The sequence below is a fragment of the Chelonia mydas genome, chromosome 13 (genome assembly GCF_015237465.2).
Source record: "Chelonia mydas isolate rCheMyd1 chromosome 13, rCheMyd1.pri.v2, whole genome shotgun sequence".
Classification (NCBI taxonomy): domain Eukaryota; kingdom Metazoa; phylum Chordata; order Testudines; family Cheloniidae; genus Chelonia; species Chelonia mydas.
This window is the reverse complement of record NC_051253.2, coordinates 21,986,610-22,130,788: the sequence shown is the minus strand read 5'-3', so window position 1 is coordinate 22,130,788 and position 144,179 is coordinate 21,986,610.

Below are 144,179 nucleotides of genomic sequence, written 5' to 3'. Positions count from 1 at the left end.
GGGGTTTGTGGCTCTCAGAGGAGCCTAGAGTCAGCAACTGCTTCTGTCTCAAGGCTACGAGAGAGGGTGAATAATGAAAACCAAAAGACACATTGCTGGAAAAGTTTCAGAGTAACAGCCGTGTTAGTCTGTATTTGCAAAAAGAAAAGGAGTACTTGTGGCACCTTAGAGACTAACCAATTTATTGGAGCATAAGCTTTCGTGAGCTACAGCTCACTTCATCAGATGCATACTGTGGAAAGTGTAGAAGATCTTTTTATACACACAAAGCATGAAAAAATACTTCCTCCCACCCCACTCTCCTGCTGGTAATAGCTTATCTAAAGTGATCACTCTCCTTACAATGTGTATGATAATCAAGTTGGGCCATTTCCAGCACAAATCCAGGTTTTCTCACCCCCCGGCCTCCCCCCCCCCACATACACAAACCCACTCTCCTGCTGGTAATAGCTTATCTAAAGTGACCACTCTCCTTACAATGTGTATGATAATCAAGGTGGGCCATTTCCAGCACAAATCCAGGGTTTAACAAGAACGTCTGAGAAGGGGGTGGGGAGGTAGGAAAAAAGAAGGGGAAATAGGTTACCTTGCATAATGACTTAGCCACTCCCAGTCTCTATTCAAGCCTAAGTTAATTGTATCCAATTTGCAAATGAATTCCAATTCAACAGTTTCTCACTGGAGTCTGGATTTGAAGTTTTTTTGTTGTAATATTGCAACTTTCATGTCTGTAATCGCGTGACCAGAGAGATTGAAGTGTTCTCTGACTGGTTTATGAATGTTATAATTCTTGACATCTGATTTGTGTCCATTTATTCTTTTACGTAGAGACTGTCCAGTTTGACCAATGTACATGGCAGAGGGGCATTGCTGGCACGTGATGGCATATATCACAATGGTGGATGTGCAGGTGAACGAGCCTCTGATAGTGTGGCTGATGTTATTAGGCCCTGTGATGGTGTCTCCTGAATAGATATGTGCTGGAAAACACACCCACAGCCCTGGAATAGATAGATTGCTGGAAAACACACCCACAGCCCTGCTTATTATACAATAGAGCAATTTCCCTCCGTAAAGCCTATACCTGAGGGAGGAATGGAATGTGGAGATATGACATTGACCCACCCTGTCTAGACTAGGAAATAGGTTGTATTGAAAACTGTGATAGTTCAAGCATGTTAGCAAACACGTTTTTAAACAGTGCCTATTTCCCCAGTTTAGATCTCCTCATTCAGAAGAGGGGCAAGGAAGGGGCATTGGGCATGTTAGAAAGTCCCAGTTCAGACCACTTGAGCATCCAACCAGAGAGCTCAAGCAGTTACACCCCAGCCCAGAGAACTCAGCTGGCCCATGGCCTTGAACCGCTCGTCAATCCCTATAGCAGGGGTCTTAGCAAGGCGAAGTTCACTTGTCTGCAGACATGATGGTATGAACAGAAAATCCTTGGGAATTGTGGTTCCACCATAGTTAATCCCGAGGGAGGAAATCCAGGGTATTTTAATTCTGACGTGGGATTCTTGGAGGGCAATGGAGTGAGTGGGCGAGCATTCTCCCCTGGGTTACCACTACATACACAGACTCTACCTCTTATCCTACAAGCCAGAGAGGTGCTCAGTGCTTCTCTTTGTTTCAATCTTTAATAAAAAACAGACGCCCATCCAGCCAGTCTGTAACTCCCCACCCCCTCTGGAATGTGCCCCCCTCCCCAGGCATTTGGGGAGGGGCATGTGACCATTCCCGTCCCTCCCTTGCGTCGCCCCAATAGCCATGATCTTAATGCAGAGCTGTACGTGTTATGTTAGCAAATATAAATGCTTGACTCCAGGAGCTCGGGCCCTAAGCACAAGCTTGTGGTGCACATGCCTTAATCTGTTCCCGTCCTCAGCTCTTGAACTAGCTCTCCACTTGCTCCAAAATAGTCCTAGTTTATTTACCTTCAGTGCATGCTGTAAGGCTCATCCTCTGCGCACAATTTCTGAGGGAATTGTAAAGGCTGTTGTCGGAGGTTTTAAAGCTCTTTTGCTGGTGGGTTATTGGTGATGGCTGTGAGGTGTGTTAATTAATGGGGGGAGGGATTGTTTTCATAGCTGTGTGTTCTCTCCCTTTTCCTTATTCTGGGTCCATCTTGTCTTTTTTAGAGAGTATGCTCTTCAGCGCAGGGACCATCTACTACTCTGTACCACACCCAGCACAATGAGGCCCAGACTTTGGTTTGTTCCGAGTTACTCTTGCAATGAACGTGATTAGTAATACACACATTAATCTAAATGAATAAAGCACACTTGTAACCAGAAATGCTTTGAGAAACTTCCTGTGTCCTGAATCTCTGGGAACAGGACTCAGAATGGAAAACTCAGCACTTGGGTAACTACAGTACTTACTTTGGGGTAGGTGCGGCTTCAGAGACTATTTTACCTGCGCTTTCCTCCTTGCTTCTCTGTGCTGCCATCTCTGCTTAAAGCTTCTACTCATGACTCCAATCAAGCGAGCACCCAAATTCCTAGAGGAACCATTTTCTAGCAATGTGAGCCTAATTGTTTCTAGATTGAATATTTTCATGGGATATCAGTTTCAGAGTTCCTGGAATTAGCATGCTCACTGAAGGATTGAAGATGCTTATCGGGCCCGACAGTTTTAGTGTCAGCGGGATCGTCGACAGCTCTGTGAAACTGTGCGGGCTGGTGACAATATTTATTTATGCGGAATGGAGACATATGGGCAGAATCATCCGCTCCCTTTCCTCAGTAATTAAAGCATCTGGGAGCACAAAAGGGTTGCATGAAGAAAATCCTCTCTGTGCTAAATAATACAGGAGCATGGTGCCTTTGCATAATTGCCAGGGCTCTCTCTTGCAATAGTGGCAGTATCCCCAGAGGACCACCTCTCTCTAATATTTGCCGAATGTGTAACAGCCAACCTGAGTGCAGCGGGACTGAGGACAGGGCTCAGACTTTTTGTTAATGCAATATAATTTTCCTAAGGAATGGATTTAGTCTTCCTGAGAAGAATCACAGGATTATTTAAAGAATAATGGAAAAAGAGTAGCCTTCAACTCTCTTACAGTCCACATTATGTTGATGGTTTCCTCTGTCTTTTTGGGTGAAGAGGTCTATTGTACATGTCTGTGGGCATACAGCTTTTCACCTGTAGCTCTGAGGGTCAAATTCAGACCAGGTCAGTAAAAGCTGTTACTAGGTGCTAGATATTCAGTGGCATGTGCAAAATATTTCAGTAGTTCTGCACAGCTTCCTTGAGGTGAGGTGTTCACATCACCAAAACTTGCTATCTCCTTGATGGCCACTGCTGTATATATTTAGCTATAACACCATTGCATCCTCAGCTCCCATTTTATCAATGGGAGTTGAGTCTGTTCCCTAAACGAGGGTCCTTATTTTTGGTGTATTGCACCTTTAAATCTCTGAACTCTGTCTGAAGCGACAGGCCACCATTTTTAGAGGTAGAGTTATACCAGAGTCGGTCATACAAGAGATGCGTCCACTGTACAGCTGGGCAAATACCTGATTTTTGTGGTTGGGCCAGCAAACCAAAAACTCAGGAAAAATATTCATCTTCAGTTTCTGTTCTGAAATGTTAGCAAATTGGGAAAGTTTGGTTTGGGACAGCAAATTATGTCCATCTGTCCCCTTTTCTAGCCCGGTGCTTAGGTCACTTGTCTAAGATGCAGGAGAGACACAGGTCTGGATCTGGAGCAGGGACTTGAAAACAGATCTCTGCTCTCCTTGATGCTCATCTTATACACCATGCTATAGGCTAGTCTGGGGTGGATTGCTCTCCTTGTCTCTGTTGAAGCTCTTTCACTTTGTAAAAATACTTAAATATTAATTGGGCCAAGGAGAGAGAGTGAGTGTGACTCTCTAGCCTGGTGATCAAGGCACTTTTGGGGGAGCTATGAGATGAAAATTCTAGTCTTCTCTCTGCCTATATATATAGGCGGGAATTCAATTCCCATCTCCGTCTCAGCACAGAATCTGACTGCTCCCTTCTGGCCTTAGAATCTGGGCAAGTGAAACACACTGCCATCCTACAGATCAGGAGTGAGGCATATAAATGGGGTTCAGGGGGAATCTTGCATTCTGGCTACCTGTGCTTTTGCACCTGCAGTATTACTCTTTTTGTGGGTTTCAAGTAGCCACAACTGGTTAATCTAGCACTTTTAACAAACACTAAAATAATAGTAATAAAAGATTTTTGGCCTAAAGAAAACTCACCACAACAGAGTGCCAGTCAAATATGTTTATATTACAAACAATGGAAGCCTTGGCTTTGTCTAGCTCAAGGATTCAATTGAGGCCAATCCAGTTGTACCTGTAGTTCCTAATTAAAGTATCTGACATCCACAATGACATAAATACTTATTCTTTATAGACCATATCCTTAACAGCAAAACAATTGTCCCCAACAACATGGAAAACATGAATACTTTCCATGTGATGACTCTATTAACTGCAATCTGTCAAATGTATTTGGAAGAGGTTTAACATAGCTGGGGCATTGCCAGTTCTAGTGTGAGAGTAGCAGATTTCTGTAAGAAGTCCCTGGGTCCAATTCTGCAACTCTCATTGGAACCTGATTCTCAGTTACACTAAGTCCCCTTGACACCACTTAGGCAGTGTAAAGGACCTCAAAGTAGGTGCAAATATAATGACTCTGAAGTAGAGCCCTGCGCAGGACTATTCTTTAATCCCACTATTATGGTAGCAGGTCCTGTGGGACCTGCGGGATCCCAGTCCCACTTCAGGACTCTACACTTGTCCCACACAGGGCTCTACTCTCAAGCCCATTTTGCCTAATGGGAGTTGCCTCCATGTGCAAGCTGCTGAGAGCCTTTCAACGCTCATTGTCCTAGTGGGAGCTTAGTATAATCAGCAACCTAAATGAGGCCTGAACTGCATCCTTGACTTATCATACTTCAAGAGGCCACAGGGTCCGGATTGCCTCCCCTCTCATCCCAACCAACACTTCATCCCCATCTGCCTCCATTTGTTTTCTGGCCTTCCGACCAGCCTAGAAACTGCCCAGTCTCCAATCAGTTCCAATGTCATTACTCACTGTTATCTCTGCCCCACAGTCTGGTGCAAACCAGTGTTTCCCAAAATCTCTAAGGGCCACATTCACTGCTTTGCGTAAGTCGATGTAACTTCTGGCTTTGGAGTTTTTCCTGCTTTCCACCAGCGGTGAGTTTGGCCCTATGGCGTCAGGAACCTAAACTCTGCTAATTCCAGGGTTAGGCCACAATGAGGTTTAGCATATTCTAGTCCTGCTTATCCATGAATGAAGAGAAGAGCTCAGATTCAGAGACCCCCTGCTGACAAACAAAAACCAAACCAGAGTAAATGAGTCTAAACCAAGATGTTATACATTGCTAAGCATTTCCGCTGCAGTTCTTTAGCAGCTTTCATTTAACTCCCATTCCCTTCCCTTGTGCTTTGGCTGTCAGTAGAAATAAAAGAACCCAAAGCAGGTGACAGCTCAGCGAACAACATACACTTGCATTTATCTAGAAATAGGCATTTATTTTTAAAGGAGTAAATAATCACTCAAATCCCTGATTCCAAGCAGGAAGAGCACAAGTCATAAATAGTGCAACAAGCTTGGTGCTAGGTGAGTATCTACATATTTTTTCCATTTACCACCCTTTCCTCCAGTGGCATTACAAGGACTTAAAAATCAAACTCTTTCTCTCCACATTTCCACCCCAGCACAATAGCTTGCAAAGCGAGCACCCCCTCTTCCTCCACCTATCCACCTCAATTGTTTTTTGTGACACCTTATGCCAGAACATGTTCCATGTGCGGGTACACTAACAGAATATGGCAGTGGCTTTGCAACATGCTTTGTTCATTTAGAGCAAGGCTAGACAAAGGTGTAAAACATAGTTTCTCGCCAGGGGAAACTCTAGTTCTCTGCCTCTTTTTCCCAGACAGATCTCTGTTTGAAAGCGCACTATTAATAGATCCCCATGGAGATGTTTATCAGAGAGCAAATGGTAGAATGGGGAAACCAACAGAGCCTTATCACAGAAAGCATTTATCGGACTTGTTACTTGGGAGAGAAGCCTGTATTTACACTCCATGGCTGTGTAGCTGGTTAGTGTTAACATTGCTTCTGCGAGCTTAGGGGGAATTGTAGTAAATCTTCCAAGAATGGAGAGCTAGTTTCATCCTGTTTGACACATTGGTTCCTGATAAGAACTGCTGGGAAAATACTTCAGCTCAGCAAGCTTGTCAGACCAAGCTTGCTGAGCTGCCAGGAGAGACCCTGAACCCACAGGATCCCACAGGAGGTGGGGATGGGAGAGGAAAGAGCCCAGATCAGAAGGGAGGAGGGGACAGATTGTGGAATGGATAGACATTGGTGGCAGCTTTCTGAAATATGGGAAAATATGGATGTGACTGGAAATCAAATGTCTGTTTGGCAGCAGTAGAACAAAGGAAGGGGAAGCGTGGGTTTTAATTTTCTCCATGATTCCCTGCCTCTTGTGCGCTGCTACTTGCTCTTATTAGTGCCTCTGCATGGACTCTCCTCTGCTGAGTGAGAATCTAGGTTTGAATGTCTGTGTTTGATTCCAGCTGACATGCATAGAGGCTGAAAGCTGTTACTATCAGATGGTGACATGGTGGTCTGCAGGGAATGAGCTCTCACTCTAGTACCCAGTGGACACAGGTGGCCATGTTACAACTGGCACTAATTTTATACCCCAATTGTCAATCTCTGCAAAGGGGACAGAAGTGAAGTAGGCCATGCAGACTGAATTCCTTTTTCGTTCATCCAGGCCATGGTTGAGGGGAAGAGGACTGACCTCCTGTAAGCTGCTCACGTTCTTAACGTTGGGCACATTCTTGAATGCCTTGCTGAATTCAGGGCCGGAAAGAACACCTATCCAGTTGCAGACAGAAGATGCAGCCTCAAGAGGTGATGTGGGCATCAAGTAACTCAGGTGTAATAGGAAAAGGCTAAATCACCTATCCTTAGGTCAGAAAGCTGCAAAAAACCCCATAGAAAATACAGGTCAAAGGTGAAGTAAAGAGTAAAAGGTGTCTGTCACCTTTTTAATATCAAAGAATTCCCAAAAAATCCATGCCCCTTCACTGTCCCAGCACCATATGAGAGATTCAGAACTTACGTGAAATTCCTCCTCGTCTCTTGGTGTCTCAAATACTAGCACGTGCCATTTGGAAAGAGTCACATTTCTAATGCCCTTTGGCTAATTATTAACTCTACCACTGGGCCCTGTTGGAGACTTAAAACAGCCTGCCATGCCCCAGAGGACCTATTAAAATATTTTTGTAGTTGCATTTAGAGTTCCCATGTGTCCAAAATGATCTCTGAAGATCCCACTGATGCTCACTGAAATAAATCTGTGTTGCAGAGTGGAATGTATCTGAACAGTGTGTGTGTAGTGCATATTCTGAAACCTCAAAGCATGTTCTCTTGTGGATTTTTTTTTTTAAAGGAGAACAAGGTCAAACCCCAGTCCATGTTTACTGAAAAACTTACTAAAACTTTGTCATCCTGTATTGCAAACCATGGACCGATTTTTCATGGGTTCCATGTGATTTGATTACAACTAAGTTTGTTCAGACTCTGAAAGTCAAGAGTTGCAAGCTTAGATGAAATAAAACAGAGGACAGAATTCCCATGAACCCCTGTGAACTTCAGATTCAGTTTCACAAAAACTCTCAACTGAGTCATATTCAGTCCTGAACTACACTGACTTCACTAGAATTAGAGTGGTGGTTATAAAAGGCAATGGGAGATGTGTGTCTTCAGCACCTCTGAAAATCAAGCCACCTTATTCAGATGCCTAATTAGGATTTCTGCACCTTGGCAAATTTTGGCTGACATGTTTCTTCTGATTTGAAAACTTTAACTGGGTTGAAAGATATTTCCTATACATATAATGGGCAATGCCAGTACAAGAAAAAAAATTGAAAGCAACGTACACAAGGGATATATTTGGCTCAGTGTGTCAGAATATAGCTAGGGCTAGCAGTCTGCTTTGCATGAGATAAAAAATCACTCTGAAATGTTTGTGTGTCATTCTAGCAAAGCACCTATTTTATATAGAATGTATACAATACAAACAATACCCAATGACAAAGGTTTTAAAAATAAATGGACATAATTTTCCAAGCAGTTGTTAAAAACGTAGATACATGTCGGAAACCACCCCAGTGATGTCTCCTCAGCCTTCTGCATTTTTCACTACCTAGCCCTCGCTGAATTCTGATACACAACCAGCATAAGCAGAGATGCATTCCCATTACAAATTAAGTTGTTAAAGCAAAATGGGAACTGGAATGAAAAGCTTATAAATTACCTATGAAGTTCTGTAAACATCAGATTGCTGCTTTTTTAATTTAATTGCTGCTTTAAATGTTTAATTCGGAGACTTTCACAGCAGATGCTGTAGAGGATACTGATGGAAATGCTGCGACACAGAGTCCTGTCTGTCAAATGGACAGCACTCCCAGAAATAATAACCCAGATTCCCCAAAAGAAATCTGTGTCAAATTGATGCTGAGCTGGTCTGGCATCTGAGAAGCATCTCAGGATGACGATATTAACCTCCAAAATGCCCTGGGGTACACAGTGCATGTCATGTGAATGTAAATGCTGCCAACTTCAGGCGGGGTATGGAGCCATGTGGCACAAAAAGACTTTATAAGACTGGCTAAGGGCTAAAGTTAATTCTGTACCCTCTCCCCACCCCCAGGTATTTGCTGTAAGAAGAGATACTAGAGTATTTCAAAGCGGGTATAGACTGTGTGGCATCCTTTATGGTCCAGTCTTATGAGACACTGAGCATCTCTTGTAAGTGGCTGAGTACCTTCATCTCCTACTGGAATCACTGGGAGTTGAGTGCTTAGCACTTCACAGGGGGCACTCAGCACCATGCAGGGTTGGGCCCTTTGGTGGCTGAATGGCCCCATAGGGAAATATTCAATACTAAAGGAAATCATAATAGTGAAGTGACATTAGTCATTCATGTTAGAATCCCTATGCTAGCCATTGCTACCTTGATACCATTAATATGATTCTTGAGCTAAAGAGCCAGATCTTCAGCTAATGTAAATTGGCATATCTGCATTGAAGTCAATGGAACTAGGCTAATCTATGCCAGATAGACTTGGCCTTTGTTACATATTACTAAGCTAAGAGTGCTTTGCAGTTATAGATATACTGGTATACAGTACGGCACAGTGCTCCTAGCATGGACAAAGCTGGTACCGGAAAACCCTGTGCTATTCCAGCAGCCCCAACTTCCACCTGCCATTTCTGAGCAAGAGGAACTATACCAACAAAAGCACAGTATTGGTGGTATAACTACACCTATGCTAGGCATCGCGTCCCCACACGCCCAACATAGAACAGCTCATAATGCAGGGAATGGGATTGTTATGTTGCTTGACATGATTATGATGTTGTCATTATTTACAGGGGAATCTCATTACGCTGAACTCGGATCTTAGCGTGGAGGTGAATCTGATTTTCAGATATTTTACTTTTTGAATATATTGTTCAATTGTAAGTCTACACACAGAGAATTAATGGTTTGGGATTCTTAATCAACTTTAGTGAGCCGGAGGTTATGGAAGCTCCTTCACAAGAGGATTTCAAAAGGAGGCTAGATAGCCATCTGTCTTGGATGGTTTAGACATAACAAATCCTGCATCTTGGCAGGAGGGTTAGACTAGAAAGCTCTTGCAGTCCCTTCTAGCCCTATGATTCTTTTTTTTCTGGTTTATTCTAAGACCCTTTAACAATGCACTGGCTGTGTTAAGAGATGTTAATGTAAATGAGACTCAGTCTCTAATATGCTCTTTGGGAGGTAAACTGCAATCTTCTCTGTGACCATTGAGAGAGTTGTTTTGACATTTTTGTGCATACATTATCTTAAATGTAAAGCACTAGGGTCTGGCTGCAACCTTAATACATGTAAGTGGTCCCACGAAAGTCAAAGTGCCATTTTTAAAAAGGGACTTAGGCTGTTAGGAGTCCAAACTCCAATTGAAAGTTAATGGGACATGGGTTCATAAGTCATTTGGGACCAGATGTTTAAAGGTATTTAGGTGCCTAAATATGCAGATAGGAGCCTTGTGAGATTTTCAGAAGTACCCAGGCAACTAACTCCCTTTTAATTTCTAATTTTTCTAAAGTTTCCACCAATTTTGAGTACCTTTGATTTTGGGTGCCTAAGCTAAGAGTTCTAAGGTCTAATTCTCAGGGGTGTGGGGCACCTGCATCTCTCATTGACCCCCGCTGACCGCAGGAGTTGTAGATGCCTAGCCATACTGAAAACCAGCACCTACGTGTGTCAAGTTAAGTTACCCAACGCTACTGGGCACTTCTGAAAATGCTGCCTCTTGTGAAAAACACATTTATTTGTGGATGCCAAAATGAAGCCATATGAAAGCAAAATAATGACCCCAATTTTGGGGTCTCCAAAAATATAAGTCACTGAGACATCTCATGAAAATAAGGTCTGAAGGATCAGATTTCAGTGTAGGTTGAACAAAGTACTGTGCTTGGTTTACCGAGAGAGTGGAAGCTGTATTCACTTTGACAGCAAGCAAGTTTGAGGTCTTTAGATGTCTGTTACTTACAGTGCGGAAGCCCTTTCTTAAAGCTAATTAGAAATGTGGCAGTGATACTGTTAGATGATGGGAGAGAAGAACAGCTTCATTTGACATGAAAACTTCATATTGACCTATTCATTGTGATCACGTATAAAGACAATCAACCCATTAGCCATAGACCTTGCTCTATGTGAAGTCACCTATACCTCCATTTCTGTCCGTCATCAATACCTTGAACTTCTAAACTGGCATAGAACAGAATGGGTTACATCTAGCAAATTAGATCAATTAATTTCTAAAGCAAATGTAATGGGCATTTTAGAAGAGGATTTAATGTCTCATTTATTTGCTATAGCTATATTGTTAAATGCCAATTAAGTATCTAAATATTTCTTACAAGCTTAATGAATTACAGTATAATAAGTGATTACCAGCTTTTGCTAATGTATTGGAGTCTCCTCTTCACTTTGGGACACTACCATTAAATTTCTCACACACACTTGTTTGTATCATTACGGAAATTATTTTTAACACTCAGATGATGCTTTATTAATGTGGAATAACTGGTTTAATGTAGAGCTTATCCTCTAATAGGACACTGTCAAATAGTAGACATAAAGCCAACCTCCAGAGTCAAATGTGAAACAGTTTTAGAAGCTCATTTGTGCTCCTAAATAGTTCAAACAAATATTGCAGTTTTACCTGATTAGCTATCTGCACATGTAATTAATCTATTTTTTCATGCATAATTGCTCAGGTAAACTGTCTGAAAATCTGGACCCATATTTATTAAAACCTGAAGATGATTGCCCTGTGGAATGTAAGAGCCAAACTTTCAATGTTCCAAATTGCTTTGCATGTGTACTGAATACCTATAAAATTTGTCTAAGATATTTTCACTTTTTTATTATCATGTCTTATTATTTGATTGTGGGTAAAAATAAAAAAGTACTTAAGGGTAAATTTTTACTTTGGCTGAGGCCCTGCTTTCGTTTGTTTGTAGGTACAATTTATACAATAAATATCTAACTTTTAAACATTGTTCCATTTTGTTCTAAAGGGGGAAAAAAATCCCAATAGTCAGTATGGGCCAAACACTTCAGCTGGCTTATGTGGCAGTAAGAGGTGAATAAAGCCACAAAAGGTCATGCTAACTGGGTATTTTGGTGAAGCAGACAAATGCATAGGAAGGAGTAGAGATAAAGCACATGGCTGTAAATGGTTGATGTAACAAATGCATCAGCAGTTCAGGCTTTCCCAATAATTAATTGTCATTGTGCATCAAACTGGAACATCTCTGGAGTGGAAAGATACTTCATTCTCCATGACCCACTCAGTTCTTAACCCTCTTTCCTGAAGTTACCATTAACAATGCCACTTTTCATGGAGATTTTTCTACATGATGTGCAACTGTTCCGTAAAAAACAGAAAGGAGAGCCATCAAATCGCTTGTAGGCAGGACCCCAAGCAGCTATCAGACAATAAAAAGCTTTCTGTCAGGTTTCCAAAACTGCTTAGTGCCCACAATTGGAGACACCTGCTCCCATGGGGATATTTAAATGCAGTGGGTGTATTTTCAAAAGTGCTGCTCAGCAGCTCCTGTTGAGAATGATGGGACATGCTGGGTGCTAAGCATTCTTGAAAATCTCCCCAATTCATTTAGGTGCCTGCATGGTAGCTGTTGGGTGCTGAACCCTTTTGAACATCTGACCCTTTGGGCTGGGATTTCCAAAGATGCCTTAACGAATTAGGTGCCCAATTCCCACCCAGAACAGTCCTTGATGATCAGTTGTACTAAGACATTTTTATCCCACCTTACATTAAAGAAAATGCAGATATCTTTCAGGTTGCTGATTCTTTTTTTAAAAAATATCCCTTCTATTTATATCCGTGGTTGGTTTACTGTAAAAAGAAGGCAACAGAGGAAGCACTGCAGCCATCTGGCTGTACAGCTCCCTAAGTGCTTTTTTCCAATTTAGGAAATAAACAAACAAACAAACAAAATAACCTCCAAAGTTAAACTAATATGAAATGGCCCCAGCATTTGAACTTGTCGCACAAAGCTGGTTTAAATTTTAATGTGAGCTCTGGAGTAGATTTGTGTAAGGAAAGGTAAAGCAAGGTCCATGAAATATTGATTCTGTACATTTTCTTATGAATTTTTATACTCCAATTTAGTAAATTTTTCATCTCGCCTGCACTTAGAGGTTGCCTATAAAGTCGTTACTACCAATTGTATTAACTGTTGTAAATAAATCATCTTGGTTTGGGCTATTTGTATGAACATGGGCCGACAGGACTCAGTTTTGTTCAAGCTCTGACATTTCATGGCCCCAGCCTGAAAGGGCTAAAAAGGGATAATCAAAATTTAAAACCCGTCATGGCAGCAGAGAGGCAGTCCATAAGTGACTAACAGAAGCAGACTGCTCTCCCTAGCACTGCCCATTTAGAACAAACAATAAAACATGCAGAAACTCTATTTTATTACAAGCCTCCTGGAGTTCCTAGCTTTGTTCCACTTTGAGAAAGAAAGAAAGAAAGAAAGAAAGAAAGAAAGAAAGAGGGTCTTTAGCTGTTTCCTCATCCTGCAATCCTTACTCACTCAAAAATGCCCACTGATCATGCAAATAAAGACTACAAAGACAAATAAAGACTACAAGACAAATAAAGAGGATTTAGTTTTGTTTGAATCTAGCCCAGATGTTGCAAAACCCATCATTCCTCTAAGGTTTCAGCCTAAAAGGGGCCACAGGAACAATTTATCTTTCAAGATTTCCATCATTCAGGATTATGCTGATTTGTGCTGAAACTTCAAGAGAGTAGCTCATAATTTTCTGAACCCTATGTCTTTATTCTGGACTGAACCCAAATCGGGCCCCTATACTAAGCATAGTTGTGCTCTTAATGCTGCTTCCTCATCTCTAATTATTACATATTAAATATGTATGTAGATAGCATTTGGTTCATAGGTTTGAAAATGTAACTCTTCATCTTCTTGTACTAAATGAGGTAGAACTAAGGTTTTCTGGCATCTTTCGTATTAAAGGTATTTCAAAGCAACTTTAACAATATGAGGTAACATTTGGTAGTGAAAACTTAAAATTTGAGTGCTTAAATGTTAATGGAAAGAAAGCAGGACATGAGAATATTAAAACAGATTATTTTTTTAATTTTGAACTAATACCCATGGAACTTTGCGTGGTTTTTTTGCTTGTTGTTGTTTTATCCCCATATCTATGGATTAAGGCCCCAATTTAGCATGTCTGTAAACTTAAAGTTAGATACATCCAGAGCTATCTCATAGACAAGGCCTCAACTCAACATGATAAATGTAACACTGAGAGATCACAATTGTCAGAAGTTGTGTTATATGAGGGCTTAACTCAGGGAAGCTTGTAAACATGTACTTATATCCCATAAACTTTAAAAGAGCTTAAGTACATGCTTAAAGTTAAGCAGGTGCTTCAGTATTGTCCTGAGGAGGGTTACCTGGAGGTGTAGACAAGGACAAACAGTACTTACTACACTTCGGCTAACTGTGATTATATTTCTAGGTTTGCAAATAACCATGATGTATTGGTTTATTCAGAATTACTTGGCACTGGATTCCTATGATTAATGTGTGGTGCAGTTTATTCCACAATAAGTTTTTGAAAATTAAAATTCAGGTTATTTTGATTAGAAAAACAAAGGTCACATAGTAGATTTTTGTTCCTTGCTCAATTAAGTGTAACTCTTACAATCAGCTTTCTGGTGCAATGGCTCGTAACTACAAACTTGAAGTTCACTTTTGTAAATATCCTAAAGTATTCATTATTCTGGAGAACTCTCCTGTCAGTAAAATCATGTACTGGAGTGGTGAGAGAAAACAAAGACAAAAGAGGTGAGAACGTGGCTAAAGCCAGTTCATTTTAAAAAAAAGAAAGAAAGAACACTCAGATTTTCTTGTCTTTATTTTTCTATCATCAGCTCAGTTCTGCTCACAAAATAGATACATCCTGATGTCTGGTGTGCTGCTAACAAAGTTGATATTTTAAATATTAAAATACTTAGATTTTTAAAACTTAATTTTGGAATAAAATTATAAAGATTAATAAATAGTCATTAATTGGCCCCCCCATATCCCTTTTTAGTTTTTTAAATTCACTTTATTGTTGTGCTTTTAAAGAGAATCAGGCCTACATTAGTTAAGTGATATTCCATGACAACCCCCTCATATTTAATTCCATTTATACTAGAATGAAACTGACCTTTTGGCTGTCTGTGTATTTTTACGTGTTTGTGTAAACAGCAAAGGATCCAGTTAATTACAGACCCTTCCTTCCATTCAGCAGAGTGATGTCCGGCCTTCTCTGATTGCAAGAGAGATAGGAGAAGGCCACTTGGAGACAGGAAAGAGCCTGCAGAAAGGGAAAATGGCAGTCAGGAGACACAGAAGAGTGCACACTAAACTAAAGGAAAGTGAAATACAGAAGGGCAGAGAAGTATCATCTAAAGTGGGCTTTCAGGAAGCTGAAAGGGAAATGTATAATTGTAGGGATAAATTCTCCACTGGCATTTGGTCTGCAGAGTTCACATCACTCAAGCTGTTGAAGTTTAATTCTGCATTTGAAGTACAACATAGGGGATTGACAAACTGGTTTCCATTTAACAGGAACGGATCTAGATTTCTCCTTCAAATTCAAAGCCAGCCTGAACCCCAAAGATTTATTGAGATTCAAAAAATTCACACTTTCATGCACATCCCTGCACGGTCATTGGCCGACTGATCAGAAAGCTGTTTTCTTTGCTCACAAGTCTTGCACCCTTGAGGTTGGCAGTTCCGTTCTTCCAGCTGTTGTGGGAGATCATGAATCATAATTGCACAGGGAGAGCTGGCCTCCATGTGAGGTGCCTATTCTTGGGAGCCAGGGACTTTGCACAGAACAGTGGAAGGAATATTTCAGTGGAGAGTGGGGGATAATAGACTCATCCTGGAGTTGGGAGCTACAGTTCCTTCCTTACCAAGTGTCTTGTATCTTGCCTTAGAAAGATGGAGTCCTGTGGAATGATGCAGGTGATTATCTAAGAAAAACAAATTATGCCCAGTTTACGGTTATGGCTGTGTCCAATAAGCTATTATAGCTCTTCACGGGGGGCCTAGTCCTGCAAGGTGCTGAGTGCTCTCAGTCAGTAATGCTCAGTACCTTTCAGTAGCTTTCGAGACTGGTTCCCAGGACTGGTGCAATGATGATATTTTGCTAGAATTGGGGCGAGAGGCAAAGCCCCTTAAATTGGTAATATTTGGGAGACCATAGGACCTCACTCTCCCACTATACACTGGGGTTTTTCCTTTAGTTAGTTTTCAAGATGAAAGCAAAATTCTACCTTTTGACTGGAATTGGAAAACTGTAGCTTGATCAATAATAAATGTAGGCCTTTGGAGAGCAATTAGAAAGCAATGCTACCTTAAGGCTACATATTTGTGCTTTATTTCTGCTAAATGTAGCAACAGCCTTTATTAGCCATATTTAAACTAAAAAAGCTTATTTGCTTATGATGGTTTTGTGAAACTAATATAATTTATAATGTACATTGAATGTATCATTTTCAGATACGATCAGTGCAAATAACTGATGAAGGCACAGCCAGTTAATCTGTGGATAGTATGTCAGAAATGAAGAGGCAGTAGAATATATTTGCAGAGCACCTCAAAGATACTCAACCTAAATGTGAGAGTTGGGTACCAGGAGCTTTCGTTTTTGCTATGATCTTTGCATGAACTATAGTCCTTGGGACTGGCTGCTTCTGAAAGTGATGCTGGTCCAATATGATACAAAATCATCCTCATTATAATAAGGCTCCCAGCTATAATGCTTTATACTTACATAACAGCTTTCAACTGAGGGACTTAAACATTGTGTAGATGTTAATTCCCTAAAAGTGTCCCTCTACCGCTGTGTGGTAGGCCCTGCGAGTAGTATTGTACCAATTTCACAGATGGAAGAAACTGAGGCTCAGAAAGCTTGATATTATGACACAAAGATGGTAGTAAATGGCATAAGTTTTCAAACCTGGGTTCTTTAATTCTGCATTTGGGTGAATAATGGGTACTTGGATGCCCAAATACTGGTTTTAGGTACTTACATGCTGGCCTGAGTTGGGCACCTAACCTAGGCATCTGATTTGGAAACTTATCCTCTGATTTGAGCTCCCTTAACTACCATTGCTGAGAGCACTCAACTTTCAGAGTTTTAAGGTGCTCTGTACCTCACAGGGTCAGGCATGAAGGCCTGCTATTTCCAAAGAGCTCTCTAATTTTGGGTCTCTTGACTTGAGGCCCCCAAGCCTCGACTTTCAGAGGTGCTGAGCATCCACATCTCCATTTAACCTGCTTCTGTGATGAACACCAGAATTCTATGAAAGAGATGATGAGATCATTTCATTAAAGTACACTTATCCTACACCTGTGTAGGATCAAAAGGCCAGAATCTTGTTGATTGGCCACATTAGCCTTGAATTTTTCAAACAACTTCAAAGGAACACATTTTGCCTTCCAGTAATTGATGTGGGAGACCTACAGGGCCTGGGCTCACGTTTTACACATAGACCCATCAAAACAGAATTGCATCCACTCACTCTAAAGCTCAACTGGTGAAAGAGAAAAGAACATACCACAAGCACACGTGATCCTTCTGACTCCCAAGTTCATTATACAGCAAGTGTGTTTCAAAGGACCTTGAGAGCATGTTTCCAAGGGAGGGGGCAAGGTCGATGCTTGGATGGGAGAAGCCAATTGAAATCAATGGGAATTGATTTAGAGTCTGGGGGCACTGTGTTAAAATCTCTAGTCTTGCCATATAGCTTCATGAATATTAACAGGAGTAGAATCAATAACCAGCTGATTTTCAGATGCAAAACTGGCTCCTTTTTGTCTGTAGATTAAAGAAATGGCACGCTTTCTTTAGATAAGGTTCAGAACTCCAGAAAATGGTGGCACGGCATTCAAAGCTAATGCTGAGGATTATTTAATATTGGTTTTTAAATGTGTATCTTCCTGATAATATTTATCCCCGGGGCTGTTTGTCCTGTCATCTGGCAAAATACCGGTCAGAGGGGTTACTTTCTGAGCTGGGTGGTATTAGGATGCCTTGTTTCCAAAGGTGGCCATTTCCACATAAAGGCAAAAATTTTATTTTACTGCACTTCCAGAGTTCTGGAGGAGCCCCATAGGATAATTCTCCTAATCTCCTATCTGCCAGCAGATGGCTGCCATTCTCTTATTGATGGGTAGTTTTGCACTATACATCTTCTCTTGTGCTTGTTGGAAAGGTGAACAAGGGCAAGTAAGTTTTGGATTTGTCCTCATGTTCTGATGGCTTGCTTCCCAAGTTGCACTCCACCCATGTGAATGCCCATCCCATCTGCATCACATGTGTGGAAGTAATGGGAACTCTTCAGGGTTCAAAGGCGGAAAATTGTCTTGCTACTGATGGGAGTGCATATGCTTAAAACCCACAGAATTTTTCCAGTCTTGAAGGCTGCAGCAGCTGTGAACGTGGGCTTCACAAAGGTATGACTTAAGAAGAAATGCACCTGAATCAAAACATCCCAGATCATTTTTGGAAAGTTCAGGTATGGGTCAGGAAGGGTCAGCTGGTACTGATTTCTCTAATGGGCTGGAAAATCACCCCAAATCCAAACAACTTACTGAAAGTTTGGGAATGTTCAATCCAGCATTTTTGGCTCTTCTCTAGAGCCAACAAAGATTTCATTATTCAGGCTGGTTAATAACAAAGAATCATGTCTGAGTTTAAAATAATAAAAAACAAACAAACCCTACCCTAAACAGAGAAGGATTTGGGTTAAGCTCTGGAAAATTTGTTTTCACTGTTTTCTTTGTTACCAGGAGTGTCACTTTAAAACCTCCATGAGACTCTACCTCAAGGGAACACTGTTAAACAGTGCCTGCTTAGCCACTGAGTTTTAAGCAAGTGTGTGTGTGTTTGCGCGCGCATGCTTCTTCCCATATTGGAACTTTCAGGACTGTATAAGTTTACAAGTTGTTTCAAGCTTATTTCTGTTGGAATTGATAGAAGCAGTTCAGACTCTGGGTATCAGGACACTGGGGAAGGGGGAAGAGAGAAGGAAAGCAATCCTCTCATCTGTAGGAAGGCAAAACTTGAAGAAACGTAGTGAATGTTCCTCAAAATAAGCCTTTAATTCGAGATCAGCCCAATCCAAATCTTGAGCTCTGAGAGGGGAACAATAGATCCACCCCTGCAGCCCTACATTTCAGCTTTTCATTTATTTAAATAGCTAACACTACGTCTCCATTTCCCCACATTTAGGCATTCGTGGTACATGGTCATTGTTACATACTCTGTTTCTTGAGCTTTGCGTCCTCTAATCAAAATTTAGGCTATATTAACACTACATGTTTAACCCTGGCTCTTTACCTGGGTGTTGGCCTTAGGCCTCCCACCCAGCCATCATCCACACAGAAAAACCTCCAACCTGGGTTTGGGGGTACTTTAAGTCTGAGCTGGCTGACAATGTGGATTAGAACCTGAACTCTGCTTTAACGCTGGCTAGAACCTGCCCTCTTTGCGTGCCGATACAGGTAAAATCACTTGAGCGCTGATAGTCTTCCAATGTCTTCTAACTATTTCCCCCTGAAGGACAGACAAGTTCTCCTGCAATTGAGTGGAAAAGAATCCTAGAGCATCTCAGCACACAGAACCATGGGATAGTTTCCCCGTACACACAGATGAGTGTAGCACCAATGAGGACCCAGTAACCCAGGTAGGGCTTTGCTGTAAGGGGGCTCACACAAAGGGCAGGCTAATCTTGGAGCTCAGCTATGCAGTGTAGCCTTATAGTTAACCATATGCGGTCCCTTGAGTGAGTATCAGTTGTACATCCTGAAGTATCCAATATATGAATAATATGGTAGTGCTCAAATCCCCTGTCAGGATTGTGATTGGTGCTGCTGTACACAATTTAAATAGAAGGTAACCCCTGCCTTGCAGGGCTTACAGCATAAAACTTTCAAAAGCACCAAAGTCCCATTTTCAAAGTGACATGAACACATTTTCACTGCCCCCTCCCAACCCTCCTCCCCTGCCAAAAAAGCTCCTCCCGTGAGTCTCAGAGCTAACTGACTTGGACTCATGCTACGGGACTAAAAACAGCTGTTAGGCATCCCAGGCTCTGAAACCCAGCCAGGGTCTCTGAGCCCAGGTGGGAACATCTACAGTGCTATTTTTAGCCCTGTAGCATGAGCCAGAGTCAGTTGACCTGGGTTCTGAAACTCGTCACCACAGGTCTTTGTTTTGCAGTGTAGACATACCCTTAGGGACAGATCCCAAAAGGAGCCTTAGGTGTTGCAATGCTTAATGTCTAGGTGCCCTGATGCCTGGTGGGATGCTCAGCCTTCAGTTAGGGCCTAGGCTCCTCATACAATGCACGGGGAGCATGAGTAGGCATTGAAAATGGGATCCAGAGAAGCCAGCAAGCTGAGTGGGGAGCTGCCTAAACTAGCCACTAGGAAATGCTGAGGAGAGGGGTGTGGCCTAAGCCCCACCCCTCAAATATAGTTAGGCACTTATCACCACTCAAGATTAACAGCTAGGATCTCTCTCCTGAAGTAAGATGCTGAAGCCAGGTCAGTCCTCTCTCAATAGCAAGAGACCCATACATGTGCTGCCATCCTATCCCCTCCATCCATTATAGCCAATAACCTGGTGGTAAGGAGACCTATTTTCAAATCCCCATTCTGCCTGAGTTGGAGTAGGGACAGAGGTCTCCTGAATCCCAGCTGGGTGCCCTAACCACTAGGCTATAGAGTCCATCTCTTTCTCTGTCTGGCCCAATTAATATTTATTTGTACAAAATGAAACAGCTTCAAGAGACCCACACCAGAATACCCAGAAGCCTGGAGGTTAGGCCATTTAGTTAGCATGTGGGAGATTCAAGTTCAGATCCCTCCTCCAAATCAGGCCAAAGGGGGATTTGAGAACAGGTCTTCTGCATCCCAAGTGGATACCCCAACTAGTGGGCTATTGGGTATTCTGGGGGACACACACATACCCCTGCCCAGAAAATTCCTGCTCTAGTTACCCCTGCTGTCCTTTTCATGAGGTCTGATCTGGCAGGCATTCTCTGAGCAAGACTAATGGATTAGGCCCTGCAGATAAGATAGGAGGGGGAACACCTAGCTTGAGAATCCTGCCAAGGCTTAGGTGTAAGATGGAGTGCCATACAGCTCAAAAGTGTAAGGAGGTAGACAGTTTTGTGTATGCCCACTGGCATCTCCAGGTTGGTGGCAGCTGAGCAGGGGTTTAAGGATCTCAGTGGTGCCTAAATGTTGGATTTAGGCACCTATCATGGCAGTTAAGTGTGTAAGGCCTTTTGTGGATCTAGCCCTCAGTGCCTGTTTTTGAAAATGGGGCTTAGGCTCCTAAGTTACTCAGGTTCTCTGGGAAATTTTACCCAGAGTCTTAAAAATCAAGAAGGTTGGGGAAGAGAATATCCCGTGCAAATGAATATGGTGAAGAATTAGTAGAGTTCTGTTAGTTACATGTATGTCCTTATAATAGGGCTTTAAGGCGGCTTCAAGCTGGCCTTTAAGTGACAGAATTTAAACATCTAAGGGCCCTATCCAAAGCCCAATTAAGTCAATTGAAGATCCCCCATCCGTCCAATGGGCTTTGGATCTGGCCCTAACTACAGTGGAGGAATTACAGAAGCTAATTCCTGTTCTAAAGATGTTACCAGTATTCCCCATTTTAAGTATACAGAAGATCACTGAAAATATCTGTAGATCATTTTAAATGTACCCATTGCAGCTTATTAGCCACTTGATTTAGGGGCCCAACCATCAGACTAGATGATCACTGCCCTTAGAGTCCATGAATCCATTTGTGCCTGCAATGTGCCTTGCATTGATGCTGGCCTCAGTTACATGGTTTTGGAAAACTTTCCTGAAATGCCAGCCCACTACAGGAGGACCTTCATCTGGCACAACAAGAGGCTGCAATAGGGACTTAGCGGCAAAGTTGGTGGGTTTCTAGACTGGGCTGAAAAATTATTTTTTAATTTTTTTTTGACAGAAAATAGCTTTCTGAAAAAACAGATGTTTTCATGGAAAGTTGTTCATTTTCATCAAAATTTTTCAGGTTTTAGCCAAACCCCCTCATTTTTGCTAAATGAGGTTTGGAGGTTTTGGGGGGGGGGGTTTTTTTTGGGGGGGGGTTACCAAAAACGTTTATAACTAAATATATATATATATTTGTTTTCATAGAATTTTTTTCTATTTTTCATAGGGAAAATATTTTTCTCATCCGCTCTATGGGTTATTCATTTATCTTGTGTATGGAACTAGAAACAAATCTCAGGTCCTCTGACTTCCAGCTTTGTCTTGGCTCCTGTGTTATGATTATGCCTGGACAACCACCAAGCCTAGCAGGTAGTATTTATTGTGATGTGAACAAACATTCACTAAGGACTAGGAAGAGATCATGGACTACTAATTCACTTATGACCTATCCGGAACATTAACCCAGGTCTTGGAGATAAAGTGTTAATGCACTAGTGTTAACGTTCCTTGACACGGCACCCTGGCATGATCTCTCTTAACCTACAAGGTAATAAAGTCTAATCCAAACATCTTAAAAATGACACTTGTTTTAGCAACTAACTGGGAACCTCATAGCCTGTGTAAATCTTGAAACAAATGAATATTTTAACAAGACAATCAAACCTTGCCTTACCATAGTGCACATGAACACAGCAATAGCTAACCAGGCTATGGTAAATATTGACAAGGTTCTGGTGAAATTGAATTTTGCTGCAGATTTTTAAAAGCTTGGCTTAAATTTTCAATAGTGACTAGTGATTTTGGGGGGGGCGGGGGCTTGTTTATTATTATTTTATTTTGGATGCTCAACTTAAGACTTGGAGCTTAATGGAGTCTGATTTGCAGAAAGAGCTGAGCACCCTTCCTCTGAAAATCAGAATTCCTGAAGGTTCAAGAAACTGATGGTTTTGAAGGTTTTTAAAAAAATTGCCCCCCCCCCCCCCCAAAGCTAGTCAATTAGGCCTTTTTTCCCCCAACACTATTTTTAAATGCTTCCTATAGGTTTTTAAAGGCCCAAACAAAGACCTAATCATGGCAATTTTTGAAAAGAAAAAGTCTTAGGGAGGAAAAGACAATAAGCAATGCAACACTATATAGGATGAGTTCTGAAACTTTGCTTGTCCATACATTATTCATTGCGGCTAGCGAAAGGCAACTTGGCTTCTGTTATGTTGTTGACAGCCAAGTGGAAATGCTGAAACTGTTTGTAACTTCCATTGTGTTCTCCTCTAATTAGACGAGGCAAATAGTTTATGAAGAGCAAGGGCAGAATTAATCATGGGCTTTTGCTCGTCACAGCTGTGTTCTGAATGCCTGAACAGATCCGCTTTATGGCATTTTTTTGATGTATAGAATTAGATGTACAACCAAGCATGTCGTTTTGTCGAGCATTATTGGTGGCCCTGTGCTGATTTTTATTTTAGCCTCAATTACTGAGCACAAGCAATTGTTGGTGGCTTCTGAAAATCTCAGGCCCTAACTGGCCTTTTAAAATAGGAGGTCTGAGGTCAGTATATAGTTTTGTGTGTGCATTTTTGTGTGTACATTTTCATGTCCAATTCCTGTGACTGTGCAAACAAATCTGGTATATTGTGAATACAGATGGTTAGCTAGGTGTCTAGTTAGCTCTCTAGTTGCACAAGCATAAGAATAATGTGGCCTTCAGGCTACTGATTGGACTGAAGTTCTACTGGTCTCTGAATACCTATAGCTGAAGCCTATATATATATATGAAATTATAAGTATGTGCATGTTATTTCGAGGGCTCTGGTATAAATAAACAAGACACCTAAAATAAATTATTGCTCACAGATTTTAAAACTGACATCACTGACTGGTGTTTTTACATTTTTTTATTTATCTGCTCTTCCGTATTTTTTTTTTCCTCAAGAAAGGGGGCAGGGGTTAGTGGATTACAGCTTGTGATAAGCCATAAATCCAGTGTCTATTAAGTCCATGATTTTGAGAGTTTAGCAAAGTTATGAATTTCAGGTCTCAGGCTTGTCTTTTGAAGGTGTTTTCTTTGTGGATGAGGGCTGAGAGGTCAGATATGGAGTGATCGCTTTGTGAAAAATGTTCACCCACAGGTGATATGGAATTTTTTGCCTTTATCATTTTTTTGGGTGAGTTCATTTGAGAGCATAGTGGTTGTCTCCTTTCACCCACGCAGTGGATTTATGTGCACAAATCCTTTTAGCATGTGGAAATCTTAATATTTGCATGTGTAAATAATTGTGCACACACACTGTAGAAGCTGGTTTAAAACAACTTTCAAACATTGGATCACTGTATAATTGCAAAACATGATCTGTCAACATAAACACCGTTTTATTTTGATGTGATGACCGTGGCATGAATCAACTATATAGCCACTAGGGATGTTGAAACAGAATGGGGGAGGGGGACTCACATGAATTAACCTTGGCTCATTAGAACAATATTCAGACCCTTTTTTTTTGTAATATACTGAAATACCCTGAATGTTTTTCCTCTTCTCATTTCCTGCCAGTTCTGGGTCTGAAATATTGGAATTTTGCAAGGAAGTCACTACTTGCAACACTTCCATTGCAACTGCACAAACTCCAGAGTTTCAGACAGTTTATGTAAGTATCTGAATATTTAGATGCTTAGCTGAACCAACATTGATCTCCAAATCTGTTGAGGTTCCCCCATCCAGCAGGATTTATGCTTATGATGGATGGATCAAATGTAGTCTTAATGATTCATTCTAATGCACCAGTGTTTCTAGAGGGGGAAAAAATTACTCCTGACTCCATTATACCTCCTAGAAATCACAGCAAATTAACAAAGGCTGGCCTGTTGTTAACTAAACAGCTTTCAAACACAGTTGTCAATTTCAGTGTTAATTTCTGTTTTTCACCTGGCATAGGCAAAAAAAAAACTTCTCTTGGGGAAACAAAGAAAATTCCTGATTTCACAGGAGCTCCTTCTTAAAAGAGGTCTTGTTACTTTTTAGCTCACGAAAGACAAAAGGGCTACTGCTTAGTGGGATTTGATGTTTATCTCAGGGTAGCAAATCAAAGTTTTACTGGGTTCAGAAATGCCAAAGCAGCACATTTTGTACTCTGCACCAAAAGACAAACAAACAAAAATAGTGTCTGGAAGTGAAAAACATCTGCATCTAAAACAGGACAATTAGCAACAAGACACGAGTGATGCTAACGCTTTTGGTCTATTTTTGCTCACTGGCTACGTGATCAGGAAAAGCAAAGAATGTAACTACTTTGGTTAACTCTTCTTGTGCCTCTTTCAATGCATTTCTCCTTATTTCCAGTGACAAAATGTTTGGTCATATCCTTGTCTGCCTTTTTAATTAGTTCTGTGCCAGGACTCTGGCAAGGGCTTGGCTTTTGAGAACCCCATTCTCGTATGTCAAGTAATGTGCCATCACATATGGAATATGTCCCTGGTATTGGATTGGTTGACCTTAAATTACCTGTTCATTCCTGCAAATAGTTTGATTTTATCTGAATATAGGATTGCACCAGCTTAAAATTAACTTCCTATGAGTATCTATTAGTAAAGCTCAAATTTTCAAATGCTTGAGTTAGATTGCCATAAAAAGGCTGTAAACATGGGTGAAGCAAATTCATTTTTAAATTCAGGTATAGTCACAAGTTTTTTTATGGTCTTCAAGTAACTTCCTTATTGCATATTATACCTTACACATGTAAAATGGGCATATGGCACTGACCTCCTTGGTAAAGCACTTTGAGATCTAACTAATGAAAAGTGCTATATAAGTGCTGTGTGTTAATACATTCAGAAGGATCCCAGGGCACTTTTATAAAGAGTATGCAGGGATTACAACACTGTTTCTGAAAATGCAGCAGCCTCTAAGGTGAAACACAACCGTTGTTCGACAGCTCATAACATCATTATGTAATAATTAAGGACAGAAAGAAGAAGAAAAGCTGATTAAAACTAGTTACCTGAAATAGAACTTATCCAGGATACTGGATTTAATCACCCTTATTCTCATGACAAGTTCCACGGGATCATTAATGGTCAGAAGTAGGCAGAGCCTTAGTTTTACTTGTTTCCCCCCCAAAAGGGAGAAGGCCAAATCCTCTGCTGGTGTAAACTGGTGTAGCCACTTTGAAGGAAATATTTTTGAAAATTGGTCCCCAGTTGTGGTACTGAGCATGAGGAAATTTTGCCCTAAGCTCTTCTGAAAATCTCTCTTTAAGAGTAGTGTATTATTCTCCAAGCTTCTTTTGCATTGCTCTACAGGGTAATCTCTGTCCTGATTTATGAGATTTGCTGTTCCAGTCCTGGCTTCCCTTCAGCCATGCATGCCCATGTCTGGAGATTCCCAGAACTATCATTGCTGCCAGATTGTCTGTTTATAACCTGTGGCGCATGTTCAGGGAACTTGGATGGAAGCCATCAAACTTTATATGAATTTACAGTAGGTTTCCAGAGAACAGAGATAAAGGTCTAGTGTAGTTGGCCACTGTTTGGACCCTATACATCTCTTGATTTATTTATGTTGGGGCAATCTTCATGTGAGGTCATCTTCTTATAATACAATAATTAGGCAAAGGCACTATGGAAAATATGATGCAAATTACCATAAAAGCAGGGGTGATGATCACTTTTGATTGCACATCATAACAGTTCTTCTAAGCCATTTTAACCTTGGAGCATCTGCGATCTTTTGGCCACTTGATAGAGCTTTTCAGGAGCACTGAATTATCATGGACAGATTCAGAATTTCAAAGGGGCCCATGCAGCAGCAGCAGCTGAGACTGCAAAATGTGGCAGCTTGCATATTCAAACAGCTTTAGGCACACACTCGTTTTCTGTGCTTGCATATGTAAAAACTTATTTGCATGCAATACTATGCCATTTGCAAGTGGAAATGCAAGGGTTTGTGGGCTCATCAGGGGCATAAATGTCTGCCTTGCTCTTATGGTTCTTTACAAAATGAGTCCTAGGAATCTTAGAAAAACTGCACTTGTCTGAAAGACTTGTTCCTTGCCTTTGGAACCTCACCTTCAAACTGCTTTGATTCTTTTTTCCCCCCTTCTGGATGGATGGATAAGGCCAGTAGGAGACCCTGAATAAATTCAAAAAAGGGCATAAATTAGGATACTGGTGGATTAAATACAATACAGTTGACTGTAGACTTTTCCTAGGGACCAAACCAAATGGCACTGAGTTAATCAAATAGACGGTGCCTTCCCCATTAGGACGCGGAATGAACAACTTAGCCCTCACTAATAAGGTTGTATAAGGGCATAATAGAACTGAGAAAGTACTGATGGCAGTGAGTGCTCTGTTGGAGCTCACATCTGTCAAGAGCCTTCTCAACAAGGCATGTCAAAGAATGACTAGTTTAGGGCCTTTAGATGCTCGGGAACTGCATCTGTCAGACTGTTCCCTTACAGATTAAAGCTTGGACTTTCTTGTGAGTTATACATTATTTAGAGCTTTGTCTGTCTACTTTTAAACGAGTGGGCTTTTGTTTGTTTAAATTCTTTTGCTTTTGGGAGCACTGACGTTGTGTAAAGGGGATTTTGTAGAGTTTACCACTTCTCCAGCACACTGGCTGGGGAAGAGAAAGCATGGAGCCAGCCATCAGCGCACAGTAAAAGACGTCATAGGTCAAGATTTTCCGTGGTGAGGGTGACGAGTGATTTGGGGGATTCTGAATTTTTGAGTGCCCAATTTAAAACTCCCAGAAAGAGCCTGAGGGTAGATGCTCAACATGTTCTTAAAACCAGGCCCCTAGGTGTGTCAAGATGGGTACCTAAAACTTGAGGCATGCAAAATCACTAGTAGCTTGTGAAAATCTTGGCCTTGATAGCGAAACAGCCAAACCTACAAATTCTGCCTGTGAGTGGCATTTATTCACATTAGTAGAGTAACCAAAATTAATGGGATCACTCACTAGTCAGGATTTGCAGCAGGCCCTAATTATGGAGATAATTAATAAATCAATCATTTTTGTTCACTTTAAAATATTTTACTAACCTAAATTCTCCTTCCATTTCCAAGTAGATACAATATTTCCCTGTACTCCCTAGATTATTTGGTGATGTTTTTGTATGCTACTAAACTGCTGGTGTTTCACTAAGGGCATGGCTACATATCAGTAGCTCACAGGGGTGCTGGAACAATTTTTATAGTGGGGGTTGCTGTGAGCCATTGAACTAAACTGTAAATCCTGTATATAATGGAACCCTCTTCTAGCCAGGGGGTGCAGGAGCACCCCCAGCACCCCTCGTTCCAGGACCTATGGTATCAGGTGAAGTGAATCTTGTGTACAAGAAGGGCAAGGGAGTTAATCTGAAAATTCATATATGGAATATATTAGTTATTGGATTGTTGCTCTGTTTAACACATGTCATCCAATGGGCGAGCAGAAACAGTACCATGTGAGACAAATGACCAACCACATGACACAAATAATGAGTAACAAATAATATAAATGAACAGTTCACAAACAACTCATCATAAATAAATTATTCATCCAAACTATATTGGGGGGAGGAATAGCTCGGTGGTTTGAGCATTGGTCTGAGTTCAATCCTTGAGGGGACCATTTGGGATCTGAGGCAAAAACTGGGGATTGGTCCTGCTTTGAGCAGGGGGTTGGACTAGATGACCTCCTGAGGTCCCTTCCAACCCTGATTCTATGAATTCTATTCAGTCAATGTGTAGGGGGAAACAAATGCACTTAAATCAGGAGCAATTCCCTAATCCAAATCAGGGCTAAGTGTGCAATGAATATTCTACAAAATGAAGGCTTCAACCAGCTTTAATATTTATACATGGAAAGATTCATTGTTATTTGCATGAATTTTGATGGAGGAGATCAGGGCTAGCTTGACTCTCACCTTGAATGGGTTCACAAGTCGGAATAGGGCATAAAGATCCACATTCCACTCACAGCTTCCCCTTGCTCCCCCATGCAAGGGTCAGGCACAATCTCAATCCTTTCTATCATGGCAAGGGAGGGCCAAGGGAGTTTAGTGGTGGAAAGCCCATGGAGGGAGAGGGAAATGGTGGGGTGGAAGTATGCTCATGATCTGAACCAGATCTGGGCTGGTGCTGAGAGAAATACAAACCCATTCTATTAAAGGTGTAGCTGCAGCTACTGCTATGTATAGTGGTGTATTGTGATCTGATCCCAAGGATTCTGAATGCAGTGGAAAGACTTCCACAGACTCCACTGGATTTTGGATCAGGTCATTAATGTTCCTGAAGGCATTGCATCTTCATAAGGCACAATACCTTTGGGAGATGCTGCCTTGGCAGTGTCCCCTACTTGACAGCCCCTAATTATGAGCTTTGCCTTAAAGCCACAGTCTAAACTTGAAAGCTTGATTTGCAAATATTTTGGTGGTGTTTTCTCCCAAACACTTAGCAAGATGCTAATTGTTTGTTCAAAATGTAGCATGTGGAAAAGTCTAGACTCCTATCAGGGACACTAACAAAATCCTATTTCCTAAAATGATTTTTGGTTTAACTGGTGATCAGGTAGAAGTGACAACAAAAGTGGGGCACCTGTTCTCCTCAAATTCCAAGTCTGGTATGTTTGTAACTTTCTCTCTGTAAATTTGGATTACAAATAATGGGAAAACTATCTTTTTGGGTATGGAGTGAAATGTGTTTACTGATATTTACTATTTAATCAGAATCCTTTCAAGCCAATTTATTGGACTCTCAGATAAAGAACAGAACACGCTAGCAACAAACTCTTGTTTTTCTTCTCCAGAGTACATAGATTTAAGGTGACTGCTGCCATCCCATTATATCTGTTGGACTTTTAAAAGGGACTAGTTATCCTATGCAAAACGACAGAGAATGCAAATCAATGAGGCTACCTAGCTGTGTTAAGCCAAGTCCCTGAACTAGGGATGGTATGGGTCTGCACCACCTCAGTGGAAATAAAGCCTCCATGTTGCCCATAAAGAGCCTGATCCAAAGCCCATTCAAGTCAATGGAAAGGTTCCCACTGGGGTCATTTGGGTTTTGGATCAGGTCCTAGGAGGTTGTAGTGTACACTTCCTTCTGGTATGGAGCTGTCAAGGTTCCTTCCTCACTCTGAGCTCTAGGGTACAGATGTGGGGACCTGCATGAAAGATCCCCTAAACTTATTCTTACCAGCTTAGGTTAAAAACTTCCCCAAGGTACAAACTTTGCCTTGTCCTTGAACCATATGCTGCCACCACCAAGCATCTTACACAAAGACCAGGGAAAGAGCCCACTTGGAGACGTCTTCCCTCAAAATATCCCCCCTTTCCTGGGGAATGCTTGATAAGAATCCTCACCAATTTCTACAGGTGAACACAGACCCAAACCCTTGGATCTTAAGAACAGTGAAAAAGCAATCAGGTTCTTAAAAGAAGAAGTTTAATTAAAGAAAAGGTAAAAGAATCACCTCTGTAATATCAGGATGGTAAATACCTTACAGGGTAATCAGATTCAAAACATAAAGAATCCTTCTAGGCAAAACCTTAAGTTACAAAAAGACACAAAAACAGGAATATACATTCCATCCAGCACAGCTTATTTTACTAGCCATTAAAAAAAAGGAAATCTAACGCATTTCTAGCAGATTACTTACTAACTAACAGTTGTAAGGCTGCATTCCTGATCTGTTTCCGGCAAAAGCATCACACAGACAGACAAACCCTTTGTTCCCTCCCTCCCCTCCCCCCCGCTCCCCCGCTCCAGATTTGAAAGTATCTTGTCTCTTCATTGGTCATTTTGGTCAGGTGCTAGCGAGGTTATCTTAGCTTCTTAACCCTTTACAGGTGAAAGGGTTTTGCCTCTGGCCAGGAGGGATTTTATAGCACTGTATACAGAAAGGTGGTTACCCTTCCCTTGATATTTATGACAGGAGCAGTGGCTCTGCCTCTTCCCTGCCCTTCCCCACTTCCTAGCAGTACGAGCTAATTGAACTCCTTGTGCCTAGCAAGAGATACAATTGTGGCTAATCCATGCTTGGGAGGGATAAGGCAATAGCGACAGAGTCTCCTTTCCACTCTCTCTTTGCCCTTTCCCCTTTCTTCCAAACCCATTCAAGGGCCAGGCACATTCTGGTCCATAGTCTTTGTATCTTGCTCACAACCTCTCTCTGGCCTGGTCTACACTACGAGTTGATGTCGGATTTAGCAGCATTAAATCAAATTAACCCTGCACCCGTCCACACAACGAAGCCATTTTTTTTGACATAAAGGGCTCTTAAAACAGATTTCTGTACTCCTCCCCAATGAGGGGATTAGCGCTGAAATCGACATCGACATTTCGAATTCGGGTTAGTGTGGACGCAACTCGAAGGTATTGGCCTCCAGGAGCTATCCCACAGTGCACCATTTTGACCGCTCTGGACAGCACTCTGAACTCAGATGCACTGGCCAGGTATACAGGAAAAGCCCCAGGAACTTTTGAATCTCATTTCCTGTTTGGCCAGGTGAGCACAGGTGACCATGCAGTCCCAGAATCGAAAAAGAGCTCCAGTATGGACCGAACAGGAGGTACTGGATCTGATCGCTGTATGGGGAGAGGAATTTATGCTATCAGAACTACATTCCAAAAGACAAAATGCCAAAACATTGCAAAAAATCTCCGAGGCCACGAGGGACAGAGGCTTCAGCAGGGACGCAACACAGTGCCGCGTGAAACTTAAGGAGCTCAGACAAGCGTACCAGAAAACCAAAGAATCAAACGGACGCTCCGGGACAGAGCACCAGAAATGTCGCTTCTACGCTGAGCTGCATGCAGTTCTAGGGGGGGCCGCCACCACTACCCCACCCCTGTCTGTGGACTCCGATGATGGGGTACTCTCCGCTATCCCTGAGGATTTTGCAGACGGGGAAGGTGAGGAGGAGGAGGACGAGCTTGGGGAGAGCACACAGCACACTGTTCTCCCCGACAGCCAGGATCTTTTTATCACCCTGACTGAAATACCCTCCCAACCCAACGAAGCCAGAGAAGGGACCTCTGGTGAGTGTACCTTTTAAAATATAATACATGTTATAAAAGCAAGCATTTTTTAATGATTAAGTAGCCCTGAGGACTTGGGATGCATTCGTGGCCAGTACAGCTACTGGAAAAGTCTGTTAACGTGTCTGGGGATGGAGTGGAAATCCTCCAGGGACATCTTCATGAAGCTCTCCTGGAGGTACTCTAAAAGCCTTTGCAGAAGGTTTCTGGGGAGAGCAGCCTTATTCCGTCCTCCATGGTAGGACACTTTACCACGCCATGCTAGTAGCAAGTAATCTGGTATCATTGCATGACAAACCTGGCACCGTATGGTCCCGGTGTTTGCTGGCATTCAAGCAACATCCGTTCTTTATCTCTCTGTGTTATCCTCAGGAGAGTGATATCGTTCATGGTAACCTGGTTGAAATAGGGGAATTTAATTAAGGCAACATTCAGAGGTGGCCGTTCCTACTGGGCTGTTTGCCTGTGGCTGAAAAGAAATCCTCCCCACAGTTAGCCATGCGGTGGGGGGGCGGGGGGGAAGGGGGCATTGGCGCTGAGCTGTTCGCATTTGGCTAGCAGGGATCTTCCCTGATACGAGCCATGTGGTGGGGTGAGGGGTAAAGCAATCATCCCAGAGAATTGGATGGGGGGGGTGTTAGTTTGGTTTCTGCTGCTGCACGTTAACAGGAAAACCGCAGCACTAAATGGCCAACTCAACGTGCTTTGCTAGGTATGGGAGAGGAGGGCGCTGCTGTTATGAAGGTTGCAGAAGCCGAAAGACTATGGCTTACCATGGCCACCTGCAAGCCGAATTCTGTTGCCCAGCCCTGCGTGTGTGATCTCTAAAACCAAAGCCGCAGGCATTCAATACAAGATGCAAAATGTGACCTTGTACCAAAATCACAAGTGCTATGTAATGTGAATAGTATTGTTCACTGTGAAAGAGTATAGCCATTGTTCTGTAAAATGTATCTTTTAAAATACTTCACTCCCTTTTTTTCCTCCAGCAGCTGCAAATGTTTCAAGCCTCCCTCCTCCGTCCCAAAGGCTATCTCAGATAAGGTGGCGAAAAAAACGCATGCGCAACAAAATGTTCTCTGATCTCATGCAATCGTCCGGCACTGACAGAGCTGTGTGGAGAGACACAATAGCAGAGTACAGGAAAGTGGCCAATGAACGTGAGGAGAGGTGGCGGCAGGAAGATCAGAGGAGGCAGGAGGCAACGCTGGGGCTACTGAGGGATCAAACGGACATGCTCCGGCGTCTGGCGGAGGTTCATGAATGGCAGCAGGATCACAAACTGCTGATGCAGCCCCTGTTTAACCACCCTCCCTCCTCCCCAAGTTCCATAGCCTCCTCACCCAGAGGCCCATGAACACAGGGCGGGGAGGCTCCGGGCACCCAACCGCTCCACCCCAGTGCACAGCCCAAGCAACAGAAGGCTGGCATTCAACAAGTTTTAAAGTGGCCTTTTCCTTCCCTCCTCCCACACCCCACCCAGGCTACCTTGTGAGTTATCTCCCTATTTTTATAATCAATTAATAAAGAATACATGTTTTTTAAATGATAGTGACTGTATTTCCTTTGCAAGCAAGCTGTGATCGAAGAGGGGAGGGCGGGTGGCTTACAGGGAATTTAGAGGCAACCAAGGGGCTGGGTTTTCATCAAGGAGAAACAAACAGAAGTGTCACACAGTACCCTCGCCAGTCATGAAACTGGTTTTCAAAGCTTCTGTGATGCGCCGCGCTTCCTGCTGTGCTCTTCTAACCGCCCTGGTGTCTGGCTGCGGGTATTCAGCGGCCAGCTGATTTGCCTCAACCTCCCACCCCACCATAAACGTCTCCCCCTTACTCTCACAGAGATTGTGGAGCAGACAGCAAGCAGCAATAACAATGGGAATATTGGTTTCGCTGAGGTCTGAGTGAGTCAGTAAACTGTGCCAGCGACCCTTTAAAGGCCCAAATGCACATTCTACCACCATTCTGCACTTGCTCAGCCTGTAGTTGAACAGCTCCTGACTACTGTCCAGGGTGCCTGTGTATGGCTTCATGAGCCAGGGCATTAAGGGGTAGGCTGGGTCCCCAAGGATAGCTGTAGGCATTTCAACATCCCCAACAGTTATTTTCTGCTCTGGGAAGTAAATCCCTTTCTGCAGCCGTTTAAACAGACCAGAGTTCCTGAAGACGCGAGCGTCATGAACCTTTCCCAGCCATCCCACGTTGATGTTGGTGAAACGTCCCTTGTGATCCACCAGTGCTCGCAGCACCCTTGAAAAGCACCTTTTGCGGTTTATATACTGGCTGCCCTGGTGGTCCGGTCCCAAGACAGGGATATGGGTTCCGTCTATAGCCCCAGCACAGTTAAGGAATCCCATTGCAGCAAAGCCATCTAGTATGACCTGCACATTTCCCAGGGTCACTGCCTTTGATAGCAGCAGCTCAATGATTGCGTTGGCTACTTGCATCACAGCAACCCCCACAGTAGATTTGGCCCCTCCAAATTGATTACCCACTGACAGGTAGCTGTCTGGCATTGCAAGCTTCCACAGGGCTATTGCCACTCGCTTGTGAACTGTGAGGGCTGCTCTCATCTTGGTATTCTTGCGCTTAGGTCAGGGGAAAGCAAGTCACAAAGTTCCATGAAAGTGCCCTTATGCATGCAAAAGTTTCGGAGCCACTGGGAATCATCCCAAACCTGCAACACTATGCGGTCCCAGCACTCTGTGCTTTTCCCGGGCCCACAATCGGCGTTCCACAGCATGAGCCTGCCCCAGTAACACCATGATCTCCAAATTGCGGGGGACCACGGTTTTAGAGAAATCTATGTTCATGTCCTCATCACCGTGCTGCCGTGGCCTCCACGTCTGGTTTTTCAGGTGCTGGTTCTGCATAAACTTCATGATAATGCGCGAGGTGTTTACAATGGTCATAACTGCTGCGGTGAGCTGAACGGGCTCCATGCTTGCCATGCTATGGCGTCTGCTCGGGCAATCCAGGGAAAAGGGCACGAAATGATTGTCTGCTGTTGCTTTCACGGCGGGAGGGATGGTTGACTGACAACATTTACCCATACCATTTACACATTTACCCACGCGACAAATTTTTGGCCCCATCAGGCATTGGGAGCTCAGCCCAGAATTCCAATGGGCTGTGGGAACTGTGGGATAGCTACCCTTAGTGCACCGCTCGGAATGTCGACGCTTGCCACGGTACTGTGGACGCTCACCGCCGAATTAGTGTGCTTAGTGTGGACGCATGCACTCGAATTTATACAATCTGTTCCCAAAAATTGACTTCTGTAAAATCGGAGTACTTTTGTCATGTAGACATGGCCTAGGACATAAAGGAAAGCAACTGAGATATAGGAAGTTCCATTGCAAATATGCCTGTTTAAAAATAAAGCTCATTGTATATTCTTAAAACCTCTTAAAAAGCTGTATTTCATTCCAATGACTTTCATAGTTCCTTGATTGAAGCTTTGGCTTAAGCTATCAAATACCTCATGGGAGTAAGTCTTAAAGTCACCCACTGGAGAGCACAATGCGAGCAGGAAATGATCCTTCATTTGGAAGTTATTCCAGCTGCAAATACAAATAAAAAGAAAAGCTGTTGCCATTTTTGGCTGGTGTTACTTACATTCCAGGCATTTTCAACATTCCAAATGCCTCAAAGTTCAACAATTTATTTAGTGAGTAGAGTGAAGCTTTTGGGTCTCTCCCATAGCACATTTGACCAGGCCTTGTCTGTATTAGAAAAATTGCACCAGTGTAATGAAAGTCCATGTGTTGACAACAATGCAAAGCCCCACCTAATATAGACATTTAGGTCTGTTTAAATTGCACTTAAACCTGGTATTGAAGGAGTAACTCCACTAGCTAACAATAACAGTAGGTTGTTATCCTCTGTGTGTACTTCTAGGTTTCCATTTGACAGCTTTACATCTCAGTGGAGATCTAGATGGAGATGTGACACACACACGTTAGCTGCACGTTATAAAGTTGTTTGTGGAGTCTAGCTGTTTGTCGCAGGGAATGAATTTACAGAAATACAAGGAGTTTTGTGGGTGGCTGCTGCATTTTTCAGAGGAATTTGAGAAGCGTTTGGGCTATTTGCAACAATTTTTTAACTGGGGCTTGAGGAGTTTTCTGGGTTATCAAAAGAACTTTTTAAGGGTACGTGTGTTTCAGTGATCATATGGGTTTTATTTAAACCTTTGAGAATCATTTTTATCTTAGTCTGAAATGGTGTGACTGATGTAGCCCTTTCATGGATGTCTAGTTTTCCATCCTAATTTAAAACTAATCTGACTTTGCTACAGAGAAAATAGGGAAATAAACAGCTGACAGGAGACCCACAGAAGAACTTAGCAACACAAACCCCATTTGATTCTGTTTCATTGCGAATTCCAACCACACTTTCACATCCACCTCTCCCTCAGCCCGCTGCCCCCATCTCTCTCTCTGAACCATACCCATGTTTAATCTTAGGCATAGATGTAAGCCTGTCTGTCCATTATTTTGCATCTTTCAAGTATTATTATAATCAGGCTAGTTTATTAAGAATTAATGCCTCTTTGTGAACCGAGGGTAATGGAACGGCCACATTTCCCTTTGTGCTGGACTGTGATTTACTAATAGGAGTTTTCAGGGAAAGGATCATAAAAGTGAGGCCCCCACCTCTGCATTAATATTTAATCGGGTGTTAAGAGAGCCTTGTGCAGGATCCCAGAGTTGCTAGTGGAAATGTGAAGGCCCTATATCTTAAACGGGCAGGCAGTTTCTTTTCATGTAGAAAGAAAGGTCTGTTACTAGAGAAAAGTGTAAACCACAACACTTGGTCCAAACCCTCCGAAACTTTCAGGGAGTTTGGATCTGAATCCAGACCAGGGCCTTACAATTTGTGCCTCTTGCTTTCATGAGCCAAACCAGAACACTGAATCAAAATCCTTCCTGACAAGTAGGACAGCATGAACTTAGATCTGATTCTGGATCTAAGTCTCAGGTCACGAGTCCATCTCTAGGCAAACCATTCAGCTTATATTTGCAGGGAGGCAGAGGCCCATCCTCTGTTTAGGGGTTACATCTGCATCCACTAAATCATATGCAATGGAGAATCAGAGCAGTTACGTCACTTAGTGCCTGATTTGCACTTGCAACTGAGCAGTCAGAGGTGCCATGACTCAGATTTGTATCCACAATTCCCTGTGTGGGTGCACACTTTGAAAGATACAAAACATAGGAGGTGGAGGGCACCCTTTTGAAAATATATTCCTTAAATCCAATTTCTTTCAAGTAAGTAGCATTTTCAACAGTTGTAATATTTCCCCCCCAATACACTTGCTAACTTGTTTTATGCCATAGCCAGGTCCCATATACACTATGACCTGAAACAGTGTTACCACCTTTGGGGGGGGGGGGAAGTTTGTTAAAATGCTTGGCAAACATGCTTTGAACTACAGCCTTTGAGAACTGCATCTAGATAATGTGGAATCTCTGCCAGTCATAAAAGAAGGTAGGGCAAAGGTTTATGTTGTATTAAGGGCAGTTGGCTCAAGGCAGGAATGGGAAATGAGTTGCCCCTGTTGTTTCCCATTAATTATCTCACTTGATGGGGATGGGGGTGCAGAGAGGAGCCTCTTTCAAAATGGAAACTTCACCTGTTCACCACACAACGGCTGGGAAGGAGTTAATGAGGCAGAGAGGGGCCAGTTAACCAGCTAGGCCACAGCTGAGGTGAATTAGGTGGCCTAAGTAATCCCCTATAGTGACCTGGCTGGAGGGCTGAGTCATGAATGAGTACCCTGAGTCCCAAAGACAGAGAGAGACCACAGGGCAAGAAACTGACAGGAGGGGATGTCATACCTGGAACCAGCTAATCCCCAGAGCAACCAGAAGGAGGCGCTCCAATGGTGCATGGACCCCATGACAATGATCTAGATTTCCTTTCATGCTGTATGGAATGTTGGTCTTCCATCTGTTGGAAAAAACACTCCAAATGGACTAGTCTGGTTAGCACAGTCCCTCATCATGTGGTTAATCTTGCCACTTTAACCCATACCATAGTTTGAAGAAAACCAGTTCAACGGGTGAATAGAAAAGAATTTTCCTCCTACTGGCTGAGTTGGTGCCAAGTTATTTTCCAACCCCCCCAAGCTGAAAATGGCCCTAGCATACATGACTCACAAAACTGTTCTTCAGGAGCAGATCTTTCATATAGCATCGCATAGTTCAGAGTCATAATGCTTTAAACCTGTGTACTGTGTAGTTTTGTTTTGATTGATCTCAGTTTGCATCTGTTCTCTATGCTCCATGCAATATTGTGCTCTGCATTTTCAAGAAAAAAATAACAAAGCCAATGAAAAGTAAGTGTGTGTGTATGTATCGAGATATATCTTTTTCTCTCCCTCTCCCATTCTCCTTTTATGCCCACAGCAAAATGAACTCTGTACATGATATTATGTTGGGATTACTGGATCATGACTCATTATGTCTAGCTTATTTAGAGGAGGATCTTTAGGTATTCATTTGATCTGGTTTTGGCTTTTGATACAAAACTGAAATTCAGGCCTACATTCAAAATGTTCATTTAGTGTCACAAATATTTTGAGAGAACTTAGGTAAGTTTATGATCTTTTTATTGAAATCCTGCAAAATCCTCAGGTTTATTTGCATTGGGATTTTGAGCCTGAATTCAAACCCCAAAAGATAGACAACAAACACAATGTTCACATGAACCAGCACGTTTCCCAGACCTCTATTGCAAGGGGGTTTCATATCTCCATAGCATGAAATATTGTCTGATGGATACCTTCCCCTTCCATTCATGATTCCATGGACCAACTCCCCATCCACTGATGATCGTGATAACGCTTTTGTTGCAACTACAGCAAGTGCTTAACATGGAACAGTAATATTAGGAAAGGAATTAGTGTGTTGATCATTGGCTTTTACTGAGATATGGCACCTGGAAATAAGGAGAAGAACTACAGTACTAGGTAACCAGATGGTTACTCTGCCACCAGCAAGTGCTCTGAGGACTGCTAGTGCACATCAGGTGTTTACTGTGCACATCAGGTGTTTGGTGGAGATTGGTCATGAGTTTTTGAAAATGAGCCCCTCATGCATGGGTGTTGAATAGTAAGTTGGGTACCTGCCAAAGCAAATGGCTAATTCTGAACCCAACGCATCACGTGCACATGCATTTGCCTGATTTGTATGTGCAATCATGGTGTTAGTTATGTGACTGCATGTACATCTTTTCATTCATGACCTTTCAAAAGATCAGGCTCAATGTGTCACTGCAATAGCTTCCATACACAATATGTGGAGCAGAACAATGGCTTTTACTGGCCATCATTTTAGGATCTCCTGACAAATTGACAGTATCACTTTGCTCGTTTTCAGTGTGTAAAAAATACAAAGCAAAGCTCTGAATTTCTTTGCCACCCTGAGAATGTACTGAACAGTGCTTCAGCTGGCTTCAGTTTTTAAAAATTGTTCATTTAATAGGTATATTTTTATCTTTAAGCTATTTTTAAAGCCCCGTGATTGCGAGGTGCCTTTGGGGGCAAAAAATGAAACCAATGTTTCCTGTACAGAGGAAGGCCAAACCTTGCTTTGCTCTGTCTAGAAAGACACATCTAGAGAATTGGATGGATGGAAACATTTAATAGCAGACTTCTTTAGTGGGTTATAATTAATACTGAGAGTTTTCTTGTTACAAGTTCCCCCCGCCCTCATGTAAGTTTGCCTGCTCTTGAGTTCATAAAACTGAGAAATTAGAGCAATTTTCAAACAGATTTTCTAAATTGTTTGAAATATTATTTTTTTTACTCTTGTGACTGGAAAAAATTGAAATGACCATTGTCTTGAAGATTCAGATCTGTGAATATGGAAAAACCTGGTGCAGCAAGAAGTGGTAAAGTTTGAGGAGGAGGAAGAGCTGATGGAGTTAATAGCAGGAAGAATGTGGGAAAACTCAGAAATCCCCTTTTGTAATTTCCCCAGCATGGAAAGGAGCTGTAGTCCCCCCTGAAATGGGTACTGATGCATGCACTTTCACTGGGTAATGTAAGGAGACACCAGTAGCCCTGGAGCTGGAGATGGTAGACATGAAGTGCTGAGGGGGCTTGTGATGTTCCATATTCTTTATGGAAATATGCTTATGATATGCACATGACATAACTGAGATATACGTTATGCAAGATGGGTCTTGTAAGGTATCATTGGAAAGGCTATGATTTACTGAATGCGATTATCCAATTTGTATGCATGTGTCTAAAGTTAGGAATATGGACTATGTAACAACTGGGTGTGTATTTGGAAAACACCCACCAGACAACAGGCGATCAAATTTGATGGGCCATCAGGAAGGAACAACAAGACCATGAAGATACCAATATCTCTCCCTCCTGGGAAGCATCCAGGGACGTAACTGTGACACTACTAGGTCAGATAATTTGCGGTGGGGTAAGAGGCTGTGCATACCTTCCTCCATATTGAGGGAGGAGGTGGATTTCATAATGTATCTTTGGGTCTGCACTCCAAGGGAGGTGGACACCTGAATGCTGGGGCAAATCCCTTAAGCTGAGCCTTCCCAGAACTGATCTCAGTGTTAGTTTTGTTCTGCAGTTGGGTGTGGCCTTGCCTGTATGTGTGCTGGAGAAGGGCTTCATAGCTTGGCTCAGGAAGACCAGTAAATAGGGTGCCCAGGCTGGCAGAACAGGCAGGCTCAGCATATCTCAGCACATCAGGTGGCATCCTAAGGGGGGCAACCTGTCACAGGGCTACCCTTGTAAAGAGCGTCTTACAGGGAAAATGAAGAATTGTGTGCTGTTATAAATGTGGTGCAGCCAGCTAAATGCAGCACTGCATGTAATAGGATGCCGTCTTTGCATTGACCTGCAGCTGTTGCATGGGAATCTCTTCTTTCATTTAAAAAAAAATAGTACGTTTCTAGCTCCCATGGCTGGTGGAGAAATGCATGGAAACTTGACCTGAATACACCCTAAAGCCCAAAGGCAAACAAACTGAACTGCCTGCTTGTTTGACTTGAAAATGATGAGATTTAAGGTAATGTCATGATTTTTTTTTTCCGAGGGGTGGAAATCTAACTTATGGTTTTTTGATTGCCTGGGGTTGGAAATATTGTAATGTAGCCATATCACCTATGTGAGGTAGGGAAGGTTTATTGCCCCATTTTGCAGGTGGGAAGTTGAGACATAGATATTGAGTGACTGACTCTGAGCCAGGTAAGCAGGAATGGAATCCATATCTACTGAGTCCTAGTTCAGTCCCTTAACCACCAGACCACCCATCCAGCCTTCCTCCCAACAGGAATCAATTCTAGAGAGAGAGATTTTCCATGAAAATCTCCTTCCACACTATCTAGAAGGATATGCTTGTTACACTTTATTTCAGGCTGTTTCAGTTTAAAGGCAACCGCCTTCATTTCTCATTAATCCCAGGGATGAATGCAGAGTAAGAGGGCTCTGTCAATGTGCAGCTTTCCAGATGAGGCTGGGAAAATTCCTTGCTGGGCCCCTGCTGGCTGAAGGTAGGAACCATGGCTGTATTAAAACTCTCCTCACTGGAGCAGTACCCAATTATACAGCCTTTTAGAATGGCAGGAGAGTGAGACCATTACTACTGGAGAGAAAGCATTGGATTCTGTCTTAATTTGACAGTAGACGGGAATTGATTATAGTAGACTGTGTGGCGACACCATTTTAGAAGGGAAGCTTGTTTTGCATTTAATGAACTGGAACTTTTAATTCAGCTTACGAACCCTTCTTGAAAATATTACAAAATTCTACATAGTGGCCCCTCGCTCTGCAGGAGACCTTGTCACAAGTTGTATAGTACATTGCTCTAAGAGAATATATATAGGAGGTGGGCTACATGCAAAGCATTCACCTGAGGGTTCACATACAGTGGGACCCAGGTCTGATATTTTTTTCACATCTCTGATTTTTCAATGCCAAAACTATTGAGTTTTCTCCATCTACAGGTACGCCATGAATGCAGAATATAATGTGGTCCCTCAGCCAAGCAGTAACAGATTTTGAGTCCTTGAAGCGGGTCAGTTTCCCATGAGTAGAGAAATGGGTGATATGACGTCAGGACATTTTCCAGTGTTTGTTTATTTACAAAATGTGCACAAATCCTGTTTATGTGCAACATAGGTCATCGAAATGGCACATGTTTCTGAAGAAACCTCATCTAAGAAACAGCTCCCTTGGTCACTCACCCTCTTCATCTCCAACTGGGGTGCTAGAATTATGGGTTCTGGGGGTGTGGCAGCACCCCCCTGGATTGAAGTAATAACAACAACCAAACAACCAAATATATAGTTTCTGCTTTCAGGACCCCCATTATAGAAATGGTTCCAGAACCTCTGCCTATGATGTTAGAACACTGTCCTCTTTTTGACCCTAACTCCCTTAAAACCCTGTCATCTCCTCCCAAAGTCCCCGAGCTTTCTACCTAGGAGATATGCATTACATTAATCTATAGGCACAAATGAGTATGCATGTAAATATGGGGGGACCGGGGAAAGGGTAGTTTTGATGCCGACAGGCAAATCCTGCCCTTCCTTCAGACATTGGGCTTTTTTGCCAATGACTTGGTGGGCCAGAATTTCACCCATGGTGCATTGGGGAAAAAAACCAAACAGTTATTACATATCACCAAAACGTTAGACACTAGTTGTCAGAACAGGCACAAAACTGTGCAAATAAAAACAAAAGGTGAGATGAACTCTTGTGCAAGGGGCCCTCACAAGATAATGCACCATTCTAGGGTATGAAGAAAATTATGGGATGTTGGAGTTTACATTAGGCATCTGTGAATTTTGGTTCCCAGGGTAGGAGTTAGAAAAATACCCTCAAACAGCACATGCGGTGTAAAAGTCTGCAGTTTTCTTTGTGGGTACTAAAACCAAGACTCCATGATGGCAATAAGACTTTTATTGCTGCAAGTATTGGATGAGTGCATTACTCACACAGAGTGAAAAGATCTTTACAAGCAAGTGGCAGCTAAAAGCTCTATGCCACAATGTGCCATCGTGTATTTTGTGCGTGATCCATATTTTTCTTAGGTTTCTGTGGAAATTTTTTAGCCTCTCCCTTACTTTTTTTCTATTCCAAGTACTTTAATTACTATGGAAACAATGCCATATTAGGATGGGTGGGGTGTAGCACTATTTCAAAGTGCACAATAGAGTCGATTTATTCCATGGTTTGAAACTTATTTCATGATTGGTGAATTTGGGGCAGAGGAGAGTGAGGGAGTGCAGGCAGGGAGAAAGCCCTTCTCTCCTGGGTTCAGACACAAGGAACCCAGGGCTGTGTACACTGTATGGTGAGAAGGTGGTAGGCGCACAAACTTGTAAATAAAAGCACCAGTGGTTTCAGAACCCGAGGGTCTCTGAGTGACTTTATTTGAACTTAACCGAATCAGGAGCCAGGAGGGCCAGCTGCACTCGGCTAGACGTGGGGGCTTGTCTGGGATCCAGTGCCAGAGAAAGAGTTTGGCAGCCCTTAGAATCTATGGCGTAGATGGAGGAGACCCTGCAGTGGTTGGTGAAACAGCAGGAAGAGGTGCAAAAGGCTACGCAAACCTTTCAGCAGGCCCCCCAGCTGGAGAGGCAGGCCTTGCTTAGCTGGCAAGCTAAGCAGCAGAAGAGCCTGCAGGACTTTATAAAAGAGCAAGCCAGTGTACAGCAGCAGCTCCTCTAGAGAAGGTTGAGTTCCATGGTGGGGGATGGTGTTCGGGGGCCGGGCCTGGGACTTTGTAAAATGGGCCCCACGGATGATCCCAATGCCTTCCTGGGCACATTTGAGTGGGTAGCCATGGGAGCAGGTTAGGACAGGGCAATCTGGGCCCTGCGGCTCACTCCCTACCTGGCTGGTGAAGCCCAAGTTTCCTACGTGGCTCTAAGGGCAGAAGCTACAATGCGGTGAAGGTGGCTGTCCTAGATTGGGTGGGGCTATCCGCTGAAAAATACCACCAGCGATTCCGGGCAGCAAAATGGACAGGGGGTTTGAGGCCCTGGGCGTTCACCCAGAAATTACTGGACTGGGCCTCCTGATGGCTGAGGCCTGATGCCCAGAGAGTGGGGGAGGTTATGGACATGCTCACCTTAGAGCAGTTTTACATGGGCTCCCCGAGGAAATAAGGGTTTGGGTGTGAAGGCACCAACCGAGTATGGCAGAGGCAGCGGTGAAACTGACAGAGCAATACGTGGAGGCAGACTTCCTCAGGAAGGAGGGATGCCCCTATAAAGAGGAGAACACTGGGAGAAGAACCAGGGAACCCCCGACTAGGAAGGGTCCGAAGAAGAAATGGGAGACCAGCTGGGGAACTCCCATGGGGACCAAGACAATCTACTGACAGTGCTGGCGACCCGGACATTAAAAGAGGGACTGCCCAGACATGGAATGTGGTTTCACGCAGTTCTGCGGGTGTACCAATATGGGAAGGCCAGGGATAGGGAGATGGCTGTCCACCGTTCCCCTGATGATGGGGAGGAGACCTCAGTGGGCTCTAGTGGACATGGCCTCAGCCTGCTCTTTCATAAGGAGGGGGGCTAGTAAACCCCGAGTGGGTGATTCCCAGAGCCAAACTGAGTTTGGAGTGCATCCTCGGGGATAAGAGACAGTGCCCAATGGCCCAAGTGCCCCTGGAGGCCCGGGGCCCGTTTTGCTGGATGCAGGTATGGGTAGCAGAGGGCCTTCTGTACTCTGTGGTTTGGGGAACCCAAAGTCCCGGGTGTCCAGGGGAGAGCTGGGGGCAGCCCCAAACCCCTTTCAGAGGCAAAGGGGGAAAGGGAAGGGTGGTGCACCCAGGGGTGTGAATGGTGCGAGGACCTGTGGGTGGCGACGGATCTATGGGGGTATGCACCCCCCACCACAATGTGGTGTCTTCAGGTGGGGGATGGTGGAACCCTGCAAGAAAGACCTGGTGGGTCACCGGAAAGACAAGGGAGGACTCTCTCATAGGGCCCCACCTGGTAAGGGGAGAAGGGGATGCAGACAGGTGAACGTGGTGGTTGGAGAAGGGGGGAGGTGTGTGACAGGGTGCTGAGCAGAAAGACTACAGAATCAGCCCCCTGCCATGCCAGCCCCATTTAGGTGAATAAAGTGGAGCTGGCTGGAAAGAACCTGCCCTAATTGCGGAATGAGACCCAGCTGCCAGCCCAGGGCTATATAAGAGGCTGGGAAGAAGGAAGCCGGGGTGTGTGGGATGGAGGAAAGCGAGGGCCTGCAGGCTGGGAGGAAGCCTTTCCCTCCAGGGTTCAGACACAGGGAACCCAGAGCTGTGCACGCTGTACAGTGAGAAGGTGGTGGGAGCACAAACTTGGAAATAAAAGCACCAGTGTTCCTGAACCCGAGGGTCTCTGAGTGACTTTATCTGAGCCTAGCAGAGGGAGGAGCCAGGAGGGCCAGCTGCACTCTCCTACAGTGAAATATCAGTTTATGATGATTATGTTGCCCAAGCATCTTGTATACTGTTTCAGAAGGTAATTAAAACAGTCACCATATATGGGATGTGTAGGGGTGGGGGATATGTAACTTGAAGCTGTGGTGTGGTTTAAATCCTTCAATTGGCCTTTGTGTTTTAGGCTGGACATCCTATGTACAACTTGATATTTTCTTTTTGGTCAACGTCTTAATATATATGCAGGTCATCCCAAATGAATGCAAGTAAAACCTTTATGCCCCATTTCCACCATCAAATCTTTTGTATATGGCACATATTTTAGACACAACATTTTAAAGCCCTAAGATATTCCAAATGTCACTGGGACAACTTTTGGTATCCTGGCACCTGTGAAGACTGGCACCTTAAATACCATGAGTTCAGATGAACAAGCTGGTGTCTGTTGATGAGGAAGTAGAAGTAATTGCTTGATGCCAACCTCTACGAATGATCTAAAAAAGTTTTCTGTGCATTATCACAATATCTTCTGGCAGTAGAAGCAAGTGCTATGTATCCCCCTTGAAAGAAAAGTAAGGATCTCCTCTGGTCAACTGGATAATGCTCTGGTTTTGAGCTCTGATGGGTCACAAGATATTGGCCGTCGAATCCATCAATGGTGCAGAACTGAGTATTGCCCTTTGGACCTCTGGCAACCTTCCCGTTTTCTTAGGGCGCAGGTAGAGAGCAGTGGGGAGGTGTAATTCCCAGCGTGGGTAGCCATACAGACTAGCTCTACTTGAGCTAGCGTGCTAAAATTATCATGACTACGCAAGAGGTGTAGACACCCGACTGCAATCCTTCCCAACCCTTGGGTATGACCTGGGGTATGAGGCTTAGCCGCCACATGCACCACCGTAGCCATGTTGCTATTTTTAGGTGTTGGCTTAATCTGAGCTAGGTTGTGTATGTCTACCAGAACTGGGAATTAGTCCTCCCAGATGCAGGGTTGACATACCCTGAGTTTGTTCCAAGATACTGATGGTCAAAGGGTGAAATTTCATAGCCCCCCCGCAAATTTACCAAAATTCCACATTGTGAAAATTTGGAAAAAATTAAACCAATCAGGCCAGAAGTCTGTCATGTCTACATGCTCTCAAACTTAATTATGCTCATCAGTGTGATGTTGACACTGGTTTGTGAACTGGTAGCACAGAAGTACTGGGTCAGGAGTGAAAAGTGGTCCCATTAAGTTCTGGTGATTAGTTCACGCTCTATCTTTGGTTAGCGGAAGGTGCGGGGGGAGAGGGGGAGGGAAGTGAATCAGATGAAACCAATTTTCCTTCCTAGCAGCCAGATTAATGTTGCTATCTTAAATTGTCATTTCATACTTGACTTTAACTCAGTGGCTTCTCCCCTACCCCTCTTCAGCTTTAATATCTAGGTTTGTCTGTTTTTTTTTTTAACTGGGTTATTTGAATGTCAAACTTTCAATAACACTTTAATAGAGGTGTCCATTAACCCATGCTAAATTACAGCAGAACATCTCTGGAAATACATGTGACATCCACATGAATACCAAATGAATTCATTAAGATCAGTGGTATTACAGTGAATACCAAATGAAATCCACAATGATCGGCATCTCTCCTTTCAACAAGTAATCACCGGTATTCCTGCTGGGCTGGTCAATGCATCAACTGTTTGTTTCCAGTGATGAGAAATGGCCATCTAGCTTTTGGTTAGATAAACAAATGACACCAGTAATCACTTAGTTCACGGCGGTAACACCTAATCATCAGGCCTTGATATCATGCACACTAGCAGCAGGGCTGCACTTTGTATGCATAATGAATCCCAAACATTTCATAAAAAAAGGTGATAACTTTCTTTGACCATTCCACTGAATATATTATTTATAAAAGCTCCTTTTCTCCTCCCCTCCCCCCCACCTTTGGAGATCCTGTTATCTTGTGGAATACACTTAGATTATGAGGTCTCTTCTTATACATAATTTATAAAACAATTTACAAGTGATTTATTTTTAGCAATACGATAAAACATGGTGTGAAGGGTTTTGCCAACAAACACACAGACTGGCTTGGGAATAATACATGGAGAGGAGCCTGTGGTCAAGTCAAACTTGTTTTCATGTGCCTCCCCGCTCCCGCCCCCGCCCCCGTTCCCCAAGTTGGACCTTAACCCTCATTTACATAACGCACAAAATATATATATACACAAAAAGCCTTTTTTTTCCTCTCTAATATTTTCCCTAAAACTATATGTGGAACTATGAGTCACCAGATGGCACAATTATGGATGGCCCAATAAATTCTACTTAACTGAATGTGTGGGCAGTTAGATCTTGGGGGAGCGGAGGCATAAGACTGTAGTACCATTCTTCTTAGAAGCTGTTTGCTTATCAATGGTAATTTTTTTTGCTTTTGTTCTTCACTGCCAGAATCTTTCTAACTGGATTCACTTCCTAAATTCAGAGCTGATGCTGCCTGAGTGTGACCTCTTCAGCAAAATCAAAATATGACATGGTGTCAAAAATCTTACCCTGTAATGCGCAACTTTGTGGGGAGCAAGTAGGAAACGTTATCTCTACTCTTACCAGAGGGTGGCAGTGTTTCAGAAAATTAATATATCTGGGCTCGCCAAGTATGCTTTGCAGATAACCAGTGGGCCAAAGGCAACATGGTAGTAGCTTGCCAAACCAACAGAAGAGCAAACAGAGAATGCATGAGGAAGGTGAGAGGAGTGGCTATGGTGCAGCATTACAGCTTATCTGCAGCTACTGCAGCATCAGAGATACACTAGTTACAGCTTGGGTTGTGCTCAGCTCGGGCACCTGGCTGGTGAATGCCTGAAACCATGGATCCACTAGTTGTCCTCCAATTTCCATTTGGTGGTTGTGTAAGGACCTCCCACCCCATAACTGAACTGCATAATGCAGACCCTCTACCCAGCCTCTTCAGATTCTGCACCCTGCTGCAGCCACGCCCTCTGCAAACATGGAAGAGAGCAAGAGTTGCCTCTACATCACTGGAAACTGGCGCAGGGATTGAGAGGCACCTCCTCCCATGTGTTGGACTGCTGAGAGCTGGCTCACCACAAAATGTAGTGAGCGTATGTGACTGTGGGACACGGAGGAATTGGACTTTATTGTTCCTATTCCTGGTTTCTTCAGGAAGAGTCTGGGAAAAGCCACTAGTTCCCAACTGAATGAGAATGCTCATGCGTAGCTGCCTGTTGGAATCTACAGGTGGTGGCTTTCAAAACCAGCGACAGCCAACTTGCACCCTGCACAGTCATTTGCACCTGTGCAACGTGAGTGTGAAATGCTACAGACTCCAAATGCTGGGGATTTACCATTATACTTGGATAGCATGTTTTTTACCGACTTAGTACTGATGTAAATTACTGTAGAAAGCAATGGGCCCTAAATCTCTCTCCACTTTTCCCCTCCCAGTGCTGACTTTTGATAGCCTGTTGTGTTGGAGCAAAAAAGTATGAGGTTTTTTTATATTAACTGCTGGTCTCTGAAGCCATTAGGACCAATTCACTGGCCCCCTAAAAAGGGAGAGCTCCTCCCTCCCAAAGCTATCAAATGACATTGGAAAGGTGGAGGATGACTTCCTTCCAAAGCTCACCATAACTCTAAGAGAGACCCTCCAGCTGACTACCTGAAGTAGTGATGACCACTCCTTGCTAGCATTAAATGTGATAAGTGGAAGTCACCAGACCTGTAAAAGAAGCCCCCAATTTGTGCATATAAGGGCTTGTTGTACATGGATTCAAATGACTGAGCAAATCATGGGGGGCGTAAGATAATTCTGTCACTGAAAATGGCTGAGTATTGTTAGCAGCAGCAGAGCAAGAGAAAACTAAAGTCAAAGAGGGGGGCAATTTTGAGGATCCGCTGTACCGTAGAACTTCATCCAGCTGTCCCACCTCCCAGACACAACTTGACCCGCAGCTCCCAGGCTGTCACTAATATTTCCGTTGTGTAATCCTGGCCTTGAAACAGCTCAGCCTTCCAACTCCTATGGAATTAATCCCCCCCCAATCTATTTGTTTTAAATTAATATCTACAAAGTTAACTCCTCTCACAGCTCAGGCTTTGATTTGGGGACATCCGCCCTGGAAAATGGGGAGTGCAAGCACCGCTTCCCCTCGCATCCAGAATTCAACTGAACTGTCAGATAACACATGAGAGATGTTAATAATAAATTAAAAACATTGCAGCCACAGGGAAACTGCATCTCTCCCCTTCCCCCCAACCTCCCCCTCTCTTTTGCTTTTTCTACCCCATGGGCTTAATCAGCATCAAAGAGTAACAAATCCAATAAAATGTTTCCCTGAGCCAAGAACCAGCCTGAACTGGATACACACATTTTCTCTCTCTCTGTGTCTCTCCCTGACAGCCAGCCCATTTTCGAAACAGCTGACAGTCGAGGTGAAAACAGAACAAAGAGAGCTGGGGAATGGTAAATCACAGAGACACCCCTTCTCTTTAATAGTTCTTCTGTGCTATCTAAAGAAGGCCTTTTTCTCCCTTGGCCCACTTTGCTTTTACCCGCTGTGACTTGGGGGTTGGGGTCTGCTACGGTTTTCTTTTCTTTTTTTTTTTTATTTGAATTCAAACAAAATTGCTTTTGACATGATATGTTGGGTCATCTCCATGCAAGCCTGCTGGTGTTGTTGAGAAGAGCTGCAGTAAACACCTGTCGGAGTTTCACTACGAGAAACCAATATCACAGGTGGAAGCCATTCCAGGGGACCCTAGAGATCAGAGAGGGAACAGGCCTGTGATACGGTCTAGTTCACCTGCCTGCCACTTCCATTGTCCTGTACAAATGTGGAGTTGAGGATCCTTCAGCGGTCCTCTATATAGAGTGCAATTCATCTAGTTTGGAGGACTGAAGTAGGATACAAGGGTGTCTGGGATTTGTGCTGGCCCTCTGCCCAGGGCTGAATTTCACCTCCAGTGCATAAAGCATGTGGGAGGAAAGGTGTTACAGAATTTTCAGATGATCAAGTAATTCTGCCACCGCACCAAAACTTGTTTTCTCTCAAAAGAAATCCTTATCACCTGCCACAGTCCCTTGAATTCTTTTTATATCACAAGAGATGTCTGTTCTATTAAAAGATCTGGTTGGTTGGCACTATGAAATAGCCAGACATTAATGAATGAATTCTGAATTACCACAGAAGTCCTATGGAAATCCACATGACATCCAGATCATAACCATAATTATTTAACCTATCAATTATCATGATTAATGCTATTTTAATGAATTGGTTTCAAATCATTTTCAATTCCTACCATTTTCATTGAGCCCATTAATCATGGCAGACTCTTTTGGTTATAAAGGGGGATGTCAGATGTTGTTCCAGGGCCGGATCTATATTTTTAATAGACATGAGCCAGACACTCAGATTTGAGGGCCAGATTTAGATATAAAGAGCTTCCCCAAAGGTCAGAAGCTCTTCAGATGTGGAAATCCAGCTCCGGCACACTGTACAGAAAGGTCCAGATTGTGAAGATCTGCATTTGATGCCGCTCAGGGTTTGCGAGATGGGATTTCAGGCTGGGTGTTTCATGCTAGCCTCACCTATAAACATCTGTAATAAATAAATAAATAAATACACCAAACTAACTGTGAAATGTAGAATCAGCATTCTTCTTCTGTTTGTTTATTTGTATAGTGGTAGGGCTTAGGAGCCCTTGTGGTGGACCAGGATCTCCTAGTGGTAGGCGGTGTAGAATCACAACCAAAAATCTAGTCCCCGCCCCAAGGATCTCACAATTCGAGTTCCTTCCTTCCTCTCCGCAATCTCAAATACATCCTGCAGTCACATGTGTGGAGGCCAACAGATACCATAGCAGCTTTGCACAGGAGCAGGGGTCAGAATGAATGTGTCTGATTACAGGATTGGGGCCTTAGTTTGCAAACACTGCTCTTAAATGTCTGCCTGGAACTTAATTTTGGTGTGGAGTTCATTTATTCCTGGTGTGTGTAGGCATGCCTCTACCGCTTCTGTACACTTATTAGTAACCTGAGTAACAGAGGCAACCGTTTAACTTGATGCTTAGACCAAAAGCCATAAGTCTGGCATACCTCTTACCCTAGGTGCTGTCAGAATCCACTAACTGCTCCTAGAATAATCCAGTAAGCATAAAAAACTATGCTGGTGTTATATACAGTTACACTGAACACTAATGGGAGATGTAGCTGCAATATGTGGTGATTTGCATTGCAATCTATTTATTGCATATGACAGTGAAGTGGAGTAGTACACAGAGCATGTTCTGTTATACTGCAGGGAGTCCGTGCTTTTATGATAGCTTTATGGGGGAATCACACAACAAAAGAAAAGGGGTGGGGGTTTGGAGGTTTGGGAGAGAGAGAGAGAATCCTGAATCTTTAGAGTTTTTTAACTGAATGGAGAATATCAAGATCAAGAACAATGACAAGGAATCTAATCTTAGAAAATAGATCCAGTTACAAACTTTGAGCTTCAAATATGTTTAGTACCACAGTAAATTTAATCAAATCAGATTTTAGTTACCGGTATCTATATATTTATTACATTTACAGTTGAGAAATAAAATCCGGGGACACCTACTTACCACGAGTTATAGTTGTTACCTTGTTACATTACTATGTTACCTTCACTCAGCACATCACAGTTAATAAGCTGGATAGTTTGGAGTGTCCCAGCGGAGGTAGTCTTAATACATCACTTTTTGTTTGTTTGTTTGCCATGTGGCAATGTGCTATTTTGATCAGTAGAATCGTTCACCTGCACATCCACCAATGTGATATATGCCATCATGTGCCAGCAATGCCCCTCTGCCATGTACATTGGTCAAACTGGACAGTCTCTACGTAAAAGAATAAATGGACACAAATCAGATGTCAAGAATTATAACATTCATAAACCAGTCAGAGAACACTTCAATCTCTCTGGTCACGCGATTACAGACATGAAAGTTGTGATATTACAACAAAAAAACTTCAAATCCAGACTCCAGCGAGAAACTGTTGAATTGGAATTCATTTGCAAATTGGATACAATTAACTTCGGCTTGAATAGAGGCTGGGAGTGGCTAAGTCATTATGCAAGGTAACCTATTTCCCCTTGTTTTTTCCTACCCCCCCCGCCCCCCAGACGTTCTTGTTAAACCCTGGATTTGTGCTGGAAATGGCCCACCTTGATTATCATACACATTGTAAGGAGAGTGGTCACTTTAGATAAGCTATTACCAGCAGGAGAGTGGGTTTGTGTGTGTGGAGGGGGGGTGAGAAAACCTGGATTTGTGCTGGAAATGGCCCAACTTGATTATCATACACATTGTGAGGAGAGTGATCACTTTAGATAAGCTATTACCAGCAGGAGAGTGGGGTGGGAGGAGGTATTTTTTCATGCTTTGTGTGTATAAAAAGATCTTCTACACTTTCCACAGTATGCATCCGATGAAGTGAGCTGTAGCTCACGAAAGCTTATGCTCCAATAAATTGGTTAGTCTCTAAGGTGCCACAAGTACTCCTTTTCTTTTTGCGAATACAGACTAACACGGCTGTTACTCTGAAACCTGTCATTATAGAAGGCACTGCATTTAGCCGTATGGAGTGGAAATCTATCAACTGCATGAAAAAGCTTGTACAGATACAGACAGACATCATCTTCCTTTCCAAATGCAAACAGACGGACATCGTACCAAAAGGACTGAAGGTAGAAAATCCATTACAATCTACATACCACACAGACTATGCTGACAGCTTGTGCCACACGCTCTCAAAGAAACTGCGGAACCACCTGATCAACATCCTCTACAGCAAACAGGGAAAGATAAAGAATGAGCTCTCAAAAATGGATACTCTCATAAAAAACCAACCTTCCACACAAACTTCCTCGTGGCTGGACTTTATTAAAACTAGACAAGCGATTTACAACACACACTTTGCTTCTCTACAAAAGAAAAAGGACACTAAACTTTCTAAACTACTATATGCCACAAGGGGCCACAGCAATGGTTCCCTCAACCCACCCAGCAATATTGTTAACCTATCCAACTATACTCTCAGCCCAGCAGAAGCAGCTGTCCTATCTCGGGGCCTCTCCTTCTGCCCCTCCACCCCCACGAACATGATACAGTTCTGTGGTGACCTAGAATCCTATTTTCGATGTCTCCGACTCAAGGAATATTTCCAACATACCTCTGAACAACATACTAATCCACAGAGACCTCCCTACCAACACTACAAAAAGAAGGATTCTAGGTGGACTCCTCCTGAAGGTCGAGACAGCAGACTGGACTTCTACATAGAGTGCTTCCGCCAACGTGCATGGGCTGAAATTGTGGAAAAGCAGCATCACTTGCCCCACAACCTCAGCAGTGCAGAACACAATGCCATCCACAGCCTCAGAAACAACTCTGACATCATAATCAAAAAGGCTGACAAAGGAGGTGCTGCTGTCATCATGAATAGGTCGGAATATGAACAAGAGGCTGCTCGGCAGCTCTCCAACACCACTTTCTACAAGCCATTACCCTCTGATCCCACTGAGAGTTACCAAAAGAAACTACAGCATTTGCTCAAGAAACTCCTTGAAAAAGCACAAGATCAAATCTGCACAGACACACGCCTGGAACCCCAACCTGGGATATTCTATCTACTACCCAAGATCCATAAACCTGGAAATCCTGGGTGCCCCATCATCTCAGGCATTGGCACCCTGACAGCAGGATTGTCTGGCTATGTAGACTCCCTCCTCAGGCCCTACGCTACCAGCACTCCCAGCTATCTTCGAGACACCACTGACTTCCTGAGGAAACTATAATCCATCGGTGGTCTTCCTGATAACACCATCCTGGCCACTATGGATGTAGAATCCCTCTACCCCAACATTCCACACAAAGATGGACTACAAGCTGTCAAGAACACTATCCCCGATAATGTCACGGCTAACCTGGTGGCTGACCTTTGTGACTTTGTCCTTACCCATAACTATTTTACATTTGGGGACAATGTATACCTTCAGATCAGCGGCACTGCTATGGGTACCCGCATGGCCCCACAATATGCCAACATTTTTATGGCTGACTTAGAACAACGCTTCCTCAGCTCTCGTCCCCTGACGCCCCTACTCTACTTGCGCTATATTGATGACATCTTCATCATCTGGACCCATGGAAAAGAAGCCCTTGAGGAATTCCACCATGATTTCAACAATTTCCATCCCACCATCAACCTCAGCCTGGTCCAGTCCACACAAGAGATCCACTTCCTGGACACTACGGTGCTAATAAACGATGGTCACATAAACACCACCCTATACCGGAAACCTACTGACCGCTATTCCTACCTACATCCCTCCAGCTTTCACCCTGACCACACCACATGATCCATCGTCTACAGCCAAGCTCTGCGATACAACCGCATTTGCTCCAACCCCTCAGACAGAGACAAACACCTACAAGATCTCTATCAAGCATTCTTACAACTACAATACCCACCTGCAGAAGTGAAGAAACAGATTGATAGAGCCAGAAGAGTTCCCAGAAGTCACCTACTACAGGACAGGCCTAACAAAGAAAATAACAGAACGCCACTAGCCGTCACCTTCAGCCCCCAACTAAAACCCCTCCAACGCATTATTAAGGATCTAAAACCTATCCTGAAGGATGATCCAACATTCTCACAAATCTTGGGAGACAGGCCAGTCCTTGCCTACAGACAGCCCCCAACCTGAAGCAAATACTCACCAGCAACTACATACCTCACAACAGAACCACTAACCCAGGAACCTATCCTTGCAACAAAGCCCGTTGCCAACTGTGCCCACATATCTATTCAGGGGACACCATCACAGGGCCTAATAACATCAGCCACACTATCAGAGGCTCGTTCAATGCACATCCACCAATGTGATATATGCCATCATGTGCCAGCAATGCCCCTCTGCCATGTACATTGGGCAAACTGGACAGTCTCTACGTAAAAGAATAAATGGACACAAATCAGATGTCAAGAATTATAACATTCAAAAACCAGTTGGAGAACACTTCCATCTCTCTGGTCATGCGATTACAGACATGAAAGTTGTGATATTACAACAAAAAAACTTCAAATCCAGACTCCAGCAAGAAACTGTTGAATTGGAATTAATTTGCAAATTGGATACAATTAACTTAGGCTTGAATAGAGACTGGGAGTGGCTAAGTCATTATGCAAGGTAACCTATTTCCCCTTCTTTTTTCCTACCCCCCCCCCCCCAGACGTTCTTGTTCAACCCTGGATTTGTGCTGGAAATGGCCCACCTTGATTATCATACACATTGTAAGGAGAGTGGTCACTTTAGATAAGCTATTACCAGCAGGAGAGTGGGTTTGTGTGTGTGGAGGGGGGGTGAGAAAACCTGGATTTGTGCTGGAAATGGCCCACCTTGATTATCATACACATTGTAAGGAGAGTGATCACTTTAGGTAAGCTATTACCAGCAGGAGAGTGGGGTGGGGGGTGGTATTTTTTCATGCTTTGTGTGTATAAAAAGATCTTCTACACTTTCCACAGTATGCATCCAATGAAGTGAGCTGTAGCTCACGAAAGCTTATGCTCAAATAAATTGGTTAGTCTCTAAGGTGCCACAAGTACTCCTTTTCTTTTTGCGAATACAGACTAACACAGCTGTTACTCTGAAACCTTTGATCAGTAGAAGCATGTTCTTACAAACAGAGTTACTCTCTGTTGTTAGGGAGATTGGGTCTCTTTCTCTACTTTGGGTCACAGTTAAATAGAATTGATCTCTTACCCCTCAACAAATAATTTATCCAAAAATTTAGGCCAATATTTTGAAAAACGTGAGTTGAAAATTAGGCTCCTACATCCATATGTGGGTGCCTGCCTGATTTTCAAAGCTCTGAGTGCCCAGCTACTGCCATGGATCTCTTGAAGTAATCTGTTCACCCAATTCTTTAAGGAACACAGCCAAAAGCCTTGTGTGTCTGAAACAGGTGTATTTAAAAATTCAAGGAAATATTTGTGGATCTGTTGGGGGTTTTTTTGTGTGTGTGTGTGTGGTCTTCATCCAGCTGTATTGGTAATTCATATTTATTTCACATCTGTCATGAAACCGCATGTCTTTTCCACCAAAAGGTTGTACGGAACTAGAACAAGTTCTCTAACAGAGACGTGGGAAAAGGTGTAGCATTCAGGAGCTAATCAAGTACAGCACTGCCAACTCCAAACATTCAGAAATCACAAGTCAGACCCCCAAAATCAAGAGATTGGCTTAAAAATCATAAGATTTTTTTAAACGGTTCTTTTTTTTAATTTGCCTTTTGGTTTTTGAACCTTTGTGTGCATTCAGGTTCATATTTCCAAGATTTTACCTGCAACCAGGAGAGCTAGAAACATACCTTTCAAAAATTAATTAATTCAAGCCGAGGCGCTTATTACAGGTGGTTGGAAAAATTCTGATGAAACATTTTTTGCATTGAAATTTTCCAGTTTTGTCAATTAAGATGTTTCGTGGAAATAGTTGAATTTCAGGAAATTTCTGATGAAACCCAGGCAGGTTTCCTACCAACTCACCTGCTTGGCATGCAGCTGTGGCGTGTGGGCTTCTAAGATCCATGGCTCCAGGACCGCCTGCCTTGGAGTCCAGTATTCCAGGGTTTCCAGTCTCCTGGCTCACTGTCAGCTTGCCAGGTAGGCTACCACAACCCCAGGATGTTGTGGTTTTTCATGGTTTCTGGCAACCCACCTGGCAGGCTGTAGCAGGGCCAGGGACATAGAAACCCAGGTAGCTCTGGATTGAAACGGACATAATTCTTGTCAGTTTTACTGTGGCTCATCACTGAATAGCAGTGATGAAACTGACTAGACTCTTGTTAACTTGACAGCAAGAGTTTTGTGTGTTTTACAGCTAGTATTCAGTAGTGGGCAGCAGTGAAATTGACATTAAGCATGTTGATTTCATTTGGGACCTGCCAGGGCTTTCTGGGCCAACTCAAAAGCAGCTGCTTGCTAGGCAGACAGCTGGGGATCCCAGAGAGCCTACTTAGTTTGGAATCACCACATTTCAGTGTGAAATGCAATGAAATATTGTGGGATTTCATTCCCATTAAATTTTTTTTTTTAATTTTTCAGCCTGATTTGGGATAAAGAAAACTCCAAACTTCACAGAACTGAAATTTGGTTTCCCAGACAGATTGAATTCTTAGGCCTGAAATGAATGGGTGTTTCTCAGGTTTGGGACAGTTTAGACACTATGAGGGGAAACCAAGTGTCAGGACTTTGTGGAGTCATCTGTGTCTCTGGGTTAGAGTAAGGCCCCTTCCACCTTAAACCCATCAACATGTGAAAGTATTTTATAGTGCAAACCGTAGGGGATTTCACTGTGATTAGGAAGGTGATGGCTTGAGCTTTCCCAAATGAAGCACATCAACATTTCCTTACTTGAAACAAAGAGACAACTTGCCCCTTTGTGATCCATGGGTAGGGGAGGTGCTGTTCAGTCAGGAAACTCCCAGAGGGTGCTGGCCTCACTGCTTTCAGCTGTGAAATCAAAACATGTGCACGAGTCAGTCCAGTGGTTGAGTTCTACTCACTTGGAGGCCCTGGCTTTGATTAAATTCATGTGTCATTTTCAAAGGTCCATGTTTAGTTTGGTTTTAGATCATGCTTGCATAATTAGTTTATTTAAACTATGTCTCCTGTTAAATCAGATTTTGCCTGTAGACTTAAGTACAACTAAGTAATAAGATATACCTATTAAACAGATGTTGAATCTTAATGACTATGTTCTTTACAATCATTTGGAATTGAACATCTAATAACTAGACTGCAACTATATGTATCTCCTTCCATTTAATAAGATACTATAGTAATATAATTATAGTAATATGGGTTGTTATAAGTAACTTATTCATGGAAATCCACCAATGTTTATACAAAAAGAAAAGGAGGACTTGTGGCACCTTAGAGACTAACCAATTTATTTGAGCATAAGCTTTCGTGAACTACAGCTCACTTCATTGGATACATTCAGTGTTTATACAGTACAGATACATAAAATGGTCTTGAAAGACAAGAGGTTTTAGCTCACTCATTCTCTAGAAAAAGCAAATGTTATCCTCTTGCAAAAGATACTGTATAGTGTCAATAAGGATTTCAATATGTATTCCATCACATCACTTTTTGTCCGTAAATGTCACTTCCTTAAGCAGTTATTAACTGACGCTAAGCTATGCTTCCCAAGTGATGTTAATGGGAAGTCTATGAATCAGCAGTACAGAAAGTCCTCATAGGGGAAAGAAAGCTTTTCATTTTATTTATTTGTTGATTTTTAGGTATCCTTCTGAATTAATAGGATTAATAGACCAACTTAAAAAAACTTTAATGAATAAATATATACACAAGGTGTGTGTGTGTGAGAAATTGTGTGCCAGGCTTGTGCATGTGATATCTGTGATTTTACATGCAGTTGTATGCCCAACTTGCACTTTCATGCACAAGTACATCTCTAAATTAGCCATTCATTTTGCACATCCAGTTGAATGTTTTGTCAATTGTGCCTGCTATTCCAGGTACTAGAGCTTCAAATTCACTTCATTTTGTAATTATCTGTACAAACGTTTGTTTCATATCCACCTCCTGTATCTTGTCTATGCCATAAATGTATCCTGATTATAACTTAAAAATATTCCTAATGATGTATTTTATTTATATATATATTTAATGAATAGGCACCAAATAGCCTATCAAACTAGAATTACATGGATATCTAAGTTGACAGTATTTAGGACTCTGCATTTATGTCCCAGTTCGGCGAATCATAAAATTTAAGGCCAGAAGTGACCCCAGAATCATCTAGTCTGACCTGTATATGACAAGCCACTTAACATCACCCAGCCATCTCCACACCAAGCCCAACCACCAGAATTAGAACAAAGTATTCCAGCCTTTAGGAGGCTAAACATGCTTAAAACCATCTCTGTTCAGCAAAGCACTTAGGCATGTGTGTTCAGTGTTAAGCCTGTGTTGCTGGATAGGAATAGACCAGTGAACTGGGGTCTTAGAACAGACCTAGCATTCATTGGAGTTGATGGAAAGATTTCCATTGAGTCCAATGGGCACTAGGCAGGGCTCATAATGAGATTTAGGGAGGGGCAGGTGGGATAAAGACAGACTTAAATAGTCTGAATGTGTTTAAATTATATCTAAGATGCAGGTCCTATTACATCCTGGTCCAAATTCTAAACACATTTTTAGAAGCATTATGAGTTTAGAAGCATATGTACAGTGTAACTCGGTGCTGCTAATATGTTAAAGCCATGTAAGTATTAGCAAGTGCAAGTTCAAATTCTGGTATTCAGTCTTTTTCCAAAGGTGAAAAGAATTACTTACAACTCTTCAAGTTCTGTGGAAATGTCTGCAGAGCTCCATTTAGCCCAGTCCAATGGGACTTTCCAAACTCACCATTATCTCATAAATAGCTCATTCTTCCTGGGAATCTGTCAATGCCACTCACATAATATTGCCAGCTTAAAAGTCTTAAAAATACACCCCAAAATTCCCCTTTCCATCCTTCCCCATATTAGTCAGAAACCAGAAGCAAAATTGGCTTGATCTTTCTCGCATCTACACCAATTATACACCAGGATGCATCCGCTGAGTTCAGCAAATTAAGACCTGACTCTACTGGCTTTTTTTGCCCTATTGTAGCTACACTGACTCAAACCTGTGGTGTAGATCCACAGCACTTGTATAAAATAGGGCTTGTACTGGTTTGAATTACCTGACAAGTAATTTTTACTGCATTGGTATAGTTTCCTCAGTGCGAATTTCTTTGGTTTAAACAAGCCCTCACTCCCTATTTACACCGAGAACAGAATCGTGCTTGGTGTTTTTCGTTTTCATTATGCATTTGATAGGGGTTTTTTTCACACACCGTTAGTAAAGACAGGGATTGCAAATACCCTCAACTTGGTATTCAGCTCACTCTTGAAGTTAACAAGTAGTTCAAAGATTAATTACCATGAAGCTTGCAGTTCATAGATTCCATTATGATACAGCTCAAGGAAAGAACAAGAAAAAACAGACTATTAGCCCATGATTATGTGTTAGTGACCATGTGCTTATGGTACACGATTGGTTGTTACTCTGTAATTCGAGAATTGTTACATAATTTTCTTTTTTCCCCTTAATCAAAGGCTCTATTAATTTTTAGGTTTCAGAGTAGCAGCTGTGTTAGTCTGTATCCGCAAAAAGAAAAGGAGTACTTGTGGCACCTTAGAGACTAACAAATTTATTTGAGCTTAAGCTTTCATGAGCTACAGCTCATTTCATCGGATGCAACAAGTCTCTAAGGTGCCACAAGTCCTCCTTTTCTTTTTATTAATTTTTAGGTAGCTGATTTTTTTGTTAGTTTTTTAGGCAAATAGCCACATTTACCAAGTTATTATTTGTAAAGCATTATTAACATTTAAATAGAATCTGGTTAATTCCATTAATCCTCCCAGCCACCTCATGTGATCAGTGCTGCTATCCCCATATTACAGATGGGGACACTGAGGCACAGAGTAGTTAAGGAACTTGTCCAAAACCACAGAGAAAGGGCCCAGTCCAGCAGTCCCTTTGAAGTCAATGGGAGTATTGCATTGTAAGATCTGCAGGATGACACCTGCAGTGAGTGTCAGAGCTCTGATTAGAACTGAGTCCTCAGCTCCCAGTCCTGTGCTCATTTTAAGCCGCTGTTCCCATTATTCTAGAATAAATTCTTTAGGACTAAATAAAAAGGGTCGGGAGAACCCACTAGCCAGCTTTTATATGTCCCAGCCTATCTGGAGACCTCCCTTGAATCTGTGACCAAAGGGGGCTTTTACCAGCATGAATTCCCTGATTCTATAGTTTTCCCCAGCTAACAAGGGAGCGCAATATACATAGGACAGAGCAGGTTTCTATTCAGTCGCGGAGAAAGCACTTGTGAATGTTGCAGGAAATGAGATCTTAAGTCAGTGCATAAAACAATCTAATCCATCACAGCCCTTAGAATGGCCCCTCATAACTCAGGGGCTGTCATACCCCTTTGTGTGCATGAAGGCAGTTGTGGAAGAAGTGACGAACTGCGCACATATTCTGCTAAATCCGTTCTGGCAGCTGAGGTAATATATTTTCAATGCCAAGTCACATAATTTTACTTTAGCTCATTTGACTCCAGGCTACAAAGCTATTCCAGAAAACAAAGGGATGGTGTTTGAATAATGAATAATAATGAATTTAATTCTGTGGGCTTGTGCTGGGCTGGAGCCTGTAGGAGGTTAAATGCTGATAAAGTAATGCAAAGTAAAAGTTTTACTCCACAAAATAGCATTATTTTACACCAGTAGCCTTGTCTTTATTAGACTCAGGTCCCACTGGACAGCTGCACTTGACACCTGGGGAGAAAGCTGATGCAGCATAAGTATGATTTGCTGATTTGCACCTAAAACATAGCAGAGAATTAGTCACAATATCTCTTTTTTCCCCCCTCTAGTTTTCTCCTTTGTTCTGCAGTTTCCTCTTGTTTCTATAATATTTGTGAGTCTTGGCAGTAGATGGAACCTGAGCACATCCACACCCAGTTGTCTGTGTGCTAACAGTGGCCGAGCAGTCTAGAGTGGCTATTTGTATGGATTCACAAGATGCCCTGACTATGGATGCCAAAATGCATGACAAGAAAAGGTAGATGAGAAGTTCATCTGTTCAGGACAGAGGCTGTCTCTCCCTGTGTGGCTGTACAGCACCTAGCGTGTTAGTATATTGATGGGGAGAGGGATTCCCCATCTAAAGGGACACTGTCAGATAGTTTAGAGACAGACTTGAAGATATGTTGTTTATGATGAAGAATATATTTTGTCGACAAAAAGGGCAGTTAGGCACCGAATTCCCATTTAAAGTCAATGAGGGTTAATGCCTCTTTGCAACTTTGAACATTAATGTGTCTTATAGAGAACTGATATTAACAGAAATGCTCCATGAAATCATTTAGAAATTCCAACGATTTGCCCAGATACATTTAAACAATATGAAGTACGGTAAAGTGCTAAGTATGGTTGCCTGGGAGGTCTCGTGCCTGCTGGAGAGGAAGTTAGTGCATACATACCCACAGCTGTGTCATTCTCTGTGTTCCTCTTACTGTCATTGTAGATATGTCTTTGATCAGAAGTTCCTGCCTAAGATCTGAGCTGCTTCTGCTAGATCCAGCAGTGACATCATCCTCTTGAATTTGTTTCACAGTATAGTGCTGGGGAGATCTTTGAGATGTCACAAATTCAACATAATCACGGCAGGATCCCAGCGAAGAAGCAGATCAATCAAGCAGAGAACCCACCTGTGATGGGGTGTACAAACCCCGCCCCAAGTGAGACAGGGTTAAAGAGCCGCTTCAGGCTAAGGTATCCCTGCTCTGCTGCATCAGCAAGGAATGTGAATGTTGGAGGGAAAAATCCAATAGAAAAAACGTACATGGGACTTAAAAGTTATCCTACAAATGCTGCGTATTTTGCTAATGCTAGCGCACTAGAAAGGGAACTAATTATAAACAGAAATGAAATGGGCCCTCTGGCATTGTATGCATGGGTCTCCCACTGAACTCAGTGAGAGTCTGTGCATGGAAAGCTTGTAAGACTGTGTCTGGTCTCAGGGGACTGTTTTTATATTCCAAGCTGCCTGCAGTGAAAGAGTAAACAAACAGCATAAATGATTTTTTAAAAATTCTCTTTTAATAAGACACAAGAAAGGATGCTTGATTATGTAAAAATATATGACCTTTTGGGAGTGTCATCTTCAAGTCCGATGAAGTTTAAAGTTAAAAATTATATTTAAAGTTTACTCTATTACTTAAGTCCTCCTAAAATTTTCTTGGTTTCCATAAGTACAAGCAGCTCAAAATGTGGATTCCCCATGTCACAGAAAAGAGACATGATCGCTTCATTAAAAATGATTTGTTTAACACTGTCATGTGACAATGGTAACGAATCACAGAGTTGCTTTCTTCTAACACTGAACAAGGAATTTCATTATAATCAGGAAAACAGTTATTTCTAAATTCTGTACCTCTCCCTGTTTCACTCTGGAGCCTCTGCCTAGAAACCTTTGCTCTCCCTCCTGCCTGACTTCACAGTATAGACTTAAAGAAAAAGTACACGCAAGTTGGTTGAAATATTTCAAAATTTCATCGACACTTGGAAATGAATCAAAAAGGAAAACAAAATTAGTGAAATTTTTGCAACATTTCCCCTGTGATTTTTTTGACCAGCTCTACAGTAAATGGGTTTAAAAAAATAAAAATAAAAAAACACTGTTAGTTAAACCAGTTGTAAGTTTACGTGTAGACAAGGCCCTGTGTTGCCAACGGTCATGATATTATCATGATTCTTGTGATATTTAGGGGTTTTTTGGCCTGATCTCCTGGAGTCTTGTAAAGTTGAGATTCTCATTTTTAAAAAAATAAAATAAAAGTTAACTTTCTAGCCCTTGTGGTTGTGGAGAAAAACTTGCAGATTTAAACCCTAAAGACTCTGAAACCAGAGAGATTCTAAAATGTATGAATTTTTAAAACTCCATGGTTTTTTTGGTGGGGGATGGTGATAGTGTAGGATTATTTTACTCCTGGGTGGAGGCTGAGGCCTGGGTTTACACAGACTTTGCACTGGTATAATTATTTTGGCTTGGAGTGTGATTTCTCCCTCTCCCCCCCCCACTGAAATAGTAACACTGCTATAACCGCTATTGTGGATGTAATTACCCTGCTAGAAAGGTGACTTATCAACCTAGTGCTATCTACACAAGGACTTAGGTTGGCTTAAATCCACACCCATGAGTGACATAGTTTTCACACCCCTGAGCGATGTAGTTATGGTGACCCAATTTTCTTGTGCAGAGAAGCGCTAAGGCCTGGCTTACATGGGGACACTGAGGGTCTGTCTACATTTTGAAATGCTATCATGGAACAACTGCAAAACTACAGCTGTGCCACTGTGGCACTTCAATGTAGACACTACCTACACAGACGGGAGGGGTTCTTCCATTGCTGTCATTTATCTGTCTCCCTGAGAGGCAGTAGCTAGGTTGACAGAATTCTTCCATTGACCTAGTGCTGTCTGTACCTGGGGGTTATGTTGCCTTAACCCTGAGCAGTGTAACTGAGTTGACCTAACTTCCTTGAGACCTGGATTGGGCCCATATTGGACGCCTATCAAATTGGTGTCTAAGCAGTTTGTAATTCCACTGAGATATTAAGCTTGGTTAAACACAATAAAAGTTTCGTAAGTAGGCTATTACTTGGGGCTTCTTTCTTTCAAACAAATATTTTCCCCTCAACAATAGTAATTGGATATGCTGAATATTTGGTGGTTTCACTGCATGATATCTGCAATTGAAATAAGTATTGCTATTTCCAAACCACACTCCAATTGTTTTTAACTTTAAAAAATCCCCTCTTCTTTGTGGTCAATGTTGTACATTTGTATCTGCAAATGATGGATGTTTCTGCATTCTTATCTCCCTTGCTCTTTGTTTCTCTTTGCTGAACTGTAAGCAAACCTAAAATTTGCTCAGATTAGGGATCAAACAATCAATTTCTATTTCTTTGCTCATAAATTCCTGCACGAGGTGGGGAGGGGGACATGGTAACACTATTGCATCCAGCTTTCAAATCTTCACAGGTGTCAATGTTCTGCAGTTCTGTGCTTTTTAGTATATTGGGCAAGTTTCTGATTTCAGGCAGACTGGCGTAAAACCAGAGGGACTCCTGTGGAGTTACTCTGGATTTGCACCAGTCCAACAGCGATCAGGCTAGGCTGGTAGACTGGCCCAGGATCAAAATGATGATTTGCATTGCCTAATAATGACAGCATCAGAACTCCATGAAGAGTATGGTGCCCACATCATGATAATCACATACTAGGATGGGAAAATAAAGTGCTGGCCAAAGTAAGCTGCTATTATTTTCATATCTCATGAGATATTTGTTCTTTGCACAGCCCTTGTCAATATTATTCATCAAAATTCATACAAAATCAAATCCTTCCAAGTAAAAAAGTAATACACTGAGGCTCTGTATCTGAAAAAGCAAATGAATCCCATGGGACATTGTGATTTTCAATACAGTCGTTCAGCGTGATCTATCCTTTATCCAAAACAAATTGCTAAACATCTCAACCACACTCCATTACAAAATACTGCTGTTTTTCTTCTAATTTGATTGTTGCTAATGTTACTCATAGCTTCCTAAGACTTTTTAAATGGAAAGAAACTGAATGAAAATTGATTGATAAAAGCTCTGTCAGGTTATTTATTGTTTTTGCCCTGGGGTGAAACAAAACTTTTGAGAGCTACATTATTTATCGTGAGATTATTTTTCAAAGTGTACATACAATGGGAAATTGCTTGTTAATCACTAACTTGGATCTTCATCTCTCGGTGCCCTGATCCAGTGTCCACAATCACTCTTGGTGGTGCTAAATGCTGGGTGCACCATTTGATGAGTCAAATTTGCAGATCTGTGTACAAAGGTGCTACAGAGGATTGCATGTCCAATCAAAGTACTGTGACTGTGTGCTTGGGTCAGCTTAATGCATATGCAAATATATGGGTAGGCATCCAGCTAACAAGTAGTACACCCAGTTACCTTATTTGGAAGTAGGCATAATGTGGCAAAGCAGCTGCTGGCTCCTGCTAAAGAAAAGGTTAACAGAGCTTCTCTTAGTATTTTTGGGGTAGACTTTAAAAAATAAAATCCCCCTCCAGTGGACTTGTGTCCACCATAATCACCCCATTATGCAGAAGACCAGTTTGAGAATTTTAGGGAGGGTGTGAATATCGAACTGGTACAGCTAAAGTGACGGGTGACTTCCAGTCTGGCAGCAGGGACTAGGTAGGTGGCAAGTAAGAAAGATTTGGCAAGTGGCCCTGGAGGTTGTGGGAAGTCACTGGACAGCTAATGGTTCTTGAGCATTGTCGTGGAAGCTGACGCCTGAGCTCACTCAAGGTCTGCCGCATGTCTGTGATTGTGTCCGCTCCTGTTACTCCCATCACCGCACATGAGTGCGGGGTTTGTGTGTGGATGGGAGTAGAGTTGACAGCAGCAATTGCTCTATAACACTAGGTCTTGTGAAGACAAGGCCTTAGAGTGCTGACTCTCTAGGATACATCCCAAAGGTAACTGATTTATTTTACTGTAAAATGCGCACATGCTCCTAAGCATCTCTCAGCCTCGTGTTCTAGAAGTGAAGCTCATCGTGTTCCCTTGACCCCTCACAATCAGTTTACATTTTCGAGGCTCCCTTGCAGGATCACATGCCTACGCTGTGGATGACAGACAGTCCCTACCCTAAAAAGTTTAGAATCTAAATAGACAAAACAGAAAGAGAGGGGAAGGGAAATAGAGATGAGGTGACTTGCCCAAGGCCAGACAACAGGCCAATGGCAGAGCCAAGAATAGCGTTCAGGTCTCCTGAGTGCGGCCAAGTCCCGGATGGTCTGGACTGTATTGCCTCATACCTTAGTAACACCAGTGCAGTTTAGTTTCCCTGCTAACTCTACATACCCGTGTGTGTGCTCTCTCTCTCTCCCTCCCCCTCCCCCAGGGGAAAATAATGAGGGTGGTTTTATTTTTTTCTTCCTTTTGTGATACAGACAACTCTTCACCTAGATCTGGATGGAGATAATTTCCTCTAGTACAGGGGTTCTCAACCTTTTTCTTTCTGAGCCCTTCCTTCCCCCTGCCCGCCCCCCAACATGCTGTAAAAACTCCTCGGCGCACCAGTGCCACAATAAATTTTTCTGCATATAAAAACCAGGGCCAGCACTAAGGTGTAGCAAGGAGGGCAATTGCCAGGGGCCTCACGCCACAGGAGCCTTCGAAGCTAAATTGCCAAAGCTTCAGCTTGAACACTGGGTGGTGGGGTTCAGGGCCCCGGGCTTCAGCCCCACACAATGAGGCTTCAGATTTCTGCCCTGGGCCCCAGAGAGCCTAACAAAAAATCTGTGGACATTTTTTACTTTTGTCAACACACACATGAAGTTGGGGACTTTTTGTTGTTGTTGACAAAGTCAAAAACTTCCACAGATTTTTTTTTTTAAGTGACTGGTTCTAGTTATCTTCCTGCTGTCCCAGAGGAAATTCTCTTTCCTAGTCCCAGTGAAGAGTTGTCTGCCCTAGTAACAACTTTTGGTCATTGTTGGTTTGAATCCAGCCCAAATCGTAATCTAGAGATGGAAGCTCTACATTCTTTTTTTACACACCCAAGCACAGACTATAAATTAATCAAGCATTAATCAATTAATGTTTCTTTTACACTTTAGGAAGGAAGAAAGAGAAGAATAAGAGATTGTTTAAATATTTGGGAAAAATTCCAATTTACGTGTGTACATCTCTGTCTATATAATGTTTTATTCTGTTAACAGTACCCTCCTCTCTTTTGATTGGGTTTTTGACCCATTCTTTCTTACTCCTGTTTCATACATGTCTATAATATATAGCAGAGCTGCATATGGGGGTGGTATGGGGCCAACTATCAAACAAATTAAGTGCACAGTTACACATGCAAAGTACAAGTGCTGGACAATGTCTAATTTGCTCATAAATCAGGTAATTGCACATGCAAGAAATAGTTATTTTCAGGCATAATTAGTCCATTTGGACACACAGTTGCTATGATCATGCATACAAATTAGGCATGCAATTGTGTATGCCTTGGAGTGCATAAGTGTGACTAAATTTTTTCAAGATCAGGCCCTGTATGTACAGCATCTATCGACAACAATCCTTGGCAATAGATCCTAGCAAACATATGACAAACACATGGCCCACATATTAGTCTTCTTTGCGCAGTGAAAAGTGGGTGTCACTCTAGTGTCTCTGAGGATTCAGCACGAGAATGCCAGGTAGGTTAAATGACATTAATGAGATGAGAATGCTGGTAGCATTCAGCATGTAACCCTAATATCAGAAATAACTTTCTCTTTGAACGTTAATAGCAAAAAGAAATGGCGTGTATTTTTTCCTTTTAAAAATAGGAGCACAAAGAGTTATAATTTGTTTTCCTTTATGTGACAACCTGTAATGTGAGCAAGGAAGAAAATGTGGTAGTCAAGGGTGGGGATTTCAAAAGCACCCGAAGATAAGTCCACACCACACTCTAAGCCTGGGTAGCATAGAGCTTCCATAATGGCTCCACACCGCCCTTCTTTTCTTTTTTTCTTCCCCAGCATCCCCCCCATGTATGTGATGTGACAGGGCAGGGCCATGGCTGGAGTGCACTGCTCTCTGGACATTCTCATCTGTGTAATGGATTCATTTCAGTCCAGCATGCATTTCAGCAGTCCTGAGTCTGCTCTACCTTATGTTGGTGGCTGTGGCCAGAATAGAGGAGGTGAAAAAGAAGGCTTAAAACCAGCTTTTCCCTGCCCCCCACCCCCTTCATTATTGCCAAATGGAGAATTTAGCTCAAAATATGTTTTTTCCTGCTCTTTTTCTATTATTATTTTTTAACTAGACTATTTTAGCCTGAATGAGATTTTCCTCTGTGACTGAACACTGAGTTCTCTGTTTTTCTCTCTCTAAATAACAATAAAAATTCCAAACATCTTCCCCTATATTCTTCTGTTTGCTGCTGTAATGTTTTTCACTGGATAGCAGGGACCTCCCCAGACTTGCTGTTCTGGCACACTTGTTTTGCAAAGTGCTGGCAGCTTGATTGTGTTGTAAAAGGCTTTGCAAAAGCTGTTGAAACACTATGTGTTGCATCCGTCAGGATGCCGGAAATTTCCACTCCCACTTCACTCTCCCTGACCCTTTATTAAATAAATGTTTGTGGGTGTTTTTCTTTATAGATGCCTTAAAACTCCTCGCACTGGTTGGGGAAGGGAAAGAGCCTGAGGGGCAGCAATGCGCAGGGGAGCCCTCTCTCCTTGCAGTCTTGCCTGCCCTGGGAATCCAGTAATATATTCCTAGTGAGGTTAGCCTGATCCTCTTTCATAGAATATCAGAGTTGGAAGGGATCTCAGGAGGTCATCTAGTCCAACCCCCTGCTCAAAGCAGGACCTATCCCCATTTTTTGCCCCAGATCCCTAAATAGCCCCATCAAGGATTGGACTCACAACCCTGGGTTTAGCAAGCCAATGCTCAAACCACTGAGCTATCTTCCCCTCTGACCCAACCTTTACAGGAAGGGTAAGTGGCCAGGGCACCTATAGCAGTGTTTGTTTCCTGGGTTCCTATTTTCTTAACTGCCCCCCCTTCCCATTATCTGAATTCTTTTGGGCTGTAACGCTGACTACAGCAGTTTACTAAGTATAGATCCAACCACCCCTGAATCTTGAGACAGTTCAGCTGTGAAGCCAATCATGACAATTGGCCTCTGTTTCTATAATGCACCAAGCGAAAACCTTGGATCCAAATACGAGATAAGTTCAGAGGCAGACTTGGCATCTTGGCCCCAACTCTGGCAATAAGCACAGGCTTACATAAGATGTATAGACTCACTACAGCACAGGGTCTGGACAAAGAGATTCTTGTAGTGCCAATGGGGAGGATGGCTCGGGGAATCCATAATGAAATATGGAGATTTCACCTCTATTATAAGTCACTGACTTAAAATCCAGGTCCAGGTCAGTAGTTGCCACTATCTGAGGGCTGTGGAATCAAAAGACAATCCAGTCTCATTATCCTAACCAGTTTTTAATGGGAGGGGAGTTTAATTGTCTGTCCTGTTGAATTCTTCTGCCCCATTGCTTCCACTCACCCACTTGAAGCAAAGTGGATTATGGCAGGGTGAGCAAAAACCAAAGGTGTGGGAGTTGTTACATTTGTCAGCAGCTGGGGTGGTGGGGAGCTGGGGGGTGGGGGGAGAGAGAGAGACACCACGAGAGCTTAATCCATTACCAGAATTCCTATCACGTGGCTAGCTTTGAAACCTGCACACTGCAGCTCCCCTCCTTACACTCAGCAATCAATAGCTCCTAGGTCAGGTGAACTAGGGGGAAGACTGTTATAGGCAGAGTATGGAAGAATTGAGCTATGCTTTTATTCCCCTTCCCCTCCTGGAAATGGCTCTTGTAATTCATATTTTTTTGGGGGGTGGGGGAAGGGGGTTGTTGTTGAACCCACCTCTGTGAGAGTGAATGAGAAGAATGGAAAAGCCTCCATCACGGAAGTGAAGCACAAAGTTTAGTGAGGAGAAAAGGAAAGGGGCTCTCCTCTTTCTCCCTTACTGTTGTTCCACAAAAGAAAAATCCACCACACCAGCGACATCACTGATTCACTGACTTAGCTGTGGCCAGGGGCTTACCTGCTATGGGGCACTTTCCTCAAAGACTTAACTCTCTCCTGAAAGACAACGCTATCATCCTCTGGCCTATGGCTGAGATTCTCAAAGGAGACTAAACAAGTCCAGCCCCGAATCCCATAAGTATTAAACCCCATTAAGCTCCTTTTGAAAATCCAAATTTACACTTTACAGCAGCATTACATGGGTTTGAGGGGATCCAGCAGTAGGGCATGGTCCCAGAGGAGATAAGGCAAGCCCACTGCAAAATCTGTCCCTTCAAAAAGCCTTTCCAATATGAGAATGACCCACCCTACTCCCCTTTCTACCCAACCAACCAGAAAGTCCTGAAACAAACCAAACTAAACAAAAAAAGAGCAAAAGCAAATTAATGAAACTTAAACTCAAAACCCTACCCCAAGGAGAGTTTTTACCCCCAAAAAGGGAGATGTGTCAGACTTCATGAAGTCCCTTAGGGTCTTGCTGTGGATTTTAAGAGGCCAGTGCTTGCATTCTACAGAGATGGGTGGCAGTATAAAATCCTGAGGTACATAGAGAGGTAGCCAAGGATTTTTATTACTGTAAAATTGTCACATTCTTTAATAAGGGTTGTTTTCCATTCTGTTATAAGTCAGTGCTTTCATTGTTGATCCGCTGTCCAGTGTAGTCATCCATTTCTATTAAATAACAGTGTCTGACGTACTTGATGCTGAAATGGGTCAGGAAGGAGAAGCACCTTTCTGAACCTTGATGGGAGAAAAAAAAAATCCAAGGACAGGATGGCTTAGCTCCCAGTGAGCACTGCCCTCTGGGAGCACAGCCCCCGTTGCACCATTTTCACACGCTGACAAAAGACTGCAGCTTCCGAAGCTGCCAGTCTCTTAACCTTGACAAGTACAAGCCTCCAAACATTTAAAAAATTACATGAAAACAAAAACTGCCCTTTAGCCACTGAACCTGGCCCTCAATTTTTTTTATCAGTGTTTAGCCAAATACTAGAGCGGCTGAAAGCTACTTTAGACCAAAGTGATATTACTGTAAATGAAATTCCAGCTGTGCGTCAGAGGCTGTGTTATATTTGCAGTCCAAAAAACCCACTACCCTTCATTTCACAGTGGAGCTCTTTGTTGTACAAGTATAACTATAAACAAAGCCTAGTTCTATAGGATGGAGGCAGTCCTCTGACAGAGGTAGCCTAGCCAGCTAATCTCAATGGATTTTAGGCAAGCATATGAACTGAATGTTTGTAATTTTTCTTGCTTCTGTAAACTATGAATTTTTCATGTCTCACAAAAACTATAATCAATTTTTATCTGAAATCAATTTTCACAGAGGTCTCTCTCTCTCTGAGCCCACTGTTGGGCTTTTTATCCACGGATGTGGACATCCTAAGCACAAAAACCACAGGAACCACCTCTATGTTAATTTTCTTTCAGTGTAGATATGATTTGGAAGCATCTAATTCTCAACAAAAGATAGGATTCAAACTCCTCCAAGGTGGTCAGGAGTTCAAGGTCAGGATATATGCCACTGGAGAGGGAAATGTATCTCTTGATCTGCAATGCAGTCAGGGTTTTTACCTTCTGTGTGACCTTAGTGTCACAAGGTATTAATGATCTCTATAATATCAAGGGAAATAAACTTTTGGGATCTGATTCGGCAGTGCATAACTCTAATTTTATCCTAGTCTGACACCATTGCTTTCAGTGAGTTGAAATTAACTGAACTAATTCAATGGTGAAACAGGGCTATAATTTAGCTGTATATTTGCTAAATTTGTATTAATTTTTATATTAGTATAATGCCATTTCTGGAGTAGAACTTCAATTCTAAAATGATATCCTATTTGCACTAAATATACCCAGTTCTTAGGTGGGTAGCTCCACTGACTTTCAAATATTTATGCCTCTCACATGCTTAAATCTCACAATAAACCATTTTGTTTCTTTTATAAAGTCAGATGCGCCATTGCTGTGTATCTGCTAACATCATTACAGTCCCAGATTCTCAGTCCCAGTTCTGCCCCTTTGGCATGTAATCTGGTTTCAACTGGCCAGCTGAGAATCCTCACGAGAGATAAATTCTTAATGGGCTTAAAGCAAGCAAAGCTGTATCTAATGCCAATTGCCCCCTTCTCTCCCAGGATAGGGGTTATGCCTGGGGTGGACCAGGGGCAGTCTTAGAATCAGAAATCTGTATCCAGTTTCCCCAGTGCCCCCCATCCACATCCTCCACTCACCATATCTTGGAATAGGGAAGAGTCCTGCCTCTAGGGTTGGTTTGTTTTTTCTTCGCGCCCCGCCCCCCCCCCCCCCCCCCCCCCCCCCCCCCCCCCCCCCCCCCGCCCCATCAGTATTTGAATGGAGTTGCATTGAAAGATCTCTTAGTGCCATATTTTGATACCCTTACTTGTGCTGAGTAGCTGAAACTAATGGAACTACTTTAAGGCATGAGGTTATATAAAAGAGCAACTTGGGTGAGGCTTTTTGAAACCATGTATTTTATGCGAATATTAGAATATACTTGTGGGAAGCACATTTTTAACTTGTAAATACTGGAAACCTGATTGGATGAGCAGAGCTCTTAGAATCAGCTAACCACACTTGCCCAGCATAACTTTGTCCCTCATCTCGTGGCTGGACATCATACAGGTTTATGAGTCAATACAGCCTTAGAGTTAATGGTGTGACAGTAGAGGGTGCGCGCTTTTAGATCTGGGGTCACAGGTTCGATCTCCACTGCCAGTGACTCCCGCCCCCTTGCAAACGTTATGCCCCTGAGTGAGTTGGCATCAGCACTAGGAATCAAACTGGAATGTTACACAGCTAGAAGAAGTACTGAACAGCAGTAGCACTGCAGGGTATGATGTCTGCACAATTAACATCATTATTGAGGTGTAATTTACCTAATTAGTTTATTTCATCAAGCAGATTTGATTGACTATTTTTCTCCTGCCACTTTTCAGCTTGTTTGTACTTTGAACTAATGAGAGATGGATTGTTTGATGTGACAGTTTCATTGCCGTCTTAAAGGGACCAATACATAAATAAGACAACTGTCACTTTCTTTGTATGTAGTTGCTGCTTTATTTCAGTCCAATGATTGATAAAAGACAGGAGTAGGGTTTTTTAAGGCGGTGTAGGGAATTATTTTCTGATTAGACAGCCTAAATTGTTTGGGATGCACTAATAAATTAGGAAATTTACTTCCTGAGTAGCTCAGAAGGCAAGGAAATGAGCATCAATTCAATACAACAGCAAGACATGAAAGGGCATAAAGAATGAAGAACTTGTGATGAAGCAAAGAAGGAAAGCTTTAACCACACATTTCTGCATGGGGCTCGTCACACTTGGGTGGTAAGAGCTGTTTTTCTCTCCTCTGAAGTGGCTTCCAAACCAAAAATAGGAAGATAAAAAGGCAGAGGGGTAGGCTGGAGTTTATTAAATATAAAGCGGAATGTTAGAAACATGGGTCATGGATTTAAGGAAGATGCTGGTTTTAAGCAAGTTTGGAGTGGAGCTGGTAAGCATATTTCTTGAAAAAAATTGAAATTTTCTATTTTTCAACACCTTCCCCCCATAACAATTTTTTCAATTTGGGTTTTACTTCTCCCTTTTCAGTGGCAGAATGGGGGGAAAAAAAAAAGAAGAGAAGGAAAGGGAATAAAGGGGAGAAATGACTATAGGAAACAGAACAAAGGAGGGTGTAGGAAGACAGGTTTTTGAATGAAAGATTTCGACCAGCTCTACTTTGAGGAATCTCTTAGCTTCCGCCATTGTTTTTCAGACTCCTCCAAAGTCAGGCTCAATCTTCAAAGTATATTGAACCCCAAAGGAAGAGAACACCTTATAGAATAACACTGGTTTAGAACTAGGGATTCAAAATATGGAGGCAGAGCTGGCAGGAACCCGCACATCTGCATGAGTTTGTTTGGTAACTTTTTATTTAATTTGTAGGAGCAGATTAACTTCCTTCACTCAATATTTATTGTTTCATCTGCTATAAAAATGGGAACTGTATACATTGGTTAAGAGGTTGTCTAGTTCCATTGTAGCTTTTGTAAATGCTTCTGTATCCCTTTTTCCTCTGCCAAAAATACGACTTGGTAGCTTCTTATAGCAATTCTCCTCAGCGAATCTATGTAAATAACCTTACTGCTCACAAAGCAAATAATGCATTAAAGGGGGCTCCCTTCAGCAGCTATTTGCATACACAGAATTTTTGTTCACTGTTACTTGCCTGGACAGTTGAGATCCACAAAACTCATTTGCACTCCACTTGTAGGGGTAAAATATATTATTTATGTACTTGAGCGAGAGGGTGGAAAAGCGAGCACATGAATGATTGCGTGCACAAAGTTGTGTGAGCACAAGTAGTGGCATGGACTTGATTCTGAGGGCACCCCAATGTAAATCTTCACTGTAGCTGTAGAGTTGCACCTGTGTCCAACTGGTGTACTAGAGACTCAGCTGCGGAATCAGGGCTCTTGTTTTGAGGAATATCTCTCTCAGGGTTTACTTTTTCTTCAGTTTTAAAGGCATAAGCAGAGCAAATGGTGTGTGACATCAGGACGCTGCCCACTCTATCCTGAGATCAATAATAACTACACTTGATTTTCCACTGCTTTGCATCCTGGTCTCTTACAGCCCTGAAAAGTGGGCATAAAATCAGAATGGTCGCACTTTACACTTGTTTTGCACAGTGAGTTGGAAAGGAGGCAGGGAGCACTCTACTGAACAGTAGAATGAGCTAGGCAAAAAGAGGAGGTGGAGTGTGGTGCACCATCCCAAGGCTTCCAGAATGACCATACTTCTCTGCAGAGCTCCCACCCTGGGAAGGTATGGGTCTGCTCTACCTGTAAAGTGGAACAATGTCTGTGAGGGATACTTATTGTGGGATAAGCCAGGTGCAACTACACTGGGATTTTCCCACCAGTGAAGCTCTGCCAATGGTAGTGACATTGGATGCACTAGGGGAGACTGGCTGCAGGCATGTTACCAGCATGTCATCTAACCATGAATGGTGCAGCAAGAGTGTGCCGTCCTCATATCCCAGGGATTGATGGATTGGAGCCATCTTCTTGAATTGCTTTGCCTGGGCCTTAATTCAGAAAGACACGACCATGTGTGCCAAACTGGAAGCACATGAACAGTTCCAGTAACGCCAACAGGACGACTTGTGCTGGTCTCTCAGTCCCTTGCAGAACAAGGACTGTAAGCCGTTTGGAACAGGGACAGACTTTTTGTTGTGTGTTTGTGTGTGTAGCGCCTAGCCCAATTCAACCCTCAGTCCCTCACAGGGGTCTCTAGGTGCTGCTGCAATGGATAGAACTATAATAATGAGTGTTAGTGCAGACAAGGCGCAGATAGGAAGAAAATATGTTGAGTGAAACACAGCTCTCTGATCTCTTTAAAGATTTGAACAAAAGAAACGAACTGCTTACTTCCAGAGAACTGCCTTGTGTGGAAAGGCGTCAGATATTTTATCATACTTCTCTGTTTCAAGAAAAGAAAAATACCATGATGATGATGATTTTTTAAAACTTGCAACTTTCTTCAGTTATCTCTTTGAGATAATCCCCATATGTTTTAGTGCTTCTTTGTTTTTGTTAGTACAAATTTGGTGAGTGAGGAATTGCAAGGCTGTGTCAGCTCCCCCACGCAATCTCTGAGTAGCACTATATCATCTCAACCACATTTCAAAACATACTGTCAAGTTTTTTGTTTTTTAGTGTAGCTTTTATGGTTTTGCTGGGGTGTTTTTAAGCTTTTGTTTTTAATTCTCAGCCAAAAGGCTGAAAATAGCATTTCTTACTCTAATCCTTCTCTAGGTGGAAATTCAGTAGAACTTGACCCTCTGTTGTTCACAGAACATGACATGAGACAATGTGACTTGTCTTTGTTTCCACAGGTCTGAAGCACTGATGGAACAGTTCTGATCCTCCACTGCCCAGCCCCTTGGGTACTCAGTTACTTCTGTGCAATGTGGGAGTAAGTGAATGGAGAGTTCATAGCATATTTTACTCACCTTGCTTGGGTGCAAATCGCTACCCAAGGTGCAAAGTTGTAGACAATCTGGTCCAGGATAGGCAGGTTCTGTGGTGCTGTCTTTGTTGGAAACGTGCAGATCAGCAACAACAATAATTAATACATAATTTTTATTTATTAATAACCGCAGGTTTTTGGAGTTACATGGGATTTTTCATCAGAAGAGCTCAAAGTCCTACAACAAGGTTCAGAATTGTTATCTTTAATCTACAAATGAGGAAAACTGAAATGAAAGCACAGAGAGGTTAAATATGCCCAGGGATTCAACCTGAGCCAGAAATTCAAACTAGTTCACCTGATGCCCAGCCTCGTGTTCTGACCACTAGACAACAATATATCTCTTTGAGTGATATTATACAGATCTTTATGATCATGCATGGGCAATGTTGTTGTTGTCTTTTTTTAAACTTGACAACAGCACAATGGATTTTTTAAAAAAAATATGTAGGACTGTGTTTCAAAAGCAGGCTTTACATTTGTGCCTGCAATTTCACGTCCAAAATCCCTGTGTTTAGGCCCAGAAACAGAATTTATACATGTAACAATGGTAGGTAGATGCCGTATACAATTTGATGTGCATGTGTATCACATGGGCAAAGTGAGTGCCATTCCCCCATTAGTGGCTGGACCACTAGGGGTTAATAGCATTCTACTGCTGCCAGCTGACAAAGTTACTCTTTCCGCTCAATGAGAGAGGTTCATGATGTAATGTTGAATTTTCCTGGGTTGAAATCTGGCTGATGACTCTTGCTGAGGGCTGACACGTATACAGAAATAAAAATTGCTCATTCACAATTGAGGATGCATATAGAAGCAGGGTTGAAGCCCCAGTAGACAGATGGCTCTTAGATTCCAGCAGACATCCCTTAACCAAATTATAATGATACAAGGTGGTCCAATTTGGGGCCTAAATTATTTGATGGGGTCTCATTAAAACAAGACTGAAAAAAGCAATTTTCGCAGATGTAGGTTCAAGTGAGTTTAAAGTGTAACAGGGGCAAACAAGTGGGAGGAAGGAACCTAATGGGAATGCTGACATATAACTGGAGCTGTCTTCTCAGGCTACAGAAAGCCACCATGGGGTTAATCCTCCCCCACTGCACATGAAATGACAACAAGCCCTTGGCAACTTTCCCTATTCTTTATATAACGCTTCCAAGCACTGAGGCTTGTATCCTCCTAGTAATGCTTTTAATTTGTGTTCTGCTGGGGAGAGGCCAAGATTTAATCGAAATCATTAGAATGTCTTTGCTTGAAGTAGCTGAGGGCTTGTCATGGGGCTGGAGGAGGTTACTTTAGAATAATTAAAAGAAATACATAAGGTCGTTATTGATGCCTGAGCTCTTCCAGAAACCAGGCGGTGAGGGTGGGGAAAGGTTGAGTTTAATGACAACTCCTCTTAACTTAAGTAGAATTTTTGCACAGCTACAAAGTTTCAATTATTAAATGTTGTCTGTTCTCCTTCCCACACACCCGATAAACTGGACTTTGTGTCTAGTTCTATCTCGGTACGGTAGAGACAGGCTTGAATCAAAGTCTGGGGTCCAGACACCTCTGAGCCTCAGGGCTTTTGGAATCCAAACCAGGTCCAGTTCTAAATATTATGACTCACCCTTCATCTCTGTGATGGGCCCAATGCAAATATCCCTGAGCGTTCGGGGGTTTAGAATCTCAATTTGGCTCTGGATCTATATTTTGCATCTGCCCCTTTGTCCATTTAAATGGGCCAAATCAAAACCCTGGTGCTGGTCAGTTCCCTATTTGAAATTCAGATCCATACCTAAATGTGCAGCTTGGTTCCATCTCTGGTTAAAAAAGCAGAGCGTATGTGTACAGGAAAGGCTAAAGCTTACTGTGATTGTGCTGCATGGCACAGGTTTTAATTGTCCTGGGCAAATACTCTTCCTTTCCTTTCCTTTCCTTTCCTTTCCTTTCCTTTCCCCTACTTGCCAAATTGAAGTCCTTGTGCCACGTCATGCTATCTCTGTACATTTAAAAGCTTCCATTCCACTTCTCAAGGGCAGTCAGCAAGCATGTGTGTTGCACTGTGCAGAAGTGCATCCACAGGACCAACAAAATATCCCTTTGCTGGATGTTCATTAAACAGCCTCAGATCCATTAGAAGCTGAAAAGAAAATGTTTATTTCCTCGCTCACTCTCTTTTCTATTACAGTTGCAAAGGATAGCACAAAGTCACAGTCGCAGCAAGCTGGCAAGTGCAAAAGCTGTATGAGAAACTGGCTTTTCTTGAATTACTTTCCATGCCTAAATTTGAATACAGACTCTTACAGAAGACTAGGTTCAAATAATGAACTAACGGAGAACGTTAAAGATTTAGGGAATTGGATTTGAACTTTTCACCCCAGGCATATAAGGAAGTCTGGTTTTCAGGAGAATTAGTCTAGCTGGGCTAATGGGTGCCACTAAGGGCTGTAAGCAGTGTGTCAGGGACCTAATCTTTTAATTAACCGCTGAGTGAAAAGTAGTTTGGAAATGTGATAAGTCAGATTCAGGTCAGATCAAGCAGAATAATATGTGGGCACTGGTGAAATTAACGTACTAGGGGAAAGCAAGCTAAAAATCTCAAAACTTTCCTTGTTAGGCGAATAGCAAATGGGATGCAGGTTAACTGAGTCAGGAAATATCACCCTTTTATTCTACTAGCTGGAGCTACCAGGATTTCTCAAGCCTTAGATATTAACTTAATTTATTGTTTAAATGTGTAACGGCCAGCTTAGAAATACAAGGCAAAATAGTAGGAAACTCTGCAGTGGGACACTATGCACTTTGGGTGAAATTCATCCCTGTGCCAAGGGCCAGCACACCACAGTAATGTCCCAGTAAAGCCTCCATTGTGGCTATGTCTACACTACAGTGCCTATGCCAGCATTGCTCCCTGGGATAGATGAAGTGTGTGCCAACAGAAGTTCTGTGGGTTTGGGAATACAACCTCCCCAAATGATGTCAGCTATGCCAACAGAATCATTCTCCTGTTGGCATAGCTGGAGTTCTACTGAAGTTTTTGTTGGCATAGCTATATTACTAGGGGGCACAGGTGCCAATTTACCAATGTGCCGGGGGAGTGCTGGACCCTCAGCTCGGACCCAGACCCTGCCCCCCTCCACTCCTTCCCCCAAACCCCTCCCCCACCCCGCCCCACCTCTTCCCAGCCCCTCCCTGCCTCTTTCCACCCCATTCCGCCACCTCCCCTGAGTGTGCCGTGTCCTCGCTCCTCCCCTTCCTACCCCAGAGCCTCCTGAATGCCGCAAACAGCTGATCGCAATGGGCAGGAGGTGCGGGGAGGGAGAGGGAGGCGCTGATTGGCAGGCAGGAGACGCGGCGGGAGGAGTCAGTGCTGATAGGGGGCCTACCAAGCACCCACCATTTTTTCCTCCTGAGTGGTCCTCTGACCAACATAGCTATTTAGTATAAGTGTAAACCAGGCCTGGGACTTCAGTGATGCATGGGCGTCACTCTAGCCCTCTGCACAGGGGTGCATTTCATGCATCTAATACTTTCCAGCCCTTTTAGGGAGGGCATCAAGGCCTATTAGACTATGACTCAGCCAATCAGAGAAAAGCTTTTCCTTGTATCACTACTCTTTGATAAGCATGATATGCAGGCGTGAGTTGTGCCCAGCAGCATGCCTAGAGCTTTACATATCTGCCACATGGTTGCTTCATCCTTCATTCCACAGCAGGCCTGCAGTAGCCAGATTTTTGAGGGGCTAAGAGGAGGGAGAAAGAGAGAGAAAGCCATTCCCTGGCAATTCATTTAATCCATTTTTTTGGCCTCTCTGGCTATACACATTCTCTCAGCAGGTGAGGAGATTATAATTTGAGACCTTGCCAGAATCCACCTTTGAAACACTGAGCACTGTAACACTGGCAGAATTAGATTGAAAAGTCTTGATTCTGGTCTCAACAACAGTTTTAGAAGAGGCCGTGATGCCTACACAAAGCTTGAGAGCAGTAAGTGCACTGGTGTGCTGAGGCGTCTGCCTGTCATAGTGACCAATTGTTTCAATGTACAACAACCTCATTGTTTCAATGTACTCACCCATCTGCCTATCGATCTGTTGTCTCTTGTCTTATACTTAGGTTGAGGCAGGGACTGTCTTTTTGTTCTGAGTTTGTACAGCACCTAGCACAATGAGGTCCTGGTCAATGACTGGGGCTGCTAGGCATCATAGTAATATAAATATGAATAATGTAGTTTCAAGGACTTCAATAGTCACACCTAATTCCCAGCAGTTTACATGAGATCAGAATTGGCTCCAGAGAGTTTATGTGGCACAGTAGTTTATCACACCAATGTTTCAGTGGAGACTATGGTCTAAATCTAGGCTTGGGTCACATGTGAATATGATTTGATCCTATTTTAGCCCTTGTCTGTCCATATCACAAAGCGGAATTTGTGAAGATGGGCCCAAACCAAAACCCTGGGTCTCAACATCCACAAACTTTGGGGAAATTCAAAGCTTGATCTGAACTTTGAGAATTGGGCCCATCGGAAGTCTGTGCTGAATAGAGGCTGAAAAAAACCAGGGATTACTATAAATCAGGACTGAAGTACATTTGCTGAGCTGTTTGGGTCAATGTACCCAGCGCTTGTGCATGCTATTCCTAGAACTAAGCCATTGCCATCTGTCCCTCACTTAGGGCGTGAGCCCAAGTCCATGGAAAGACCCCCACTGACTTCAGTGGGCTTTAAGGTGAGACCCTAATTACCCAGGAAAGATCAATGATAGTAGACTGGACATTGTATTCCTAAGTATCTGTTGGCACTAATTGTGCCAAGCCTATTTATAAGGATAGACCATAGTAATTTAATTGTGGTATTCAATGAAGGAGAGTGACGGGATTCCATGAGATGAGGAGTTCTCAACCATTCACGGCATTCCCTCATACGGTTCTCCCGCAGGCCTGACATTGGCAGTGTTTAACAAAAGGGCCTTTTCTATCCCCATAATTGTTATAAGATTCTGTTCTTGCCAAAAATGAAAGGGCTAAATTGCATTCACTTACTTAAAAACAGCCCTGCTGTCAACTAAGACGCATATTTAATTGTTCTCCCTGTACTTTGTCGGGCTGGAGCAGTTTCAAACAGTCCACCAATCATGAGGGGGGAAAAAAAATCATTAGAAAATCAATTTTTGCTTAATTGAAGATCCTTCTTCCAAATGGGAATGAAGTGAGATTTATAACCTAAGATTCACTGGCTGTATAATGATGGCACTTTAGCTTGTCAAGGTTTTCATTTGGTAGATGTGAGGTAGACAATGTCTGCAGTGCACCCACACAGTCAGGCCTTCGGAGATGCAGGGCTGTAGAATGTGTGATGCATAGTCCAATGAGCTGTGTTCACAGAGTGAGGCAAAGGAAAAGGAGTGGGCCACTCAGGAGAAATTATATAAAGGAGCTAAAAGCTCTAGGGAGATTTAGATCTGCTAATTAATTCAGTTGATACAAATTACAAATGCAAAGGGTCAGATCCTTGAGACCATTCATTTGACATCCAACACCTTGATGCTGGGTATTGGGTTGAACCTGAAATGATTTTTTATTTTTATTTTTTTGGTTCGGCCACTTGGGGCAGGGAAACATTTTCTGTCCTGGCCAGCAAAAGTTTAGGATCAATCCTTGATCAAACACATTTCACCCTTTATTCCTGATGGAAAGTTTTACCGGGTGGAGCTGAGAAAATGGGTACCGTTTTCCTTTAAGTTTAGAATAAGTGAGAGAGGTGATCACAGAGTAAATATCAAGTGGTGACTCAAAGTGAATTTACCAAAGTTCAATAAACATAAAAGTGATGAATTTAGATGTCACGTAATTAACTTAGAATTACACAAGCAATAACCAAGAAATTACACCTTTAATAATGTATTAAACTTGTCAGGAATACTTTGTCATTCAACTAGAATTTAACAAGATCGCCTACAGCAAGCTACAGTAATTAGATATCACTACTGAAAACAGTCATGACAGTTCCTCATTGATACCTTTTATTATAAAGTTAAATGCCAAACATTTCTTTTGACTGGATTAAGGAATAATATGAGATGTGTTAAAACCATAATCACTACTTATATAAATTGTATGTGGGAAGAAATTAATTAATGAATTAAATTTCCAGCTACACCCATCAATCATTTACACAAATTTGGTACAAGTATTCACTCCTGTGATTTAAATTATAACCTGAGAATGACTGCTCCTTGGCAGGGCTGTCAGCAGGAAAACAGGAAAGGAAATGGAAGAGAAAACTTTGGGAAAATAGGTTAAAAAAACAGCATTTGTATCTATTGGAATCTGCAGATCTTCAACATGCAACAAGCAGTCTGGTGTGGTGACAGCAGGAGAAATTAACCACTGAAGAAGTTCTTGGTGTAAATGATATTGCAGGACTTGGGATCTGTTTACAACCAGATCAGTTGTTTAGAGTGACACAGCAAGGATCATTGGTTCAGAGAGAGGAAATATAGGATTCCTGATCTGGGATTTACTCACCTGCTGACCCACAAACAAAAAAATTGTATAATGTTCCATATATTTGCATTAGCTCAGTCACAACCCATTAGAAGAAGATGCCTTCCAACTTTTAAAGTGATAGTGTTACAAAACTGAAATGTGTTGTGATAAATGCATCATGTATTTGTAATATTGTTCCTGTAATTCAATACTCCCAAGGAATATGCTGAAAGCTCCAATGGTTGAGAGCCTTAAAAGTAGATGGAACACAGAGAACAATCCTGTCTATATGAAACAGTCATTTAGTATCAAGGATGGTCTTGAATGATCAAATATCTTTCCCATTTTTAAGTGCTATAATTATAGGTTTTATCCTGCAAATTGCTGAGCCCTCTCAACTACAATAGTCTATAAGGCCTCTCAGGATTGGGCCATAGATGATTATATATGTGTCATCTATGCAGAATGCAAATCCAAATCTCCAGAGGTAAAATGTTCTTGGCTTTTTCTATCTTTCTAGTCAAATTAATGTTTAGAAGACAGGCTTCCAGGCATTAAAAAGCTAAACCAGTTAATCTTTAACACTACACCTCTCCTTTATTGCATGGTTTATGTTGAGCCATTATTTCCAGAAATACAAGGTTTATTCATAAAAATTAAAACATTAAATTTTTGTTTTGTGAGTCCCAGTTAGTTGCATGGCAACTGTAAAGTCTTTACTTTTATGCATATTAAAATTCAATAGATGCCTTTTTAATAATTAATTGGTAATGAGCGCAGAAGACATTGAATGCTGGAGCCAGTGCATTTAGATTTTATCAAATGGTTAAACTGAGTAAACCATCTTTTTGCATGTGCTGAGATCACTTACCGGAAGATGCCATGCCACGTTCCTACAAAGAACAGGCAATCAACAAAACACTGAAGAAGGTGAATGACCTAAACAGCATCAAGGCCAACCAAGACTGTTTGTTTGCAGGATACAACTTAGAAAGTGTGTATGTTACAGAACCAGGCGGCAGAGTGCCTATTGCAAGGCAGGCAGCAGCTGTTTTCCAAATGCTTTCAACACCCCAGACGCTTTTCACACTCTGCCAGTATGCTACTGCTTTCTTTGTGCCTTCCTCACTCAGTGTTTCTGATGTGTGGCCTTCTCTTCAGAGGGTGGCAACACTAGAACAGCAGAGCTGCAGTTTGTGATACCCTGCAGGGCTTTGTGCCTTCCTTAGTTGATAGTAAAATATTGTTTAAAACGACAGTAGGTATTTGTAAACCCAATAAATGTAACCTTCTGCCCGATTGCATCAGAATGCTCCCACTCCAGGGAACAGGAGCAAGAAAGATGTTACTCCTACTGGTAATCAGAGTGCCCCATCTCCCCACCAGGTTCTGATTGAGAGATCTGTAGATGCACCTCAGTCCTGTTAACATCAACCCCGCTGTTCCACTCGTGGGCTTCTCTAGGGCAGGGACTGTGAATCCCATAGTCATATTGAATTACATAATCACATTGACTCATTCCAAAATTTGTAGCGGTTGGCACCGGCCAACATTTTTCAAAAAACTGAAAATATCAGCAGAACTTTTTGCATAAAAAATTGTAAACACCATTTTCCAACCAGCTTTTGTAGTAGTTTTGGGATGTGCACAAAGTGCATTGGGATGAGAACTCTGGAATGATTCCTTACACATTAACCCTGTTTAAAGTCAGGGTTTGAACTAGTCCCAGGTGCAAGCACAATCTCATAAGTATACGCTGGAATTCATTCATTACTTTTCTTTGGCGATATTCCAACCCCCTTTAAAGTTAACTTGCCATGAATAGTTGTGCATTTGAGTTTTAGGATCATTGAACACTCCCATTGTGGTGTTACCCTTCTACACCCCCCCCTTCCAGTACAGAAGGAGTGAACTGTACAGCGTAAATGCCACAATTTGGCCCAAATATATGATGAACGAATGCCTAGAATGTCTAACATATCACTCATGGACCCTGTACTGCAGCATGCTTGGCTATTTTTTAACGCTTCTTCCTTGCTGATATAACACCTGTGTGATGCAATTTATTATTTGTAGTGGTGTTGTAGCTGTGTTGGTCCCAGAATATTAGAGAGACAGAGTTGATGAGGTAATATCTTTTATTAGACTAATTTCTATTGGTGAAAGAGACAAGCTTTTGAGCCACCCAGAGCTCGTCTTCAGGTCTGGGAAAGGTACTCAGGGCTTGTCTACACTTAAAATTCTATAGCGGCGCAGCTTCACTGCTGCAGTGCTTCAGTTTAGACACTGCCTAGTCCTCGAAAGGCGGGAGCGAGGTGGACAGAAGAATTCGTCTGTTGACCTAGTGCTGCCTATATGGCTCATGAGGCCACGGCTAGACGTACAGCACTGCAGTGGCACAGCTGTACCAATGCAGCTGCAGCACATCTGGTGAAGACCCTCTATGCCGAAGGGAAACAGCTCTCCCATTGGCATAAAAAATCCACCTCCGCCAGCAGCAGTGGCTATGTCAGTGGGAGAAGCTCTCCCACCGAAGTAGCACTGCACACACGAACCCTTAAGTCGGTGTAACTTCTGTCTTTCAGGGGGCTGGTTTATTCACACTCTTGAGTGACATAAATTATGCCATCATAGTCTGTAGTGTAGACATAGCCTTATTTTTATAGTGTAGGCCAGGCCTCAGAGTGTCACAGCTAAGTACAAGGTGGACCAGATTATTTAGAGTAAGGAGTTAACACATATTCTAAGAGACCCATTCAAGGTGAAGTGGCCTGTTAAAACCTCTGCAGTCATCGACAAAAAAGGGGGGTGTTAGTAACAGATTGTTGTAATAAGCCATAAATCCAGCATCTTTATTGATTTTCAGTGACTAGCAAGATTATGAATTTAAGCTCCCATGTTCATCTGTTGAAGTTGTTGTGCAGGTTTCCTTTGAGGACAAGGACTAAGAAATCAGATATGGAGTGGTCATTTTGTGAAAAGTGTTTCACACCCATGGGTGATATGCTATTTTAATCTTTTGTCATTTTTTTGTGGGCAAGTTCATTCAAGAGCGTAGTGATTGTCTGGTCTCACTCACATAGCTCTTATTGGGGCACTTAGTGCAGTGGATGAGATACACCATATGTTATGACAGGCATGTGTAGGACCCATGGATCTTGAAAGGTGTGTTGTGGCAATGGAGGTTTCAGAATAACAGCCGTGTTAGTCTGTATTCGCAAAAAGAAAAGGAGTACTTGTGGCACCTTAGAGACTAACCAATTTATTTGAGCATTAGCTTTCGTGAGCTACAGCTCACTTCATCGGATGCATACTGTGGAAAATACAGAAGATGTTTTTATACACACAGACCATGAAAAAATGGTTTATCATTACGAAAGGTTTTCTCTCCCCCCACCCCACTCTCCTGCTGGTAATAGCTTATCTAGAGTGATCACTCTCCTTACAATGTGTATGATAATCAAGTTGGGCCATTTCCAGCACAAATCCAGGTTTTCTCCCTCCCCACCACCCCAACCACCACGCCACTCTCCTGTTGGTAATAGCTTATCTAAAGTGATCACTCTCCTTACAATGTGTATGATAATCAAGGTGGGCCATTTCCAGCACAAATCCAGGGTTTAACAAGAACGTCTGAGGAACAGTGGCGGGGGGGGGGGGAAGGAATAAACAAGGGGAAATAGGTTACTTTTTATAATGAATCAACCATTCCCAGTCTCTATTCAAGCCTAAGTTAATTGTATCCAATTTGCAAATTAATTCCAATTCAACAGTCTCTCGTTGGAGTCTGTTTTCGAAGTTTTTTTGTTGAAGGATAGTCACTTTGAGATCAGAAATCGAGTGACCAGAGAGATTGAAGTGTTCTCCAACTGGTTTATGAATGTTATAATTCTTGACATCTGATTTGTGTCCATTTATTCTTTTACGTAGAGACTGTCCAGTTTGCCCAATGTACATGGCAGAGGGGCATTGCTGGCACATGATGGCATATATCACATTGGTAGATGTGCAGGTGAACGAGCCTCTGATAGTGTGCTGATGTTATTAGGCCCTGTGATGGTGTCCCCTGAATAGATATGTGGGCACAGTTGGCAACGGGCTTTGTTGCAAGGATAGGTTCCTGGGTTAGTGGTTCTGTTGTGTGGTATGTGGTTGCTGGTGAGTATTCGCTTCAGGTTGGGGGGCTGTCTGTGAGCAAGGACTGGCCTGTCTCCCAAGATTTGTGAGAGTGTGGGGTCGTCCTTCAGGATAGGATGTAGATCCTTGATAATGCATTGGAGGGGTTTTAGTTGGGGGCTGAAGGTGACGGCTAGTGGCGTTCTGTTATTTTCTTTGTTAGGCCTGTCCTGTAGTAGGTGACTTCTGGGAACTCTTCTGGCTCTATCAATCTGTTTCTTCACTTCCGCAGGTGGGTATTGTAGTTGTAAGAATGCTTGATAGAGATCTTGTAGGTGTTTGTCTCTGTCTGAGGGGTTGGACAGGAGCAAATGCGGTTGTATCGCAGAGCTTGGCTGTAGACAATGGATCATGTGATGTGGTCAGGGTGAAAGCTGGAGGCATGTAGGTAGGAATAGCGGTCAGTAGGTTTCTGGTATAGGGTGGTGTTTATGTGACCATCGTTTATTAGCACTGTTATCTACCACAGAATATGCTCTGAGGAGAAAGTCCAGGATACACATCTTAATACATTTAAAACCATCTTCACCAAACAAGGACACTCCCTCAGAGATGTAGATCACATCATGGAATAGGCCAGCCAAATATCTTGAGAGAACCTGCTTCAATATAGGGGAAAAAACCCTCCAACTGCACATCCCTAGATGTCACCTATCTCCTCACACTAGAACCCATACAGGGTGTCATTAAACAATTACATCCCATACTCAATGAGGATCCCATCCTGAAAGAAACCTTTCTTGAACCCTCTCTTCTGGCCTTTAGCCTTCCTCCCTCCCACCGATCTCTCCAAGCTATCATCAGAAGCAAGCTCCCAATAGATCAACACCCACTAACTCAAAGTGGTACCAGAGCCTGCCAAAACAACAGAAATCAAAACCTGCAAACATATCTTCATTGATACAATAATCAATATCCCCTACAACACACCTTTCAGTATCCATGTGTCCTACACATGCCTATTACAACATGTGGTGTACCTCCTCCAGAGCACCGAATGCCCCAATAACAACTAACAAATTTACTTGAGCATAAGCTTTCATGAGCTACAGCTCACTTCATCGCTGTAGCTCACAAAAGCTTATGCTCAAATAAATTTGTTAGTCTCTAAGGTGCCACAAGTACTCCTTTTCTTTTTGTGAATACAGACTAACGCGGCTGCTACTCTGAAACCTGCCAATAAGAGCTATGTGAGTGAAACCCAACAATCACTATGCTCTTGAATGAATGGACCCAGAAAAACAATAAAAGACAAAAACACCATATCACTGATGAGTGAACACTTTTCACAAAACCATCACTTCATATCTGACCTCTCAATCCTTGTCCTCAAAAGAAACCTGCACAACACCTTCAACAGACAAACCTGGGAGCTAAAAATTCATAACTTTTGTAGACAGTAAAAATCATGGTCTTTATTAAGATGCTGGATTTATGGTTCATTACAACAATCTATATCCCTCTAATCCTTTTTTGTTCTATGACTGCAGAGGTGTTAATTGCCCGTTTCACCGTGAATGGTCACTTACAACATGTTCGCTCCTTATGCTAAACAATCTGTTCCACCTGGTATTTAGCTGTGACACTTAGAACCTTTCCCAGACCTGGGGTGGGGTGGGGAAGCTCTGTATGTGCTCAAAAGCTTCTCTCTTTCACCAACAATAAAAGAGATGTCCTTATTCACCTTGTCTCTCTAATATCCTGGGACCAACACAGCTACAACAACACTGCAAATTGGCTGCCAAAAAACAGTTTTACTGCTAGAAACATTAAAGAACCCTACTACATTTCCCTGAAAAGTCTTCCCTGTTACCAGAAACAAACTTCCAGGTGTTTGTTGAACTGCCTGAGGCAAAGTGTGGAGATAAAATTAACAAAGCAATTGTCAGGTGCACTAATGAACAAGTTTAAGGGGAAATTCACAGTGATAACCTACTGCAATCTAAAGATTAAACAATGAATTGTGCTTTCTCATCTTAAGGATGTTCGCTGCCCATCCTGTGAATGGACAGCTGCATGTGGGCACTTCATTGGGTAGCTAATGGGACAGACTGCACACCAATCAGAACACAGGATACACCTGTTCTCTGAAGTCTGCAGACTAATGAGGTAACAATGGGGCGTGATAACTCACCTCTCTGTGCTCGATTATATAGAGTCACTGCAGACCAATAACACTTTGTAAAAATCCTATAAGTTTTTGATTCAATGAACCTGAAAAGCATTTAAAGGGCTGAAGCATTCTTGTGAGGTCAGGAGTGCCACTGGGGTAGCAAAGCTAAAGAATTATCTACACTGGAGTTTTTCTGAGCCTCCTTGGACGTTATGTCTACAGTACCACTTATGTTGGTATAACATATGTAGCTCGGGTGTGAATAAACCACCCCCTGAGTGACATAAATTACACCAACCTAAGTGCCGGTGTGGACAGCGCTATGTCGGCGGGAGAGCTTCTCCCGCTGACATAGCTGCTGCTGCTCATTGGGGGTGGATTAATTAAGTTGATGGGAGAGCTCTCTCCCATCGGCTTAGAGTGGCTACACTAGACGGCTTACAGTGGTGAAGCTGTGTCAGTGCAGCTGTGCCACTGTAAGCTCTTTAATGTAGCCATAGTCTCAGACTGAGGTAAGCTGCATTGGTACAAATTGTTTTTATGCACCAGTGCAGTGTGTCTGCATGCAGACCTTACATCAGGGCAGCTACGGTGGTGTAATTACACCGGTGAGGGGGTGTGGGGGGCAACCTTTCATTGTAGACAAGACCAAAGGCCAGAAAGGGGGAATATTGGGTTAGTGCCAGTGGCATTTTGTACTAACTGACCCCTGGCTCACCTAATATTTTATTAGTGAAGGGTCAACCAGTGGATGTGGAGAATCTCCCTATCTTCATATAGAGCCTGATCCTGGAAAGACTCCGTGTCCGATTCTCACTTCCACTAAGGCCTAGTGTAAATCTGAACTTCAGTTTTAGTTTCGTTAAAGTCCTGACTCAGCAAAGTACATAAGTATGCTATTTACTTTTAATTAAACTGTCCCTTTTCGGGCGCACACTTAAACACGGGCTTAAATTCCTTTGACGTCAAGGGACTTAAGCACATGCTTAAATGCCTTCCTGAATCAGGCCCTAAGTGGAAGGATGAAGGGTGGAACACAAGCCCCACTCCCTCCTTTCTTAGCCCATCCACATTTTTGGCAGAAAGCAGTAAAATATGTAGGAATCACCTAACAGGTTCCAGGTTACTGCACGATGGCCTGGCTTGCTCTCCCATGCAGCGATTATGCAAAATGTTCTGTTGCTTTGTGAGCTGAGACAGAGTCTGTTTTGATGTAGCATCTATATGCTGGAGGGGGAGGAGGGAAGACACTGGCATGGTGCCAACCGCTCTGGAGTTTTTTCCGATGATAAATGGTTCACAAGGAGTCAGCATGACCCGCCAAGTAAACCCAAGTGCTCTCAAAGAGCCGTGGGCTTCAGATCCTGCTGACAGACAAGCACTCCTTATCAGCTTCTCTGTTTAAACATACATTCAGAATGTGGGCACATAGACTGTCTGCTACAGTCAGAGACCAGGGGATGCCAGTAAAGTGTAATGGATTGGCAGATAATGTCCAGCCAGCTGAGGTCAAAGTCTGATTTCTGAAACTTTCTTCTGTTCCTTTGACCTCTGTAGAAACCTCACATCTCCTGATAGCAATGAGCTCAGAGCAGAGCAAGTGCCCTTAGCTGTGGCTCCTGGCAGATCAGTTATGGCGTTATGAATAATACAATTAGATTTTGTCAACTCAGTGAATTTAAACTCCAATATTTGACTGATATAGGGGAGGATCTGAAGCCTCCTGAGATACACCAACCAGTTTTTGCAGAAGTTGGTTGTTGGGGCTCAGTGTTAGAAAGAACATCTTTCTGTTAGTTTGCTTTTAGTGAATTCAGTGCAGGTGGAAGATTCTGCAATGATGGCCTTGAAACCTGAAGACCCCTATTTCACCTCTGAATAGGTGAAGCAGCAGTGCAACCTGACCCTCACTCATCCCATCCAGTTTCACTCCTGTTCTAGTGGGGCCAGGTATAGAGGTGATAAATTAGTTCAATCTCCATGGCCCATTCAGTTGCTGGCCTTTTTGCCTGGGGTGGCGGCAAGTGTGCGAATTGTGGTACAGACACCTGTTTGCTCGATACCTGACCGAGATCTCCATTTCACTGCATTCATCAAATAGCTAGAGGAATGATGCCTGACCACGGCCTACTGATGATGAAAGGATTTACCATCTGAAGATTTATTCCATGACTCATCCAGTGTGCTAGCACTTCTACCAGGAATAAAGCAGCACTTTAAAACAGTGGCCCTCCTAATCAATGGATATGGAGAATAGAAATCATTAGTCACTGCAGAAATGGGGTCTTCTTTGTGTAGCATCCTTCAAGCAAAACTCTAGAGTGGGTTGAACATTTCTGAACAAAAAGTATTTTCATTAAAAATATCCTCCCCCACCCCGCAAAAATATGAAACAAACCAGCAAACACTCCTCCCCACTCCCCCTTCCCCTCTCAAAAAAACCCAAACCAAAACAAAATCCAACAACCTGTTGACTTTTTAAAGATGTTTTTGAAAGAAGTTGTTTTGGAAATTTTTGGTGACAGTTTTATCAAAATGTTCATCAAAACCTTTTTAAAAAACATTCTCAAAACTGCTGTTGAAATAGTGTTAAATGAAAAATTTTGACAATGATTTCAATAAGAATGACATTAAATGGGTTTTGGGTCTTTTTATTGTTCCCTGGCTTGGCAAAACACAGTTCAAAGTTCTTCATAAAATTAATATAGTTAAAGTTTGCATGCTATAGTTATTCAGCTAGTTTGTACAATACAGATAATGAACTAAACAAAACATATTATTTTATTTGTATTGTAGTAGTGGCTACATACTCAGATCATGGATCAGAACCTCATTGCACTGGATGCTGTACAATAACCATTCCTCCCGCCCCCCAATTATATTGACAGAGTGATTGAGAAATGAAGGTGTAGATCAGGGAGAAAGTTCATTTTCAGATGAGAGCTGGAAAAAGGATTATCAGAATCTTAGCTCTTCCTCTGCCTCGGGCTTGGGCAAATTGCTTCAGCGCTCTCCCTCATCACATCCCCATCTCTGAAATGGGGGAACAGTTGCCTATATTAAAAGGATGTTGTGAAGTGTAATTAGTTACAGGAAATCTGCAAATGGAAAGTGCCATATTATTGCAAAGTATGATTAATAATAATGATTATGATCAGGGTGTGAAGCCCATTGAGTTGGTGGAGCAATGTTGTGTGGTAGACGGGACCCAGGAATGGGAGTCATCTGCTGGGGTTCTATGCTTGGCTCTACTGTTGTATGAACGTAGGCATATCACTTCACCTCCAGTTTGGTGCATCTCTAAAATGAAGATGCAGATGAGATATCTCATATGGGTAAAAAGAAGTATCTTTAATATTATACAATTAGATGGGAATCAGGTGCTGAGACAGAGGCCATGAGGTAGGCTTCAGCAGTCCAGAGAATGATTCAAAACTAAGAAGGCTAATTAGCTGCACGGGTGAAGGGTCTCTTGTTCTCTCAGGTTCTCTAGTTAGTTCTTTTGTTAACTCCAACATCTGACATGCATATTTGATGTTGTGAATGGGGATCCATGCACAAGTAAAAAGTGTCAGTGCTAAGACCTATCCCTATGACATGCATGTCCTAAAACAAGGCTTGCAATAGGTCATTCGGAGATTTTCCCTTTTGCACAGCTTCCTCTTCCAGCGGCCATTTATGCACTTGCAATGGCTTCCCCCTAGTTTCTACCATACCAAGAAAAACAATTGTTCTGTCAAAACCAAAGTACCACTGGGAGCAGATGGAGATGGTTTCTGAATTTTTCACTTTTTTTGCTTTCCCATCCCGTGTTTGCGCTTTAAGAAATTGACGTTGAGAGAAGGGAAAAAAAAAACAAGCAAACAAAAGTTGACTTTTGTTAAACGACTGACACTTGGCAGTTGTGTGGAGGTCACAGTGCTCAGTCAGTGTCAGCCTCCATTCCCCAGAGTTGTATCCTGTAATGTATTTATTTATCATTACAGACGGCCAAATTTTTTTTTCCCCTTTCAGTTTGTTCTGTCCAAGGCCGCAGGGTTCTGACAGAGATCAACAGTGTTCCTGCAGTGATGAAGCAGCTCGTCAAAAGCTGAATTAGATGTTAAATCTTTCAGACGTTGGGGAGGAGGTAGAGGGAGGGGAATCACATTGTGCTAAAAATTTATCATGTGTTGTTTCCTGTGAGATAATGTATAGAAGATTTGTTATGGTGCAAGTTTCAAACTGCTGTTTCAGGGCTACAATGTCTGCTAAGCTTATGATGTATTTGATCCTTTCTAAAAGGCTTCCTTCCCCCTCTACCTTTTGTTAACTTGTGTGTCTTAGATATGGGTGGATATTTAAAATACTCCACTTAGCTGGATATTGAAAGTAGCTTCAAAATATGGTTGGGTAAATGGGTAAATAAGCCTGGGAGGTGTAAAGTTCAAAGGAACTAGGATGTCTCATTGGGAGTGGTGAGACCTGGTTTCCATCCCCAGCTTTTGCCTTTAAATCCCTTGGACAAGTCATTGTGGGTACATTCACAGAGGGACTTAGGCATTGTGATGCTCGTCATTGCAGCATCTAACTTCTAGGTGCCTAGAAGATCACTGGGATTCATAAAGCCTGAATTAGGCATCCAGGCATCTTAAGCAATGAATGGAGGGAGATAGTCGCTTAAAAATGGGATTCACAGAAGCCAGCAGACTGAGATGCCTAAGCTAGCCAATGGGAGATGCCACGATGCATCTGGATGCCAAGCAGTGTGTGTACTCAGAGGTAGAAATGTAGAGTCAAGGAAGCTTTTACTGCAGATATTTAGGTGCTGAGTGAGTTTAGCTGCCTACAGGGTTAGGTGGCAGTTGAGCAGGGATTTTGTGAATATCAGTGGTGCCTAAATCTGGGGTCTTAGGCTCCTAAAGTGGCAGTTAGGTGCCTAGAGTCCCTCTGTGAATCTAGCTCCTAGGCTCCAAGTAAGTGACTGGTTTTGGTGCCAAACTTGAAACACCTATAGTCTGCTTTTCAGAGCTGCTGAGTACTCACAACACCAGCTTAAATTAATGGGGACTGCAGATACTCAACACCATTTAAAATCAAGCTCAAGATGTATTAAGGTGGTCACCCATTCGTTAAGGCATTTGGAATCAGTGTCCACTTTGGAAAAAATGGGTCTAAAATGCCCCCTGCCTCAGTTTCCCCATCTGTAAAACGTTAGTAATGGAACCTTCGCACCTTTCTGTCTTTTGAACAAACTTATCAATTCTCTCACTCCCTAGAAATAAATCCAGATGTGTTTCATGTTCATGTAATTGTCTTTACCAGCTAGTGCTTGGTAGTAATCAAACTGGGGTCAATGGATCACAGCTGGGCTTCACACCCCTTCTTGTTTAACCTGCAGAATGTGTTATTTTGCAATCCAAACAGCAGGGGGGGTTGGAAGTTCAGAAGGGAGATGGGTCCATCAGAAGATCTCTCTCTCTCTCTCTCTGTCATTCAGTCATCCACAGGACACACTAGCTGGTGTTTTGGGGTGAATTAATTTTACCTAATTCCTCAATAAAAAGCCAGGTGTGAGAACAGATCAACTGGCAATTCTGACATTTATTTGCACTGTGTTATCTCAGTATCTGGGGTCAGGATTTTTCTGGTCTGCTTGAAATGGGCAAAATGTCCACAGATCTGAAGTGTCACCACTGACATTACGGGTGCCTCGGTTATCAGGCAGGAAGGACATGTATTTATCAATCAGGTTAAGTAGCATGTGCAAACCAACCACTCATGACTGCCCAAAATGCAGTGACACAAAGACTGGAAGTGTGTGTGTTTGTGGCAAGCCTCACTGCAAAGAGAAACTGCCCTTCCTGCAGCAGGCTGGGTTTCTGTGGTCTCTAACACAATCTCTAATGTACATGTCTGTCTATCTTAGGTCTGGTCTACACTACAGAGTTAGGTTGACACAAAGCAGTTTATGTCAATCTAACTATGGAAGCGTCTACACTTAAATTTCGCTCCTACCAACATAACTGCCCTGATTCGCTGACTTAATAACTCCACCTCCATGAGCGGCGTAGAGCCAAAGTCAATGTAGTTAGTGTAGACACTGTGTCACTTACATTGACTGCTGGCTTTCAGGAACTGTCCCACGATGCCCCACCCTGAGAGTATCATCGATAGAAGAGCTCCTGATGAGGACATGCACCTCTGACACAAGGAACAAAGTGTAGAGATGCACATGTAATGTAATGACTGCGGCGGCTGTATACTGAGGTAAGCGAGGTCAACTTAATTTTGTAGTATAGCCATGTCTTTATTTGGCCCCTATTACCATGGTATGTAGGTGCTTCCCAGTCTTCACTGTATTTATCCTCACTACATGCCTGTGAGGCAGGGCAGTGCTGTTATCCCCATTTTACAGACGGGGAACTAAGGCATAGAGAGATGAAGTGACTTGTCCTTGTTCACACAGAAGTCAGTGGCAGAACAGGGAATTGAACAGCTGTCTAGACCCCCAGGCTAGCACTCTGACCACTTATCCATCCTTCCTCTCCACATGCTATATGTTTGCTGATTATGCAAAATCTGCAGGGGTTAGGGATGGTGGCACTTGTGAAAAGGGAACATTCTCCAGCTTGGTGCGCTCTATTACTACATGTCATCTTCAGTGTGAAATGAACATAATGATGACACTCCCCCAGGTTGCTTCGGATTGTATGTGAGCCTTCCGTGAGCATGCTTGAGATCATGTGTTAGCTCTAGAAAGTGGTGGGAAATGGGAGAATGAACATAATATGGTGATTTTACAGCTTTTTAGAGAAGCCTCCTATTTCAGTCCCTAGACCACCCCCACAACAACAAAATATTTAATTCAAGCCTGTTGAAAAGGGAGATTCACATGAACTTTGCATGATTTCTAACTTGTACCATGTTTCCTGGTTCTGGATCCAATTCTTCAGCTTGGGCTACAAGAAGTCTGTAATCATACTGTTGTCAATAACCCCCCTTCCCCTATCCCGGCACCATTGATCATATAGAGTAGCCCATTTAAGACTGTTAAAGAAATGGATTTGTCACAATGATACACCTCCAGTTCACCAAAAAAAAAAAAAAAAAAAAAATCCAATAGAAAAGTGACATGATAAAGGATTAGCCATGTTAAACAAAGACATTTTTGGTGTATTTCATAACACAGGAGAGCATGCTTCCTCAGAATCCCAGGAAAGAAGCACCTGTTTAAAAGAATAATATTTTGGTGCAACAGAGTTACACATGTAACAGATCTCCACTGCATTTTGCAGAGAACTTTGCAGCCCTTTTGATCTATGGCTAAAATTTAATGGCAGCATGATCATTTGAACCAACCTTCTTTGAGACTTCCTATTGCAACAATGAAGCTGTCAATGGCCTTGATGTACTTTTAATTGTCAGAAGAAGAGTGGGATGTATTTTCAACTGGGAGGTGCCTGTTGATAAATCTGTCCCTTTAAAATGCTGAGTTGCCTCCAAGAAAGGAATCCAGTCAGGTTGCTTTTTATAATTGGCACGAGACTGTAAACAGAAGTATGTTTGTGTGCTCTGTAGATGGATGTAATTGATTCCTCTCTTTAACCAACTCCACACTGGGTGCTGCAGAGAGAGACACACGCAGACAGACAGGCAGTTCTCCCTCTTGTAACTTCCCTTACGCTGCTGGAATCACAGTGGTGCAATGTGATGTGTTTTAGCTGCCAATCTGACACACACCTCATTGGAGCCTTCAGAGATACAGGGCAAGATGCGTGTGATTGGAATCATAGTTCTTTCTTGACCTGTCTGCTACTGGAACTTCTTTCCCTGGAGAAACCCCAGTGAAAATATTTAAGTGGAAAACACTCCTTGTGTTCTCAGCTTTTGATGAAAGAAATGAACATGGTGTTACATGAGGTGTGGGGTGCATGCAAATTCACATGCTGGTTTTGGAAAAAGGAACCTACGTATCATATGATGAGAGTCTTCGGCAATGCCTTAAACGGAGGACTCCTCTTCTCAATATTCAAGGAGCAAAGAGCTGATCTTCAAGTTTACATAATTGTCATGCTGTCTGGAGTGGCTCACAACCGTGACTGAGGGCCTACCTCAGGGCAGACTGTCAAAAATAGAGTAGACACCCCAAACTCGTGGTGTGGGTCTGCAATAAGATTTCACCAGGCCAGTAATGTGAACACCAGGATCTCTGGAACAGTCTGACTATAGTGTCAGACAAAGCCACCTTAGACTCTCCAGTCTATCTTGCCACCTAAACTGGACTTAGTGATAAATGGTGACTTACACCAAAAATCACACCGCATTCAGGTTGCTTCCAGTCCCAAGAGACTAGTCATTTAATACAGATCAATTGGTACCCTTGATTTTACATCAGACACATGTAGCCAATCCTGTAATAAACTATCTAAAGGTTCATTAACTAGGAAAAAGGAATAAGGGTTATTTACAGGTTAAAGCAAGTGAACATGTACATTCAAATGAGTTACCATCTCAGTCCTAAGAGTGACAGAGTTGTAGAGATCTGTCAATTCAAAGTGTCTTTCAGGGCAGACCCAGGAGGCAGCTCCTGGGGATCTCTGGCCCTTCCGAGTTCTAACGGCCAAAATGATGGAACATTTTCCCTTGGCTTTGTTTTTGTTTCCTTCATTCAGCTTCCAAGCCCACAGGAGGAGCTTCCTTGTAGGTAGCATTTCCCAGGTGCAATAGGGCTATTAACCAATCTTTTTTATTGGGTTGATCCTTGATGGGCCATCTGATTTTGATAGTTCTTCTGGATGGGCAGAAGGAGGAGGGGATGATCCTCATGCCTGAGTTCCCAAGTTCACAGCAAACATTTTCAAAGTTATAAAGCAAAACTTGCAAGATTTCTTATAGCACGGAATGCAGACATTACAAGTGAGATTAATGCATGCAGCAATTTACAAGCATTTCATAGTCTAAACACTAAATACATTCTTATAAGGTTGATACCTATTTTGAGCAAAACTAACATACAGGTGACCTAGTGTGGGCTCCAGCTTCAAGATTGTCAGTTCTTGTCTGCAGCCTGGGCAAGAGCTGGGATCTGGCCTGCCATCGTCACACATGTGTATTTCAAAAGGATTGTTCTGTAACAGAATTGGGCTTTGTCTCTTAGAGTCTCGGACATTCTGATTATAAATGTGGCTTCTTTCCTTGTATAAAGTTAAGCCACTTCTCACTACTTCCCCCTCCCCTTCACTTAAAAAACTAACTAAATGGGGAATGGATGTCTTGGAACAGCTGTAAAGGGTCCCACCATGGCACCACCAAAGGCTGCATCAGCATGACAAGAGCTGGACTCGGGGGGCGGGGGGGGGGCTTATCACAGATAGCTGAGGTGGGAGGGGATGCTGATGGTATGGGATTGTTGTTTTGTTGCATTTGAAGTGGATGGGGCCCTGGCCTTTTTTCTCTCTATCTCTTCCCCTCCTCCCTGTCTGTTTCTGGGGTGAAAGTCTCATGGGATGAGGGCAAATTAAAGATTACACCCCTGCTTTCTGAGTGTAGTAGCAAGGGGTGGACCGAGTAGGGTGGGACTCTCGCTAACGTATGAGAGTGAGAAACTCATCCTTGGAATGGAACACATCCTGGTGGGATTAATACCATCTGGGGGTAGAAGATTCATGGGGTTAGGAGGTGGTGGGATGGGTTGCAGGGCCTGATTGACAACTGGTGTGTATGTGTGTGTGATTGTGTCAGATTGTGTGTGTGAGATTGATAGGTAGAATTTCTCACAGTAAGTACATGACTCCAGTGCTCTGGGATCTGTACTGGCTCCCTATTGGCTTGTGTGTGGAGTTTTGACTTATAATGCCCTAAATGTCTTGGTACCTGCTTATTTGAGAGACTGCCTTGTTGTCCTTCTGGTACTGCTGCAGCTGCAGCACTTGGGCAGAAGTCCTTTCAGTGTAAAAGAGGGAATGCTGCCTGGGTGTTTTCACCTGAACTTGAAAATTCACGCCTTCCCCCCTGGACTGAAAGAGCCCACATACGTTGACCTGCAGGGCATGTTGTCAAGTCCTTCTCTTTTCCCAGGCCTTTGGGGAGTGGTTGTGAATGCTGTGGGCTTGAATTTATGCACTAAGGGCTGACATTTCTCACTGGCATGGTTTCTGCTCCTTCCTGGGCTTTTGGGAGGCTGCTGAGGGTTTTTTGGTTTGGGTGACTTGGCTTGTATTTTTAATACATGGCAAAGATACTGAGAGTCCTGGAGGGGCACCTTTTTACATTTTGTATTAAACTACATAAATACATTCAATATAGGTCATTTCATTTCTAGGTTAGTGGTTCAAATCCAGCCATGCTTGGTAGCAGAACAAGTCAATCAGTAAAAACAAAACAAAAAAAAATATACGCGCCAAGTTTTGACTTGTTCTGATGACTAGGGTCACAGGTTGGTTATGTGCGTGTAATCAGGCAACAGCCAGAAATTCATGAAAAATATGTGTGAATCCTGAAGGTTTCATAAACATTGGCCTGAGTGATTATTTGCCTTAGGGTGAGTGAGTGGGATATTGGTTTACTCAAGTATCATCAAACAAATTGCTAACTAAAGCCCAGATATTGTAATGAGTTCTCTTTAGGTGCAAGACTTATGATTCTATTCCAAGTACAGAGCCAAAATTCTGCCCTCATTGACACCAGTGCAACGCCTTTGGCTCAGCATAATGATTACTGGTTTTGAGGCATGAGAAAGAAAGAATCCAGCTTGACTTTCAGATCCTACACTGTTTGCAGGGCCAACAGCTGGATAAATAATCTTGTTATTTGAAAACTGAGCTATTATAATAATGAAGTAATGAAACACAATAATAATGGCACAATGTCAGCTTCCAGAGTATAACTGCACTTAACAGTGAGTGAAAACTGCTGAATACAAATCTACTTGCACTTATAAGTTAGCAACTTCGGAATAGCAGGCCAAAGTGAACCTTAAACTAAAACTAGTAGCAATACAAGGCATACAGTATTTCAGATCTACCTTGCAGGTAATCATAAATGACATTTTAAACATTTTTGATATGCCTTTCCTTCATTTGTGACTCTTTAAAATCCCCCACTTCTTTCGCCCCATCCACATAAAAGTGGATCATTTATTATTGTTATTCTTTTGTTGCTGTGCTTAGTACTTGCACACAGAATATGCTGAACAAGAAAGACATGGCTTGATTTGCCTACTGCTCAAATTTTGCACCAGTATGACTTAGTGGAATTACTCCTGATTTACGCAAATAGACGTGAAAGAGATCAAGGCCACAATCTACATCCTAAAGGCTGCAACAGGTGCAGTGCAGTTAACAGAATCTGTAATCACCAAACTTTAAACAGAGGGCAAAATCTTAATTTTATCTACCTTTCAGCTAAGGATTATTCTTATCCAAATATTGATGCCTCTTTAGAGACTTATAAATGAATGAAAAATCACTCTGTGGGGGAAATAACACAAGTCATCTCCTCCAGAGCCACAGACCACATGTTTCTAATTTTTAACTTGCATTACCTAGAATATCTCCTACTTACCATAGATTGTTCAGTCCAGTCCTGAAACTATACTAAATGCAATAGGACTCTTTAGGAGTAAAATTTTAGTACTGAGGGACATAAATGATCCTTCTAGAGAATATACAATTACTGGCTTGCAGAATAAAATGAAATTGCAATCGGAGTTGGTAGTTTTTGTCAACAATTTTCCACATAATTTTTGAGTTTTTAGTGGAAAAAAATCAAATGCCAAAATACTGTCTCATGTTCCCCATCTCAGCTCCCTGGTCAGACTACATTTCCAATGATGCAAAGAGAATGCTAACACAAACATAAAATTCAACATAAAAATATAAGTGTTCTAGCACAGTGGATTGGAATGGATGAATTAGCAACCAGGAAAACCAAAAGTTCATCTCTGTAAATGAGAAACCACAGTTGTTTGCAGAAGATAATTGTCCTTTGAGATTTGTGGATGAAAGGCATTATATATAAATACAAAGTGATTTACAAGTATTATTTAAATAGTGAAAGAATAAATTATCTTATCCCCATTTTACAGATGGGGAACTGAGGCATAAAAAAGCTAAATGACTTGCCCAAGGACACACAGAGAGTGGCAGAACTAATAATAGATCCTAGGAGTCCTCCTATCTGGTAGTGCTCTGCTCTGCTGTCTAGAAAGGTAATGACATTCTAGAAATGGCAGATTAATGTATTTCAGCTAATGAAGCAATTTCATTGTGGTTACAAATAGTACTTCAATTTGTATAAGGGCCTGCATTTTCAAAACCTAGCCTCTAGCACTATGCACCCAACTTGGGGAGCACAAAACCACTTGAGCGTGTACTTTCACTTTCTGCGCACAAGAGTTCACACATGCAAATTCCATTTGCATGTGCAGAATAGAATGCACATTTTATTTCCACAAGCGCATGTGGAAAACATCCGTGTGCATGTGAAAATGTGTGTGAACTAAGAAGTGCATTGATAAACAGAAGGCCCGGTTGAGGTCTTTTGTGAAAATTTGGCCTTACATGGTACATGTTGAAGGCTGCTGTTGGATGTCTCTATTCCTGTACCTTTCCTAAACAAATAAAGCTTTTAAAACTGTAAAAATAAAAGCAAGGTAATTTGGATAGTACGACAATCAGCCATGGCCTAGTGAGAGTGGGAGATATGGTTTTCATCGCTACCCCCTGCCTTTCCCTCTGTCCTTCAGTGACATGAGCACAGTGGAAGCAGAGAACTTAGCCTTAAATAAATAACTTTGTGTAGCTCAATAATGAAAATAGCCAGTGGCATTAGGAGGTGCTGTGTTGAGTTTTAACAGTGGTAGAATTAAAGCAGGAAAACCAGGTGTTCTCTGGGACTGTTTAGGGATTAGAGAAACTAAAACTTCCCCGTTCACATTCTGGGACATATGGATAAGTTTAGTTTTGACTGAAAATTCGTAATTTCTGCTGGTGAACTCTGATTTTTGTGTGAATGTGGCAACAATAATAAAATTATTTCCATGCTCCCACATGAGAAAATCAAGATATGTGTCATTTATATTGCAAATTGATAATTTTCCACCTGCAAAAACTGCCTTCATCATTGCAATAAACTTGGTAAGAGAATGTGATTATATTGCTTTTTCATACATGCAGACAGACATGCATGTTTTGTTTTGTTTTTTTAAATTTATTTTCACATGTTTTTTGCACAGATTTAATTCTAGCTTCCCACTGTTAAATCACTTAAAATAAGCAAAATGCTAGAGACAGGAAGCGGAACTGGCTGACTGGTGCTTAAAAAGCTGAATAATAACGTAGAGAGAAAACTTCCTGTGTATCTTTTGATCCTTGGGCTTCAGACATAATTAAGTTGTATAATCAGCTGATCAATCAAGGGCAACTTGGCATGTGAGTAGAAACCAAGAAACTATTATTCTGTGGCAAAACAGCAACCAAGCCAACTCAGGTATGATACAAATCAGATACTTGCAAGAATGAGCCTCTGATTGGTATGGTACATTAGTGATGGGTGATTTCCTAAATGACTACCTTCAACAGCAGTTGGGTCATTTTTGTTTACAGTGTGGGTAAGACCATGATGTCTTCACTGCAGCAAGGGTGAAAAATGCATTCAAGAAAAAGCAAACCACCAAAAAAACTGAATTTCAACTGGAACAGCTAAATCTCAGAAAAGGACAATGTAATATACCTGATTGAATAATAAATCCTGGCACTCAGTGGATCAGAGTACAGTAGTAACGGTTATTGTTCTGTTGAGTAAAATTCGTAGGCTAAGTGTATGGATCATTTAGAGTGTTAGGATGCTGCGCATACACATGTCTCTCGGCAAGTTTCTCATACATATCACCTGTAAGAGTAAAGGAAACCATCATATTTACAATATCTGTTGTGCAGTCCATCTGCCTCGTGAGATGGTGGAATAAGAAAAGCTTTGAGTACAGAACTTTCCATGAGGCAGAGGACTAGTATTTGTTGCCTCATGAAATCTGGCCCAAGCCAGAATTTCAGCCAATCAGAGACATTGTATGAAAAAACAAAGACCCAAATGAGAATGACACTATAAACGCTCCATATTAAAAGGAGGAACACTGAGTGGGATAGGATTAATTTATTTAATATGTATAAGATTTTCTATAATCTCAGTATCACCAATTCTGAGATCAGAGAAAGCAGAGCACATTTGAGGTGGAAGTAAATTTCAGTCTAAGATGAGTGATGCACCTCATAACCAGTTATATTGAGAAGGGATGCTTCTTACAGTGATATTCCTCAGTAAATCCTAGCAGATACGACTACAACTTCTATAGCAACTACGAAATATGCAATGAAATGTGAAACTCTTGAAATCAGATAGTTCATTGCAGGTGCAATGGGGTAGACGATGGCAGCCTTCACGGGGCCCACTCTGTTAAGTGAGAAATCACAACTAATGCCAGCAACTCGGCGACCCAACATCACTCAGCGATCTCCCAGTCATCAGAGCCACAACTAATAAATTCTGCTACTGCTGATGTAGCCATTTGGCTCAATCAACTTCAGATGAAATTGTAGTTGCTGATCTACACCAGCCATACAAAAGAAGAAGTTGCATTGTGTGAAAAGGCCTAATTTCATAGAATGCTTATGAAATTTCAGGAGGTTTTGCTTCAAAAATGGGGAAATGGTCTTATTTCCAAGTGAAAATTTCTGGAATGTCAAATTTTGAAATTAGAAATTTTTGTTCAGATGATCCATTTTCTCCCTCAAAATATGTGCAAACTGGACATTTTTGGACGTTTTTATGCAAAAGACCCAATTCATTTAAGTGGGGGCTTCAGTTGTGTGTGGCACTTATTTTCACTTCAGAGAAAATTTTACCCCAAATGTAGAACTGAAAAGTACTTAGACGTGTATTGGAAAGAAATACTATGCTGTCAGGTCAATAGAAGAAGGGAATAATTAGGTGATCTCCCAACACCTTATGTTTCTGAGGCTTACATTTTCAAAAGTGACTTGTGATTTTTGATGCCCAACTTGAAGCATGTTAAAGAGGCCAAATTTACAGAAAGTGCTCAGCACCCACCCTGGAAATTAGGTCCCATTAAGGAGCCTCTCCTTGAGCACCCAAAAACTGAAGCACCCCAAATTGCTGGACATTCTTGAAAAGACAGGCCTGCATGTGCACTGTGAATGAGATGTAATAACTTTTTACTGTTGTTTTTTAAAACAAAGAACATATCTGGGGCTTATCTTTTGCATGACCATCACTTTGTCCCAAGGTATAGGGGAGTAACTAAAAAAAGATTTATTTTCCTTTCTGCTACTGATTCAGCTAGAGTCGACTTTGACCTGGCCTGGTGCCCATCCACCTTTATTCCAGATGTTACCATGGCGAGCCTCTAGGGCTGTAACCAGGCAACGATAGGGAAGAAGGCCTTGCTGGCTCCAGGCCTAGAAACAAAGGAAAAACAAATAGGAGGATATCTTGAGTCTTCTACTTGTATTAGTTTCCCAGTCTTGCTTCCTCTGACATTTTATTATTTTTGTGATAGAATACGGATGGTTTGATTTCAGCTGTGCACTCATACAAAAGCCTGCTAACTGCTATGGACTCTTGGTATGGTAGGGCTGTAGCTGCCTCTATTGATCCTAATTTAAAGCTGTAATTGCAAATAAAAACATCATTATTTCCCTAGCTACCTTAATTGAAAGGATTGATTCACGGGAGCAAAGCATGATAAGAACTTCTACACGAGCCAGGTGCTTATAGATGATTTAACACCTTCATTTCAGCTCCAGCTGCATTCTCTCTCACACACAAAGGAATATTGGGGAGATGGGAGGGTGGAGGAGAACTTTCACGTGTTTTAACATGTGCGCAAGTCTTTGTTCATCATTTGAAATGAGGCCTGGTTTGCCAGTGACTATTTATAGCCTGCAAGAAGTTCGTTGGCCTCACCTCCCAGGTGGTAGGATTGGCTAAAGAAGCCATATTTATATCCAACCCTTTTGCATTCACACTCTACTGGTGTGCAAATAGTACTGTGATGGATCACAATAAGTGTAGAAAGGAGAATATTATGAGCATGAATTTGCTGAATAGACTGAACTACCATTAATTATACCCCACAAACTTTGATTCCTTTCCTCTTTTACCCATAGATGTAATGTGGGCTGATTTAACCTTGCAATATTCAGTTGTATAATCCCAACCATGGACCCAGCTAGGATGAGGTCATTACATCTAGAGACATATGTGGTACCAAATCTTCTTCAGGGAGAGATGAAGTAACTATTTTCCCCAATGACTGATACTCTGAGGTGATCCCTTAAAACCTGTTCTGTCTTTGGGATGTTACCAAAAATGCATTTTAGGTGGTGCAGTCAGTGAAGCCCTTCAGCCCGACTTCTACTCTACCTGAGGTCTTGGACTCAAATCGTTACAACTATTCATTATTATTTCATAATATTTGTATTTAATTATGAAGTGCCATAAGTGTGAAAATTGGATCCACAAATGGTAAAATCCAAATAACAGAATGGGTATCCCTGTTTGGAAGAGAAGTGAATGGCTAATACTGACTGAAAATCCTACAGCAGACTTGTAATGCAAGAGGGCTCAGAACCAGAGTCCCCCATATGAAACCCTTATTGCTGAACTTTGGGAAAAGTCTGGATCAAGATCCAAACTTTGTACTTATCTCTATAATGAAACCAAGATGGAACCCTGAATCCAAAATCCCTCAAACCTGTGGAAGGCTGGGATTGGAATCTTCATTAGGTCTGAATTTTACAGCTCAGACCCATCTCCAAATACCTAATTCCCAAAAAAGAAAAGGACTTTAAAAGAAAAAAGGAAGAAAAAGAAAAACCTTGTTATTGTTAGGCCTGGCAGAATTCAATCTTTATTTATAATTTTGACATATATCGATATGCATTTTTAAAATGTTTGTAGATTCAAATGTTCACAGTTGTGGGAAATTATGGAGGGTCAGACAATGGAGTGGGGTCAGGCAATAATTATTTAATGATAGTAGACATTGAGATTCAAAAATTTAAAGCTTTATAACCATTAAAGTACAAATTGTCACCCTCATATGTCAAAATATACATCGTAACTAGCCTTAAAGCAACTCTGGTAAGTTTTCAAACAGATTTTTTTTCTCACTTTGCCTACCTGTAACGTTCAATTATTATCTATGGAAGTATTTTTTCCGTTTGTGTGAGTATGGTGTAATCGACATTTAGCGACAAAAATGCAGTCCTTTCAAGCCTATTTATTGTCTTTTTTTTCAGGTGAACATGTTGTGATTATATTCAGCTAGAAAATTCACTTTCTCATTGGTTACAGCTGAGTGATACTACAACAGAAGCAGAATATGTACAAATTAAACTGTTACAGTGAACAAAGGCAAGGTATAACAATATCATAAAAATTACCCACACTACAGCATGACTAATGCTGTGTGAAATGCACTCATTGGTGAAATGATGTCTAGGTGTAGCTTAAGAAGTTATGTTCATGGAGATAATGGTTATAGAACATAGATAAGGGAAGGAAAAAATAAGAAGAGTGAAAGAAAAGGTGTGGCAAGGACAGCAAGAGATTGTGGGGCTGGGGAGGGTTGTAATAGAGGAGTTTGAACTTGAGGGAATTATGTTGGTTCGGAAGATTAAGGGATGTGGCAAGAATTCAATTGTGTTAAAATAATAAATGGTTTTCCCTACACACACACTCTGAGTGCATAGGTGTGGAACTAAGGGTGCTGGGGATGCTGCTGCACCCCCTGGCTTGAAGATGTAATAACAACCCAAATACATGGTTTCCACCTTCAGCACCCCCACTATGAAAATTGTTCCAACAGCACTCTCTCTCTCACACACACACTCACACACACACACATTCTCTAAAACTAGGAATGTTTATCATATGTAAAAATACAGGCTCGACAATTGTTAATTATTCTCTAAAGCAAAACTGTCATGGAAATTTATCAACATATACTTGCTTGTTTTTTATCAGGAAAAAACAGAATAAAATAACAATCAATTAATGATAGTTTACTGATCTGTCCAAAACCAACCAAGCAACCAACAATACCTTACCCTTCTCCCAGGCAGTTGGATGAGTAGAAAAATTTTAATATTAACTATTGTTTAGTTGGACCACATCCTGAGGGCCTCCCCTGGATTTTGCTCCATCTTCTTTCAATTCTTCCTCAATTAAGTTACCTTTCCATGAAGTTACTTTCCATGAAGTCCATAGAAGGTTTGTCTGTGCAAGGACGAAGTAAGAACCACAATATTGGCCCATTAAATTTATTTTACTCTCTATATGTGTAACTTACATTTGGAAAAGATTGTCCAGTGACCCTGAGTGCCGATTAAATGCTCTTCTAAGTCCTGGCAATCTGGATCACAAAATGGAACCCTCTGGAATAATTTATTAAAGGTTAGGAAGTTGATAGCCATTATCTACCTTTTTTGAGACTCAGTTATCTGTTACTTGAAGCTAGAGACTGAGCTCTGATACTGTTGAAAAATCTTAAGCTTCAAGGAGAGACATTCAAGAGTTTATGTGGAACAACTGATCAGCTAACATGTGGACATGTGCTCTACCTCACCACCTGGTTCGGCTACAAGCCCAAACTTAGGTCAAATTCACCAAACATTTCCCTTTTTGGCAAGCCCAGTGCTTCCTTTGATCAAACTTATCCCAGTTTATAGTTTTGTGTAGAAAATGGAGGTGAGACTTCGCTGCAGAGCTTAACAGAACCTAACATCCTCAACGTTGAAGGCTGTTCAGATCTGAAGGTTTGGTTCGGCCCTTTGTTGAGATAGGGCCCAGCTGGGAATTTTCCATCAGGAGCTGAACTTTCCTAAAATGTTGGGGCTGTTCAGATCTGGGGTTTCAGTTGGGGTCCAAGTCTTACAGTAAAACCTGCATGCATCTGAAGAAGTGGGTTTTTTACCCATGAAAGTTTATGCCCAAATAAATCTGTTACTCTTTAAGGTGCCACTGGACTCCTCATTATTTTAGTAAAACCTGGGGGTTTCCTCTGAGTTTTATTTTGATTTTTTGGGGGGAGTTTCTGGAATCATCAAGAGTCACAGCTTTTGCTCTAACCAGCTGCTTCCTGCTGCCACAAAACAACTTCCCATGAACTCCCTTGAAATGAAACTGCCAAATCTCACTCAGCCCTGGTGACAACCGTCATCATACTACACAAAACCCACTTTCTTCACTGCTGGGGGACGGTTAGCATGGCCGAACTTGAACATACTGAGTCCAAGAACCAGGTACTAGAGTCACCAGTCTCTCCATGTACCTCTGCTTCTATCTTTTACATTTCTGTGGTGGCTGCACCACAGAAGAATCTCCAACCCTCCCCTCTTCACTTGGAAAATAAATTACAGCCTTTTGCTGCCTGTAAGGGAAGATGAACTTATTCTTTTCAGTTTTGATAGGAGTATGTACAATAATGCCGAAATCCCAACCTTGAAAAGGGGGAGCTGCGTCTTGGGAGCTGAACTGGTTTATATCTACACTGATCCTCTTCTTTCTCTCATCTGTAGCCCCTTAATGGCTTGACAAGAGAAATATAGGGAAGATACAGCCATCTGATTAACAGTGACGAATGGGGGTGAGGGATGAGAGAGAAAGGGAGAGCAGTGTGGCTAAAAGCCAAGTTCCAGCAAGAAACAGAATATCTGGCTTCCTCTAATCTCTAGAGGAAAATTAAGCTACAAAAACCTTTTGTGGAAACTTTGCACGCGTTCAGTACCATTGGCATGTCTGACAGAAATAACTGATATATTATTTAGTTTATATGATACAGGTTTAAAAGCACAGTCCTCCCCGCCCACCAAAAAAAAATAAATAAAAAAACAGTTGCACTCACTCATGCTCTTATGAAACTTTCCTGTGGGCAGTGAGGAATGGTTACATGCGAAATATGTATTTGCAAACATTTCCCCATCACAGACCTCAATGCTTCTCTTCAGGGAAATGTTTCACTTGGGAGAGCCTTCCACTCACACTGTGCTTTGCCCTGCCTTCTGAACACACAGAGGACACACATATGGACATATATGCTTCTTCTGGAGATGATAATCATTCATAATACCTAGCTCTTGTATAACAATTTCCATCAGTAGCTCTCAAAGCCCTTTGCAAAGGAGGTCAGTATCACTAACCCCATTTTGAAAATGGGGAAACAGAGGCACAGAGCAGTGATATTACTTGCCCCAGGGACACCCAGCAGGACAGTATCAGAGCCAGGAACAGAACCTGGTCTCCTGCGTCCCAGTCTGCTGGTCTCTCCACTAGATAACATTAGCTGGACACATTATTCTGTGGAAAGCTGGCAGCAAAACAGGACAAAATGTTTGTGGACACTTTTTTGCAATTTTCCCCCTTGTTTTTTGTCATCAAAATTCAAAATTCTGATGAAAAATGTCTTCAAAATTCAAAAAATGGTAGAGTAGCTCTGAAACTGTGTTCTCAATGTCAATTGAGTTAGCTCAGAAACAGGTGTAAGTGAGAGAAGAATCAGGGCCTGAGTGTATGAAATACATTAATTGTTTTAACTAATTAATCACATTGATTGAGATGAAATGGCATATATATGGTGTGTTAATATAAAGTATTTATGAAGCATATATCTCTCCTGAGGTCTAAAATGTACAGTTAGCAAGATACACATCCCTCCCATTGCAGGCGTACCTCAATGGGTTTTTGTGTATTTTTTAATAAAAAAAGATGGTGAAGTAACATAAATCTTTCTCTTCTCACCCTATGCTCTGTATGTGAGAGATTATGTTTAAAGAAATATTGTTGTTTTTTAAAAGTATGCAACCAGTTCTGAGTAAAAGGAGCATTAAAACAATGGTAAAGTTCTGTTTCAATATGTCCTTCTGCTTTGAAAATATCCAGATAAGAGACACATAGACAGAAATTTTAAGAAAAAATGACCCCTCCTAACCTGGATGATAATCCTGAATGTAAATATAGTATTATTTATTTACCTGAAAAAAAAAAATATATATATGCCTAGGTTTATTGGGAGACTCACTTATAAGCAACCTTTGGTTTCATAATTTTACATTATATATATAATGTAAAATTATGAAACCAAAACGTTGCTTATAAGTAAGTCTCCCAATAACCTAGGCATCCAGTTATATGAACTGGTTATAAGTAGCTATTAGAAAGCTTACCCAGAACCTAAGTAGCTATTAGAAAGCTTACACAGAGCTTGGGCCAGCCATGTCCACCTTAGTACAGAGCATGCTGCTCCACTGCAGAAGAGGTGCTCAGTACCTCCATGGCTGGCACCATCAACCAGCTCAGACCCAAGGGAGGGAGTGCTGCTGTGCGGCTTCCATATGGGGAGTAGGGCAGGATAGGAGGAGTTGGGGGAGGCCAAGGACAGACTGGGACACACACCAAACACATGTCCCTTCACATGGAGATGAAGGCAGAAATATAATATGTTCCCATCTTTCCACTCCCCCTTTAGCAGTGGAGAATCCCCTTTAAAGGAAGTCACCAGTGAGGGTAGTTTAGCTGTTACAGTCCCGCCCCTTCATAGGTTTTGCCATTGAAGGGTCACTGTGATTGCTGTGTATTTAGCCACTGTACCATAGTGGGAGCAGTAACATCACTATGCTTAAGGCTGATGAGCTTCCCATTTAAAAGATATTTTTTCTAAGTGCTGTGAAATCCACATGCTAACTCAGATTGTCTTTAATATTACAGAGCCTCATAGGGGCCCAGGTTATTATAAAGTGGTGTAAACAGCTTGAATGTTGAGTATTTGCCATCAGTCCATACAGTTAAAAAGAAATGAAAAAAACCCCAAACTTAAGGAAATCATAAGCTGTTTGTGGGGATTGTGTGGGCAGCAGAAGAGGCTAGTTCATCCTTACACTTGGCTATTTAACAGGTTCATATAATGAATTAGAAAATGAGAATTCCTTCAGGTCTGAAAGGATGTTTAAGGTACTGAAGTTGGAAAGTCTATATAGTGTAGTTGAATAACATAGTTTAGCTCTTTATGTTCATCTGGTTGGCTGTGGTTTTCTTTTGCTGATCTCTAATGCTAATGGCAAATTAGGTCTGTGGAGGAGGAGAAAGAACAGATCCCCAGACTCCCCAACATTTAGTTTTAAGTAACTTTTCCCCCAACCAACACTCCAGAAGGCCCTTTCTCCCAGGATTCATTCACCAGCCCCAGCTGAAAATTTTCCATGCAATGGAACATAACAGCCATGTTTACCTGCCTTTTCCCCTCTCAGAATTTTATTTTACTTTCGCCTCGAGGACCTCGCTGCCAACCAAAACACAACATGGGTCTGAAACTGAATGCTGCCCATCGCCATCCACAGATGATCCCTACACTAGACAGAGAGGTTTGTGTTTGTGTATGTGCGGGTGTGTGAAAACAGATGTATGTTATCAAGAATAATTGAGGCTATTCGGAGTGTCACAAAATGGACAATTTATGGCCAGTTTTGATAATTACTCAGACCAAAGAAGTGACTCAGGTCACTATTAAAAACTTACTGCTTTGTTTATTTTAAAAAAGAAACAGGGAGTTCCAGCTGATGAAGAAAGATACTAAGAGAGGATAATTAAAGGGAAACAATCTTTGATGTTTGTCTTATTACACAGTTTCTTCTTGTTCTGTCATGCTGCCCCCCTCCCCCTCTTTAAAAGCAAAGCTGCTGCTGGGAATGGAGTGAGTGGGTGGCTGCATGGGCATTTAGTTTATTCACTTCCTGTACTGAGCTCTTAGACCTCTCATTGTACCAAGTGGTTAAGTACAGAATCCCTGACATACTAGATCCTCTAGGAATGAAGCCAGGGGGTGCATTTGGGGTCATCTGCCTATGTAGCTGTTCTTAATACTAGAGCTTGTTGAAAGAATTCTAGTACTGAAATACTTTGATTTAGAAATATTGCTGCAGTATCCCGTGGGAGTTGTAGTTGTAGTCTCATGCTCCCTATTCTCCTCTACAGCTGGGCTTAGGTTTAGGTGAACCCCCACTTTTCTGGTGAAACTGTTTTCAACAGAATTTTTTACCTGTCCTATTTCTCACCCCTTCATTTTACTTCTCTCTATAAATACAGTGCCTGTCAAACTCCTTGTAAACCAGCTTCCGTCTCACTCTGATACTAATTTAACAATCAGTAAAATACCTGCTGTATAACATTGAAAGAGAAATGTAAATAAGCATGTTATTAATGCACCGGTATGTGATCTCTTTCTGAATTTGAGCAATTTCCTATGCAGTATCCATTATTTTTTATTCTATTGTGATCCCATTGAATCTAATTTTCCAATACACGCTGATCACGTGTGTCTCCATACCTCTTTAGAACTGTTCATCTTTATTCTCTGACACTGATTGCCTCTAGGCACGCTCTTAGAATTTGCCATCGGTTTTGAAGGTGCAGGCCCTGCCATAGGAAACTACTGTTCCACAAATTTGGCAATATTTACTAGAAAATCCAATATTTTACTGTATTTATAAGGATCCCAGAGATCAATTAATTTGAGGAGTAAATACCTTCCTTACCTTTGGATCCTTATAACTTCTGAGAATAGCATACTTCATAGGAATATGTTTTTCTTTCCCTGAGCAGATAATTTCTTCAACAAGTCTAGTATGCCTACATTAGACAAAGAACTGATGCTCTAGAGGAAGGTGAAAACCCACATAATGCACCCCATAACTAGTGAATATGAAGAGGGGAAATCCTTCCTGACCCTTATGGAGATTGTATCATACTGCCCTGAAGCATGAGATTTAATAATATGCTAGTTTATAGCCTGCCTACCTATAAATATTGGTCCATTTTTTTGACTGCTGTTGAGCTGTACTCAGCACAGGTCATGAAGAGGTGGGAGAAAGGAAGGTAACTGTACTCTCCCCACGTATCTCTCACCCCCAGTTTTGGGAGAAGACTGGTCCTTGTCACAGTCTCGACCAGCTTCAATGCTTCCTTTTAGATATTGGCAGTTGCAATAGTCTTTGGGGACCAGGAAGACATTGCCAATGCATAGTCAGTGCTCCCATCATGCTCTCTTCCCTCTGTCATGCCCCCTATTGTGGGTTGTGGCATAGGGTCAGTTACACAGGTGTTCATCACAGAGGGATTAAGTCATACCATGTAGTACTCAGCTAGCCACTTACACCAGCTTTAAACCAGCTTTGCACTACTGGAACAGTTCAAAGCTGATATCTCGGGGGCCAGGGTCATTCCGTTGTGTTTAGCCATAAAAACGTGCATCCCCTTTTAAGATTCATCTACAGTTAGAGAAGAGACCAACCAAAAACTTGGATTGAAACACCCTACACTTTTGGGGATTGACATCCAAACATGGCCCTGGAATTGAATATGGACTGAACCAAACCTAGCCCTGAACACCCCAGAGCTTCAGAGTATCCAAAACGAGGCTCCCCTTTAACTCCATGACTTCCAGCATCACTCTAGCTCCAGAAAGCATTATGCCTCAGGGAAGTATGCTCTGTCTTGGGTCACATGCATGCAGGGGGAACAACCTGCTGGGTTTCCATTCTGTGCCCAATCAGGTCTATCAACTGGTGTAGAAGAGAGAGTGGGCCATGTCTCCACCTCCTGCTTTTCTCTTCCTCTCCCGCTCTTTCTGGGATGGCTTGGACCCCTCGGTGATGCTAGGAGGCTCAGTCTCTCTATTCTCAGGAGACCACAGGGATCGTATATGTTACTAGCTCTTGGGGCATAAAGGAGCGGGAGGTTTTGTGCCCTCTCTATCTTGGGCACTCATGCAGGGGCTAATGCTCTCTATCCACTGAGTGACCTCCTTGCTCTCATGCAACAGGACAGTGTAAAGAATGAAAGTCCAGTCAAAGTCCCTCTGTCGCCTTCCTCATTTTATGGTCTTCATTCCATTCCTCTGTAATGTTTTCCTTTGGAGTCCTCCATTTCAATGAGCTCCAGGCCAAACACTCCCCCCCCCCCCCCCCCCCCCCCCGGCCACATGCTTTGGCTGGAGAACCTTGACAGCGGCTCTGTTGACTGTGGTCAGGGCGCAGCAGCAAACTGTGACTCTGAGGAACAGTGGGTAAACAAACACCTAGGAAGCAGCATCTGGGAGAGAACTGTTACCAAGGCTCTCTGCCGTGACACTATGGATTAATCACTTCGTTCATACAAATGCACATTTCCTGGCAGTGATGAAGCTGGCCTGGAATCCAGACCTGTTCTTCTCTAGGTAGTGCCATTATCCTAAAGTGCTTTTATTGATCTGTTGACTCTCTGTCTCCCTCCTTCTCTTCCTCTCCCCACCCCGCCAAGCTCCTAAATGCTCATATCTTGTCTCATACAACCAAGGTATTTTAAGGGGCGAACAATGATTTCGAAGTCAGATTAGACAAGCTGAACTTGACCAGTGTGAAAGCAGATATCCCCTGAGTGACATCTATTTCAGACCAATGAAGGATCTGTCTGCATTTGCCAACAGTACTTTCTTCATTCCCCCTCTCATTCCCCCCTTTTTTATTTGTCCCTGTGATCTTGAAAATTTGAAAAATGGAAGAGATTAATTTCAAAGCCACCATTCAGCCAAGTGCGCTTCTCCTCTGTACCAACCTATGCCTCAGAAGAGGTTAATGCTTTATTATAGTGCTTTATATTTAGTTGGTTAATACAAAATATAATACAACTATAATAATACATCTATATGTAGAGCAATATTAAATGCTGAGATTTTACAAAAAAATTACTCCCTAAGACGCATGGAAAGACAACCTCTTTAGACCCCTTTGAAAAATTGCAGCCTAAATACATTACTGTACACTAGTACAGTATATTACAGTAACCCTAGCTGCTTCTCCATTTCAGTTGTGAGTAAAGTGAGATAGGTAGGTGGGCAGGTAGATAGATAAGGTTGCAATTCAATTTATCATTTTTTTTTTGCTGAGCAGTACTGGGGACTGCATGGGTCGCAAGCATCTTTGAGACTGGGTGTGAACACAGCCTTCAAGTAACAAAATTTCAGGATAAAAACCTAAGACGAAGGGGGCTCTGCACCTGCTCAGGAGTTTTAGTCTGGGTGGGCAGAAGGACTTTTGCTGTGTATTGTTTTCAGTAATGTGTTTGTGAGGGAAACGAGAACAGAAAGAGACAGTGATTTAAAAAAAAAAAAAAAAAGCAAGAAAGCCAAGCAGCAGCCAGTGAGCATGGTGTGTGAGCCTGGTCGAAACTAGAGAGAGAGAGGTTTTTTGGGTCTGGTGTTGACTAAAGGGTGGAACTGTAAGTAAAGGAACTGCTTTTGTTTCTGGTTCCTCCTGCATTCAGAGAAGCAGGATCTTGTACATTCCTTATAAACAAACAAAATTGCATCCAAGAAAATCCCAGACTCCATCATCAGTTTCTACCCCCAAGCTTGAACTTTGACTAGCTGCTCAGGTCAAAAAGGGGCAACATTATTAGCAAATAGTTAGTAACCAAAGGATGGCTTTGAAAGATTGGTTGATTTATTCTGATCTGTTATTTCAGAATGCCCAGTTTCTCAGCTTCCTAGAAGATTCTCTTCACTTCCAAATAATAATATGTTTGATAACTAATGAGTTAATGTCAAGGAAGTGGTTTGAACATTATGCAGGGTCATATAAAACACTATCAAATGCTAAGTATTGTTATAATTATGTGTTTAGTACCTTGAATCCAAGGATAACAAAGTCCTTTATAAAGCTTCATTAAGCCTCAAAAGACTTTCAGTATGGGATGTGATACAATACATATTTTGCAAATAAGCAAACTGAGGCACATGTAGTTGAATTTCTCAGGGAATATTTCTGTAGCTTTGCAATGCTAAAACAATATGCATAAAAATGCATCTGAATGAAAACCACAAATTCACTTTGCGCTATATTCTGCCATCTTTGCTCATGCTAAATAGTACTTTACTCTGTGAGGAGGCCCATTGTAATCAATGGGGGGCTATTTGCAGAAAAAAGTATAAATTCATGACAGTAAAGAAGAATGAGGCAAAATATTTATTCACTTTCCATGATCAGAAATATTTTTCCTCCTAAGCATATTCCGAGAAAAAGAGAGCATCAGAAATATTCATTAAAACATAAATATCATTTGTCCAACCAGGGATCAGAAACAGCTCCATGTAATTTTAGATGACCAATCATGCAGCACAAATAGAGAATCATGAATGGCACTTGAAAGTAAATAGTTTGCAAGAAATGCTGAGGCTGAAATGTGTTCATATAAGACATCTGTCTACGTATTTTGAACACAAACAAATTTGAGAAGTCTGTTTGCAGATAATTGGGGAATAGAAAACAGGGACATGGATTATAAACCCTTCAGGGCAGGGGCAGTCATTTTGTATTCATATAGCACCTAGCATAATGAGGCTCTAATCTTGGTTAGAGCCTCTAGGAACTATTCTAATACAAATAGTAAATAATGGTAATAACATTCATTGAATACATTCTTCACTACAAATGGCAGATTTGTAATTGTTTATCACAGATCATCACTCAGGGTTCATCAGTTTTCTGAAGCAATGTTATGTGCTTAATCCTAGTAGAAATTTCATTTGAACCATCAACTGGTTTCTGGTGGATTCTGCTAGCTTTGTTAATAGCCCAAAGTACAAGTAGCACAGTAGACCCCATTGCTGTGTTTGAAAATGTAATGATCAATGCAGACAGCACCATCACCTATAGGTGGTGCTGTATCTTTATTTTAATGTTAAGTTGTTTTCTTGTTTTGATATTGAATTGTCTTGATGTAGAGGAGGGGCTAGGAAGAAGTTAAATTTTGTTGCCCTGTGTATACGAGAGTTGTTTCTTGCAGTGTCCCAATAAATCCTTTGACATGTATAAGGGGGTATTACAAAGACCTAGTTGCCACGTAAAACCTCTTGAAAAAATTCCACATAAGTAAATGTATCATCTCATCCCAATTCCTGAGCCATGGAAAGCTCACAATTTTGATGGTCTGGTAAGGGATATTATATCATTACATATTGAGGGGAGGGATAGCTCAGTGGTTTGAGTATTAGCCTGTTAAACCCAGGATTGTGAGTTCAATCGTTGAGGGGGCCATTTAGGGATCTGGGGCAAAAATTGGGGTTTGGTCCTGCTTTGAGCAGGGGGTTAGACTAGATGACCTCCCTTCCAAGCCTGATATTCTATAAAGGTAATGTAGGTATTAATTTTCAGCAGCAAAGTCTTCTTTATACAACATAGACTCAACCTGTGGAATTCACTGCTGCAGGAGGGGATCAAGACAAGCACTGTGGCTGGATTTATTAAAAAGTTCTGGATAATTTTATGAACATCAATAACTGTTGCACTTACCTATCGGTAATTTTCAAAGTAGGACTTTGCCAAACATAGCTAAATGTCATGTTTCAGGCCATAAGTGATCATCCACTAGGATTCGGAAGGAATCCCCAACTTCTAACAGCAACACACTAACAGACAATATTGACAAGTGCATTTTTATGATGGTTAGCTTCCTTTAAGGAATTATGTACTAGTCATTAGCTGGATGGAGGGAGGATTGTGAGCTAGTGATCTGATCTGCTATGGCAAGGCTTGTAATCATATCAATACCCCCATTTGCAGCCTTCAGATCTTATTATGAAAGGAGGTGTCTGTAACGCTGGAATATAGTGTTTAATAGTTTCAACTACAGTGCATTACAGATTTCATAAATTTGCTAGTCTCTAAAGTGCCACAAGTACGCCTTTTCTTTTAACGAATTACAGAGAAATCCAGGCTAAGGGCTGGCTGACTAGAATAGAGCAATGTCTACCTGTCAAATGAGCTATGCAGCTGAAAGAACAGGTTGGGGGAAAGTCTTCCCTATGAGAACATAATAAAATTCAGGGAATAAAAACCCTCTCCCACTCAGATATCATTAATTTAGAGGTGAGGAGTAGAAGGAATTCTTAACATCTAATAGCTCATGCTGAATATAATTACAAATGGAGTGGTTGTGAGCTGCTAGGTGAGAAAGGCATCAGAACCCACAGTAATTAACCATCCTCGTATGGTGGGGAGAGGTGTGTGGAAGGGAAAACCCCTTGATAAGCTAATTAGCAATATTTGCAAACCCTCACCCCTCTTTGGCACTTGCCCTTTGGAAATCTTCACCACCTTTTCTGTTTGTTCCGGAGCCAGGAACTAACGCTGGCAAATACAACAGTGTTAACCATTGGCCAACTTCCCCCAGCTAGGCTCCCTGCAAGGCTCTAGAGGGAATCTTATGCTAAGTGGAGGATGAGCATGGTTGAAGGGCTGTTTAGTTGAAGCTTATTACCTTCATTAAGCGCTGTGTGTAATGGGGTTTTAGGCTTCTGACTGGGGAAGAAGAACATTTTTAGTGTGTTTTGTTATTTTGACTGCTATGCTTTGAGGCGATTTAGTATCTGGTATTTGGTGGGCCAAATTCAGCCCTGATGTAAGTGCGCTATTGAAGTAATTGGTGTTGCATCAGCTTACACTAGGGCTGAGGCTGGCCCAGTGTGTTTTGAGGTGACTAGTCTCCACAGGCACCTTTCATTTTACTCATCACTGGAAGGTCAGAGGAGAAGAGTATTGTGCTCCCAAGCCCAGAAAAGGAGCCTTGCCTGCTTCAGACAAGGCTGCAATCAAAACTGGCTCCGTTGCAAATATTCCCATTCCAAACCATTGAAGTTTTAAATCGTCCTAGTAAATTTTTTCTGAAGCCTTGTAAATCTCATAAAGCACTTGAACAGCTAGTAAATCTTGCCATTCGTATACATGTTTTCCAGTAAAGAGGATAATGATTGTTGTTTCTGATACTGCCCCTGCCTCAAGCCCCCTGTGGCTTGAGGAGCTGCTTTCTGGCACAGCTGGGCAATAAATAAGGAAATAAATAAAATCACATTTACTTTGCTGTAGTGCATGAGAAAATGAAAGGGAGTGCTGCTCAGTGAGTAAAGAAATATTTGTGGATTCTATTCTCAGCCCTGCCACTGTCTGATTCTGTGACCTTGACCAAGTCACTTATCTTCTCTGTGCCTCAGTTTCCGCCCATTCTGAACTGTATCATCATGCTTCCTTACAATAAAGACTGTTGTGAGTCTTGATTAATTAGGGCCAGACCGTGTGCACACATAGTAGCCTGCGATGGGGGCAATATGGAATTGCAGAGCGCTGGGGCAGTTCAGAGAGGTACTGCGCTAAGGAGACACAATCCATCCCTGAATGTTCTACCACACTGGGAGGGTGAAGGGGCTGCACCACACTGTGTTATACTCCAGTCTGCCCCCTTTCTGCGGCAGCAATCTTAACATGACAGTGGGGAAGTGAGGGCAGGGCCGTAGCCTTATCTCCTCCTATGACTCCCCCTCTCAGGCATTGATGCTTTGGGAGGTGCATGTAAAGGGTGCAGGCAGGGGCTGTTTACTCTGACCCTTGAGTGGGCCTGTAAGGGGCTGGGGAGAGGAAAGCTCCTTCCACCCTCACCACTGCATAGGAGGCAGGTCCACTCAGGCCCATAAGGCTGGGATTTCCAAAGGGGCCTAAGTGAATTAGGCAGTGCTTACTTTGTACCAGGGCTGAACCCCGGCACCTCTAGGCTTGGCAGTTCATAGCCATGGCACCTCTGGGCTTGCCATGTCAGTTATGAAAGTAAAAAATGTTGTGGAGCTCCGGCATCCTTTTTTCATTACAAATTAAGCACTGGCACTAGGAGCCCTAATCCATAGGTGAGAAGCACCTGAGATGTTCAGAGGAAAGATGCTATGTAAGTACAGTTTAAAACTATCAGCATATTTCCCTGTTTTATTTGTTGGCTCCCAAAGCAAAATGAGCCTATTTCCCTTCCCAGTAACGCTTGTGTCCAAGGGCTCAGATCCTGGCATCAGTGGCAAGGTTTTGATTGCCTTTAATGGTTCCAGCTAAAAATGTAGCCCTGGGAGTGTTGAATCTCAGTCCCTCCTGTGTGAGCAGTCTCCAGGTATGTCTATACCAGTGGTCAGCAAACTGTGAGGTGCACCTTCAGCCCAATCTCCTCTGCTGAGCCAACTGTGCAGTAATGGAGGGGGAGGCATGGGCAGAATCCATTAGTGGTAAGAGAGGGCATGACAGGAAAAGTTTGGGCACCACTGGTCTACACATACAGCACTGCAGCGGTGCAATTGTACCAGTACAGCTGTGCCACGGCAGCATCTCTGGTGAAGACATTCTATACCGATGAGAGAGAGAGCTCACCCGTTGGCATAAAAAACCCCACCTCCACGTGCAGCATAAGCTATGTCAGTAGGGGACCCGTCCCACTGAAAGAAACCAAGATGATTAAAAATGGCAAAAGATTAAACAGAAACAACTTTATTAAAATTGCAGTAACAAGTGCATTGAGGAAACAGCCTTCCAGAACCCGCCAATAACTCTCCATCTGGGGTTCTCAGAATGCTTTACCAGTCACAATGAATTCTTAACACCCCTGTGAAATTGGTCAGTATTGTTATCTTCACTTTACAGATGGGAAAACTGAGGCAGGGGATGGTCAACTGCCTTGGCAGCATCATACAGGAAGTCAGTGGCAGAGTCAGGGAGAGCGTTCAGAAATGGAGCTGGTTGAAAAATGCCAATAATTTTTCATAGGACATTTTCAAAAAGTTTTGTTTATTTTGAATTCTCCCACAACAACTTTTTCTTTTTTTCGAGGAAAATCTGAAATTGATCGTTTCTGCCAACTTTGTCCCAACTTTCAAAGTTTTCAGACATTTTAATGAACAAAATTAATTTCAGTTTTTTTGCCTAAAAATTGGAAAATTTTGTCAAAAAAGCATTTTTGTCCCACCCCTATCCCCCCCACACCCAAAATGAAAATAATTCAATCAGCTCTATTCAAAACTTCTGATTCCCGGTCTCCCTTCTTATTCCTTAGGCCATGTCTACTCTACAAGCGCTACGGTGGCACAACCACAGCATTGTAGTTAAGTCTCTGTAGTGCCATAATGTAGATGCTTCCTACGATGACGGAAGGGCTTTTTCCATTACTTTAGGAACTCCACCTCCCCAAGCAATGGTAGGTAGGTCAATGGAAGCATTCTTTCATTGACTCAGCTGTGGCTACACTGGGAGTTAGGTTGGCATAACGATACTCTGGGTGTGAATTTTTCAGACCCTGAGCGCTGTAGCTATGGCAACCTATCTTTTAAGCATAGACCAGGCCTAAATCACAAGCCCATCCTTCCCCTCCTACTGATTGTTTGCTTTTCAAAGTCAAAGCTAGGATTCCCACCCTAAATTGTCCTATCTCATTGCAGCGCATAATCCCACTGTTGAAAGGTCTCTGAACGGCTTAGGTACAATGGGATAGTTTAAGCCTAGAATTCCTGACTTTGGCTAAATTCAGACAGATATCTAACATCAGATTAAATAATGTAAAGCCTTTTCTTTGGTTTTTTTTTTGAGGGGGGGGGAAGCACATTATTTTAATTTATTCCTAACCCCTACTTAGCCTAAAATACAGGTGGAATCTTATGATTCCAGAGCAGATCATCATAAGTTGCACAACAGGTTTAAATACAGTGAGAGTTGTATAGTGAGACACCAGTGAAGATCTTGGAATAATTATTGCTCATGTTTACACTTCTCTGTCTCAGAGGGTTATGTTTAATCCCTTAATGACGATGATTAAAAACATACCGAAAACACATCATAATTAAAGGAGCACTGACTGCGATTCTAAAAGCACAGGGGTAGCTTTGAAATGCAACTGGACACCGCGGCTGCTGCACAAACATTACAAGAGTCCGGGAACATCATGAAGTAGGGAGCTGATAATTTTAGGCCCTCTGTATGTATGATACACGTCTGCTTTGGAATTCATGATAGGTGCACATTGCATCAGCCTTGTAATTGCTTCTTGTACATCAGCAAGACTTTTGCAACTTGCATCAGCAGCTAGTTTATGGTGGGTGAAGAATCCGTGCCAATGCTCTCCCCTATAATCTAAAATAAAGACAAAAGTGGCCCTGATTTCTTAATGGACCCATCTTTTGCAGTGTGGGGCAATATTTAAAGATAGGGAAATACAGGGAGCAAGTTAGAAAAGTTAGCTGAGTATCCTGAAACTTTGGAAGACTTGGGCCTGATCCAGTGTGCACTGTTCATTTAAAGAGTCCCATTGACTCCAGTGGGCATTGGATCAGGCCTTCTGTGTGCTGCCAGTATTTTAACAAGGGGCTCTGACAAAAACAATCTCCCATAGCCTGGGATAAATCCCAAGTCCTGAGGGTGTCTGAGTGGCGGAGAGAATGGGTCAGGGACTGTGGAGTCTATTCATCAGTCTTTTCCATTAAGCAAAACAAAATAAAAAAACCAACCACAACATGCTTTCACATACATAACTACATTTGCAAGAAAGGTTTATCCTTTGTTCCCGGAAATTACAGTGAGTGTATTCGAAACATTGCTTCAGATTCCACTTGTTAATTTGAAGTGAAGGGGGCCGGGGGTGGGGGGGGGAGAGACTGAAGGCTGTAAGGAAGTCAAAGACCTCTTCTTTTGGGAATAAATATGTAAGATATCTGGCAATTGGTATACTCTGGTCTATTCCCAAGGTAAACTGTGCTTTTTGGAAGCATTTTTGTGAGCCCCAGGGATAAGTCACTTCTGGAAAGGATGATTTAGCAGTATCCAGAGATGTAAGAGAAAGCAGAAGCAGAGAAATCATTCCAATTTTTCCTTGAGTCTGGTGGAAGATCTTAATAAGTGGCCTCCAGGAGCTGCTGAGACTACATCACTGATACGTGGACATTCAAGAACCCAGGGATAGGTGAGCCAGCTCACAGAAAATAAGCCCTTCCTGAATCTTCATCCATAATTTGAATCAAACCTGAATGGAACCTTCTTTTGTTTTTGGCCTATCTCTAGTTCTGAGAGATGCAGATAGATACCCAGTCCTTTGTGGCTAAACCACTTCTTCAGCCTTCCAGATGGTTTATTGCTCCATGACAGGAAGGCCTAGAATTAAGAATGGCGTTCTCAGACCTTGTCTTCATTCTTTTTAATCTTCCTCTTCTTTCCTTCACTAAAGAATTTTGGACTTGGTAGCTGCTCTGTTAGGGCCTTCTTTCCTTCCCCTCCTACAACTCTTCTTCTCCACTGTCACAGACACAGAAATTTCTCATTTGCTCTCCTGCTTTAACCTCTTCACTTGACCCGCTGATCTCATCCTATCCCATTTCCTGGTTGCCCACTCTCATCCCATACTGTACTTTTCTCCTTAACTGCTCACTCTCCTCTGGCTCTTTCTCCTTACAATAGAAGCATACTTTAATCTCTCCAATTGAAAACTAATAATACTCCCACTACTGACCCCACCTGCCTCTTCAACTACCACCCATCTCCCTTTGCCCTTTTACCTCTAAGCTCATCGAACAAGCCGCTGACTCCTGCTTCCTATCAGCCCATGATACCAGCCTCCATCGCCCGCTTGTTCCATTCTCAAACAAGTGCCATTCATGCTTTCTCCCATGTTGCCTCTCCCGTTCGGGGAGAGCTCCCCATAGTCAGACATAAAGCCACCTCATTATCCCCATTCAAATCCCTTCTTAAAATTTTCCTTTTCCATGACGACTACAAAAAACTTGACAACAATTAGGCCGGTGGTGTGCTGAGACCACCACCTGTCATGCTGATCAATATTTTCTCACTATGTCCTTGTACTCAGCTGTCTGTCTGTATTGTATCTGCTGACTGCTGCCTTCTACTTAGACTGTAAGTTCTTCCGGGGCAGGGACTGCCTTTTTGTTCTGTGTTTCTACAACTAGCACAGTGGGGGTGCCAATCCATGATAATAATAAAAACAATAATAAGCAAGCCTCACTGGCATCCCAAGTCTTGTCTCCTATCCTCTCTTGTTATTGCTCAGACAAGCCCTGGCAAAAGATCTCTTTGCTGGCGAGATTTGCCTGGCCTATGTTGTTGGTTTTTTAAGTTTAGTTGGTGTTGGTCCTGCTTTGAGCAGGGGATTGGACTAGATGACCTCCTGAGGTCTCTTCTAACCCTAATATTCTATGATACTATGAGATCAAATTGTACAAGCACTGATCCAGCAGTAAATGGACATAGTAAGCCACAAAGTTTTACTTGCTTCTGAAAAAGTACAGGGAGTTTTCCTCCTCTGCCACGCACACCTGACAATGACCTATCTTGCTGCTTTTCCAGCCAGCTGTGAATGTTCCATAATCCATAAAAATTAAGGACAAATATTTTAAAAGTAGGACTATGGCTTTGATGCTGCAGGATATTAGTAATCACCTTAGGGAGCCTTTCACTTCCAGGTCTCCTGCTTATCTTAGTGGCCAGAATTTGTTACCCATTGATAGATAGATCTGATGGCCTGCATGAAATGAGCTGGTGTCCGCAGTCCATTTTCTAGTAGATAACACTATTGCCCCATCACCACACTTAGCCCAAATCCTTGTTCTTTTTAGTGCTCTCAGCAAAGAAACTAGCAACTGGGAGGACATGGAGTCCAAACTAACTCCCCTCTCACTCTATAATGGTCCCTCCAGGTTAAAGTCAAAGCATATTGGAGGGGCTTCCAGTGACCACACTGTACCTGGGCTGTGGTCATGGGCTTGCAGTCACGTCAAAACGTCTATGAATGCTAAGTTCACCATTTTTTAAAACAGGGTTATGCCTGTGAGTTGAGTCTGACATGGACATGTCAGGCTGCAAACCTGAACTGTAGATCAGTTCTTTCTCCTCACTGAGAAGGCAGAGCTTGGGAGAAATCTAAAAAGCCCTACGTCAGGAGCAAAGGTCATTGATTCACCAGTAGCCAAGTATGTAGCCCAGGGCCAGTCAATATCCTGAGCCTTCTGTCATGGCTTTGGGACCTCTTACAAAAGCTGGGCAAGTTTCCAAATCTGAGCTGAAAGGAGGATACTTGACCCAGTACTGCACCTATGGCACCGCAGCCCTTATTTCAGTTTCACACACAACTTTGTATGGATTTATTTGATTTTATGCTTTTTTGGTAATACCGCCACAGGAAATCCGCACTGCTCAATTAGTTTTTCCTGTCGGAGCTAGTCTTAAAATAAATAAATAATAAATGACAATTAAAAAAAAACGGACAGGAAAGTTGTTCAGGTCTGAGGATGCCTTGATAACACTGCTAATGAGATTTCCAGAATTTCCCTGTGGTTGAGCTTTCCATTATCCTCCTCTTCCCCTCCCCCACCCCCCACCAAAACCCTGGGAACAGGAGTAGTGCCAGTTGTAAAGCTTCTAATTCTGACTACAGGTGTTTGGTTTGAAAGACACCACATGCCATATTGTAATCTCATTTATGAAAGAACTAATTATATAAAAATACAGATGTGTCAGAATCGCAGTCTCCGAATGTCTGAAATGCCCATGGGTTTTAAAAAAACACTCACCCTCCTCCAAAGAAAGCCCTATCCATTTGCCTTTTGTAACATTACTCACTAACAGTAATTTAACATAAAAAAGGCATTTTGAATGCCAACATGTGTTCCCAAACATTTCTTTACAGCAAGAGGATTATATCTGAAAAACAAAAACGAAATCCTTAGCACTCTACAATCCTGTTCTTTTACAGAGCGGAATATTCTTGTATTGTTTACTTCTTGCACATTCTATGTCATGTTTACAGAGTTTATCACCTTTCATCCCTAATTATTACACAGTGTTTCACCAACTATATGCAGTCAGAAAAACTGCAGGAGTACAAAGTAGCAGCTAGACCTGGTCAACTTACTCATTGGGAATAATGAGGTCTTGTTGTTTTTAAACAACAACAACTTGGTTTGGCAAATAGTTATTTGTAAGTACGTGCTAGATCATGTGGATGAAAATTTTTAAGTCTGTGATTGTTTGCAAACTGTTCACTATGATTATTCACTATTCTATAATAAAATAATAACAATTAATAATTAATAACAACAACAGTAACGAATATAGCATTTTTGTCTGGCCTCGATCCAGCAAAACACTTAAGCAAAGGCTTAACTTTCAGAATGTGAGCAGGTCATTGAAGTCAAAGTTAAATTTTGGCATGTGCTTTAGGACTCTGTTGAATCTATGCCTATTTGGAGTATGTGCCCCCCACTCCCCCCCAAAAAATTCCTGAGTCACATGGCATTGTTTCTGCTCCCTGATTGGATGAATGAAACTTTTAAAACTAGCAAATGCCGTACCATGAATAACACATTCTCCAGCATGGTTTTCTTGAGTGATGCCACCCGGTTTATTCCCCAGTATATTTGTAAATTTCTTATTCCACAGCTTTTCCTGCAGCACAGTCCAAACAGCAGGCTAGATCCTCAGCTATGGCTGAACAATGCTTCTCGGTGAAGCTGGGAGAGATGGCACAAAGGTGGTTTTAAACTACCATTGAACTCTCTGATCCTCGGACCACTGTGTGCTGGCCCGGTCCTATGCTGTCAGTTAGAGCAGCTGTTCTTTTCTTACTTTCACTGGCTGTGTATGGTCCTAAGAGGTCATTGTGGAAGCCAGAGATTGCTGGAGAACATTAATGTCCCACTCACAACTTTGTGTGAGCTGTAAGGATGAGGTGCTGTATGAACCACCCCAGGAATTCCCTACACAAAACAGCTAACCCTTTGTGGCTGGGTAAGCCAGCTTTAGGATAACTTTGCATTGGTGGAGCTGCCCTAGTGTAGGAGAAGATCTGGCGCAGAACATGAAGAGACAGTTTTGGACAAGGATACGGGGTCAAACACCTACTCCTAGGAAGAGCATCATGTAAGCTTTCATGTCTATGCAGAACTGACAGACAAGGTTTAATCAGAAAGGCCTGAACATAGTGCAGATTTTCAGAAGGGCTCAGCACCCACAACTGGGACCAGACTTTCAGAAGAACTCAGGAATAAGCGGTGTGATTTTTTTCAAACAACCTCAGCACATTGGGTAATGGGCTTTTTTGAAAATCTAACTGTAAGTATCCAAATAAGAGCTGCTGGGTTCTGAGCTCATTTGAAAATCTGTATTCTATTGTGGATGCTGGGCATTTAGTACACTGGGATCCTTGTCCATGGCTGGGTATCCTTAGGAAGCATGATAATACAAATAACACATAATAATGGTAAACTGAAAATCAGTGTTGCCAAGTGATTTGTATAGTGAGTCTCCTGACATCTGGTGTTTCTCTAAAGGCTTAGCTCCTGGACTCATGTTATTTCATCAGAATCTCAGGTTTTCTGGGGGAAAAAAGGTTTCTAGCCTTCATGGTTGTGGAGAAAAGCTTGAAAACGGGACCTAAAGGCATCCTAAAGGCTCAAAACACAGCTGGCAAATAGAAAGAGCCCCACATTTATGATTTTTAAAAAAAATCTCAAGATTAAACTTTTGAACATTTTGGGGTTGGCAAAACTGAAACCTGGTCCTGAGCTCTCGAAAACCTTCCCCATAGTAAACTACATGTTATTTGTGGTATCTGCCTCAGTAGGATACAGGGCTTATTATCCCTGCCAGGATCTAAATCTGTGGAAGACAAGAAATCTTTTCCATTGCCCATTTCTGACAATTGCTCCTTTCTCACTGAAGCTTCACTGTGCAGGGTGCTGTACAGACACAAAGGGAGAGGCAGTCCCTGTCTGCAACTTAACATGCTCATTCAAATGTTCACGGATGACAGATACAAAAGGGGAAGGCGCGCAGCTGCAGCATGTTCATTTTAAAATTCAATATTCACGGTATGTTTCTTTGCAGTTTTCACTGAGCTGTAGGGGGCAGCACTCTAACACAAAGCTGAACTCTTTGCAAATCTGCCTAACCTCAGGCTTTGGTCTGAGACTCAGGTTCTGGGTGATTTCTCAAGCCTGGAAGTCCACCAGAATGTCAGCACATCTAATGGTACCACATGGCTGTGGACACTTTGAGCGTGAAAGTGATAATATACAGAGGGAACAAAGAATCCTGGAAGGCCACAGAGAAAGTAATCTATCCACCAGTGTCTGGATTCGATAAGAGCCTGGTCTAATGTCCATTAAAGTCAATGGGAATCCTTCCATTGTCTCCCGGGGGCTTCGGATCAGGCTATTAAACAGGGAACATGTTATTTTCATTTTGTTCCATGTTCTATGCTGGGTTTATATATATATATAATTGAATGTAATGCTGTCACTTTTATTCTGAATGCCAGAGAGAGAGAGAGAGCAGGGATGGAGGGGATGGCTAGCCAAGAGTAAAATCTCAGGCTTTCAATTTCCCATTGTAAGGTATGGCTCTGTGTTGGTAGCAGTAAGCACAGCAAAATGCACTGAGCTAGATCAGTGTTCTATTCAACTGCCTGAGGCCCTAAGTGAAATTTAATAAGCAAATGTAAGATTTTAGTGCTGTGAAATGGAAACTTTATGGTGACTGCTCTATCAGCCCCTTTCAAGCGATGTATCACATGTATGTTTTGTGCAGTGCACCTCAGATGCTGAATCCATCTCTGTGGCTCTGTGTACTTTCACTCCCTCTCTTCTGTGCCTTTCCTGTGGATGGGACAGCCTCAGCAACACCGCACTGTGACTAGTAGGTGAAACTGAAATGGCAGAGCAGCATGCACACTGATGTGGCCTCTCTACTGGAGAAGGGAAGGGGTTGAATCTCCAAGACACCCAACCATCTGGACTTAAAAGTTATGCCAGGGGATGCCCTGGCTACATCACAGGGGTGTTTCTGATCACTTATGGTGACAATGCAGTACCTTAGCCTTTGAGACACAGAGGTTCTCTATGCCATCAGGTCTCAACTGGGAGGCCCCTTGAGGGGCCACGAGCAGATTTGAGGGGGTCCACCGAAATAAATCAGCAAGCAGAACCAGCGTTAGAGTCACTGGGGCCCAGGGCAGAAAGCCAAAGCCCGAGCCCTGCTGTGCAGGACTGAAGCCAAAGCCCGAGCAACTTAGGTTTGTGGGGCCACCTGTGGCATGGGGCCCCGGGCAATTGCCCTGCTTTTTACCAGCCCTGGCTTTTAATCTGCCAGATATACAGGAAAAACAGTTGTTGTGGCAGAAGTGGGCTGTGGAGTTTTTACAGCATGTTGGGGTGGGGGGGGAGGGGGAGCTCAGAAAGAAAAAGGTTGAGAACTCCTGCTCTATGCAATTCCTTCAAATTCCAGACCTCACTGGAGAAGTAACTTAGTGATTGCCTAGGGCAGTAGTTCTCAACCAGGGGCCTGGGGCCCCTTGGGGGTCCCATGAGCAGTTTATAGAGGGCCCCCAAGCAGGGCCAGTATTAGACTCACTGGGGCCTAGGGCAGAAAACCAAAGCCCCACCATGCAGGGCTGAAGCCTGGGATCCCGCCACCCGGGGCTGAAGCCAAAGCCTGAGCAGCTTAATTTTGTGGGGGCCCCTGTGGTGTGGGGCCCTGAGAAATTGCCCGGCTCGTTAACCCATAACACTGGCCCTGGCTTTTATATGCAGAAAAACAGGTGTGGCACAGGTGCGCTGTGGAGTTTTTATAGCATGTTGGCGGGGGGGGGAGGGCTCAGAAAGAAAAAGGTAGAGAACCCTCGGCCTAAGGAACAGCCAGCCACGGCATCCTTGACACACCAATGTACTCTCATGGGACATGAAAAGCAAGAACTTGTAACTGAAACTTTTTAAATAACAGGTGACTCCACTCAATTCAAAATGGTGGCTGGTTAGGGACTTTAGGTCCTCCCTGAGGTGGAAATGAGATTAAGCCACATCGGATCCATTTGTACTTTGCCATGTATGAGCCTTAAGTTTTCTTCACCCAATGTTTTGTGGAGGCTTGTGTAAACCATTCCCCATCTTTCACAAAGCAGAAAAAACCAGTCATATGTTTTCGAGGCTGCGTTCAGAATCAGATCCCACCAGTAGCTGGACCACTGTACCATTAGGTAAGAATCATTAATACCCATACAGATAATGGTTATCTAGTGAAGAAGTAATCCTATTAGTTGGAGCAGGACTCTCTTGAGTTCTATTTTTTGCTCTGCCACTTACTCTGTGACTTCGGACAAGTTGCTAGGAGCCGACCCAACTACTGTTTATGTCATGGGCAGTCATCTCAATGGACTTCAATTGGAATAGGATTAAGCCCCAATGCTGCAAGTTGCTAGGTGCTTCCTGTGAGGTGCTCTGTATCTCTAAGTCTCATTGCCTTCCATAGGAGTTGAAGAACTTCAGCACTTCTGAGGAAGCACTTTGTAGAATAAAACCATTTGGTCTTAATTTTTTTTTAAAAAAAGAGAAGTTTGTGCTAATGCATGCCTACTTTGCTTGCATCGTTACCGAAACTGTGTGCACAAAATGGGTAACTGATGTACAAATGTCTAATTATGACAGGGAGGTCCCAGTCCAGCAGAGAGCACTTGAGAACATGTTTAACTTTAGGCATCTGTGCAGACACACTTAGCCAATACACTTAAAGGACACTAATGCACTTAAAGCAAACCATGTTCTTAAATGATTTGAAGGATTGGGATCATGCAATTTCTCAGTTTATCTGTTCAGTCATAGTAATTGAACATGAAAATTAGACACACTACAGTTTAAAAATCACATGCTTAATGTCTGTAAAGTGCTTTGAGATCCTCACACGGAAATGCCTATATAAGTCCAAAGTGCTATTCTTTTCTCTATGTTATACATTTTAGAATGCTTAAGGAACTGGCTGCAGAGATCTCTGAGCCATCACCAATTATCCTGAGAACTCATGAAGGATAGAAGAGATCCCAGAAGAATGGAGAAGGGCAAATATAGTACCTGTCTATAAAAGGGGGAATAAGGACAACCTAGGGAATTACAGTCTAGTCATCTTAACTTTGGTACTCAGAAAAATAATGGAACAAATAATCAATCAATTTATAAGCACCTGGAAGATAATAAGGTGATAAGTAACAGTCAGATGGCTTTGTCAACAACAACATCATGTCAAACCAACCTAATATTCTTCTTTGGCAGGGTAACAAACCTTGTGCATAGGGTGGGAGCAGTAGATGTGATGTATCTCAACTTTAGTAAGATTTTTGATACTCTCATAAACTACAGAAATATAGTCTAGATGAACCTAGTATAAGGTGAGTGCACAACTGGTTGGAAAAGCATACTCAGAGAGTAGTTATCAGTGGTTCACAGTCAAGCTGTAAGGCCATATTGAGTGGGGTTCCCATAGGGGTCTGGTTCTATTCAGTATCTTCATAAATGATTTGAATAATGGCATAGGGAGTACAGTACAAAGTTTGCAGATGATATCAAGCTGAGAGGGGTTGCAAGTGCTTTGGAGGACAGGATTAGAATTCAAAATGATCTTGACAAACTGGAGAAATGGTCTGAAATAAATAGGATGAAATTCAATAAGGACAAATGCAAAGTATTCCACTTAGAAATAATCAATTGAACAAATACAAAATGGGAATTGACTACCTAAGAAGGAGTACTGCAGAAAAAGAACTCGGGGTTATAGTGGACCACAAACTAAGTTTGTGTCAACAATGGAATATTGTTTTAAGAAAAGCTAACATCATTCTGGGATGTATTAGCAGGAATGTGGTAAGCAAGACACAAGAAGTAATTCTTCCACTCTCCTCAGCACTGATAAGGCCTCAACTGCAGTACTGTCCAGTTCTGGGCACAACGCTTTGGGAAATCTGTGGACAAATTGGAGAAATCCCAGAAGAGAGCAACAAAAAATGATTAAAGGTCTAGAAAACATGACCTATGAGGGAAGTTTGTAAAACTGGGTTTGTTTAGTCTGGAGCAGAGAAGACATGATAATAGTCTTTGAGTACATAAAAGGTGGTTGTAAAGAGGAGGGTGATAAATTGTACTCTTTAACCATTGAGGACAGGACAAGAAGTAATGGTCTTAAATTGCAGCAAGGGAGATTTAGGTTAGACGTTAGGGAAAACTTAAGGATAGTTAAGCATTGGAACAAATTATCTAGGGAGGTTGTGGAATCTCCCTCACTGGAGGTTTTTAAGAACAGGTTAGACAAACATCTGTCAGGGATGGTCTATATCAGTGTTTCTCAACCTTTTTGATACCAGGGACTGGCTCGCTGCCTTTCTAAACTGCATTAGGGACCAGCGCCAGGCCACGGACCTGTCATTGAGAAACACTGGTCTAGATAATACTTAGTCCTGCCTCAGTGCAGGGGACTGGATTAGATGACCTCTCAAGGCCTTTCCAGTTCTATATTTCTATGATCTTTCCCATATGGTGTATTTTTATTTGTTTCTCTATCTTTTGCAGATGGCAGATAAATAAATCTTCCTTTTCTTGTTTTTTGGCTTTATACTCTTTCCCTGATATTTCTACGGTAATGTGCAAATCTGATGCTCCATTATTTCTTTTAAGCATATTACCTAATTCTTATCATGCTGCCTCATTGTCTAGCTCTGGGACTCTTTCTTGGGCGATGGAAGAGATGAATGTCCACTAGTCAAAAACTAAACTTAAAAAAAAAAATTTGATCTGGCTCATGGAAAAAAATAGATCCTTTTTTAATCACTGCCATAAAATGTACTACAGTTTCATGCAAGTTCCTTGTCAACTTTGAAAGACTGGCCAGTGGGCCCCTGAGAGGTATCTTGTAATGTGTCTGTTGGATCAATTGGAACTGTATCGCAGGCAAGGAGAACAATACTAAACAAGCCCTTAAAGACCAGGTTAGACTGAGTGCAGATGACATTTTTATTCATTCACAGCCAGATTGCTTGGTATTGTGTCCTCCCTGTGAAAAATGACACTCTGGCACCAAGCCACCAACTGCAAAACAGCTTGGCTTGGAACCTTCTGTATATCTCAGCCCTGGGACCAGCATCACGGAAGAAGATGTCAGATCACTTGCTTCTCAGACTAAGAATGATAAAACATCTTCCTCCCTTAATGAGCATTTCCTCTCCTTCATTTAGAACAATTAGTTTTTTCCTAATACTTAGCTGTTTGGTAGAACCAGTGATGTTGCATAGTTCTCTCTCTAGTGAAAGCATTAGCTGTGTGGCTAGGAATAACTGCATCCAGTAGCAATGTGTGTGCAGGCCTCCCATTTCTTAGCACTGTGTAGAGGGTCTGGAGCCTTTTAGCTCTCCTCTTCCCATTTCTTCCTTCATGCCTTCTTTTGTGTTTCTAGAGTGATAGTTTCAAAAGGATCTGAGTGATTTAGGAGCACAAGTCCAACTGACTTTCATGGAGATTGGAACCATCACGACTCTGAAAGCTGCCATCTTGGCTCACACAGCCCAGACTGAATTGGAGATCAGCAGTGCTAAACACAAGAGCCTCTGCAGCTTGAGCTAAACAGCCACACTTTGTAGCTGAGAGCTGCAACATCCTTTATGGACAGGGCACAGAGGGTGGCATATAACACACATTGGCCAGTGGATTACACTACTGATAGGAATCATTGCTCCTTGCCAAGGCTGTCTTGATAGCCAGCTGCCAAGATCTGACCTCTGTAAGAGAGGGGCTGAAACAGAGAGAGGGGAGAAGAGTTTTTCCTCTTCAGGTATGTCTGCACGTGAAGCTGGGGGTGTAATTTGCCAGATCACATAGATATACTTGCGCTAGCTCTCACTGAGCTAGTGCACTAATGAAGTCGTGTAGACGGGGTACCATGGGCAGTGGCAAGTGCCAGAACAGGCTAGCTGTGCTGAGCATGGTACATATGTATCACAGTTAGCCCATGTCACCTCTGCTGCTGCCTGTGCTACCACAACTACACTACGATTTTTAGCATGCTAGCTCAATGAGAACTAGTGTGAGTATGTGTACAAGAGCTGGGAACCACACCCCAGCTCCAAGTGTAGACATAGCCTCAGAAGGAGAATTGTTTAGCTCTTCATTCTGTAGGCTGCCGGGATACATTATATGAGTTAAGTAAGTGCAGTGCTGACTGACTGGTGAGAACTATAATGATAGGTAGCAACTACCACTGGGCACCAGGAAAAATCAAAGGGAAATCCAGGAGCTGGATTTTGTTGCGCACGAGAACTTGATTCTGACTCTGCCTACTACATTGTGAAGTGGGTATTTCAGTAATCAAATAACAGCTTCTTTCTGAGATAAGGCCATTATCTTTGTTTTCAGCTGTGATGCAGTGCGACATGCATAGTAGGGCTTGTCAGGATTCATCGTCAGTCCTGTTTCAGTGTTAATAAGTCCTTAATCAAGTCATCCAGGATGTCACATTCAACAGTGGATCATGAAATGCTTGAGAACTGGAATCATACGAGCATTATGTAATGGTAAGCGGTATCCACATTATATCTAAAGTCGGTGCTTGCCAAGAAAACATCCTTCACATTCTGAAACTAATCTATCCAAGCTTTCAGAATCAATCATAAATTGGCTGGCTACATACACTATTACTCTGTGAATATGGATAGTTTAATATACACCATACACAGTCATTCATTCTCACATTGCTTATCTGTTACTTATTTTCTGTGCCTAATTAACTTTTGCTTTAAAATAATACTGCACAATGTTGGCCCAATCACTTTAAACCAAGGTTGGCACTTTAAATCCAGATAGAAATCAATTGAAACATAAAACCAGTTGTCCTTATTCTAATCTATTTGTGATTCATAAGGAGAAAGGGGAGGTTCAAGCCAAGCAGCTGGTGGAGGAGAGAAATTGGAAGCTTTCCAGAGGGGTTAGGTTTGTGATCAGCACCTACAGCCCATAGTAGTCTTCAGAAGCGAAGGCACAGGAGTAAGAGCTGAAATTGTGGCTACAGGATTTGGATTTTGTAAGTCTTTTCCATTTGAAAAAGAGCAGAGGGAAGTATAATGAGCCCATGTTAAGTATTTTCCCTTGCTATTTGAACCAAATCCAAAACAGTGTCACCTCTTCTTATGAGTTTGTCTCTCTCTCTCCCTACATTACATTTATACATTGCATAACATAAACCTAAATACAGCATATAGGTACATACATGTACTGTGTTCTCAAGGGATGTCAGTTCCTTCCAGGACTGGTTTAAAAAAAAAGTGTGTGGGGGGAGAATATTTGTTGGTGGAAAGCTTCAATTTATTGACATAAAAGTCATTTTGATTCAATACTAATGGAATGGGGGGAAAAAAGTTTTTGTTTTTTTGTTTCTTTTTGCTTTTTTCCCCCACTGGAGATGAGCAACCAGGAGGAAAATCCCTCCACAAACCATCCACATTTTTCACTTCAATTTCAAAAGTTGATTCAAATCAAAATGAAAACTTTTCATCTGTCGAAAAATCAGAACAATTTGCTGTGAACATGTCTGTCAACTGAAAAGCCATGGCTCACTGGAAAAAATGTAAAGGAAAAAATTGTCAATCAGCCCTAATGGAGACTGGAAGAATGAAACTATCGCTACTGTGAGGAGTCTTGTGCGTATGGGAGACAGAACTGTTATAGGATCTGGATCTAGTTTATGGAAATTACTCCTGCAAGAAAAAAGAATGATCATGAACCTCATCCTATTCAGAACCAAATGCAAGAACTCATTTCTTTGACTTACCATTACCTACAGAAGTTAAAGACTCCCCCCTTAACTCGCCATTCAACAATACATCCCCCCCCCCGCCCTGAATTACTCAAATTCTATATCTCTAGGAAGAATGAATTTTACTTCCATGTTTAAATATACGACAGGTATTCCTATATTTATGATAATGGAGGCCTCATAAAATTACATAGACAGACAGGTAGGTGTTAAAGTTGCCCTGGTAATTTCAAGTATGAATTTCCAAACTGTTCTTTGGTTTTATACTTTTAACCTAAAATTCCATCAATATGGTTCATTCTTTGACATGTATCACAATGCAGAATTAGTGGGTTAGGGATGTTTAAATCAATGAAGTGATTATGTATCTGGATGGATCATCCCTGTGTAATTTAAAATCTCTTAAGTAGCTTTTATTTAATTCTTATAACTGTTATCCTTTTTTAAAAAAGAAGAAAAAAGCTTTTTCATTAACATATATTAGTAAGTGGGTAACTGCTGTAAGTATGTTTTAATTTAATTTAGCTTTAACAGCAACATTTTTCCATTTTAATTAAATGTCAGTTTGTTATTAAGAAAATATTTCTTATAAGTTGAACGGGGTGATAGATACGTATCTATCGCATCATTGCAAAACCGTGTTAAATAATGTTTTAATTGCAGTTTGTTTTTAATTACCATTCATTAAGCATGTTATTAAATCTAAATTACCTACTTATAAAAAGAAGGGATTGTAAATGGAAATGGCTACAGCCGCTTCACTACAGCATTGCTATTGGGACACTATCATTTGACGTGCTTATTCTAAAAGTTTGACTTATTCTGGTTATTCCTAACACTGCTCAACAATCTGGGCCCCACCCTTTATTAAACAGAAAAACAGGCGTCTGAGCCAATCAACAGACATGAGAGCAAAATAAAGTATGAACAATGGTGATAAAGCAGCTCTTTGGCCAAGGAAGCAAGGATCCAGCAGGGGAAGAAGCTGTAGCAAGGAGGGAACAAAGGCAGAGAAAATCCAAGTTAAACAAGAAATTGAAACCAATTATCTAAATTAAAAGAAGCAGAGGCGGGAAACTGGTTGCCTGAAGGGTGCAGAGGGATACAACTAATGGGATACAGAGCTTTTCCCTATTGACTCATCATTACAAGTCTGGCCCAGGTCGGCAGTCGTTACCATCTGATGATTGAGTGATGGCTCCTATGTGAAATGAGCAGGTAATCTCAGTCTACATCATTACTGGAACTGCTGTTGGCAGCAGAGAGGACAAAGCTAAATGGGCCACAGACCCCTTTTCCCCCTAGAGGTCAGGGTTGAGGCACGTTTGAGACATGCCTGTGCAATACCCATTCTATGAATAAATAGAGGGTTGAACCAGAGATGTCAATTCAGCTCTTTTTAAAATTTATTTTAAAAATAGAGCTGGTCAAAAAACTGGGATGGGGGGAAGGAATTACAGAAATGTTCACAAAAATGTGCCCCCCCCCTGCTATTTTTTGTCAAAAAGGGGAAAAGCTGGGCTGAGGGGCATCTGATAGAGTGAGCTAGACAAAACCAGTGAACAGATAAAGGAGACAGAGGAGGGCTGGGGTCAGAGAGGCCAAGGTAAGATTTCTGCTGGCCCCAACACTCACTAGAGGGCCAGTGAAAGAGCCCTGCCACTTCCTGACCCTGCCAGAGCTCCAAGGGAAGGATTAACAGGGTGAGGGCCCCTTGGGCAGTACTTTGGAGTGGGAGCACTAAGGAGGTGCCTACATGTTGAAGATGGTTGATCCAGCTTGAACTGTCATAGGCTCGAGTCCACATGGGCTCGGTAGGGAAATGAAGTAGTGCTTTGAACTGTGACCATATGTATAACTCCTGCTCTCTTTGGCTTTTATTTCTCCTCTTACACTGGTTTTACATCAATATCTTCATTGACTGCTGTTTACAGTGTAGCTCAAATCTGAGTCAGGTCCTCTCTGCTAGATACCCTCTTCTCTTCTCTTCTCTTCTCTTCTCTTCTCTTCTCTTCTCTTCTCTTCTCTTCACAAATCTTGTTTCAAAACCTTCTGCACCAGATCTTACTTTGGTTTGCCAAAGTGGATTTGGTTGCTGCTGTAGCTTCCCACAAGTTGATATCTGTGTCACAGAAATCAAGGTTTTTTTCTTTATATCTCTGCCTCTATCTTTTGCTCATAAAACATTAGTTATACAACATTTGGTGTGACATTTTCATTGGTGCCTTCTCTGAAGCAGCTGTTTCTAGTCCAGTGCAGTGGTGCATTTATGTGGATTGCTTCATTTTCATCGTGCTTCCTCTTTGCAGAATCTTGTGATTCATGAGGGTATCTTGCTTCTTAATATGTCAAATGACTTGATGAAATTTTGCCAGCAATAACTTGCCCATGTTTCAAAGTCTTGGAATAGTGTGGAGAATAGTGTGGAGATTTTGGAATAGTGTGGAGCATCATAAGCATGACTTTTGGCTGACAGATGATCTCGGTTGGCTGTTAACATCTGCAAAATGTTGGGGAAGATATCTCCCAGACCCTGCAGAGGACAGAGCACATAGGACCCCATTCACTAGAAAGCTGGAGGAGGCCCATAAGTTCCTTATGTCTCTAGATCACTAGTTCTCAACCACTTCCATACTGTGACATCAAGATACATGAGAAAATATTTCAGCTCCTCCAGCGCATGCATATCTAGCCATAGAGTGCAATCTGCACTTTAGAGCAATGTCCAGAAGCACAACCATAGGTAAGAGTTTGTGCAAAGCCACTCATGGAAATCCATATTTCCCTAAGTAATGGTCTATGAAATGGCTTCTTAACCCTCTGAAGCCTATTTATGACACACAAGGGAGCATGGTTTGAGAACCCATGTCGTAGACCGTTAGCTATGGCAATATGGATTTCCACAAATGGCTTTGCACTTTGCATCTGCATGGTGCTGTTGGCTATTGCCTTAGAATAAGATTACTTACTGTTCATGACTCTAAGTGATTTTCTAATCACCTATAATTTATTTTTATTGACTGTTTTTTGTCAACGATACATAGTCAGATCCTTCAGCCATTTTTGAGTTATTTCTGATCTAAAAAGTATTTTTAGTGCAAATATTTATCTGTTCATCAATAACTCAAAGCTAGTTGAAATCTGAAGTCATTGAAAAACATATTCACAGTGGTTCTTAGATGGGAAAGATTTTCAGCCTAAAAGGAAAAAGTTATGACTAAGTGAAAACAGAGATTTAAATTGGAAATTCTGTTGCAACGTTAACTGTAGCGCACACTACCTTGAATACTATAGTTTTGTCCAATTACTTCAGCTATATGGCACAATGTATTTTATACACACTGACAAACATTGGGATGTATACTATATTTCCTATAAGAAGATTGACTATGAATCCCTGGGAAAGTCTCAAAGTCTCTACTTTCATGTTGAAGGACATATCATAATATACTTTAGGCACACAACTGGACATCTAAGTTCCATGTGCAATTATTGTGATACACACAAATCAGGTAACTGCACATGCAAATGATTCTATTATTTCAGCCGTTAGTGTATATAATGACTCCATTTGGCCATGAATAAGGCAGACAATTATGTTTGCTTTTTGCATGTGCTATTGAATGCTTTTAATTGTATGAGAATCTGTCTGTCTGCTGGTTAGTCTTTGATGTGAGGTATAATAAATATCAAGGAGCTTTAAAGGGCAGCATGAGCATATTTGTCTGACATGTATATAGACAGAGTCAAGGGACTTTGCTTTTGCTCATGGTCCTGGCTGTGTGAAACATTCTTCATATGGATGCTATAATTGCCATTACATTTATACCTGTGTTTCAGAATCATTATTGTTGCCATTATGTATGCTTGTCAGTCCTTGCGGTAGCTCATTGCTTCAGATCTACTTACATTGGCTGCATTGTTTTTTAATTTTTCTCCTGTTGCTACTAATTTGATATTACCTTATTGCCTTCTGCCACACCACCTTCCCTCTCTGTCACAAAAATGGGTCAAACAAGTTCAGAAGACTTTAAATTGGGAGGATTGTTTCCTCCTAGCATCACCACCCCTCCAATGCTGGATTGGGAAATTTTCCCTATAGGAGTTTGCCTTAATTAAAGGCTTCATTCTGTCTTGGCTACACAAACACAGGAGCCCCCATGCTGGTATCTGAAATTTACAATGTATTTTCTTTTTACTCAAAGATATTAAAGCAGAACAGAAGAAAGGATCAAAGGTACCATAATGTTTCTATAAACAAAAACAATATAGTTTGTTTTTCCTTGGGTCTATTTTATTCCAAACAAGTCTTGTAGGAACATTAGGCTCAGATTTCATTATTTTGACAAATCACCAGCTGGCAACAAAATCACATATGTTTGAATAAGTAAAGTAGATTAGAAGTTGAATAAGAGATTGGCAGATGATTCAAACTATTGTATTGACTACTGTACATTCTGTATCTATCTAGCTGTCTATGGATTTATATCATGCTTTCATCACTGAGGTATCTGATCAAGATGGGCTGAAGTCACCAAGCTGGGATCCACATTTGGATCTGAACTTTCAGAGATGTTTGAATCTGGGACTTAGACTGAGGCCCATCTCCAAATCAGAGGACATTAATTACCAGTGTTCTGTATGGACTGGTGAGAACTGCATCAGCTACAGAATTAATCCACAAATTCCCCTAAACTGGGATATTAATTTGAGGTTTTGCTGCCTTTCAGTGAATTCACAGGAAAAGATATAATTCCCTGGAAGCACAGCCAAAAACCTTCATTTTTGGTTTATTCATCAAGGGATGAATAATTCACTCCGAGTTACTCAAACATAGGTGTAACTGCTATGATGACTGATATTTTTATGAGGCATATTTTTCCTCTATTCCCCGTATGCTCTTTGAGGGCCAAATCATGGTCCCTTTGAAAGTAATATGAATTTGCAGTGGACTTCAAGGCTCTTGCCTGGTCTTTGCGGTGTATTCTAAACCCAGCTGGTAATTAAACCTCAGAATGCAACCGTTTGTTTTTAAGGTCAATATACCTGTCTAGCTCCCCTCCATTTTAGATTGAAACTGCAGTAATGTCCTTGGTATAGGGCATTTCTTGGGAAATAATGACCAGATGGAATCTCCTTAAATTATCAACACCTCCAGGCCAAGAAAATGACCAGCCCCTCAGTCATTATTAAATAAAAAAAACAAGAATGCATAGATGTTCATTTACCATTTGCTTTTTAAAGGGTTCTATAAAGTCAAGGCTCAATCAGTATCTTTATTGGGTGATTAATGGGAAAAGATTTCCCCACATCTGCACTTGGATTTCAAAGAGAATTGACTTTGGCCATGCTCATGCCCCTTTTGTGGTCGCTCTGCAAGAATGTTTGAGTGATCAAGTTTTACTTACCCAGATCCTTATGGAAAGGACATTTTAATCTCACAGTCTTAACTAGTCACAGATTTCTAATATGGGATGGAAAACTGTTTGACACAATAGGGGACTAGAATCCCCCAAACCCCTTGCCAGAGTCCTGGCCCAGAAACAAATATGAATTAGACAAGGCTCTGCCCTGACTGTTTGCAAACAGGAATGGGCATGCTTGTGCAGTTGCTTAAATTCTGCCCCTGCCAGTGACTCCTACAGTACATTGATTAATGACTGATGTGCAATGATGCCAGGAACAAAATGTTTGGGGCTGAGGCAAGAAAAGGTTTAGTTTTTTCTAAAACCCTTCTTATCTGCTGCCTCTCCCTAAACTGCTCCCTCTTCATGAGAGACAGAAATACTAAATGGCTTCCTCAGACTCTGCCTGGCTATGAATTATGCTGTCCAAACTGGGGACAGACTCCCTCCCCCAAGTCCTTTCCTTAGGTGCTGAAAAGATCAGCCACACTTTTTGGGGAGTAATAATGAAGTGAAGTGGCTAAGTGAGCAGTATATCTGTGCCCATCTGGGCTGATCACATGATGTTTTCCCCAGGACACAGGCAGTATACACAGTACTTTTTGCCCCATTCAGAATCATCTGCATGGGAAGATAAACTGGGAGTTAACAAGGGTCAGGTTTATGACAGAGAAAGAAGACTGCTAATGACCATTATCTATGCCACAGGTTTAACTTCATTACTTTTGCATTAAATTCTTAATGCCCAAAGCAATAAGCAAACTGAGTCTGGTTGAACTGTAGTAACCTAATCTTCTTTCAGGAAAAAAAAAGAGGGGAGAGCAGAGTCATTTGAAGTTGCCTTTATTTCATCGTTCTCCCTCCCTCCCCCACCTGTATTAGCCATTAACTTGATGTCACTTAGGCACTACAATACAAGAGAGGCAAACTCACTCACAACCTTTGTTTGTTTGTTTTGGTTAAGGTCAAAAGTGTAGTAATCAAAATTGTCTGGCTGACCAGGGCTTTATTTAATACAGGGTTTCTTCTGATCAGGGCAGAGTTTCGATATCTCATGCAGTAGAGGGTAGGCGACAAGGGTTTGTTTCAGGCCTGGACATTCCCCTGTGCTCCAAACCAGACCCTAAACCCAAACTTTTTGAATTTCAGACTCTCCAAGAGTGATGAGAGGGCAATTTGAAACCCCAAATTTGTACCTGCCCCTCCAGTTGTGGACCCAGTGAATCAGATCCCAAGCTAGAAGGAACATATTTTCAAGTTCCTCTTTAGATGTGGTCAAACCCTTGCAAGAACAGTTTTAAAATGCTCAGGGTTAATAGATCTAATCCTGAGTGTAGGCCTGATTCAGCCTTGATTTCAAACCTTTTAAACATGACCCAGATTAGTTCCTAATCTAAACATCCCCTCCTCAGCCCATCCCAAATGTAAAGGAATGCTGTTAACTGTTATGGCCACAAATTTGTCCCACTGTATCTGCAACAGTTCTAATCTAAAGGAGTACTTGTGGCACTTAGAGACTAACCAATTTATTTGAGCATGAGCTTTCGTGAGCTACAGCTCACTTCATCGGATGCATACTGTGGAAACAGTTTCCACAGTATGCATCTGATGAAGTGAGCTGTAGCTCACGAAAGCTCATGCTCAGATAAATTGGTTAGTCTCTAAGGTTTCCACAGTATGCATCCAATGAAGTGAGCTGTAGCTCACAAAAGCTCATGCTCAGATAAACTGGTTAGTCTCTAAGGTGCCACAAGTACTCCTTTTCTTTTTGCGAATACAGACTAACACGGCTGTTACTCTGAAACCAGTTCTAATCTAGTGAAAAATGAAATGACACCAGAATATATTTAAATGAAATAAATAATTCAGAACAGCTGAAGGTTCAAAATTTCCTTTCTTGTTTTTTTTAGCCTTCCACTGTGTCACCAAGAAAATAATAAAATAGCCTCTACTTGCGTGTGACACTGATATATTTTTAGAAAGAGCAATCCAGGCAGCAGAGGCAGCACAAGCTACAGAGCCTAACGAATGTTGTCCCCAGACCTGACAACCTCAGAAAGTTTTTGGCAAACAGTGATGCAAACAGCCCCCTTGCTTTGCTGGCTTGGCCTCCAACAGAAACAGAAGGAAAGAATTGGTGTTTCCTGGGAAGAGGTAACACTGCCTGATAGGGGAAGAAACATTATTTTACTGCTTCCGGGATGTAGCGATCAAGGTGCTAGGTGCCTTAGAGAGAGAGGTAGATAGATAGAAGAAAATAATGTTAAATACAAAAGGGAGTTAAGCAATGAAAATGAAAACCTAAGGGGAAAAAAACCCCTATCACCAATGCAATATAAAATATTACCATAATCCAATATTATATGGTAACCTCCAAATGAGAATCCTGCACTTTGAGTAATAAGTAGAGTTGTCAATTTTGGCTGGGCATCTTCCTGAAGGTTCCCTGGCATGACATAATCTTTAATTCAAGATTCATCTTCCTGGAGGTTCCAGGACAATCCTGGAGGGTTGGCAACCCTGGTAATAAGTGCCCAAGGCTGGGCATTTATCTTATGACCTGTTCTCTGCTCTGAATTATCAGGGTTAGTGGATTCTTGGAATGTTAAAAAAACATAAGGTCCTCTGCAATAACATTTCCCTACTGAGCAGGCCAAAGGGGATTCTTTGTGATCAGTCCCTGATTCTGAGCTGGAATGGGAAGCCGATATGCCAATGCTTTTCAGAGGCCATGAAAATGCAGCTGGAATCTGGTCCGAGGCTATCAGAATAAGGCTTGTTATGTAACTCTAAAGGTTGTCAGCCCTTTTAAGAAGTCATGTTGTTTCCCTGCTGACTTGTCCGCCTCTAACTGCTTGGTGTGACCCTTGTGCTGCCCCTTCCACCTGTGTTAGCCTCCTATTGCCCTGTTCCCCTGTTGGCTGCTAACCTCTTCATGCCCTGTCTCCCAAATGAGAAACTATTTTCATAACATGAGGTAGCCATTTTGTGCAGCTCAGAATGCCACTCAGGGAATGCAGTTTCAAACTG